At 43.9% G+C, this 144,179-nt stretch overlaps 1 protein-coding gene across 2 annotated transcripts; it reads right to left on the bottom strand.

Annotated features, from left to right (window-relative positions):
* Nucleotides 1-70,167: 70,167 nt before the first annotated feature.
* Nucleotides 70,168-143,573, bottom strand: MKX (mohawk homeobox). Of its 2 annotated transcripts, XM_004470747.4 has the most exons (7): nt 143,470-143,573; nt 142,366-142,604; nt 140,625-140,784; nt 132,940-133,093; nt 132,200-132,538; nt 76,223-76,256; nt 70,168-76,126 (listed from the first exon to the last, which is right to left on the bottom strand). In XM_004470747.4, the coding sequence occupies exons 2-7, from the start codon at nt 142,551-142,553 to the stop codon at nt 75,940-75,942; spliced, it is 1,062 nt and encodes a 353-aa protein (XP_004470804.1). In that variant the 5' UTR covers nt 142,554-142,604; nt 143,470-143,573; the 3' UTR covers nt 70,168-75,939. The 2 variants fall into 2 exon arrangements, with proteins under 2 accessions (XP_004470804.1, XP_023448145.2); XM_023592377.3 differs by lacking the exons at nt 70,168-76,126; nt 76,223-76,256; nt 143,470-143,573 and adding an exon at nt 91,072-91,177 and having other exon boundaries at nt 142,366-142,600.
* Between the last annotated feature and the right edge of the window lie 606 nt (nt 143,574-144,179).

The following is a 144,179-nucleotide window of genomic DNA, read 5'->3' as shown; positions in this document are numbered from 1 at the left end:
CCTATTTGGGAATCCCAAGTCTCTGGGGCCTGCATTGTTGAGATAAAAAAACAGAAAAGGGAAGAAATGGGGCCAAATTTACTTGGATTTATTTTCACAGCATCAGCCCAACAATTGCAAAGAAAAAAGCAAACAGAAAGTGATGAATACTCTCACCTAACAAAAAGTCAAGGTACACGAAGTCTTTTTATCATTAAACTTCTCAGCAATATGACTGGTTCACACCAATGCAAAGATACAATTTGAAATCACAGGGAAGCAGACTTGGCCCAATGGATAGGGCTTCCACCTACCACATGGGAGGTCCACGGTTCAAACCCCAGGCCTCCTTGACCCGTGTGGAGCTGGTCCACGCGCAGGGCTGATGCGTGCAAGGAGTGCCGTGCCATGCAGGGGTGTCCCCCGCGTAGGGGAGTTCCACGCGCAAGGAGTGCGCCCCGTAAGGAGAGCCACCCAGCGCGAAGGACAGTGCAGCCTGCCCAGGAATGGCACCGCACACACGGAGAGCTGACACACAAGATGACGCAACTAAAAGAAACACAGATTCCCATGCTGCTGATAAGGATAGAAGCGGTCACAGAAGAACACACAGTGAATGGACACAGAGAGCAGACAACTGGGGGAGGGGGGAAGGGGAGAGAAATAAATAAAAAATAAATTAAAAAATCAAAAACAAGTAGAAATCACAGCCACATTTCCTTGTACACTATTGGAATGCTGTACTGGCACCAGGAACATGGTGACAAGAAAAGCAAATAAAAAACAAAACAACAGTATAAAAAACAGAAATGACGTTGTCCTGGGCTGATTGGCCCATGACACCCACATTCCTGCTATAGGATATCCTTGATCTCTATCCCCTAGTGTTCTGTACACAGCAAACCGCTGTTAACGTTTAGGGCTGCGTTTTAAGACTTTTCCTCTGATATCACATATGTACACTCATGCTTTCAGACCTTCTTCCTGTGGGAACAGGGCAAACCAAGTCCCCTCCCCTATGCAGGAAGCTTTATTTATGATTACTTCACCTTAAGAGCTATGGAAATGTGACCACGTGTCCAATATATACACAAGTTACAAGCACTGTGAGAAAAAAATTCACGTGAAATACTTGTCCAGTCATGGCTGACTGGAACGCAAAAACATTTTAGCTCCTAGTTATTTTATTTTGTTTCCTTAGGCTAGGTAAAACTGTTGAGCCTATAAGGAATAGATCCAGTCCTAACGAGTAGGTTTTTAGATAACCAATGAGAGATAAGCCTCTATTCTAATTGAAACACATTATAGGAGATAAGCCTGGGAGCGGCAGGCCATTCTGAAGTCAAAAGGGGGTGGGAAAGCATTAAAAGACTAAACTCCAGTCCTCTGGTGTGGCGCACACCCTGCTTTTTTTGTTGGACCCTCTTGCCCAATGAATAAATGTCTTTTTTTTTTTTCGGTGGTGGTGGTGGTTGTTCTTAAATATCCCATTTTAAGAGCACAATTTTGATTGGGCCGTGTAAAACGTTTAGGGAGATTTAAGTAAAATGGGTTCCCTGTTCTTAATTCCTTTAAACGAATTCAGGAAAAAGTTGGAATAAAAACGGCACCAGAAGTGGAGTCAGGGTTTAAACTAGTGGATGGAGGCAGAATGCTGGCTGTCTTCCAATTTCTACTCTCCCCTCTTCCTATTATGATAGAATTCCTATTTTGTTGTTCTTGTTGAAAACTGGACTACTCGGAATAAAATCTACATTTGTCAGGCTGGAGTGGTCACGTGAGTGGGTTCTGGCCAATAGGAGCCTTTCCTCCCTGCGTGTGTCCTGCTCGGGCTGTGAACCTGATCTCAAGCTTTCTTGGACCAGGGGCCAAGAGCAGTACTTTCTGAAAGGCAGAGCAGCGAGGCAGGTATAGCCAGAGCCCCTGGATTATGCTGGCACCATAGCTATCGTTTCAGTTCTCAAACTGTCTCCCTCTGGACTGTTCAGTGTGAAAGAAATAAAGGTCAGGGATGATCCTTGCCTTACTGCTTGCTTTTAGGAACCTGAAGCAAAGACCCAATCCACTGGTGCAGATATTCACAAATTAAATGAAGGGGTGGTGGTGCTACAAAACCTGTGGTGCGTGACGAGTTGGGGGGCCTCTGGGGATTCTCTAGCTCCCCACAGTTACTCTACCTCTCCCCACCAAAATAGTGCCATCAATCTTAACCTTGACTGTACATTTGAATACCTAGGAAACTTAAGAAATGCAGATGCCTAGGTGCTACCCTCAGAGATTCTGATTTAACTCATCTGGGTGGTGGCCTGGGCATCAGCATTTTCAAAGCTCCCCAGGTGATTCTAATACACAGAAGCCCTGACCTTTAGGTATTCTTGGTGACAAAGGAGGGTAATTAATTTTGGTTGTATGGTACCTGGGATTTCTACCCTAAGGTTCATTTCTCACTCCGTGCACTCACTTGGGGTGGTGGATCCAGGGTCCGGGCTTCGTGAGCCCTTTCTCAGCATCCCTGCTAAGATGGCCCAGGGAAAATGAGCTCATTAGCCAAAATAGTAAAATGTCTATGGAGTTCAGTGATCTCTAAAGAAAAATGACAAACCAGACACCACTGAAATTATTAGAGCAATATGCTAAAAGACGTAAGGGACAATATAGGCAGTAAGAAACAGAAAAGCAAAACCATAAAAAAGAACCTCGTGAAAAGCAAATAGAAATTATAGAAGAAATATAATAGAAAAATAGAAAGGTTAGGAGATAGAGGATAGAAGTAGAATTCCCAACATCCAGATAAATGAGACCAGAAGAAGCAAAAAATAATAATGGAGAAAAGGAAGTATTTTAATAAACTATGTAGAAAATTCCCATAAGTAAAGAAATATGAAGTACTCCAGATTGTAAAGGTCCCTTGAGTACCAAACAGGAGAGAAAAGAAAAAGCTTAGATATAGAAGAGTAATATGTAAGAACATCAAAAACAAATAAGATTCTGATATCCTATGGAAGAAAACATTGGTGAACTTCAAACAATGTTATTCCTCTTCCCATTATCAACACTAGATGCAAGAAGACAGTAAGGTGATATTTCAGTGCATTGCAGGACAAAACTTTAAACCTAGAATGTTATATCCTGTTAAATTTCCATTTGATGACCATAGGATCAGACGTGTAAGACTTCAGAAGGATTGTTACACAAAGACCCACATTGAAAACCATTTGAGAGAAAGTACTCAAATATGAAGAGGAACAAATATAGGAGATACAACAAATAGACATAGAAAGTGATAATGATCAAATAACTGTAAAAATGAATATAATACAAAACAAATTTTAAAAAGATAAAATAAAAAGTGCAAATATATTTATATGTGTATTTGTTTTTATATATTATATATATAATAACCCAGAGTTAAAACATCATTACAATATCAGTATGATAGGGAATCCTTATAGTGAGGAGAGAAAGGGACAAAGTTAAAGTTCTGATCTTTTAAGGACAAGTTAAAAAAAAGAAAGGAAAAAGAAAGTAGAAAAAGCTGGGAAAGTTATCTTGCAAAGTTGAACATTCATGTAACATGTGTAGCTATTTTCCTGCAAGATGTGTATCTAAAAGAAACTTTAAAACTTGTAACATTGTATATGTCTAGTGACATATACAAAAATGTTCACAGCAGCGCTGTTTGTAAAAGGAAAAAAATCTGGAAGGAAGATGGATAAATAAATTGCGGTATATTTATTTAACACAGTGTTTTTACAGCAGTGAAAATAAACAAACTATAGCTACATAAATTAATGTCAATAATATGAATAATAACTCAGTAATGTTCCACCAAAAAAAGGCTACCTTCAGCATGATACCCTTTTAAAAATTTCAAAGGACACCCATAACTAAATGACTATTTTTAAATCATGTCAGATAAAAATCTAAGATATCAGAGTGCAAAAATAGGAAATTCAGGATGGTTGTTAATCTGAAGGCAGAGTTTAGAGGCCTGGAGGTAGAAGAAGTGGAAGTGCCAGTCAGCACAGTGTTCTCCTGTTGGCTGGGCACTTGTGACTGTTAAGGATATTACGATGAATATATAGGCAAGCAAACAAAAGGAAATTTAAAAAGACGCTGTGTGGCCCAGTGATGGTAGGGTATCATCAACCAAACATTATCACTTATTCAGTTGCATTCACCTGAGGCTCATTAGAAAAAAAATTGTGGGCTACTTAGCCTTTGTGGTACATCTGCAAACATGTGCTCAGGCAGCTGGCATGGATTTTGTTCAATTTATGTTTTAATTGGGAAAACTCATAGTGAATCACTTTCCATTGTCCTTTTTAATGGCTTTATTCAGGTATAATTGCCACACAATAAACTGCACATATTTAATGTCTGCAGTTTCATCAGTTTGACATATTTATACATCCACAAACTCATCACCAAGTCAAGACCATGAACACATCCATAACCCCCAAAAGTTTTCTCCTGCCTCATTGTAATCCTCCCTTCTGAGCTTCCCCGTCACCCCACGCCGTCACGGATCTGCTTGCTGTCCCTATTCGTTAGTTTGCATTTTCTAGAGCTTTATAGAAATGGAATCATGCTCTGCACTTTTTTCTGGCTTCTTTCCCTCAAAGCAGTTACTTTGAGATTAATCCATGTTGTTACACATATGGATTTACCATTCCTTGTTCTGGGAGGGTAGTATTCCATTGTATTCCCTGCCATAGTCCAATTTCTTTATCTATTCATCTTTTTAAATTTTAGACACGTTAATAGGTAATGGTATCTCATTGCTGTTTTAACTTGAATTTCCCTAATGATTAATGATGGGGAGCATCTTTGCATTTGCTTATTTGCCATCTGTATATCTTCTTTGGTGACGTGTCTGTTGAAATCTCTGGCCATTAAAAAAAAAATAAAGTTGTTTGTTTTCTTATTATTGAGAGTTTTTATTGTATTTTTTTTTAAGGTGGGCAAAGGAGTGAAGAGTTTACTAAAAGATGAGAAAATGAGAAGAGTACACAGTCCATGGACCATGGGCACACTGCAAGGTGAGTGGCCTCTTATTATTGAGATCTGACTATTTTTATATATTCAGGATACAAGTCCTTTATTAGATATATGACTTCAAATATTTTCTCCCAGTCTGTAGCATGTTTTTTTTCCCCTGCTTTTAACATATTTTGAAGGGCAGCAATTTTTAAGTCTGAAGAAGCCCAATTTATCAATTTGCATTTATATGGATCATGCTTTGGTGTCATATTTAAGTGAACTTTGCCTAACCTAAGGTCACATACATTTTCTCTCATGTTTTCTTCTAGAGGCTTTATAATTTCAGGTTTTACCTTTAGATCTAGGATCCATTTTGAGATAATGTCTGTATATTATGCTAGGTATGAATCCAAGGCACAGGTCAAAATTGTTCCAGCACCTTTTTGGTTGAAATGGTTATTCTTCCTCACTAAATTGCCTCTGCATCTTTGTTGCAAATCAATTGTCATGTATGTATGGATCTGTTTCTGGACTCTGTAATCTACGTCATTGATTTATTTGTGTATCATCATTCCAGTGCCACTGTCTGGATAACTGTAGCTTTTCAAGTCTTGAAATTGGGTATTCAAACTTTGTTCTTTTTAAAAGTTGCTTTGGCTAATCTAGTCTTGGCATGTCCTTATGAATTTTAGAATCAGCTTGACCATTTTTACAAACAAGCCTGCTGAGATGTTGGTTGCCATTGCCTTGACTCTGTGGATCAGTGGAGGCAGATTTATCTCTAGTGTGCTACCTGTTCCCAGCAGTTCTGAGGGTAAAATTGTTAATGTATGTGGTTTTCTTCCCTCCCTCTCCCCTAGAACCTCTGGTATCAACATTAACAAGCTCCTCCATTACTGGAAGAGTAATACATCTACTTTGGTCCATAGTTACATTCCCCTGTTCTGTTCGTTCATTCCTCAGTCTTGAGGATTTGGGAATGGTGATGTCTACTCTGCTTCTGACTGGAAGAGAGCTTAGGATCCCATGGGGCCAATGGATGGAATAGTTTTGCCTTCAGTTGTCGATACTCTGTTTTTTGGGATAGGCGTTGTCCATCATCATCATTTTGTTAGTCTGATGAACCGGAGCGTAGGTGTTGGCTGCAACTCTGCTGAGACTCAGGGTTCAATCCGCCTGTGAATAGCTGAGATTTCAGTTTCTGGGGCATAAATTTAACAAGTATAGTGCTAACTATAGATTTGAATAAAAGGGGCAGAAGGACTATGTGTAGAGAAATTATAAATAGGTCAAACTCTGTTACACTGGGGAATAGGTTATCATATATTCCAAAGTAAGGTCCACCAACAGGGTGCTGATTTTCTGGGGTTGTGTGTCTTGCCTATAGTGTCCAGATGTCTCTAGATCCCTTGGAATACTCCTTCTTGAGGCATTGAGATCTGCCTGAGACATGCATAAGCATAACCTCTGGAATGACATCCAAACTCACTTTGAAATCTTTTAGCCATAAAAACTCTTTTGTATTTAATATTTCCCCCTTTTGGTCAAGGTCTTTTTCCAAATGCATCCCTAGTTGGCACTTGGTAATTACCCCCTGGTGCCAGGGAGGCCTATCCCTAGGAGTCATGTCCCATGCAGGAGGAAGGCTGTGTCCTTATATGCTGAGTTTGGCTTAGAAAAAGGCCACATTTGAGCAACAAGGTGGTTTTCAAGAAGTAATAATTAGGCAATATATATTAATAGGCTAAGTTTCGATTTCAACATCCATGTCCATACATAACCATAAAGTTTAGAGTTGTATATGAGAATGGATGAAAGAGTAAGACAGATGTCCATTACCAGCAGTCTGGCAAATTAGCTAACTTGAACAATTCCATCACTGAAGATAATTAAAAATGCTGGAGAATATAATAAATCGTTTTATATGCATGACTGAACTAGAAAGAAAGTAGGAAATCCAAAGAATTCCAAAATGAAATGAAAGTAGAAATTGAGGAAGTAAGGAAACTCTGAAACCAGAGTTGGCCTTGAAGGTGACTGCTAAAACTCAGCAGTTCTGACTTCCCTATTGATGGTTGGGGGCGAGACAAAGTGATGCTGCCCCCTGCAATCCCAATATATAGCCAATAACTATGTGGCCCTCAAAGTGTGAATCATATTAACTTACCACATTGAAGGGAGAACAGGGAAACTGGTATTTTGAACTTTGCTATGTATAGAAGGAAGAAAAAAATCTCCCTTGATAATTCTTAACCATAAGCGAGGTCTTACCTGAGCTGATAATATAAGCTTCATGTTGTCCAAAAGACCTCAGGCAGAAAATTTAATTTAAAATGGTCCAGGGCTGGTAAAGCCCTCACAAAACGGCAAGAGGCAAATCTATGTCCTTACTGAAGGAAGACAACTTTAACCCAAGCTTCAACGCTTTTCAGCAGACAAATTTCCAAAGAATGTTAGTAAAAAATGATGAAATGCACAATGAAAAGGAGCCAGTGGATTAAAACACCAGCTGAATCAGAGCCATGCAGGTTTCTGGTTTTGGAGTTCTCACATTCAGAATGAAAAATAAAGACTGGGAAAATGAGCAAGGACCAAGGGACTATAAAAAAGAGAACAAGCAGATTTGAAAAAAGGACCAAAACAGAGAGTTTAAATGGAGAGTAGAGTGAGAAGATTAGCATATATGCTAGAGTAGATCCAGGAGAGGCATGTGGGAGAGTGTGAGAATATTCTAAAGAATTCCAAAAGGAGTTGATAGAAAGAAAGAAAAGAGATAACTTCTTTTTGTTTTTGTTTTTGTTTTTAATTTTATTGAAGCGTATATTTCACACAGGGACATGCATAAACAATAAGTGCATAGTAAAAGCTATGAACTTACAAAATAAACACGCATATCATCATACAGGGCTCCCATACATAATCCCACCACCAACACCCTGCATTGCTGTGAAACATTTGTTACAAACTATGAAAGAGCATTGTCAAAATATTACTACTAACTATAGCTAACATTTGGTGTATTTTCCACCAACCCACCCGATTATTAACACCCTGTGTTAGTATTATACATATGCTCGTTATGGTTCATGAGAGAATGTTTGCATATTTGTTCTGTTAACCACAGGGCACAGAGAAGATAATCTTTTAAGAGATAATGCCTACAAATTTTCAAGTATTGTTAAAAACATCCTCAGATTCCAGAGGGAAGAAGTCTCATGCAATACACACACACACATATAATGAAAGAAAGAAATTCACGACTCTGTTCATCATAGTGAAAGGTAGAAGGGCAAAGGTAAGAGAATAATTAAAGACAGAGAAATAATATACTAACTCCCAAGGAATGGAATTTAGATTGACAGCTGACCTCCTACCAGCTAGGTTGGAAGCCACACACAGTGGCAAAATAAATTTAATATAATAAGAAAAATCAACTCTCAGCCAGAAAAGTTACCTTTTAAGAATAAGAGTGAAACACACATTTCAGTCCTATCATCATGAAAAGAAATTGGCAAGAGAGGGGGCCTCACTAAAAGAAGGATGCTTTTCAGGCAAAGGGAAAATGGATCAAGATAGATGATCTGAAATATAAGAATAAATAGAGAGAAAAAATATTGATAAATGAACAAAAATTGACAGCATGTACATTAATAATATCTAATTTGGGCTATAAAAATAAAACAAGATGAAATTTGTATGAGGAGGATGATGAGAACAAGGTCTTATATTAGGGCAGATATTGATGAACATTGGCTTGTCAACCACCACACCATGGAGCCTAGAGTGCCTACAACTGAAAGCAGGAGGACTGCATGCAGCATCCATGTGGAATCTGAGCCTCCTCTTGACATAGAGATGCCACGGACATAACCAATCCAAGGTCCACAGAGAAAAGGTGGCATTGGAGTGGGAAAAGTGGACATGGTGGCTGATGGGTATGGGGAATGGCAGGAAGAGATGAGATGTGGAGGCGCCTTTGGGACTTAGAGTTGCCCTGGATGGTGCTGCAGGGGCAATCACCGGACATTGTAAATCCTCCCAGGGCCCACTGGATGGAATGGGGGAGAGTATGGGCCATGATGTGGACCATTGACCATGAGGTGCAGAGGTGCCCAGAGAGGTACTTACCAAATGCAATGGATGTGTCATGATGATGGGAGTGAGTGTTGCTGCGGGGGGAGTGGTGGGGTGGGGGTGGTGGGGTTGAATGGGACCTCATGTTGGGGACAATTGGTGCGGGCATACGCTGAGTGCAGACTTCAATTTCGTGCCTTGCGCCTGCGCATTACTGTGCTAGCCTGGGCGGTGGCGGGAACAGAGAACAAAGGAGCAGGGAGAAAGAAGAACCAGGAAATGGGCTCCGCTCTGGCGGCCATGCCATTGGCATTGCTGATCTCAGCGTATGCCCGCACCAATTGTCCCCAACAACCTCATATTGTTTTTTTAATGTAATATTTTTACAAAATCAATTAAAAAAATCCATCATAAAATATCTAGAAAGATTTTAAGAAAATAGATATGGATAAAATGCCTTAAACTAGTGGAGAGGAAAATTTTGACACATCCAAAAGAAGTCAAGAATGGGATTGGAAAAACATTGGAAAAACAAGGCAGGAGAATAGAATGCACAAAATAATACAGGAGAAATAAATGTAAAGGCTGCATATCAATATGCACAATTAATATATATATTAGATTCTCTAATTAAAAGAGAAATATTACTGCATTAGATTTTATTTTAAAAGAGACACACCTAAAACACAAGGATGCAGGAAGTTCTAGGAAAAGATATACTGAGTTGAATACTAATCAAAAGGAAGATGGTATTGCTATATTCATACTTGATAAAAAGTATTTTAATACCAAAGCTTTATTTGAGCTGGAGAGGGCCCCTGAATAATGATTAGATTCAATTCACCAGGAAATGAGAAAATGCTGTATAACTGCACACTTGATAACATAGCTTCAAAATACAACACCCATCTATTGGAAGGTTTGAGGAGAAATGAACAAACCCACCATGATTATGGGAGATTCTAGCACTCATTTCTTAGTAATTGATGTGTTCATTCAACAAATGTTTATTGAGGACCTACTATGTGCCAGAACTGGGAATACAGTGGTGAGGGAAACAGGCAAAAATCCCTACTCTCCAGGATCGCTGATTCTGAGCATCGATCAAACAATCAAAAATCAATACAGACACGGAAGATTTGAACAGTACAATTAATGATTACCTCTAATGGGCATGTGTGGAATGTTATTGTTGTTGTTTATCACACTCGGAACATTTATGAAACATAACTCTGTGCTAGGCCATGGGGTAAACCACACACATACCTACGTGTAAGGATTAGTATTTACAGGTCGTGTCTTCTGCCCACAAGACTATCAAGTTAGAACGGAGGCAGCAGTAAATGCTCACACCGTTCAATAAAGCTGAAGGCGAGTATAACCCAAATGGTTTATGCCCTTGAGAAACGCTGTAAACCAGGAGACATGTACAAGAATGTCAGAGAAATAAGATTTTGTTAAAAAAAAAAAAAAGAGATCAGAAACAGTTTGCCTGGAAACAAATGTTCACCTGCAGAGAGAGTGGAGAATAATGGTAGTCTATTATAACCAGCAATAAACATTCATGAACACAACTTCTGTGTCACCTCACCTACACCAAGTTTGAAATGATGTCCTATGAAATGACATGTTGCTTAATGCTGCATGAAAACATGGTTAGGTGGTAAAAAGAAAACCAAAAACACAAAGGCAAGGGAAGGCTAGACAATTCGACACAGGCTGGTAAGCAGGGGGAAGCTCTGGGCGGTGCTCAGAGGGGGTGGCTGATGTTGCCATTTTTCACCTGGCAGATGGATACATTGATTCTAAGATGGTCCCAAGGACCTCTGCCTCCTGGTGTCTGCCTGTGGCCACTCAGGTTATATGGCAGATGCCATCAAGGTTATTAATCTGTTGATTCTTTTTTTTTAAAGATTTATTTTATTTATTCCCCCACTCCACCCCCGTTGTGTGCTCTCTTGTGTCCATTTGTTGTGTGTTCTTCTGTGTCCGCTTGCATTCTCGGCAGCTCGGGGAATCTGTGTCTTTTTGTTGCATCATCTTGCTTTGTCAGCTCTCTGTGTGTGCGGTGCCACTCCTGGGCAGGCTGCAATTTTCACATGGGGTGGCTCTCCTTGTGGGGCACACTCCTTGCGCGTGGGCCTCCCCTATGCAGGGGACACCCCTGTGTGGCAAGGCACTCCTTGCACGTGGCAGCACTGCACGTAGGGCCAGCTCACTACATGGGCCAGGAGGCCCTGGGTTTGAACCCTGGACCTCCTATATGGTAGGTGGATGCTCTCTGAGTTGAGCCATGTTTGCTTCCCTAATCTGTTGATTTTGAGTTAATGAGGTCGGCCTCACCTGATCATACGAGCCCTTTAAAAACAGAGCATTTCCTCCAGCTAACTGCAGAAGAGGAAGTGAGGCAGTCAAAGCACGAGAAAGCTCTGACTGCCCTTGCTGGCCTGAGCAAGGAGAGGGCTGCATGTCATGGAAATGGGCATCTCAGTTCTACAAGAGCAGAGAACTGTATTCTGCTTACAACCAGAAGGAGCACAGAGGCACAGTTTGCCCCAGAGCTTCCGATGAGGGTTCATCTTGGCCAGGAACTTGATTTCAGCCTTATGAGACCCCAAACCAAGAGCCCAATCATGTCACACCAAACCTGCAACCCACAGAGCCATGAGCTAATAAATGGGTGCTGGCTTAAGCAATAGGTTTGTGGTAATTTGCTACACAGCAATAGAAGCTAATATACTTGGGTATTTATAGTATTGTAGTTTACCTTTTATATATGTTATAAATATTCTTCAGTGTGATTTTATTATTTAATAAACTTTTTTTTTTTTTTAAGAGAGAGCAGCAATTAATTCTCTTGACTTCTGCGTGACTTCTGAACAATCAGATGGAAGGAAGGAAGGGGGGTGGAAAGAACATAAAGACTTGACCTACACAATCACGATAATGAGTCCAAGATAAAGTGTGCATTGTGGGCTGTGCCTGAGACCTTTTTTATAAGTCTTTTATTAGATTGCATAAAGTTACCAAGCAAAGATTATAGAGTTGGGCCAAGAATGCAAGTTACTATTTATGGAGGCCCAGATTTGGGCAAATGATCCAGTCCTGTTTATTCTATGTAACGATGTTATTGTTGCGTCGAAAATAGGGGTTGTAAAGTGATTCTACATGTTAGCTTAAATGTGTAAATATTTCTGTTATGGCATCCTTGTGTACACTGCCGATAGACATTTTATGATGCTGTGCTCGGATTAAATCCATTGCAATCAAAGGAGGCACTGGAGCCTGGAGAGGAACTGCGCTGCTGCTGAGCCCTGAAACCATCAGACACGACTGCTCCCCATCAGACCAGTCAAGAGGGACATAAAGCTCTGGAGCCTTCAGGAGGCAACCCCGCTGGCTCCAAAAAACATGAACAGATGTGACCTTAATGGCATCAAATAAATAGGACCTAACGTGAATGATCAGCCACAAGATGGCATTTGAATACTGACAACGTAAGGGCTGGGACAGTGTTGTAAGGTGCACACCTGTACCTGTAATAGCCTTTGCCGTCCCCAGTCACTTCCTACCCTATCGCTAAGTGAGACGATGGCCAAGTTTATTCCCTCCATAGCCTAAGGGTCATAAAATACCTTATTTATTTATATATATATATATTTAAACATATTTTGCCTCCCAATTTGCCCATTTCTTTGTTGACTAACTTTGTTGAAAGTTCCATCAAGCAGGGACTTGGTCGATAATCCCCATTGCCCAGACGGAGGGAATGATTATTTGCAGAATGAAAGTATCTTGTTGGGGGACCAATGAAGCTTTTAGGTATTTGAGGGGTAGCGCTGAAGGGGACCAAGATGTCAGTGTGAGAAAGCAGAATCTGGGTGAGTGGTGAAATTGTGACATGCCAATATGACAAACTGGAAGAAAATTTTTAAGACACGGGAGGCTAGTTAGTACTAAAAAAGGGAAGGTAATGTAAACTCTCCAAAAAGGAAGGCATAAACTATACGGGAGTTTTAAATATTGTTTATAGATATTTGGAAATGATACATGCTAATAAAATTAGATTTGGGGGGTGGGTCTTACACGGAAGTTTTGGCCGGCCCTGGAGTTTGCAATCCGCCATTTCTGTTGCCCTACAGAGCCCAGGCTCACCCAAGACGGTCCCTGAAAGCAAACCTGAAAGAAATCAGCCTCAATTATGATTACAAACTCCAGCTACCTCGATTAGGCAGAGGTGGAAGAGATAGAAACCAAGGGCTGGAATTTTTTGACATTTCCTTGATGATCGTTTGGACTAGAAATTTGGGGCAAAGAAATCAAGTGTCGCAGTTGTGAGCTACAAAGCCTATTACTCACCACCTTGCTCTAGTTCAGAGTGTTACCATGACAGAGCAGGCCTCGCTCCAGGACCAGCTGCCCGGGGAACTGATTTATTTAATGGGCTGAAGGGAGTGGGGCACCCTGAGGGCCGAGCTCAGTCTCCCTTTGGCCACTGCCTTTCTGAAACCCCTTCCTTGCCCCGGGATGGAGCTCTGGCGGAGGCCGGGCCTGCAGCCCCTGTGAGGTGGTCACAGTTTCAGGTGGGAAAAGTCCAGTCCAGTTTAACACAAAATCCAGCCGCACGTGCAGGTGGCGCTTCTCCTGGGCTTCCCGGAACCGCAGTGGGGCGCACGGGCCTGGCTAAGCCTCTGCCTCGCTCCCCACTCCTGAGCCTCCTTCCAGGCGGAGGTGGGTGCAGGAATGGGGCGCCCAAAGCTGCCCCTTTGGGGGACCGTGGCCCACCTTCCTTCTTCCCTGGCCGGCTCAGTTTTTATGGGGCTGCAGGAACCAAGTGCTGCCAGCTGCGTGGCTGAAAACCACAGAACTTTACTCTCCCCCAGTTCTGGAGGCTAAAAGTCCAAAATTCAAGTGCAGGCCGGGTCACCCTTCCCTGAAGCCTGGAGGGCTCCCCGGAGGCGGCATTCCTGGGCCCCGGCCTACCCACCCCTGCACCCATTCCCCGCTTCCGGTTTCCAATTTCCTCCCCTTTTAAGGAAACTCATCCTACTGGGTGAGGGCCCACCCTAATCCTGTTTGGTCTCTCCTTCACGAATAACGTCTTCAAAGACCCTTTTTCCATGTAGGGTCACGTTCACGTCTCCTGGGGAGACACAGTCCAACTCCAAACACCCAGGAGCACCCCCCACGGCTTCCCTCCGCTCTCCTCCCCGCCGGGAAGCCCCGGGGGGGGGGGGGGGGGGGCGGGCGCTGTCAGGAGCGCGCATGCTCAGTGCCTGCCACATGCAGACCGGTCCCTGCACCTGGCCCCCACCCCCGCCAACGTGCGGACCACCCGGCCTGCTGCCCCGGCCTCTGGCTTCAGCTGCCACTGCACGCTCTTTGGGTGTTTCTCCAGGCGCCACCCTCCTCTGGCTTGGGGCCGGGGTGCACCTCTCCTTCCCCCACGCAGGGGCAGTGAAGGGGAGTGGGGGTCACCGGCCTTCAGGGCCCGAGACAGTGTTCTGCTTTTCTCCTCCCCTGTGGCACCCCGCTAAGCTGCCGCTCTGCACCCCGGGCTTGCAAGGCCCCTCCAAGGCCCTGGGAGGGGCGCGAGCAATGGGCCTACATATATGGTCACATGATTTTCAACATTTGCCATAGTATTTTATTTTTATTAAATTGTATATACTTCAGACCCCAAATAGTATATACCTTAGGATCCCACAAAACCTGTTCTATCCGTTCTCCTGAGGGAAATGCCCAACAGAAGGACCAGGGTGGGAAGATGAAAGAGGATGGGTGGTTCATGACACCCCAAATCGCCCCCTTTCCTCACTAAGAAACGGTTTGTAGGGCTGCAAGTGATGGGACCATGTATTTGGCTAGAGGATTTAGGGAAGCACACATTGACCTGTCATTGTTCTTGGCAACTCAGTGGCCAACTGGAACAATTTATCTAGGTATCTAACAATACATTATCTTAAAAAATAAAATGAAATGGGAGCATACTATACACACAATTCTGCAATATCTTTTTCTTACCTAACATATCATAGACAGTTCCCTACGATCATATGTAAATCTATCACATTATGCTTGCTTATCATAAGTCTATTCATTTACACCTGGGATGTGCCAGTTTTCCTTATTATAAGCAGACTGCATTTATTCAGTTTTCATTCTCGAACAAGGCCAAGCCAATTTATACTTACCAAGACTATATAACAATACTCAATTTCTTCCGCCTTTGATAACTCCAGGTTTTTTAAATCCTTTAAGTTTTGCCAAACATCTCAGCCCCAAACTGAATTTAATTTGAAAAACAACAAAAACCTTATCAATGAAATTAAGCATTTTCATCTGTGTGCATTGAACTGATTTACCTTTTATTTCTTCTTTAGTGAACTAATACTTTTTCCTCACCTACGATTTCATTCTGACTCTGGAAGTCTTATTGGGCCAAAGTTGGTAGAGACTGGATGAGATTTCTAGAGCTCAAGGTTTTCGTAAGCCTGCCACATGGCATTTCCCCTTGGCAGGTTACGGTGCTCAGACTGGTTTTCCCCACAGACAGACTGTGATGGTTTGAAACTGTATGTACCCCAGAAAATCGTGTTTTTAAAGCTAATTCATTCCCGTGGGTGTAAACCTATTGCAGGCAGGACCTGCTGATGAGGCCACTTTAGTAAGGCATAGCCCAGGGTGGGTCTTAACCCTCTAATTGGAGTCCCTTATAAAGGAATGAAATTCAGACAAAAAGAGAAATCCACAGGAGCTGAGAAAGTCATGGAAACCGGAAGCAACGGAACCCAGAAGAGAAGGAAGAGACCAGCAGATGCTGCCATGTGCCTTGCCATGTGGCAGAGGAGTCCAGGATTGCTGGCAGCCGGTCTTCAGGGAGAAGGGATTGCCTGATGATGCCTTGATTTGGACATTTTCATGGGATTAGAACTAATGCTTGTGAACTAATAAATCCCCATTGTAAAAGCCAACCCATTTCTACTATATTTGCATGTCGGCAGGCTAACAGACTAAAACAGAGGGGAATGGGGGACACTTTTTGTACAGACCAGCAGCTGGACACCATCTATCAGGGCTGAGAACCTAAAGCAGTTGGCGTGTGGACAAGTGGAACTTGGCCAGTCAGCAGATGTGCAGGCTGTGCTGAAGGAGAGTTTAAGACAAAGGCCACTACGGCATGGCCTTGATCTTCAGAGGAACAAGAGACTTGAGGAAGGATGGGGGGAGATAGATGGTGGGTGCAGGAATATTTGCTATTTTTAAACTGCAAGGCAGCTAAGGTGGAAGTCTAACGTGGATGCCACGCTGGAAAACACCAGGACCAACTGCTCCAAATTGCCTTCTCCAGCCAGGGCCAGGGGCAGAAGGGCAGAGAAGCCACCTTGAATTTAAGTGGCTTGCCCTCAAGCTGAACAATCACTCCCTACCATGTGGTCTCCAGTTAGTTTTATTTCTCCCTCCTGCCCCCGTTCCCCATGTTGTCTCCTCTCTGTGTCCATTTGCTGTGTGTTCTTCTGTGTCTGCTTATATTCTCATTAAGCAGTTCCAGGAACCAATTCTGGGACCTTCTGGAGTGGGAGAGAGGCGATTACTCTCTAGCACCACCTCAACTCCCTGTTACGCTATGTCTTCTTATTTTCTCTCCTCTGTGTCTCTTGTTGCATTATCTTGCTGTGCCAGCTCTCAGCATCAGCTGGCACTCCTGTGCGGGGCAGCTTTCCTGTGCTGGGTGGCATTCCCATGCCAGGGGGGCACTCCTGCATGGGGCGGCATTCCAGCGTGGGCCGGCACTCCATGTGGACCAGCTTGCCATGTGGGCCAGCTCGTCCTCACTAGGAGGCCCTGGGCATCGAACCCTGGATCTCCCACATGGTAGACAGGAGTCCATTTGGTTGAGCCATATCCATTTCCCTCCAGTTAGTTTTAGATTAGGGTTGCCAGATTCAGCAAATGAAAATATAGGATTCCCTAGCAGTTTGATATGGTCCATGAACTCCAAAAATAGACATTGGATTATGTTTATAAACTGGTCTGTACCTGGGTGTGATTAAATTACGATTAGGGCTTTGATTGGGCCATGTCAGTAGGGTGTTGATTCCCTTCCCCTTGGTGGGTGGTGACTTACAGATAAAAGGCATGGCAAAAGACAGAGCTGGAATTTTGATGTTGGAGTTCTTGATGCTGGGATCTTGAGCTGGAGCTCCAGGAAGTAAGCACACAGAGGAGCTTGGTCATGAGGAAAGAGAGAAGACCCTGGGAAGAGAAAAAGCTGTTTGCCTAAGAGTCTACAAGCTGGCCTTGTGGAGATAACAGAGCAACTGAGCCTGGAGAGAGGCAAGCCCCAGGAAGAGAGGAACCCAGGAAGCCTAAACCCTTACAGATGTCAGCAGCCATCTTGCCCATCATGTGGCAATAGATTTTGGTGAGGGAAGTAACTTATGCTTGATGCCCTGGTAAATGGAAGCTTCTATGCCAAATAAATACCTTTTATAAAAGCCAATAGATTTCTGGTATTTTGCATCAGCACCCCTTTAGCTGACTAATACAGATTCCCAGTTGAATTTGAATTTGAGATCAACAATAAATATTTTTTAGTATAAGTGTATCCCATGCATTAGTTTGGACATGCTTATATGAAAGACTGTTATTTATCTGAATTATCTAAATATGCATGCTGTATTTTATCTGGCTATCCTACACCAGATTAATCAATTACACAAGCTTTTACCATAGCTTTAGCTGCTCAGGACCCAAATTGTGCAGCATATTGTAGTATTGGGAAGAATCGGTCTTCACTAGGACTCTAGGAGACCAAATTTCAAAACTGTCAAGAGCAGCTTTGACTCTGCACCTGAAATATGGGGAATGGGAGGGAAGTCATGCCTGGAAGGCAAGTTTCACAGGTTTCAGTGCAAACTGCCTAGGAGCACAGCTCTGTGAATGCCTGTTCACATAAGAATGCTCAGTTACGTCCCTGGACAGAGCCATATTCATCATGCAGCGTTGTCCAAGATGCCACTTTCTGAAAGAGGACCGTGTGTGGACGGGCTGCTTCTCCCTCCTGTATGTGTTAATGCGGGATGCCAGGCTGGACGATTTCTTCCAAGGCAGTTTAATTCCCAGGTAGTGGACTCTGGACACTGACTTAGAGTAACCAATATCCTGATGAATCGAATCAAGATTTTTTTCCTGTTCTTGCCTTCTTTCAGAAACCAATGAGTTTCTGCTTTGGACCTTGGCAACAGGAAGCTCTGGGCTCTGGGAACATAATTTATCTGGGATAATTGCATGGAGGGTCCAGAATGAGGTACATCCTTCCAAGGTAGGAGAGCACAGACCTCAGCGGCCGCCATGCGAGTATCGAGGCCCCTCTAGGGATACTGAGCAAAACAGACATTAGGGAAGAGAGTGAACATTGAACTCCAGTTTCTTTGGATTTTTAACTCACAGGGACAAGAACTTTTGGTATTATCTCTTCTGGACTTTAACTTAAGAATTTTAGACTTTGATCTCTTTGGGATTTAACCTTCAAACGTTAATTTCTCAGGAGGAAATTCATAACAGAAGGGGGTTTATATTCAAATTTGAAGCAAATTTACAGAAGAGTATCTGATCATCATCGTAGAAGCTCTGACAAAATGGCTAGACATAATTGGAGTTAGAAAATAGAATAGGAAGCAAATTTTCTTTTCAGCCTTGACTATAGAGTGGCCTAAAGAAAGGAATTTATCTATTTAAAGTAGTCCAGACCAGATGAAAAGATGGAATGTTTAATTTTTAAATTAATTTTACAAAGCTAGCTTAATCTTAACATCAAAATCTGATGCAGGGAATGCAGAGAAGATATATATTTATGGCAAAACACCATTCATATTAGCAACAGCACTAACTGTGGACTGAGAATCCAATGAAGGCAATTATGAAATATTATTAAAGGACATTAAACAAGGCCTAAATGAATGGAAAGACCGCCATGTTACTGGATGAAAAGAAAATAACATAAGTTGCAATACCAATAGGAATTCCATTGAGTATTTTTTTAATTAGATAAATTATTTTAAAGTTCTTGTGTAAAAATGCTTATGCAAGAATTGCCAAAATTAAAAAAAAACAATTTTAAGATATACTATGAAAGCATTATAAACAAAATAGTGTAGCACTGGCAGAGGAATAAAGAACTAAAGAGTTCAGAAATAGACTCATGCATACATGGATGGAATTTCAGAGCACAGTGGTATCTCACCTCACCAGGGGAAAGGGCCATTTGCTTTATCAATGGCACTGTCATGATATAATATCAGAAGAAAATCGGGACGCAGACTTGACCCAGAGGTTAGGGCGTCCACCTACCTCATGGGAGGTCCGCGGTTCAAACCCCGGGCCTCCTTGACCCGTGTGGAGCTGGCCCATGCGCAGTGCTGATGCGCGCAAGGAGTGCCCTGCCACACAGGGGTGTCCCCTGCGTAGGGGAGCCCCACGCGCAAGGAGTGCGCCCCGTAAGGAGAGCCGCCCAGCGCGAAAGAAAGTGCAGCCTGCCCAGGAATGGTGCCGCACACATGGAGAGCTGACACAGCGAGATGACACAACAAAAAGAAACACAGTTTCCCGTGCTGCTGACATCAACAGAAGCGGACAAAGAAGACGCAGCAAATAGACACAGAGAACAGACAACTGGGGGGGGGGAGGAAGGGGAGCAAAATAAATAAAAATAAATCTTTAAAAAAAAAAAACAGAAGAAAATAAACCAAGATCCTAACCTCACACAGTATTTTAAAAAAATTTCAGGTAGATGTTTTTTTTTTTTTTGAGGAGGTGCTGGTGTTTGAACCCAGGGCCTCATACATGGGAAACAGGTGCTCAACTGCTGAGCTACATCTGCCCTCCAGTGAGAGTTGGTTTTTTCATTTGTTTTGTTTGTTTTTAGAAAGTACCAGAGATCGAACCCGGGACCTTCTATATGGGAAGCAGGTGTGCAACCACTTGAGCTACATCTGCTCCCCTTGATCTTTTTAACTGTAAATATTTTTAAAGAGAATTTAAGATATTTATTTTATAATCTTGGGCAGTATAAGCATTTAGGAGACCCAGACTTCATGAAGAGTCAACTATCTAAAAAGTAAAAACTTCTGTTTGTCAAAGGAGAAAGTAAAAAAAAAAAATTTTTTTAACATGTGATTGACCAAGTGTCGTTATTGTAAGAAAAATAACCTAACACGATGAAGCGCATGAATGGACTTTATGAAATGACCATAAACATATAAAAATATGCTCAACCTTGCACACAGAATTGCAAATAGTGAGATATTTTATGTCTACCAGAGTGGCAAAAAAAAGAAAAAAAGAAAACAAGAGAAAGAAAAAACCACCCTGGATGCACAGCAGTGTGGGAAATGGGCACACTCATGGCTGGCTAGTCAAGACATTAAAAAAATAACATGACAATATTTATTAAAATGGCAAACCTTCGCCCTTGTAAATACTGTTAGCCCGGCAGCAGTAGTAATTGCCAGAGCCCATCCTCCAGACATAATACATGATAGAAAGATCTGTAAATGTGTGTGCGTGAAAGCTTATTGCAACGTGTTCTCAATAGAGGAGAAATGGAAACGCCAGTCGTGAACAGCAGAGCCATCCCACGGAGCCATCTGCATCTATTGACAAGCATGCCAGGGTTCTGAGACGTGGCTGTTCCCTTCAAGGCAGGGGTCCTCTCCCAAGAGTGTGCCCTAAAGACCTCAGGAGATTTCGCTCTCTCTAGAAAGGCCCTTGACTCTGGTGCTGGCTGAGCTTCGGATAGGACAGTATTAGGGAAAAAATGGTGTTTGTGATCTTGCATTTAGTAGCAAATCAGGTGTGGCCTCTGGGGCCACCCACACGGGCCTGCTAATCTACTTACCAGGGTCCCGGCTCCTGCCCTCACCCCGAGAGGAGGAGGAAGTAGCGTCATCCTTCCCCCGCAGCATTTTTGGCTTCGCTGGCCCCGGTGTGTGTTGCCCCAGACCCTTAGCAATCTGGCCACTTGGATGGAACCACATTAAAAAGGTTATTTAAATGATTTAAGAAAACCCTAGAGGGAAGGGGGAATAAAAAACCCCCAAGATGCTATGAGCTTTTCACTAGCATCTTGAACTTCTCCCTCTGTGAAAGGCTGTCTTTGAACCATTAATGAAACCCACATTGCCAGGGGCCTTGGTGCCAGCACAGGAGGGCGCCTGCCCCATGCTCGTGCCTTCTGGTTTTGAAACAACCGCTGACGCTCCCGCCCCTTCGGGGGGCATTGCTGCTGGGAAGAACTGGTGCAGAAACTCAAAGCGCCCTTGACGTTCTGGCCGCCTGCGCAGCCACCTGGGCCTCCGGCTCTGCTCTCACCAATCGGGGGGCAGGAGGAGCGCCTCCAGAGGCTGAGCTTCACCCCCAGCCCCGTGGAAGTGCAGTCGCCCAAACGAGCAGAGGTCTGAGGGCCGAGAGGAAATTAGAAACCTTAGAAGTCACAGGTGTCTAGGCTGGAAGAGATTGCTAGAGTTGTTTTTTTTTTTAATCCACCCCTATTTACAGAATGGAAGGAAATATGAATTCAGGGAAGGAAGACGGGCTCTGAGCTTCTGACAGTTGCTGGACGCCTGGGCCCCTCCTAGGCCCGTGCTTCTCGGAGGGTGTCTGTGGATGTTTTGCTTCAAATCACCCAGAGAACGCGTTACAAATGCAGATTTCTCAGAGACGCCAATGTGGTGGGTGGGGAATGGGACCCAGAGATCCGGCTTTTAAAGGCTTCCAGGCGAATCTTCAGCTGTCCGCTGTGCTAGGCTCAGCCTCCCGCCCAGGGAGCGTGCTCACAGGCCTGCCGTGGCTGGGTGGGGGTCCGCGCCACTCAGGTTGTCGGTCAGCCCAGCCCAGGTCTGGAAATGCAGCCCCTGAGCTGTCCCAGGCCTTGCCACGCAAGGCCCGAGCTTGATTTTCTTCCCGACCCTTTCAAGGGCTGCGACTGCCAGGACCGCTAGAACAGAGGCGACCTCTGTCTTACCGAGGAGAGTGGCGTGTTCAGACTCCTTTCTGTCTTCCAGCTCTTTTCTTCTGGGGGTGGGAGGCATCGGGCCAGGGATGGAGGAGGCAAGGCGAGAATAGCTGACGTTCTTCTTGCGGAGAAGTCATTCTGATATTCTGAAGCCAATGAGAAGAATGGGCCTTCTCCCCGGCAACATTTATCTACACAAGATTTCTGCGTGTTTTTGAAGATACTCAAAACTAAGAACCGTGCTAGGGACAGGAGCTTTCCTATTTTATTTGACCCTAGGGACTCACCAAGGGTATATGTGAGTGGACATAGTGGATAATAAAAGTTTCTAATTTTCAAGGAGACAGTGGTTGGGGTAGGAGCAGCAGCTTTTGCAAAGTGCTGATAAGCATTGGGGCTGGGTGATGGTTGTACAGGGGCTCCTTACTCTGTTTCCTCTTGGGTATGAAAATTTCCATAATAGAAAGGTAAAAAATCAAAATAAAATATTTTTTTTCTCTCCGATTTACATTTGGGTTATTGATGGAATTGGGGTAATTGATGGAATTGGGGAGGCCAGCTGCCTCCCAAAGAGGGCTAATTGAATAGCAATGATAGAATTCAACTTCCAGACCTTACAGCCCTGAAAATTCCTGTACTATGTCAGGTTCCCACTGGTAATTCATAACCCCTTCTATTTTTCATGGAAGGGCTTGTATCAGCCAGCTACTGCTAGGATAACATTGTGTGGCAAGCCACCCCGCTCCAAGGTTGTCCAAGAAAATAAACTTTTATTCTGGAGCAGGTGTCTGCTGGTCGGCGGGGGCAGGTTTGCTTCAGACTGGGGGCTGGTTCGGCCGCTCTGATGATTTCAGCTGCTCAAGTGTGTTCCAGATGTTTCTTGTTTTTCTAGGATTGTTGAGCTACGCAGGGTTCGTTCTTCTCATGACAGGGACAGGGGCTCAGGAGAGCAAACCTCTGTTTGCCTCTTGTCTGTGAACATCCTGTTGCACCAAGCAAGTGACACGGCAGCACCCAAAGGCAAGGGGTGGAGAAGTACATTCTGCCTTCAGTGGGAAGCACTGCTAAGTCACACGGCAAAGGGAATGGATACAGAGCAGCCAGGACTCTAACGACCACAGGGCTTGTCCCGTCCTTTTCTTGCAATACAAAAGTGACCTGCCATGGGCATTTGAGCCACCCCGGCCCCTCTATCAGACAGGTTTCCCCAGCTCAGGTTCTCTTCCACTGGCTTTCCTCGGCTTTGACGGGACCGTTTCCAAACCCAGCATCAAATCTCCTAAGATTATTATGTCAGTGATTAAATGGTCCGTAATATATAAAAACCAAAAGGCGGTCAAATTGGATCCAGACATCTAAGGGATAATAGGGTAGATGTATATACCAGGTCTGTGTTATCAGGAAGCTGTATAATTCTGAACAGAGCAGCTTACACCTACCGAGAAGTTTGAAAACTCACCTTCCCTTAGCAGAGTTGGTGGGAAATCCATTTTCTTCGCTGGTAAAATTGCTTTTCTATAAGGCCACATAGGAAAAAGACCCAGAATTTCAAACCCAAAACCAACTTGAAAGGTCAATATGTTTTTATTTGCTTCTACATTCTGCCCCACTTATGAAAAGATTTTGAATCACTAGGAGGCATACTCCAGAACCCCTCAGAAAAACAACAACCAGACTTGCTGTTACTGGCTTCCATGCCTGGTCCATTATTAGCTTTGCATTTAGACAGGACAAACATCTGGGCCGAAGTATAGGAACAATTACTAGTTCCTTTTGATGAGGAAACGTAAGACTTGTTCGTCCTACCAATTTAGGGAAAAGGTGTGGTGGGCTGTTTATGAAAATGGCCCCAGTTCCCCACCTCTTCCTCAGTCCTCACTGTCTGCGGTGTGACTCTGAAGCAGCTCCTCCCACCAATGGTGGTGTCTTTCTCCCATTCCTTGAATAACAGGTGCTGTAGAAGGGAGGATGGGCACTGCTGGGCAGAGGCCTGCAGAGGCTGTCCGAGTAGCCTGCTCAGCAGCCGTGCCAACGACCCCATGCTAGCCTGCTGGATGATGAGGCCCTGGAGAGACGTGGCTCACTCCCACCAGCCCCCTCTGACCTGCCAGCCGAACACATTGCCTGGCTGAAAGTGGCCAAGCCGGCCCCGATCAGCAGAAGTGTCCAACTGACCCATGGAACTTATGAGCAAGAATAAGTCTTTTCTGTTCTATACCTCTGAGGTTTTGTGGTAATTAATAATGGTTTCAGGGGGGTGAGGGAGGCTCATTAAGAAGTGACCCTGCTCAGGGGGAACAATTTTCTCTTCTTGGTGGCATTAAGTGGGGACTGACCCAAAGGGGAAGGTGTCAGTAGAAAGAAAATGGGGTAATTATTATTATGTTTTTTAAAGGAGGCACCAGGGATTGAACCTGGGACCTTGTACATGGGAAGCAGGCACTCAACCACTGAGCCACACTGCTCCCCAGAGTAATTAATACACCTCTGGATTGCTTAATGATTGTATATTGCTGGATTAGTAGACCATTTATTCCACAATAGTTTATAAATGTTGTGTTGTATTGTAATATGTTGCATATTATATTATATATTGCATATTTGTTACTTTCCTTTTTTTTTTTGAGGTAGTGGGGTCAGGGATTGAGTCTGGGACCTTGTATGTGGGAGTGTGGGAAGCTGATGCTCAGCCACCTTGCCACATCGATTCCTCTGAGTAGGTTTTTTTGTTTACTTGTTGCTTGCTTTTTTTGGTTTGTTTTTTAGGAGGCACCAGGGATTGAATCTGGGACCTCCCATATAAGAAGCAAGTGCTCAACTGCTTGAGCCACATCCACTCCCCATTGTTATTAATATATTCTATTACAGTGCAGAAGGGCTGGTTGGAGGGAGATTGAATATAGGGAAGCGTGGTGAAATGGTAAGGATTGCCCTAAAGCCAAAGCCTTTGCATAATCTCATGCAGATCCCTTATTCCACCTTCCAGAGGTATGTAAGAAGAGTCGAGAACGTTCTTTCAACAGACCCTTGGTCCTTGAGAGACTCCTTCATGGGAACCACAGCTGAGCGTGGTCAGGGCGTGGTCCGCGTGCTCTATGCTTGATGGGCAGTGGGATTCTAGGTAGGCCTTGGATATGTTGATGGACTTTGTTTTCTGAAATGAAGGAAAGTCAAGTAAAAGCCTCAGCTCTCTCCTCTGAAAAAGCTAATTCCAAATGGCTAGTCAGCTTCTCCAGCTCTCCTTGATAATGGAAAATAGATGGGTCTGAAAAGTGGGGTCGTGAATGCTAGGAGGTCAGAGATTTTCACGGAGTTTCCTGCATGGAAGAGCCAGGCAGCCCACGGGCACCTCTGGTCTCCAGTCCCCAAGCCCAGCTAGATGCCTGCAAATCCAGAGCACAGATGCTGCCATCTTCTCTACACACACCACCTTGTGTCCATGCTGGCTCCAAGGGGAGCTGGAAGGGCCTCCTGTGCCCTGCAGTTGGCTACATGCCCTCTGCCCTAGCTACCCTCTGCATGCGCTGCCTGGAATAGTTTAGTAACAAACATTCCTTCTACGGCAGGCTTTGAAAGTGCTTCCAGTGCCATTCTCATTGTATCTTAAATAGGAACAAGGGATTTGATAGGAAAGGAAGAACTTCTTGATATTTTACAGATGAGGGAAATGGAGACGCAAAAACTCAGAGGCGACACCGGATTCTGGTGGCCCTCAGCCTGATGCCTGTGTGGCCCCCAGCAAGCAGGCGGCTTGTCCCTGCAGTGGTGACTCAGCCCATGAACGTCTCGGCACTGCTCTAATGTCAAAAGATGGCCAGAAAACATCTGCAGAGAGCAGCAGAATCTTCCTGGAGTCACTTTTACTTGGCTAACTTGAAGCTTTCTGTTCCCATGCCTTAAAGCGAGGGACAGCTTGAGAGGCGGCAGTTTATCTTAAAGCTGCTGAGTCTAGTGTTGTCTAATGGGCTGCACGAGAACTGTTTTCACTGACCTCCTTCCACGTGGGGCGTTCAGGAAATCCCATTCCTATGGATGCCCTCCCGTTTGAACACTGTGATGTCGTGCCCGTTAGCGAGGGAGGGCTGGGTACTACAGTGCTACACTCTGGCCTGTGAGCATACATGTGCACATATTTATGCACTCGTCTTTGTTGTCCCAGCAAAGTTCTCAGTGCAGTTAAAATGGCTTGTGAAAGTTTTTCCTAAATCCACTCCAGATGTGTCAAACAGCATACCGTCAATCGGACTTTTCTTTTTTTCTTTTCACTTTTGTGTTTGCTGGTATTTGGTTTTAATGCGCCAAGCATTTTGGATTATACAAAAGAGATTACTACAGAAAAGTTTTGTGCTCGCTCTCTTATTTCCCCCTCCTCTTCCAAAGAACTCTTTTTAAATGTAAGAAGTCGAAAGCTTCCTGTGTTCTTCGTTGGATCGCTCCTGACAACATTCAAACCTTTGTCTGGGCCAGAAGAAGAGCCGAGGAGCACCCCCGGCCCCCAGGCTGGCAGCCAGCTTTCGAAGTCTTCCCTTTCCAAGCAGAGAAATAAATTAAGGCTGACACTTGGAGTGTGTGTAAGCCTGCCGCCTTTAGGTTTGTGCTCTGCATGAACGTATTTGTTTTTACTCCATTGCAAAAAGATTTATGACCCCTAATTATGTATTCTGACACTCCTGTGCTACATGGATGCACTTAGATTGATTTTCACTTTCTGATAGTTTTGAAAAGCTTTCCTTTTCAGCTATAAACCCTCAAGGGCAACGAGGATCCCTTTTGAAAAGAGAGTCTGGCCAGTGCCACGGTGCCTAGGAGAGGCTGTCCGGGCATGACGAGGGCTTAGTCAAAACTGGGGATTGATGGATCGTGACCTTGGATGCAGGTTTGTTTACTCTTTCTTGGCCCTCCTTTTCTCTTCCAGAGAACTGAAGTGAGTATATAAAAGTGTGTTCCTAAATAAAAACCGGCAGGCAGAGTGTCAGCCTGGAAATAACCTTTTCAAGACATTTCAGGAAAAGAAGCGCTCTTCCTTATTTGACGTTTTTAAGAGATAACTGTTGATGGCTGATTTGGCCGGGATGATGTGGTTGGTTCAGCAAGTGAGAAATTGCCTTGATTTTGCCAAAACAGAGAAACTGACATGACATTCATTGTCACTTCATCAAAACAGACACAGGAAGATGTGGGATGCTTATGTTTTCCCCAGTGAATGCACAGCTCCTAGCTTTTTCTTCATCATTAAGCGAGAAGAGAGGCTGGGCTGATGGATGTTTTGGAACTTGGATGCTGCCCCGGCCCTGTAGAAAGCAGAGGGATGTAAAAGAGGCCCTGACAATCATCTGAAAATCCAGGCCTGTTCTGGAACCTGGGCTGGATTCCTAGCCTCAGGCTTCCTCCTCCTTCCCTCACATCCAATCTCCATTTAATACCTTCTGGGCCCGTGGCCTCAATTCTTGGGGCTGGAGGTGGTGGCGCTGTGGGACCGTGAGCCTCTCCCTCCCTCTGGAGAGGAGGCAGCTGTGTGCGAGGTCGTGGTAAGACCTCCTGGAGGTTCTTTTTTATTTTTTCCTCCAGAAAATTCTGTAACAGAAGAGAAATAAATTAATTGGTAAAAAAATTTGAAAACATGGTTATTGGGGATTGAATCACGTCGCCCACAAAAGCCATGTTCTAGCCCTAATCCCCCTTCCTGTGGGTGAGAACTCATTTGTGAAAAAGGCCACTGAAGATGTAAGATATGGGCTCATTTGTGGCTAGGCTCTTCGAGCGTCCTATTTAGATGAGGTCAAATTGAGTCATGGTGGGTCCTTGAAGCCCTTATAAGGAGAAGAAATCCAAGCAGAGGCACGGGCAATTGAGCAGCAGGGGGAGAAGCCAAGGGACAGAGGCAGAGTTGCAAGCCAAGGAGCCGCAGAGGCTGTGGCAAGCTACAGACCCCGGGAGACAGCACAGCCTAATGAGGCCTTGATGTTGGACTTCTAGCCTCCAAAACCGTGGGACAGTAAATTTCCGTTGTTTAAGCCAACCCATTGTATGGCATTTGGCATAGCAGCCATGGCAAACCAAGACAGTTATAATGTTTAAACTTTAAAACAACCCAAGAATATTATGGAATTGGAAATAGTGTAGACATAACATTTAACATAAAATACAAGCCTCCAATGGGCAGGTTGATTTCCTGGGAGTATCCATCGCTCGCTCTGGTGTTAGAGTACTTTGGTGGACTAGTGCCCGAGAAGCACTAGTCTCCAGCACTTTTTATGGTCATCCTACACTGCTCCATCTGATAAAGGAATAGGGTTGAAATGAATTTCCTTGCTGAAGAAAATTAGTGAAACTTATTGGTAGATTCAGCCTTGTAGTAGAGTTGCAAATCAAACAACCCCAATTAGAGAAGCTACCTTCTTTCTCCTCTTCCTCCCCTCAAATTTACTGTCCTACATTACTGACAAGCCACAGTGGGGACACTCAAATACCTGATCCAGACTCAGTGTCTGGACTTCAGTTCCCTAGGAATGCTCCAACCACTTCTGCATGACTTGCCCCCAAAGACACCGCCCCAAGAGACACTTCTCATGAAGAACTGCTTTGAAGACTCAACTAACCATTCCAGGAAACTTGCCGTTGTGATTTTCAGTCCATGAACTAGAATGTCCCTAGTCTTCATAAATGCCCCATAAATTCCTCTATGCAAATTAAATCATGCCACAGCCTTCCTTGCTTAAACCTCTCAGATGATTTCCCATGAGTTCAGAATGGAGAGCACACTCCTTGCCATAGCGTGTGTCACCCTATACAGTCTGCCCGCTTTGGCTTTGCTTTCCAGCCCCATCTCCTGTCTCTCTCCCCATATTCCACTAAGTTTCAGCCAAGGCGGTTTTCTTTCTCTTCCATGAATGTGCCCAGCTCACGTTTCTCTTAGGCAGTAGGCACTGCCTGGAATGTTCTATCACCAAGATCTTTGCTTAGCTGGTCATTTCCTGTCCTTCCAGGCTCTGTTCAAACGTCACTGCTGGGTGAGGCTCCCTGACAATGCCCGCTTCCCTTCGTCCCCCCGTGCTGCCTTCAGAGCACCTCTTCTACTTTCTTAACGGAGCTTAGCAGCATCTGAAGTGACCCTGTTCATCTTATCATTTATGTCTACATTGCCTCATCCGATGCATTTAAATGCCATGAGAGGGAGGAAGGCCTTTTCGGCCTTGTTTTGCACAGTATCCCCAACCCTGGCACAGCTCCTGTCACACTGAAGGAGCATAATAAATATTTGCCAAATGAATGAGTGAGCGAATGAGCCAGGCATTGTGCTACTGGCTGAGGATCAATGGAGAGAAAAACGGATGCCCGCCTGCCTTCCTGGGCTTCCAGGCCAGCAGAGGAGGCTGAAACCACCTGGTCAACCCAACATGAGGCATGTCATGTTGAATCGTGTCCCCCCAAAAGAACTGTTGGAGTCCTCACCCCACTACCTCCGAATGTGGACTTATTTAGAAAGAGCATCATTACACATAGACTTGGGCAAGTTCAGATGAGGTCATGCAGGAGCAGGGCAGACCCTTCACCACTGTGACTAGTGTCCTTAAAAGGAGGGACACAGAGAGACCGAGAAGACCGGCATGTGACAATGGAGGCCCCAGAAGCCAGGAGAGAAGCCTGGGTCCAGTGCTCCCCAAGGGTTTCTGGGATTGGATGGCCTGCTGACACCTTGACTTTGGATTTTGGTGAGAGAATAGATTTCTGCTGTTTTAAACCCCAGTCTGTGGTATTTTGTTACAGCAGCCCAGGAAACTAAGACACAGGGTACCTGCTGGGGGCCATATGATAGGTTCCAACCTGGTCTGGACTGGAGGTCCAGGCAGGCTTCTTATGGGAGGTGAAGCTTGCAGACATGATCGGAAAGATGAAAGAGAATTTTTCTGACTTAGCGTTAATTTGGCTACTAGCCTGGCTCTAGGAAGATAACAGTGAGAGGAGGAAATCAAACGAGAGTGGGGGGCTTCCTGGAACAGTGGCCGAGCCCCTCCAAGCCCACTGGACTTCATTCCCACAAGCTGCTTTTACTCTTGAATCCAGTGCCTTCTCTTTCATTGCCCTCATTCTCTCCTTTTTTTGTTTTTGTGTTTTTTTTCCTCCGAAAAGCATCTCACTTTAAAAATGCCCCGCATGACATACACTGATGTTTTTCAACCTATGTTGCTTCCTCCCCCCGCCCCATTTTTGTGTTTCCCAACATTGATATTTGTGGGGAGAAAATCTCTTCCTGTACATTTTGGTCCTTCCTGTTTGTCACGGGGTGATGCACGATGATTGTAGTTGAGGCGATCTTCCTTTCTTCCAAGGTGGGCTCTGCTGCTTTCTGCGGCAGCACCCCCAAACCCCCCACCTGGAACCTCAGCCTTAGTCCAGCAGGTGGTGCAGGAGGCAGAGGTCAAGAGGCCAGGGCTCAGCAGCACAGGGCTCAGCAGTGCGGTTTTCAAAAGTTTAAGGCAGACAAATCAGAACCCCGGCCAGGCTTGGTTCTCCTTCAATTCTGCGTGTACTTCAAAGGAAATTTCTTTTGCTAGCTTCCTGCTTTTTAAGTCAGCTTCTGAATATAATGGTTGCAAGAGCCACCCGAGGTACAGGAACTTCCTCGGTACCTTTTTTACTTTCCCCACAGCAGAGCCACGTTGAAAACAGTAAAATTCAATGCTACTTGAGGTTTCGGAGGCTCCCACCCAGGAACATCTGTTGCTCCTTAACGCATTGTGAGGACCCTGCTCTTGGGGGGAGCGGTCTTCTTTTTAAGCTTTGTCTCTACTACCTCAAAGTGAATGAAGGACTGGTATGACCGCCTAGGGAAACTGCCCAGCCCTGGCCTCCATGCCTTGGTGTGTGCTTCAAGAAAAGCTCTTCCTGTCCTGAATCAGATAGTGGCTTCAGTCATGGGCAGTTAGAGAACGCCAAGTTTTCTGGACAAAGAGTTCAAGTTCCAGCTGCCAGAATGGATGCACACATTGCTTGTTTACTTCCCACAGCCCTGCTTGGTCAGCTGCCACCCTCCAGGGGATCAGTGATGGCATCACTGGAGCTACATCTGGGGTGATTGCTGTAAGTAACATGGACCCTCAGTTCTCAGGACTCTGAGCGCCCATGTGCTTCTGAATGGAGTGCCAATGTCCCTGATGGTGCTGGACACTTGCTCCTTCAAGACAGCGATGGAGGATGAAGATGATTGTTCACGGCCTGTGAACTTTAAACAACTGATTAAACATGAAGTTGATGCTTATCTGGAAAGCACATGTATTCAGCTAAAAGGGTCAGATCTTTGCAGACAGTGATATCACAAGCAAAATGATTCCACTTTGTAGGTAAGTGTGCTAGAACTAAAGAAAAGAAAGCATTCTGGGTTGATAATTTTTCCTTAGAAATTCCTGGAAGTAAGGTTGGGTTTGTGCTTTAGGTAAAAATGGAGATGGAAAGAACAACATAGCCAGGGAAACAAAAAACTTACAAGAGGGTTTTGGAAAGGAGGCATTTTTAGACAGATGGATGCAGTTTTGGGCTTGTTTGGTGGAGATTGTTTTTTTTTAACTCTTTGACCTGAAATTGTATTTAACATTTTTGCAGGATAAAGAAGCTTTTGGTGTTGGTTGTATATTGTCTTGTTAAAAGTTCAACATTTATTTTCTCGAGAAATATATGTGGTCTAATAGGATAATAAATATTTTCTCTCCCTTCCAGTTTCTTCAGACTGAGAGAATCTGAATTCAATAAGAAAAGAAAGCTATCGTGTTCACCTTTCAGGGGAGTTGGCCTGTTTAGAACTGTAACTTGAATAGCAACCGAGGGGACAAATAAATAGGAAGAAAGAGATGGAACGCCTTCCCTAACTCGTTGGCTCAAAATGAAGTTACACTCATAGCATAAGGATACATCTTCATTTCCCAGTTTCATAAATGTATAAAACACTGGAAAGCAGGTATTTCTGATCCCCATTTTTAATGGATTTTAAAAAATGGTGCTGAAGTTCTCCCACATGCTAGATTTCTCAATATATGTTTCTTGTTAGATGTACTCAGTGTGTTTTCGCTTTTGCTTGTTAAAGTTATTTACATGGCTTGAGGTCAAATGGCATTGTTTCACATTGTGCTTGACGGAAACATCCCCGGACCCCACTGTTTTTATAGCAAGAGATGTGTTTCCAGGAGGTGGTGGAGAAGTTCACTTCTCATGCAGCTGCTTCAGGATGGGCGGACCAGGCCTTCACATCTCCTGGAGATGATGGGAAGTCACGAGGTCTGTATCTGGACTTTCAGTGCGGGTGCCCATGATCTTTGCCGGCTGCTTCGCATATTGTCATGTTAGCACACCAGCCTGGGGGAGCGCCGAGCGTGGCATTCTTTCCAACAGAGGCAATGGAGCAGCGGGTTTGCTGGCTAGAGGATTATGTAAGAAGTTGAGACGTCTGGAGGTCATTGATAGGAACTGGAGTTGAAAACTGAAACGACCAGGCTGCTTCCACCCACTGCGTGCCTCCAGAAGATTCTTTAGAAGCCTCAGAGTCCAGCTCTGGTAGAGCTCTGTGTTACGGAGTCAGAGAAAAGCTGTTAAATAAGCTTAAATCGGCCTCTCCAACATTTGAGAGGACAAGGGTGAGGAGGAAAGAAGGGGAGAAGAAAGAGGACTCCTTCCAAAAGCTGCCTGATTTATTTCTTTCCTCTTGGTCCTCCTCAACTTGGCTCTCATCTCTTTCCCCAAGTCTGCAAATGGGGGTGGAGTGGGGTGGCCAAAATGGTAGCCATGCCTGCTCTCCTGGTTTTAGAGCCTCTGACTTAGGCGGCCATTTCCCTCGGATCAGGGATGTCCAGAGTCACATTCTATTAGCTCGGCAGCACATGCAAAATAATAACCCTAAGCCCAGAAATGTGCTGTGGAATTTTCTCCAGCTCTCTTAACGAGCTCTGCAAAGCTCCTCTGTCAAGGAGAGTGGGGAATGTGTAATTTCAAACACATTTTTAATAGTTTCTCTTGGCGCGCTCCGAAGAAGAGGGAGGCAGGCTGACGCGGCTGGAGGAGAGGCAGCAACTTTACAAGAGTCGTGTTAAACAAATCACCCAGGTGCTGGTAGCACTTGGAAAGCGCCGGGAACTGCCTGGGAAACGGTGGATCATCAGACAGACACACCGGCCCTGTGGTTTGGTGCGTGGTTCTAGAAGTCACGGCGCACGGCCTGGGCAGGCTGAAATGAGGACAGGTGGCGTCAGCCCTTGCTGTCGAAATCACTCTCTGCGGCACCCGCTTTTGAAAGCCCCATTCCCTGCTACGACCAAGCAGGATTTTGAAAACCAGAGAAAGAGGGAGCAAGAGTGGAAGTGGTAGCAGGTGCCAGACCACCAAGGAGCTTCTGGGTCTTGGCCAAGGTGGCCGACAGACACCTGACAAAGCTCAATGTATGGGGCATGTCGAAGCAGAGATGGCTCCAGGAGGCAGGGGGACCAGGCAGGAGGTGTGTGACCTCCAGGCTTCTCTTTCTCAGGAACCCAAAACACATCCAGAAAGACTTGAAGGATTGGAAAGAAAACCTTATACCCAGGACAAAAACAGGCCTGGGAAATAATGCCATGTCCTCCCACTCTCTCCCTTTTCCCACCAGCACTTAGAAGTACACGGTTTCTTTTGTGTTGTTCTTAGAATACGACTACGTTTATTTTAGTCCATAGTTCTTTGCCCAGTCCTGAGGACTCTGGGATGGTCAGGCCGACTCCACCGTTACCTGAGGGGGACTTTGATCCCATACATCCGATGGATGGGGCTCTCTTGCTTGCAGTTGTAGGCCATAGCTTTTTGTTTTTTAATAATTTTTTTAACCTCCCTCCCTTTGTGGCTTGCTTGTTGTCTGCTCTCTGTGTCCATTTGCTGTGCGCTCTTCTGTGTTTTTTTTTTACTTGTATCCCTTGCGTCACCTTGCTGACGTGCCTGTGGCACTTGCAGGCTGGCGGCTCTCCAGCGAGCCTACCTTCACAAAGAGGCCCCAGGACACGAACCCAGGGCCTCCCATATGGTAGACGGGAGCCCAGCTGATTGAGTCATAGCTGCTTCCCAGGCCATAGTTTCTTGACTGAAAATCAGAACTCTTGATAAGAGAGTGGGTCAGAATATTTGAAATCAGGACCATTTTGGGAAATCTGTGCCTGTGGTGACTGAAATACAGGTTTAATTCAATGTCGATGGAAGTTAACTATGATTTCCAAATTAGGAAATATCCCTGAAAAAAATTTCTCGCTCTCTCTTTTTTCCTTTTTAAAAAAATTTTTAATCAGTTTCATTGATACAGGTTAATAAAGCATATGGTCTATCCAACGACCGTTTTCTTTTTTTAATCCTGCATCTGATAACGAAGATGTTATTTCCTCATGATCAATTTTAATGTGGTTTCTGATTTTCAGGAAGAGAGGAGGCAGGGATTACTGAATCATGGAGCTAGAAAAGGCGTGTGGATCACGTGTTCTCATCCCCTTGTTGTACAGAGGAGGAAACTGGGGTTCCAACAGATGACAGGCTGAGAAACCCAGGGTTTCACTCCAGCTCCAGACTTACTTCTCCCCCTTTCCGCGGGTCACTTCGGCGGAGCCAGTTCTGCCTGGAGGGATGTGTTCCTGACCCTCTCCCTGCCCCCAGCCCCGTGTCTCTGTGGAAGATAGGGCACGTTCTTCCTCTACTTCCAAGCCTTCCACAGCGTTGCAGCCCAAATGGGATCCTTGGGAAGGAAAATGCTAAGCAGACTCTGGCTTGGGTACAAATAGGCTAATCATGGGGCGTGGCCGGTAGGAGCTCTCGGCCCGCCTCTGTAGTAAGGCTTTCCCCCTGGGATCCCCAAGGGTGCCCTCCCAACTCCCTCTGGTCCTCTCTTTCTTCCCCGACAAAAACATCTGGTTGTTTCAAAACTGAAATGTTCATGCGTTCCGGCTCTCGCAGGAATGTGAAAAAGCTGTTCCGCAAACCAAGACTCCTCCCCTGCCAGACCAGTTGGACTGGAGTGCACAAGTGTTGTTATAAATCTCCACTCGGCCTTCTTCACCAACCCCAGAAGGTACAAAAGAGAATGTTTCATGAGTCCAGACAGACGGATCAAATAAGACCCGACCAACGCGGTGGGCTGGCTAAGCCGACGCCCCTGCCTCTCTCCCCACCCCCTCCACTCTTTCTGCCAGACAATTTCTGGGACGGCTGGCAAGAGGAGGGAATGTCAGGGTTTTCTGTGTTCACAACAAATTCTTCTGTGTCCTTAAGTGGAAAAATATTTTATGGCATGGCAGAACCACTGCTTGTTCTCGGAGTGATTCACAAAGAAAACTCAGCAACCTAATGATGTGCATCCTCGCCAAGAAGGAGGCAGGGAGAGGGATGAAAAAGTGACCTAGAATCAAAAGGCTCCGAGGAACTTGGGAAGTCATTTCCTCCAAGGACTCAGAACTTCCCCGCGGTGGGCCGTGGGACGTCCTCACTCGCTGCCCAGGATCTCAAATCCAGTGGGGAGTGCCCTTTGCCCACAGGGTGAAACGCCCGGCGCCCACACCCAGGCACAAACTCCCTGTCCAAGGAAGCTTTGCTGTCCCGATGCTCTGTCCTGCCCATTCAAGCCTTGTCTGTTAGAGCTCTTCTACCTGCAGGGCAGGAGTGGGGTCTCTGTTCCTCTCTGGTAATTAAGCCTATAAATCAAGTCTCCTTTGTCTCATCCAGTCAGACACCAGGGAGCAATCTGCAGGATTTGTTTCTGTACAACACCTGCCAGCAGATCACTCTGACCTGGTCTGGCTGTGACTTCCCAGAGCACCTCCTTTCATCATGAGATGGCTGTCCTTGCTGGGACATTCTTCCTTCTCCGGAACAAACTGCCTCCCTATGGCCACTGAGTCGCCCTCGCTGCCCAGCTCCCCCTTCATCTTGATAGAAAGTCCTTTGAATATTTGAAGAGTACTTCCCCACGCTTTCTTTTCCAAGCTGCACATCCAGTTTTTTTTCAGGCTTTTCTCATGCTTCCCAGGACTCTTCCTGGTCAAGTCTCCCTCCTCTGCACATGTTCAAGCTATTCTTGCTCCCCAGATCTTTTTTCCCGTATGAATTTATGATTACCTGGGTACACTGACGGCTCTTCTTTGATTTATTTCTGGAGATGAAAGGCAAGACTTTATATTACTTCCCTGTTGAGCTTTGTCAATTTAAGCCAGTTTGAGATTGTTGACAGCATTTTGAATCTTGATGCTATCGTCTATGGCACTGCTAACTCTTGATTCCCCGCCTTCCCGTATACATACATATATATGTATATTTTTGGTACCAGGGCCAGGGCTAGGGGTTGAATTTGGGACCTCTCTCTGAGAAGCAGGTGCTCAACTGCTTGGTTTTTTTTTTCCACTTGCAGACTTGATATTTTCTATGTCTTCCTAGAAGTCATTGGTAAGATTACGGAGGTTCAGAAACAACTTGCTAGGTGTTATCAGTCCAGTCATCACTCTATGGGTTCAATTATTCAGTCATTTCAAATCCAGCTGGCCTTGTTATTATCTCTCCTGTATTTCACCAAACTGCCTATAAAAATACTGTTGGCTCTCTTGTCACATGGTTTGTGAAATCATTGCATAGAGTGCCTACAGCTCCCTCATCTATCAACCTTGAGAGGCTGTCAAAGATGCAAGTAAATCTGTCTGGAGTGTCCCTCTAAGGGAGCCTGCACCGGCGGCATGTGGAAGGGCTTTGCTTTATGCACACCCTTCTTCTGCACCGAGCTGAGCAGCTGCCTTTGTTGCTGGCATCCTCCTTGGTTTCGTGTTTGTGGCCCCTTTTCATGGCTGTTTGGGGTACCCAGGTACCTCTTGTTGACTGTGCTCCCAATCACCCGACTCATTCCTTTAGGGCCCCGCTGGGGTAGAGGCCTCCACCAGTTGCCTCCAAGAGAACACTGCATTGTCATGGCAGCCTCGGTGCCTTAACCGGCAAGAGCGACTTCAGCAGCGGTCACCGGTGCCCTCCCATCCCCTGGGAGGCTGCTTCCTCTGTAAAGCTGGCCGCTGCTCCTCCCCTTTGCCAGGGCTGGTGGCTTCCATGACTTACTGCCACACACACCCAACCATCCACCCCCTCAGGTGCTCTGACTTTGCAAAGGGAAGCCGGGGTTGAAAGTGGCCTCCAGGGTCTTTTGCTTCCAAAGCCATTTTCTAACCCAGGAGACCAAGTGAGACTAGCAGAAGTTTTAAAAACCTTGCCGTCTTCTTTTTCTCATCTCCTTTCCCAACACTCTCCCTCACGCCTGGTGATTTTTGATGCATTTCCTTTAGCAGCCAGCAGGAGGCGACCTTCCTTCCCACCTTCATTCCTTCAGCAGAGAGCATCTGGGAGCACCTAGTGTGCCAGCCTGAGGGAGGCCTTGGGGATTCAGACGCCGGCAACAAGGCAGAAGCCCCGTCCAGGTGGGCAGGCATGTGTTCAACACACAAAAGCAACTGTGTGACAGGAGGTCATGGGAAGGACGGGGTGAGGGGACAGCTCAGTCTGGTGGCCAGGACCGGATGTGGAAGGGCACTCAGCTGAGTGCACCCAGAAGCTGGCGGTGCCCAGACTGGGGTCCCTGAACTGTTCTGACCTCCCCCATGTGCACCCTGGAGAGGGCCTCCTCTCACAGTCCACCTCAGTTTAAACACTGGGGCTGTCACAGCCTTTGCTGATCTACGGCCTATTTACCGAACTGCGGGGTCATTTATTTTTCGTCGGGAAAACGTCTGTAGCGCGTCCATCTCGTTGCCGGCGCTGCCAGCTCTCCCCGCCGCGTCTCCCCTTCCTCTTCAAAACACCAGCTGTGCCCAGAAGGGCCCCAGAGTCGCCTGTTATAATTAGAATTTCTGACTGGTCCAGCCCAAGGGCATTGGACTGAGGAGAGGAGGTTGGGGAAATGTGTATTTGACGGCCACAACCAAGGCTCCGTTTATGGGGCCCGGCAGGATCAATGGGGCGCACTGTGCTGCGAGCCCCCTTCTCTGGGGGGGGGGGGTCGAGGTTTCCGGGCCTGGCCCGCCTCCTGGCGCTCGGCTCCCTGCGGCCTGCAGCGCCTGGCCAGGGCGCGGAAGCGCAAAGCCGTGGTGTTACACCGAGGAGCGCTTCGTCAGACGCGGGGGGCTTCTTCGTCAGACGCGGGGGGCTTCATCAGACGCGGGGGGCTTCGTCAGACGCGGGGGGTCGTCAGACGGGGGGCTTCGTCAGACGCCGCCCTCTCTGCTTCCGGCCGCTGCACGGCCCTGGGTGCGAGCCTGCCGCCTCCCGCGCCTTCCTGGCCTCGGTGTCCTCCCCCAGGCCAGACAAGGGCCTCTGCGCAGCCCCCTCCGTCACCCCACGAGGCGCCCCCGGATCCCCCCTCCGCAGGGCGTCCCGGGGCTTCTCGCTCCAGAACCCGCTCGAACGGGAGCGAGAGGCCTTGCCTCAGAAGGGCTCGGCAAACGTGGAAATTTTCCCCTTTGCATTCTCCCTCCACATTTGACAAGAATTAAAGTTTCCCCCAGGGGAACCAATTTCACATATTGAAACCAAACTTTTTTCCTTCTGAGAGTCTCTCCCCCTCCCAGCCCCAGATTCAAAAGGAATGATTTCCTCTGAAACGAAGCCACTGGCGCTCCAAGTGCTGTGGTAAACAGCGCCTGTAGAAGGTTTAAATTAGGGTGCTGTGGCCTGCTGCTCGTGTTTACTGTTCTGAACCGGTTTCAGGCCTGTCACAGCTCATATCCTACCCGGGCCCCGAGTCCTGGGGAAAGGCAAAACCTGCTTTCCCTGGAAAAATAATAAAATGCCCAGCCGGGTTCTTGTACATGGCTTCTGTTTCACGAGTCATGTGGCGTTTTCTGCCGTGAAGTGATTACCCATTAGGCCTTTCGGGTGGAGGAAGACTTGGGGGAGTTGGCAAAGGGGGTGGCAGAACGGGAGGGGGCTGGGGGAGGCTGAATTCAAGGGGGCGCGCTCCCTGGGCCCGCCGGGTCTGGCCGGGCCTCCCTCTCCGACACATGGGCTGCCTTCAGCTTGGGTCTGGCAGGGTGGCACCACCCCGGCGTGGCGGGCCCGAAGCGCGCGACGAAGCTGCGGCCCGAAGCGCCTGCACGTCGTGGGTGCGTCCCGCAGCCCTGGCAGGCTCCTGCCCAGCCGGGACCACGTCCAGCACTGGCCAGACAGCATGCACGTCTGTGACGAGGCCGACAGCCGCTGGGTGTCAGCACCAGTGGAGTCCCGGGACGGCGTGGGTGGGCGCGCAGAAATCCCAGTGGGCCTCCAGGGAAACAAAACTGGACGTGGAGGGTGTGGGGCTGGGCTGGGGAGGGGGGCGGGCAAGCTGAGTAGGGATGTGCAGCCGTAAATAGGTGTATTCAAGTGGAGTGTTACTTCCCATACACAGGGTATATTGTAGCCTGTTTTGAACATCACAAGAAGGGTGGGGAGCTCGAGTGACAGTTGGAATTTTCATTGGAAACACATGCACAATTAGCAGAAATGAAAGCAAAGCTTAGAACAATGACATGGGCACCTAAGGGATCAGCAGCTTTGCTCCCGTTGATTTGCTCCCTCGCGGGGACTCTCGAGCGCCCAATACAAAGGCTGTGGTGGTGCTGGCCGTCTGGAAGGTTTTCAGATATGTTTAGCATAGGGCAGGCTTTCCAGATTCCTGTTACGGCAGGTGGGAAAGGTGGGGGGCTGGACTTTACATATTTCATACCCTGTGATTCCCAAGTTGTCCAGTTTGGAAAAGGGTTTTTTTTTTTTTTTTTTAAGATTTGTTTTTATTTATTTCTCTCCCCTTCCCCCTTGTTGTCTGCTCTCTGTTGTCCATTCGTTGTGTGTTCTTGTATATCTGCTTGCACCCTCGGTGGCACCAGGAAACTGCATCTCCTTTTTGTTGTGTCATCTTCCTGCATCAGCTCTCTGTGTGTGTGTTGCCACTCCTGGGTGGGCTGTACTTTTTTAGCATGGGGTGGCTCTCCTTGCACATGGGGCACCCCAATGCGGGGGCGTGCTCCTGGGTGGCACAGCACTTATTGTGTGCGTGGCAGTTCTGCGCTTGGGCCAGCTCACCACATGGGTCAGGAGGCTCTGGGTCTCAAACCCTGGACCCTCTATATGGTAGGCGAACGCTCCATTGGTTGAGCCATGTCCACTTCCCTGGAAAAGGGGTTTTGAGAGACATTATTCATTTTATTTTAAAACTTTTAATCATAGGCATGTAGAGAAGCACATCTATCAGCACACAACCGCACACGCCCCCCAAGATCACCAGAAAGATCTCTCTGATGCAACCCCTTCTTCAGGGTCTAGTTCAAATATCTTCTCCCCCAGATCTCCAGGTCTCTACCTCCTCAATGCTGGTGTCACTTGGAGTTGCTGATGCCCTAATCTTACATAGGTTGGGAGCCTTTCTGCCCCAGGAACTCTGCTTTCAAGGATTTTAGCCATCTTTGTGGGGAGGAAGCTGAGCCAGCCAGATGGTGAGGTCACCGCTAAGTCAGGAGTAAGCAGGGGTACAGCTTGGTCTGAAGAGGTCAGGGAAGGCTTCCTGAAAGAAGAGGTTCCAAGTGGGGACCTCTGGGATGAATTATGAGCTGTCCAGATGAAGGGGCTGTTGGTAAGGAGAATGGAATTCAAGGTGGTGAAAACAGCATGCAGAAAAACAGGAAGGGCAGGAGAGATTAGCTGGGATGGGTCTTGAGGGCCCTTTGGGGTCTGGGGGACCTCAGGTCCAGTTTGCCCCAGCAGAGTATTTATACCTCTTGTCTCCACACGGCTGCTCCCCTCCTTCCCTCACAGTAGCGACTGGTTTGGACCACAAATTACATGGTCATCCTATTCATTCCATGCCATGAAACTTGAATTTCATCTTGAAGGTCCAAGAGCCAGTGAAGGGCTTTGAGATGGGAAGAAACATACTCTCATTTGCATCTTAGAAAAATTACTTCAGCTGTAGTAGAAAAACGTAGAAGGAAACAGTCCTGGAAACGAGAGTTTTAGGAGACTTTCACATTAATCCAGGGTAGAGATGATGGTGGCCAGGGCAAAAATCTTGACAGTGATGATGGTTGGGTTTGAGCTAGATGAGAACTATTAAGAGGAAGGAATCACAAGAACTGGTGGTTCCGGTAAGGTATAGATTGCCTGCCAATATACAAGCCTGGCTCCTGCTGGCAGCCGGTGCCCGGGCCCCCGGAGCACAGAGCTCTTGCAGGAGATGGAAGAAGGAGAGCAGGCCCCGCTTGGTGTCTTCTGTCTCTAGAACGCAGAGATTTCTATTTCTTGTACCTGGCTGGTTCCCACCTGTGGCGCTGGTGGAGGCTGAGGTCGGGATGGGGCAGGGTGAAGTGCTGGCTTGGGCGGTACAGACTGCTTGGCAGCAAGGCGGTTCTTTGCAGAGACCCTTCGACTGGTGGTAGGTTCACACCCTGTGGGGTTGAAGAATGTTACAGGCTTCTGAATGACATTTAAAAAAACATTTTATCAACACCTCTAAAGGAGTACAAACCCCAGTCAAGGCAGCACGTGTTTTCCATGTGTGTTGTGACTGTAGAAAGTAACCAAACAACTCTGTATTGAACTTGTCAAAATATAATAAAAAATTCCACTAATTACTTCAGCCTAAAAGAAAGTAACCAAAACAATCTGTATTGAACTTGTCAGAATAGCATAAAAATTTCCACTAATTACTCCAGTCTAAAGCCTACTGCACATTCTCCCTTAACCATCAGGAGAAGATCCCATTAGCTAGCACTACAGCTCAATAATTGGACTTTATTATTATTATTTTCTTGGACAACAGCATGAGCTTATCTTTCACTGCAAGGTTTTCTCCTTTCTGGAAGCTTCTTCATCACAGTAATCATTACTAACTACCTCAAGAGCACAGTGCTGGGCAAAGTACTGTGCCAAGACATTCCTGAATGGGAAGGACGTTCCTGTTGATGCTGGTTGTTGCCAGAAGGTTAAACTCTAGCAAATGAATTGCCTTTCCTAGGCTGTTGGCTTCCCAAGCTAGGGAAGAGAGAGAGGCAAGCATAAAAATCGCCAGGGTGTGTGTGGTATTTAGTATATTTGGTTTATCTCTGAGAGGCCAGCAGTAATGACCAAACAAAGTTTAAGGATCTTTGAGCCCAGGGGGAAAAAGGAAGAGGTTTGCAGTTTTTGCTTAGAGAAGCATTATTTCTCCTTGATTTTTTTTCCCTTCTGTCTCTCATATCCCTTTAAGAATCTGCACAGTTTGGGAAAAAGAAGGAAAGAAAAAGAATGAAAGTGAAAATAAATAGTAAGCTCTCAAATAGAGGGAATACATAATTATTTATATGGATATGAGAGAGTTAAAGTGAAGAGACTGTAAATGCTTACGTTTGGTTCTTAAATGAAATATAGCAAATCCCATTTACTATTCAGAAATTCAAATGTCTAAAACAGATTTTTTTTGTTATTGTTGTTAATGGGAAGAGGAGGTGGAAATGGGCTCTTATTCACATTGCAAAAAATTCTTTACTCTGCAAATCGATTCACTGAAAACTTCCTTTAAATAACAACTCTGCCGGTGCATTTATTTTGCAAAAAATCCACTTAAAACAGAATTTTAGGAATAAAGTGTGTGTTTTGCAGTGGAAATGTAGGGATTTAAAAATAAAACCAGACTGGGGTGACTATTAAAAGGAATTTTCTTCCCTTGAATAAACTCTTACTAGGCAAGCCTCAGGCCTGAGAGTATGATGGGAGAATCGAGACAGTGGGAAGGTGAACTTGAAGAGGTAGGAGTGGGGGGACGGGACATGAACTTGTAGTTAAAATCAAATGTAAAAGTAAATGAATGGATTTCTAGTTGAAGATGTAATTTAACTACACAGGTAATTTCCCTTCTTTTCCAAATTTTTATCAAAATGACCAAATGAATGCATAACAGAAATATGTGTTGTTATTATTTTTCTGATTCTATTACTGGATTTTGTCTAGGTTCTTGACTATGCTGCAGAAATGAATTTCAAGAGCACTACGGGTGAGTTAAGCCAATAATTTATTCAGGTACAGAGGGACGAAAAATGGGAGAAAATAACAGATCAGGGGTCCCAGGTAGAGAGAAAGGGGCTGAAAAGTGATAAAGAAAGCTGATCTACAGACTACAATTTCCCATTATAGATTATAAATGCCCTGGTTTTACTTGTGTGGCCACATGGCAGAAGAAAAAAGGAGAGAGTGGTGCACAGGTGGCAGGAACGTGTCCAGAGGCGAGAGAGCTCTCATTCAGGCCTCGTGCTTGGCTGTTTGAACTGGTAATTATTTCACACCTTTCCTAATGGCAGGGGAGGAGTTCCAGCTGTTTGCTAGAACTCATCAATCCCCTGTGAGGGCCCAATGATAAAGTCCTTGGGGAATATCTGGGGCTTCTCCTGGCTTCTGGAAGAAGTCTTTGTTCTGAATGTCAGAATCTTGGGGAGGGTCTTCCAGCAGCCATCTTGGGGTTATTGATGTCCACGTGGACTCTGCCAGGTTCCAGATCCGTCTATTGATTCCCTATCTTACTAGCCTGCTTCAGTTCCTACAAAAGCAGGGATGCCAAGTAGAAAAGGTGAGTGACCCTGATAACTTTCAGTTATTACTTCTGGGCAGACTGATAAAGCTCACTTAAAAGGTAATATACATAATATAAAAATATTAATATCAGCAGTTTAGATTTTAAAATGTAGATAATTTCAACAGAAATTGGGAGTTGGGGGATATGAAGCAAAAGACTATTAACTGTATTGTCTTATCTGGGAGGGGGTATCAATAAATGTGGCTTCTTGCTTGAGTGTAATAAAGAATTAAGGTTCAGATTTAATTGAAAGGTAATCTGCTATAGAACAAACATAGGAATATAGAGGGACTGAAAAATAATAGCATAAATCATGACAATAGGAGAAAAAAAGGCCTTTTTGGTGGTCCTTGCAAAATACAGAGATAATTTGGGGGTAAGACTGAAACCTAAATGCATGTGCAAATTTTTCAGTGTTGGCAGAGCAAGAGATCCAGAAAAGAGCTGTCCATTTTTTAGAATCATATATTCACGGGTCTTTAGAGGTAAAATTAACTAGGGATAGAGGGCTAAAATGTTGCCTATACAAAAGTAAAGGTCCAATGTGAGAAGGAAGGCAAGTTAACATGGAGAGAGAACAGTTCTGCAGAGAGCAGTGTCCTGTGAGAAATCTCTAATGTTAGATGATGAAAGAATTTTTAAGAAGAACTTTACCTGGTTTGATTTTATGTTTCTTCTGCTGCTATGATTCACAATCCCTTCATCATCTCAAGTATTCAGTAAAAGCTTTGCAGAAAGTTTGGAGGGATGAAGAGGTTGAGAGCAAGTAAAGAAAAGGGGGAGCACGAACAAGTACAGGACAGGATGAAGCATGGGAATCTCTCAGCTATGGGAAATGAAGCTAGCTGTTTGGAGGGTGGAAGACCTGGGAACTCAGAGGCAAAATTCACCATGAAAATCCAAGGCCCTATTCATTTGCCAAAATCTTGGAGAAGTCACTGGATTTCTCACTCAATGTGGGGAATTGTTTTTGTTTTGCTTTTAGATCTCAAGAAGCCAGAAGGCATCTGGGGTATAGAATGTCTATATTATTAGATTTAAAAATATATATCAAAAAGTAAAATGAAAAATAGTATCCGAGTATTAAATAAGAGAAGTTAGTTCAAATAAAGCAGTTTTTACAATAAATGTGAATAAACGTACTATTAAAAGACAGAAGCTCAAAGACTTGCACTTCATGGCAGGATGTGGTAGGTAACAGCAGCCTTATGTTCTCACTGTGATAACTAGAAGAATCCAGGAAATTTCCAAAATCATATTTGTAAAGACATAGGAGATCTGTGGAAACAAAGAGAACTGGATGATTTGTACTACCAGAGTGTGAGGTGAATTCTGAGGTGAATTGGCAGTTACCCACTGTTTTCTTCACTGTGTTCTTTTGCCAGTTGGGGCATAGATAGAAGATCAAGCTTGGCCCAAGCAGAGGGACCCTACCTGGGAAAGAGAAAATAGTGAGACTTTTGGTAATTACGCAGGACTGGCATGACAGATTGGAAACTTGAGGAGCCTCAAAAATGTGGTTGGTTTTCCATATAGGGCATTTTCTGATTTCTGGGACTGTGTGCAAGAGGCTGGGGCACTTAACAAAGGGCTTTTAAAAGGAAGTGTGAAATCTCCAATAATATAATAATGGTGCTTAGTTGAACATGTCCCACCACCCAATGTTGATCTACCCAAATACATTTGCCAGGTTTTAAAAGTGTAGTGGCAAGGTGGGCAGCAGGAAAGCTAATCTCAAAACCTCCAAAGGGAAAATGGAATCTCCCACCAACTTTTTGGGACCTGAAAGAAAAGGGACCAGACAGAGGTGAAGGTGAATTGACTAAAACTGGCACCTTGAACTGGTTAAATCCATGACTGGATTAAAATAATTAGCCCCTTGCTCACAGAAAAAAGGGAGGAAGCATCACTGAAGATATCATCCGTAGGCTAGATGGCTCTTTTATTAATTTCTAGCTTAAGATTAAAAAAAAAAATAGCCATTCAAAGTGATGGGAAAAGGAGTTCAATAATCAAGAGAAAAAGATAATAAGGAGAAGTTAGATCATGAAGACTGAAAAATAGTTATGATTAAAAGGTTAAATAAGGAAAAATATTGTAAAATGCATGAAATTATATAAAATTATATATATATAACTGGAAAATAAGGAAGAATCAAATGGGATCTTCTATAATAGAAAAATACAAGGTCTGAAAATAAAAGCTCATTTGATAAATTTAACAGTAGTATGAACACAGCAGAAGTCAGAAGTAGTTAACTCAAATATGATTCAATAGAAAATGAAGTGAGAAAAAAGAATGGAAAAACAGAGTGGAGCATAAAAGACATATGGAGCAACATATTCAAAAGGTCTAACATAAGTGTAACTGGAGTCACAGAGGGAGAGGAAGAAAGAATGGGACAGAAACAACTTTTGAAATAATGGCTAAGAATTTCCACAGTGATCAGTGGCATCAAGCCATAGATTTCAGAAGCTCAGTGAATCTAAGGTAGGGTAAATACACGCACAAAAAACATGCTCATCATATTCAAATTCCTGAAATCCAAAGTCAAAGAAAATACCTGAAAAACAGAAAGGAAAACAAGACATATTACCTCTGAAGGAACAGTGGTCTGAATGACAGCTGTCCTTTAAATGGAAACAATGGAAACTAGAAGACAATGGAATGCTATCTTTAAAGTGCCAAAAGGGAAAAGACCTAAAAACCTAAAGTTTTATATCCAGCAAAAGTATCCTTCAAAAATTATGGATAAATAACAAAGCTAGGAGAACTCATTACCAAGAGAAAATGCATTTCAAGAAATAATAAAGGGAGTTTTTCTCAGGCTAAAAGAAAAGAATTTCCAAAGGAAGTACAAAATTTTAGGAAGGAATGAAAAATACCAGAAAGGGTACATATGTGTAATTATAAAAGAATACTGACTGCTGAAACCAACAATAGTTATAATGATTTGTGGGGTGTATAAGGTATGTAGAAGTAAAATTAATGAAAACAAAAACACCAAGCTCAAGATTGGATAAATAGAGCTAAACTGCAGTAAAGTTCTTCTTGAACTATTCAGGAAGTGGTGAAAATACAACAGGGTAAACTGCAATAAAAATTTATGTTTAAATTTTAGGATAACCACCACTAAATACAAAAAATAAATAAATATGACCAACAGGAAACATAAGATAGACTTATAGCTAAGAATGTATCACTAATTACAGTAAACAAAAAAATGGACTAAAAACTCAAAGTAAAATATTGTCCTACCAGATTAAAAAAGAAACTAACTCTATGCTCTTTATAAGAGACACAAGAAGATAGAAAAATAAAAGGAAGAGGAAAGTTATGCCATGGAAACACTAACCAAAAGATCATTGATGTAGCTGTATCAATATCAAACCACAGGACTTGAGGCAAGCAGTGTTAATAGAGGCAGAGGGATTTTCATAATAACAAAATAGCCAATTCATCAAGAAGACCCTTTTAAATTTGTATATGCCTATTAACACAGCTATAAAACATATGAAGCAAAAAGTAGAAATTGGTAATCCATGACTATGATGGTGGATTTTAATACACCATTCTCAGTAACTGATAGTAATTCACAGTTAATAAGCAAAGAAAAAAATCAATGAGAATATAGATGATTTGAGCCTAATTGACACATATAAAATGTTACGCCCAACAAATGCAGAACATACATTTAATTGTGCATGAAACATTTACCAAACTAGACTATATGCTGGGTCACAGAGTAAGTCTGAGAAAATCTCAAGGGACTAAGAACATACAGAAAATGATAATAGAAAAATAAGCAGAAAACTCCATCTTCAATAACACATGGATGAAAAAAGAAATCATAACTGTAGTTAGGAGGTATTTTAGATTGAATAATAATAAAAATTAATAATAAAAGTATGACATATTAAAACTTGTGGAATGCAGCTTCTGACCAAAGAGAAATTTATGGTTTTGAGTGAATATATTGGAAAAAGGAAATTTAAAGATGAATGACTTAAGTGTCCTTCTTAAGAAACTAGAAAATGAGAAGCAAATTTAAGTTGAAGTAGAAGGAAGGAAATAATAAAGGCAAGACAGAAATCAGTGATATACAAAGCAAATTATAATAGATACAAATTTAAACAAATGTGAAGTACCAACCACTCTGGAAAACTATTTCGCAGTATCATTAAAGCTAAACATATGTATATCCTTTGATCCAGAAATTCATAGGATATATATCAAGAAAAATTATTTGTATGTCCTTCAAAAGGGCATATGTTCCTGGAAAGGCATGTACAAGAATGTTTAAAGGAACACTATTCACAGTAGCCCTCAATGGAAACAACCTAAAAGTCTATCAGCGGTAGAATGGATAAATAAATTGTGGTATATTCTTACGGTAGAATACGATAATGACAAAGAATGGAATTCTGCTACATGCAACAATATGGATGACTCTCACGGAAATAATATTGAACAAAACAAACTAGATGGGAAAGAATACATGCTGTGTGATCCCATCTAAAGGAAATTCAAAATCAGGCAAAACAAATATATGGTAATGCAAGTTAGAATGGTGTTCATTTGGGGGGGTATGGACAAGGAGGATAAGGTAGACATGAAGAGGTGCTGTCCAGGTTCCCCTTCAAGGATGTACTGGGAATGATGTCAGGTAATGGCTTCAGGGATTTCTTCAACTGCAGGGGCCTGCCTCATCCAGAGGCATTCCACATCCAGTAACTGATCAAGGTGGGGGTATGAAGGCCAGGCCACTTGGGCCTAATGCTGGACAATTCTTTCAGCTCAAGTATTTCCTGGGCTCAGCTGATGCTTTGGACTTGCATCACAGCTTGACATCTCCCTTTACCCAATTCTGCATGCTTCCCTTCCTTCCACAGGGATTGATCCTGAGGGTACTCCCTAATAAAGATCCTGAACACTAGACTCAGTCTCAGGGTATGTTTTTAAGAGAACCCAAATTGCAACATGGAGTTAGAAGGGAGCCTGATGGGCTGATGGAAATGTTTTATGATTTGATTTGGGAATTGGATACACAAATGTATACAGATGTAAAAGTCCATTCAATTGTACATTCAAGATTTGTGTACTTGGCTGTATATAAATTATATCTCAAAAATAAAAAATAAAAAAGACTCAAATTGAGTAAAAAACACAACTATTTGTGTCTAAAATACTTACCTTAAAATAAATGACAGAAAAAGTTTTGAAAATATTGGAAATGTGTGTGTAGCAGTTTAATATTATTGATGAATTCCAAAAAGAAATATTGGATTATGTTTGTAAATGGGTCTTTTCCCCTGGGCATATTAGAGTGTATTGGCTTCAGAGGTTTTATTTTTACTTGATTGAATAATGATTAAGGCTTTGATTGGGCCATGTCAGTAGGGTGTTGCACAAGAGAAACTTCATTGCAGAGGAGGGAGGTTGGAGTTTTGAGCTGGAGCCCAGGAAGTAAGCACACAGAAGAGCAGAACAGCTGAGGCCAGAGAGAAATGGAGTCCTGGGAAGAGAGGAACCCTGGAAATTTGAACTCTTGGCAGACATTGGCAGCCATTTTGCTCCAACATGTGGCAATAGACTTCGGTGAGGGAAGTAACCTATGCTTTATGGCCTGGTAACTGTAAACTCCTACCCCAAATAAATACCCTTTATAAAAGGCAACAAATTTCTGGTATTTTGCATCAGCACCCCTTTGGTCGACTAATATAGTGTGTAATGAACCTATGGGTTTATCTTCACTATCTCCAGAAAACCCACTAAAATGGCCATAAAAGCATATTCAAAAGGTTTAAATCCACAAAGACAAAAAAGTAAGGATAAAAAATTATGGCAAACAAGATCTATCAACAATCTTTTGAAAGTTGGAAAATGGTGATTGACTTAACAAAGTAGAACAAGTTGAAATCCAAGCCTATAAGTGGACAAACCAACAGGAAAAAAACCAGTCACCATACACAGAACTCCAGAGAAGCTCAGGGGTTCTAGGTGCCAGGTACCTAGGGGAGTAGGGTATGCCTGAAATTAGGAAAATTGGTTAAAAGCCCATATACTGAGCAGTTAAGACCCCTGGATCCCTTCCCTGACCCTATACAGTCAGTTCACGCCTTTCATTTTCAGCAGAAGACTGGAGGTTTTCTCTTTGGAGAGGGTGACTCTCACAGGTCCTGGGCTTGGGCATACTAGGCACAGCAGAAAAGGGAAAGCTAGGTGCCATATGGAAAACAGGGGAGTCAATGGCAGTTCACATCCTGATGGTGAGACTTCCAGTCCTTTTCTCTCACTTGGTTCTTGGAAAACTAGAAGCTAGCCTTAACTCTCCAGGCATAAGATTAGTTGATACTTTTCTGAGGGAACCAACCAGTCACAATTAGAAGACTGCTCTTACTCTTTTTCACAAAAGGGCTGTGTTCTTGGGAGTCCAACTGACTTACAGCAGCACCCAAGTGAATCAGATTGGCTGAAGCATCCAGGCCAATGGTTCTCAACCTACTACATATTACTTGGGGAGCTTATAAGCAATGCTGTGCCTGGGTCCCAACCCATTCTCAACAGCCCACCTATTTAATAACTCAGTACTAGACTCTGGTTTCTCCACTGCATTTGGAAGAGAATTCAAGACAATTTAATGTGACTGTCAAAAAATTTGCTGAGACATCTGAGTTATACCTATATGAAGAAAACATCAAAAATTTAAAGGAGGAATATTAAAACAAAATAGCAATGATGCTAAGTGCACCCGAATTTAAAGTTTAGGTCCTATTTTAGTTTCCTTGGTTGCAAAGAGATGGCTTAAACAATTGGAATTTAGTGACTCGTGGTTTGAGGCCAGGAAAGAGCCAAATCAAGGTATCATTAAGGCAATGCTTTCTTCCCAAAGACTGGTGTTCTGAGGCTAGCTGCCCGTGACACTTGTCTTGGGCTCCTCTGTCACATGGCAAGGCACTTGGTGGCCTCTCCAGGCCTATCTGAGTTTTGTTGGTGCTCGGCCTCTGGCAGCTTCTTCTGTGGCTTTCTCTCCTCTCTCTCTGAATGTCATTCTACTTATAAAGGACTCCAGTAATAGGATTCAGACCCATTCTGGGCCACACCTTAACCCTCATCAAAAGTTCCTACTTACAGTAGAATCGCAGTCACAGACATGGATTAAGTTTAACATGTTTTTCTGGGGTACATACAAGCTTCTGTGCACCACAAGTCCTAATTAGGGGTTTTAAATGAAATAAATGAAAAGATTCTAAGTTTCATCCAGATTAACAAATGCAAGAACAAAGACAAGTTCTCAAAGAGTAATGAAAGTGGATTTATCGTATAAATTATAGAGTTAATCATAACATTACAAAAATGAGGGTCTGGTGTCAGAACATACAGATCAGTGCAACAGCTCAGGGTTAAATATGAGATCGTGGAATATGACGAAAGTGGCATTGCACATCAATAGGAAAAATGTGGGTTATTCAACGATTTGTGCTGATAATCATTAGAAAAAAGGAAAGTGAGACGAGTTTACTTCTTTTTCAATAGTTAACTGGTAAGAGTTAATGAGAGCTGGACATCCCACGTCAAGGGTGGTAACCCTGGTAATGACCAGTTTCCCTATTAGTAAATAAAATATGGTTGAATTAGTTGCCTGCTAAGATCCCTGTCAGTGCAAATGTTCTATAGTCAGCCTCAACTGAGGTGGTCGCTGCTTTTGTTTGTCTTTTTTTCAAAGCTCAATTGAGCAGTGGCATTTGGTAAATCAAAATAGAAAGACAAAAGTAAAAATAAACTGGCCAGGTTTTCTCTTTTGAAAGTAGAGGGAACACTACTGAGACGGGCCCATTCTAGTCCAAGGACCTGAGGGACTCTTGGAGCTTTTTGACATGCACTGTTTGTTTTCAATGGGAAATTACTCAAAATGTAATAAGGAAATATTTTGCTGAGTAAATAGATTCGTTTACATCTTGTGGCATGGACGGTTAAAAAAGAATCCTGGCCTTTGAGCTCATTTGGCTGAAATCCCTAGTCAGAGGGATTTCTCTTTTCACTAGGTTTTCTGTCTTTCCAAGGGGCTCTTCCTTCTTCTTTTGAAATCAGATATTTTAAGACACTTAAAATCCAGGAAGAGGAAAGAGACTTTCTTCTACTGTAATGGGGATGTTTTGGGGCCAAAGCCTGCCCCTCACCCCTGCCATGTTTCTCTAAAGAGAATTCTAGCTTTGTCTGCTCAGAGCATGGGGCTTTATGAGGAAAGGTTGAGGCAGTGAGAGAGATAGAGACCTAACTGGAGAGGTTAGGACAGGGTTTTACATCAGGGAAAGATTATTCATGAGAAAGAAAACTGGAGATGACAATGAGGGTAGACAGTGAGAGACTCCAGAGGAGCAAGATTTGAATGGATGGAGAGGATTTGGATTGGGGTTGAGGGCGAGTGAAGAGATTTCTGGGGTCAGCTGCCACGTGTTTAGTAGTTTCTAAGAGTGGTGGAGATGGGGAGAGAGGATTCAGGATGACTGACTGCATGAAAAGTGTGGTGCCCTCCACATTTCTTGGCAATTTTCCCCCGTCTAAGTAAAAGTTGGAACCAATTTCATTTCTATTTCTCAGCAGAGTGTGGTTCTTTGAATCAAAATGTACGTGCTGAAGCTAGGCCAAAAGCGTTCCAGTTATATTTGGGTTATACCACAAAAGCCAAAGGTTGTGTCACTCTTGGCCCTGGTCTCCTACTTTTCTCTTGGCCTTGCACCATCTTTTTGCCTCTCATAGCGTTCTCCCATTTCTCATTCCTGGGCCTGCTCTCTCCCACAGACTTCCCTTCACTGATTACACTTACCACAAGACAGGTAAAATGCTTTTAAGAAATCCATCTAAATTACTACCAGGGTCACCTTACCACCTTGTCTTCATTCATAGAGTCTCAGAAGAAACTCTGTTTGGATACTGGTATTCCTTTCAAAATGACTGCAGGATGGTCCCCTGCCAGTTGGCTGGAAGGTACCATCTACAAACATGATGTTATCCCTTTCAAGTACAAAACCCAAGTCAACAGCAGAATTGTTCAGTGCTGGGTCCTTATTTCCTCACATATCCTTTCCTGCCTCCAAACACACAAGCAACAATTTAGGCAGTTGTCAAGTTCTATGTATTTACACTCATTCATTCTTTTGATAAATAGTGTCTGAGTGTCTACTGTGTGCCAGGTACTATATCATGGTGCTAGGATATAGAAGTGAATAAAATATACAAAAAAGTCCTGCTTTCATGGAGTTTACAATCAAGTGGTGGAAAATATACATATAATAAGCTAGACAGTGGTAAAGGTTAAGAAGATAAAGTGAAGCAGATATAAGGATAAGAAATATCATAGGGAGGTGTTTGAAATTTTAGAAAGGGTGGCCATGGAAAGTCTCACTGAGGAGGTGATATTTGAGTAAAGACCTGAAGGAAGTGAAAGGGAATATTTCAAGAGAGGGAACACCTGGGGAAGGCTTTGAGGGAAGATGGTGCCTGCCTGCCAGCCTGGCTGGAGAAGACAGGAGGAGGGGAGGGGAGCAGCATAGGAGGATTCCATAGCAGTTATGGGGGCACGCGCATCAGGTAGAGCCTTGTAGGTCATAGTGAGGACTCAGGAATGTGAGATGGGAAGCCACTGGAGGGGTTTGAGCAGAGAAGGAACCTGCTAGGACTTAAATGTTAATGCTTTAATAGGGTCACTTTGGTTGCTGTATTGTGAACTGGCTGAAGACAAGGGAAGTTACAAGAGACCAGTGAAGCTTTTGCAATAACCTAGATGAGAGAGGATGGAGGCTTGCATGAGAGGTTAGCAGTGGCAGTGGTGAAAAAACAGATTCAGATTTATTTTTAAGGAAGAGCTGATATTATTTGCTGATAGTTTGGATAGGGAATATGTGAGAAATAGAGGAGTCAAGAATGATTCTAGGTTTTTGGTAGGAAAGATTTGCCATTAACTGAGAAGGGAAAGACTGGATGGTGCAGGCTGTGATGAAAATATCAAGAAGTCAGTTTTGGATGTGTTAAGTTTAAGATACCTATAAGACATCCAAATGGAGATATTGGGTAGGCAAGTGTATGTGTGAGCCAGGGCTTATACCATTGACAAAGCTCAGGGAGTTACCATTACGCGAACAATTTATAATCCCTAGGAATGGCTGTAGGTGGATAGGAGAAGAAATCCAAGGATGAGGACCTGGAACATGCCAATGTTTAGAAGTCAGGGAGATGAGGAAGGACCATCAGAAGAGACTAAGCGCAGGAAGCAGATGTGGCTCAAGCGATTGGGCTCCAGTCTACCATATGGGAGGTCCAGGGCTTGATTCCTGAGGCCTCCTGGTGAAGGCAAGCTGGCCCACATGGCGAGCTGGCCCAAGCAGAGAGCTGGCCCACATGGAGTGCATATCCACACAGCATGCTGTCCTGTGCAGGAGTGCTGGTCCGCGTGGAGAGCTGGTGCAGCAAGATGATGCAACAAAAAGGGACACAGGGGAGAGACAAGGAGAGACACAGCAGACCTGGGAGCTGAGGTGGTGCAAGAGATTTAGCACCTCTCCTACTCCAGAAGTTCCCAGGATTGGTTCCTAGTGCCACCTAAAGAGAAGACAAGCTGACACAGAAGAACACACAGCAAATGGACACAGAGCAGACAGCAAGTGCAAACCACCACCACCACCACCACCACCACAACAACAACAAACAAGATGGGGGGAAATCAATCAATCAATCTTTAAAAAAAGAGAGAGAGACTAAGAGGTATCCTAGAAGGAATGTGAAGAGAGTGCTTCAGGAAGGATAGACTGCAGCTGGAGGAAGTAAAATGACAGCTAAGATTTGGCCATTGGATTCAGCAAGGTGGGGGGTGATTGATGATCTGGATGAGAGCAATTTCAGTGGAGTGGTATGGGTAATAATCTTATTAGTATGCTGGATGCAAATGATGCAACAGAGAGAAAATTTAATGGTAAGAGGGCAGATTGGCTGGAGCGATGTCCTTGAATAGGCAAGAGAAGGTAACCCATAGGTAGCACACAATGAACAGTTGGTCTCAGTTAGGTGTACTGTCATAACAGGAGAGAAGGTAGAGAATGTGAGAAGAGAAGAAGGTTTGTGGATGGATGTTGTTGTTGAAATTAGTGGGAGACCTTTTCGTGTAGCTTCCATTTTCTTGGTGAAATAAGAAGTAAGATCATAAACTGAGGGAGAAGATGGAGAAAGAAGAATTAAGCAGTTTTTTTTTCAGGAGAGTGAAAGAGTGAACAGACTGAAAAAAATATAGTGTAACCAATGGACAGCATTAAGTGCCCACTTGAAGTTAGTGGTCATAAATTAAAACAAGCTCAGTGAACATCACAGTGTTTTTTATTCATCCTCAGTGAGCTGTACCAGTGCAGTTGCAAAGTAGATGGAGAGATGTGTTTAACCAGGGTTGGAAATTTGCCATAAGAGTATCCTGAAGCAAGCACAAGGACTTGAGGGTATATGTAAGGATGTGGTTGAGATTTTAGCTGAGTAAGGAGCAAAAAGAGAATATGAAGGAGGTAATGACAAGTGAAAAGGTGTTAGGATTAATGGATTGAAAGTCCCAGTGTTAGATATCTAAGTGTTGTTGGCATTGGGAGAGTAGAGAGGGTAAGTTGGAGAGAGAGGATATATTGAGTAGTGGGCAAGATCTTTGAAACTGAGATGGAGGATTTTCAACTTCTTTAATGACAAGGGGAAGAGTATGACCAAGGAAGTTAGTAGCTGTGACTCGGTGATGTCAAGATTCCTGGAGGCAGGACAGTTAAGGAACCAGCCCTCCAGCACATTGGAATGGCCCTGGGTGGGTGTTAGGATTAGGGAATAGGAAAAAGGGATGACCTGAAACACTGAGGGTAATGAGATGTGCAATTTGAAGATATGAGATCAAAGTTGGGTATGTCTATGGAGGAGGGAGGGAGAGTGGTGTGAAAGTAGCAATAAAGAACAAGGAGGTCATCTATCCACTTCCAGACACAGCGATACAGGGGCTGTGGGAACCCACCCTTGGAAAAGGTTCCAGGAAAGCAGGGTCCTGAGGGGACATCCAGGTTTTGGTTAGAGGAAGAAAGTGAAGAGAATTTCCACAGGAGAGGTTTAGGACTTTAAGGATTTTGCTGACACTTGACCTTGAGATCTAGAGGCAAGGTATGTAGAGTGGTGGGAGATGGGTGCAAAAAGGGCAATTTGAAGACTTATCTGGGGATTCATATCCAGAGGATGTAAGGACTCCTGGGAGTCTTGTGGTGACCGGCACAAACAAAGGAAAGGGACAAAAGAAGATGAAAACTAATGGTCTCAAGGTAAAGGGGCTTGGTCCTTGGTTTACGTCTATGCTGGTGTCCCTTATCACTGCTTCTGTGGGGTTCTGAAACAGGCTTTTACCTACCTCTATCCCTCTTTAATTCACATTTCACATGTTGCCTGATGCCTAACTCCGCTCATACCTCCTCTAGCCTTCAGGGAAGAAGCAGGCCTCGAGGAACAGGAAAAAGATGAGTGGGTGACAAGGTCAGCCCCAGTCCAAAGGACAGTACCATTGGCAGTAGGGAAAGGCCAATCCCAAAAAGCAGGGGTGTGGGGCCAAATGTAGGACATACAGAGATCATACAGTAGGGGAGTCAAACATCAGGGACCAAGAGACCGAGTTTGAGACAGGAGTATGGGGATCAGTCTCAGGGTCCAACCACTGGATTCTTTAGAATATTTTCCACAGCTGGGATGCTTGAGGCCTACCCTTGATAATGCTCCAGTTCCAAAGAGGTCAGTGTCAGTTCATAGCTGACAAAATGAGGTTTCCTTCCTTAGCCTGATAGTCATAGGCCTTTAGGAGCTGGCCTTGACCTACCTCTCATGTCCTAAGTCTCATTAATTTCCTTCTCATGTCCTTTATTTCATTCATATCACTCATTGGTACTCACATATATCCATGCATTGTGATCTCTGTGCTCATTCTCATGTGGTATTTTGTCTGGAAAATCATTCCCCCCATTTTCATGTGCCTACATTATATACAATGCTTGAGTCCCAAACACCTCATCCTCCACAAAGCCTTTCCTGAGCCCTTGTAGAAGAAGCCATTTCTGAGTCCCAGCTAGTTCACTAGCATCCACTCTTTTCTTTGAACTGTCCCTAAATTAGGTCTACAAAATTCCCTCCCAAGAGATATTGGAATTCAGATGGATTCTCTCCCTTCCTCAGGGTTTGTTGTTGCTGCTTGTAGTTGTCTATTTGTTTAGTGGCTTTTCTCATCTATATTAATAAAGATTGTTGGTGTGGCCACTGAAATATCTGTTCTAATAGCTTTGTGGTTGGCTTGTGCTTTGACAACAATTTCCTTAAATGCTAAAATTCAACAGTTTCTTCATTAAACATTCCTCTGGTTGCTGTAAGTTTTAAAATTAGATTATAGAGTTATGAAAAAGTTGATTCTGACCATTTTTTCCAGCTCAAGCATTGTTTTAATGGAGGGGTGGAGTTTTGGAGTTCCCTACTCCACCATTTTCAGTGACATCATTCCCTAGCCCCCTTCTTTTGTAAGGATGTCCTTGCTCTTCAGAGGCTCCAGGTACCTCAACAAACCTGACTGATTCCCTTCATCCTTCTCTTTAAGTAATCCCTTCACCACATTCTCTTCAGAATCTCATCTAAGGGACCTTCCTGCAGGCCCTGACTGAGAGAGTAGTCCTTACCAAGCAAGGTTTTCTTAGGCTGTATGGTGTTCTTACTGTGGCCACAAGGAACTACAGGATCTGGTCTTGCCCACACATATGACTTCATTTACTGCCATGCTCTTCCTGCTCAGTGGTTTCTTCCTACTTGGACCTTCTGCCCATTCCTAGACACACACACCTAGCTCGATCACGTGCTGGCCTCTCTTCCACTCTACCCTCCAATCTTCATGTGACTGGTTCCTTCTTGTCATTTGGAGATAGCCCAAACACTCCTCAGTGAAATGTTTTAACTAAACATTCCTGACTACCCTTCTAATTGCCCACCCTTCCTCAACTCATCATATTCTTCCTTGCCACCTTGTTTGTAGTTCTTCAAACCACTTAGCACAGTCTGAACGTATTCTGTTCATTACTTATTTTCTTGTATATTCTTTCCTTCCACATTAAGATATAAGCTTGATGAGAATAGAGAGAACTCATTTAGCTTTCAATCTCCTATGCCTTTTACAGTGCTGGGAAACAGCCTCTGGAATAATTTCCAAATAGTGTTTTCATTATTCTTTGCCACTTGTATCTCACATAAAGCATAATAAGTGCCCAATAATTATTTTGAAAGAAAAAAAATGAAACTTCTTAAGTAGTAAATTCATATTCACCTTATGTTACTTTCACTCTAGTATGTGTTTTTATGAATCAGAGCCAAAATATATTTCACATTACAAATTGCATGGAAAAACTGCAGAGAGACATGAGCTGAGTGCATGTTCATGTCTGCAGGAGGGCCTATATCTCCTCACATAACTAAATCAGTGTTTCACTCAGGGCAGCTGCATAAGGCAATGCTCTGTTGGAAGTTGGTTAAAAAATATTTGTGAGAAATGTTTTCCTTCGTATTCACGGCTTTAAGGAAAGTTGTTATTTTAAAGGTGCTGGACGAGGTCGGTCACGTTCCTTGAACAGGTTCTCTATGAAACAGCTCTAAATGAGGTTCAGGCTCCCTGGAGACTTTTGTGATAGAGACCAAGTTTCACAGTTCCCAGACTTGGCCATGTTTGCTCAGGGACACAGTCTTGTTTGTCCAGCTTAGTAATTGTGAGCCAGAGCTTCCCAAGACACCAGCCAGTCTCAAGAAGGACTTCTGTGCGCGCAGGCCGGCACTTCTACGACTTTCTGAATGTTTTTTAAATATGAGTCTAGGGGGTTCTGCTGACCTGGAAACCTTTGAATAGGCGTCACTTCAAGATACGCTCTGATCACAATCGTCCTCTGCAAAACTAATCCACGCCCGTGTCAGGATCTTGGCAAAAAAGCATCTGGAATCATTTCCAAATAGCGTTTTTTATTATTCTTTGCCACTTGTACCATACATTATATAGTTTATATGGTAACATAAAATTTCTTAGTTTGAGCACAGCTATTATCTAGATTGACAAGCATCTTTGCATTTTGTTTGTTGAAACTGAACTCCGGAGCCATATAATCCAAGGAGATTTCCCACAGATGTTTCAGACTCATCAAGTTCAAAAAGGAAATGCAGTCTTCCCTCCCCACCCTAGTGACATGGTTTTCATTCAGTATTTGCTACCTCAGTCCTTCTCTCATTTCCCAGAAAGGCCCAGCAGTGTCCTTAATGACTTTCTTTCCCCACACCCCACATTCAATCAACCATCAAATACTGTAATTTCTCCCAAACCATCAACTTCTCTCTCGCCCCTTTGCCACTACTCAGGCTGGGGCGCCTTTATCTCCAGCCTCGACCATGGCCATGACCTTCTAACTGGTCTCCCTGTGCCTGGACTGGCTCCCCTCCAAACCATTCTACTGACTGTAGCCGGAGAAACCTGTCTGCAAAAACAAATCTGATGCCGTGACCAGACCAGATGTCCCTTGCACCAAGACCAAAGATGGAGGTGAGGCGTGGAAGGCCCATCACGCCCACTACCCCAGGGTGCTGGAGGCCCTCCCACCCCCAGGCCTCTGAGATGCTCTTCCCTTTAGCTTAAAGGCCCTTCTTTCCCTGGGTCTCCCTCAACCAACCTGGCCTGCCCAATTTGCGGCATTTCCTATAGGTGTCCCCTTAGAGGTGCCCACCTGAGCACCTCCAGCCTTCAGCAGGGCAAGGGACCCCACTCCCTGCACCCCCTGCTGAGTGCCCCTTTATTTGCATGTTTTTCCAGAGGGGCATTCGCTCCTTGGGGGCTGGGATGGTGTCTTGTTCAAGTGGTGTCTTGCACAGTGCCTGGCTGCCATAGCCTTGCAGGAAGTAGAGAAGATCCCGAACTCCATGAATATCTCCTGGGTCTAGGGGCAAGGACAACTGATGAGACAGACCAGGGCTGCCCCTTCTGGGGTTCTTTGGAACACGGTGAAAGAGAGGCTCAGCCCCCAATAAAGGTGTGCTATGCCAGGGAAGGTCTCCTCAGAAGTGTAAGAGTGTTCTGGGTCAGGGAGAGTGCACCTGTGCAGCAGTGGTCCATGGTGTAGCATGTCCAGCTTCTTAGGCACAGCATCAGGAGGAGAGTGAACACAAGGGGCTGGGCTGGGCAGCCGTGCACCAGGGAGGGGAGGCTGCTTCCTTAGTGGCTGAGCTGGGCCCTGCTGAAGCAGCCACATGCCTAGGGAAGCTAGGCTCTGCCAGAGTGGCTTTGCAGAAACAGAGAGAAGCTCTGCTTTCAAGGCAGCCCTCCAGCCTTTCCTAATTCCCCTGGCTAATGGATCATGCTGGTTGAGGGTCTCTGACACCATCCAAGAACACCTGGATTAGTCTGCCAAAGGGCTGCCAATGCAAAGTACCGGCAATCTGTTGGCTTTTATGGAGGGCGTTTATTTGGGGTAAAAGCTTATAGTTCCAAGCTTGGTAAGAAGTCCAGCTCAAGGCACCGTAAGAGATGCTTTCTCAACAAAGTCAGTTGCCACTGGTTGAAACAAGATGGCCGCCGATCTCTGGCTGGTCTCCGCCTTCCCCTAATGGCGTTCTCTTGAGCTGTGCTGTGGTTCCAGCCTCTTGAGGCTTTGTGCTTAAGCAATCCTGTAGTTCGCTTTCTCCTGGCATAGAGCTTATTTCTTTCTGGGTCTCCTATATCAGAGAGCTGGCAGCTCTCTTTCCAATCTCAGCTGCAAGCAATGAGGCAAATGGCTCATCTCTCCCCGGGGCCTCAGTTAGTTGAGCCTTCTCCTTTCTGTCACATGGCAGGATAAAAAAATGACAGAGCTTTCTCTTCTGTGTCTGTCTGAGTGTGTCCAAATGTTTATATCAGACCTTGCAAGGGGGCAGGGACTCAACTTGAGTCACCCCCACTGATGTGGTCGAATCAAACCCCAAAGAAGTCTTCTCAAATAATCTAATCAAAGGCCCCTCAGCTGAAGTTAATGCAATCAAAGGGTATCACACCCAGAGGAACGGCTTAGTTTACAAACATAATCTTTCTCTTTTTGGGATTCATGAAATAATCTCAAACTGCCACAACACCCAAGAGGAATACTTTTGGGGCAAATACAAGGCCCAGTTGGAACTCTTTTTGTTCAAAAGAGAGAAGAAAGGTAACAAGTAAAACCAGCCAACAACGTGGAGGCTGCTTATCTGCTTGAGCTCAGATCTGTTGCTACACTCCAGCCTGCTCTGCCCCCTGGAGGCCCCAGAGAGAGACCCGGCAGTGGAGGGAAGGGAAGGGCCAGGGTTTCTCCCTCTGGCCATAGATCCTCCATGGTCCCATCTCCTACCCTGGGCAGCCCCCTCCCTCTGTGGTCCAGTCCTTCCCTATTGTGGTCCCAGCACAGAGCTTCCTGTTTGACTTCTCATCTCTTTCATCACCTCTGTAACCAAATGACTTTCTTTTCTTAAAAGAGCTGGAGTGGTTGAGGTTTTTCTGAGTGATAAGAGACCTATGAAGAAATTCCCTGTGAGATGGCAAATACAGCACTCAAAAGCCAGGGGAAACAATTCTGGTAAAGATTAATTGCAGAAATGGAAACTCCATTTTAGGTAGCATCTGCTAGGTATTCAATAAAATTTAAGAAAACATTGACTTAATGAAATAAGATTGAAATAAGCCATTGAACTGAGAGTCTTAGAAAAAGCTAAATGGGAAAAGGAAGGAATGTTATGAAGTACAAAACGAAATAAAATATTTGAATTGATATCTCAGGAAACCAAGTTATTAATATGGGAGGCAAACTTTAAAAAAAATTTGCAGGCCGAAGAGAAAAGGAGAAGGAATATCCTGAAAGATGAAGATAGTCTTGGAGGCCATCTTTGCAAACCTAGTAAAGAATTCTATATTTTGGTAAATAGAACATAAATACTTCCTTATAAAATTGAGAGACCTTTGGTTTTTTTTTTTAAAAAAAGGTTAATTTTAAGCAAAATATTAATGTTTGGCAGTTTGCATTAGGAATTCTGGTTATGAATCAGATTCACTTGAGAACCATTAAAAACCAAAATTCCTGAGTCTTATTCTCAGAGATTCTATTGAATAAGTCTAGGACAGGGGCTGGGAATTTATATATATGTTAGTTTATCTTTTTTTATTACTGTGTTCTTCCTTTGCCAGATGACTTCCTCATCCATCTGCTTGTTGTCTGCTCACTGTGTCTGCTTGTTGTGTCTGTTGTCTCTGCTTGTTGTATCTGCTCATTTGTTAGCTCATTGCATCAGCTTGTTGCATCAGTTCATCACATCAGCTCATTATGCTTGCTTGTCTTTAGGAGGCAGTGGGAAGCAAACCCAAAACCTCCCATGTCAGAGGTGGAGGCTCAACTGTTTGAGCCATATCGGTTTCCCCATGGGAATTCATATTTTAAAAATCATCTCAAGTCATTTTGACTCAGCTGGTCAGGACCAGGTCTTTAAAGCCACTGCTTTGAATAACAACTAAAGGACCACACCACCTGTGGCAGTGTGCTGTAACTGTAGATCTGTGTGTATGTAGTGTGAGGGTGTGTGGTGTGTGGTTATGTGTGTGGTTGTGTGTGGGGGTGTGTGAGTATGCGTGTGTGAGTGGGCATGAGTATGTGTGTATATATGTGCATGAGTGTGTATATATGTGTATAGATGTGTGTGTGTTGGGGATGGTTGTTGCTACCTATGATAGTACATGATCTCTTCTGAGTTAATTCTACCGAGCAAAAATTAATAACTGACTACAAACGTTATAGGAAGAGACCAGTTTCCTGCAAACTGGGCAGGAAAAGGCAAAAGGAATACAAAGTTCCCTACCTTGATAAGACCAAGAAACTCTAAAGTTAGCATCCTGAAGGAAATCTCCTTTTTGAGAAGAAAGGCAGCCTCCAGCTCCTGTTCCTGGGGTAGACCCCCTCTGTGGGGTCACACTGGCCTCAGGGGCACATCTCTTCCTTGAGATACTCAGACTTATCTTGGCAAAGAGGTTCTTTTCTTGACTCCCTGAGGAAAGTTCTTTAATCACGGATGGGGAAAAACAAAGGGAAATAAGCATAGAAAGTTCTGAGACACTGGCTGTCCGCCTTGCAAGGTAGAGCTTGGGGTCCAAAGGACTCAGGCCCCCTGGGGGACTTTGGGATTAAATCCAGCCTTGTTTGGAGACTTCCTTTGCTAGCGCCAGTGTGAAAGAGCCACATTGCACAACTGCCATTCAGGAGCCCTCTCCCAGAGTTTTAGATTCTTTGATGTCCAGACCAAGAAAAGCTGACCGCTCTTGTCACGGCTCCCTAGCTCTTAGTACCCTTTTCCTTTCTGAGGCTTCTTTTCCAAAGAAGTCCACCATGTAGAACATCACCTTTTTTGAGATCCCCCCCTTTCCAATGGGGTTGCATCTTACCAGTGGGGTGTACTGTAAAGTCAACAGTAAAACCATCCCGGCATACCGCCAGGATTCACTCTACAAAACACCCAGGGACAGCAAAGAGGAAGGGCGGTTTCCATCAAGTTTTCACACCTGATTTTGTTTCTTGTTTGTTTTTAGTTCCAGAGCTCTGGCTTCAGCTTGGGGACACATCACCCAGTAACTACATAAAGAGGAAAAAGGAGAGAGGAAAAAGGGAAAAGAAGGAGAAGGCAAGAAAAAAAGGGGGAGTAAGAAAGTAAAACCAGGAGTAGGGGCCAGTGAGCAAAATCACACATTTGTGCAGGACATTTGGGGGCACAACAATGGCAGAAAGGAAAATGAAACGTAATTCCAGATATGTTAGCGCTGCTGCATGTTCAACTCACTGCAGCGCAGAAAAGAACACCGTTCTCTGGTTTAGCGTGATCGGATCCTTTCCTCTGGGACGAGATGCTAAACCCACTGGCTCCTTTCTGAAAGGTCTTAATGGGCCAACTGGATGGCGATGCTGTTTCTCCATTGGTCAACGGTAAAAGTATGGAAAATTCCAGACACTGGATAAACAAAAAAATCCCAGTGTATTTGGCTTTGGCGTGTGTGATATACGGTAGCAGATTTCCTTCCTAATGATGTTTTTCTTTAGCTAATAAGGCAGTCCCCCCTAATCTCCTGCACGCTGGGCTGCCCGCCCAGCCAGGGCTGGCTGACAAGCACGGGCACTTTGTTTCTTGCCACCTTCACCTGCTCATGTGAAATTTCCTCCGATGAGTCTTAACAAATTTAAGCAGAAAAAGGCAATTAAACTCTACTTCCTCAGTGTTCCCAGAACCTAAGTCTGGTACCTGGACTTATTCACCATGACTAGGTAAAATCACTTAAATATGTAATAAATAGATTGGCACATTCTCTCTCACCTGCTGTGCCAGTGCGACAAATACTATTTTCTGAGCGTTCTGAAGATAGGCTTTGTATGGACTGGCTTCAGTTCCAGCTGGGAGTGACAGGGCTGCAGGCGAGAGACTCCACACTGTCACAGGAGCTCCTCACACCTGTTGACTGAAAATCAGTCACCTACTGACCAAATTCCTGGGTTAAGGAGGATTTTCCCCAAAGTGTTTGGTTTTGCCCTGATGGCGCTGCCATTTTGTTTCCAAATGGGTGGGTTTTTCTTAATTATGGAAGACAGTCTACTGTCTGCTCTGTCCTGGCAGGACTAGCCTTCTGCTCTGGTGTTTGCTTTCACGGTGGTACCTGCTTCCAGAGCGGTTTTTTTTTTAAATTTATTTCTGGCCCCCCCTTCCCTTGCCCCATTGTCTGCTCTGTGTCCATTCACTGTGCATTCTTCTGTGTCTGCTTGTCTTCTCATTAGGCAGTGCTGGGAACTGATCCTGGTCACTTTCGAGTGGGAGAGAGGCATTCAATCTCTTATGCCACCTCAGCTCCCTGGTCTGCCACATCTCTTACTGTCTCTCCTCTGTGTCTCTTTTTGTTGTGTCATCTTGCTGCACCAGCTCTCCATGTGGGCCAGCACTCCTGCGTGGGCCAGCACTCCACTTGGGCCAGCTTGCTGCGTAGGCCAGCTTGCCACGCGGGCCAGCTTGCCTTTATCGGGAGGCCCTGGGTACTGAACCCTGGACCTCCCTTATGGTAGATGGGAGCTCAGTCGCCTGTGCCACATCCGCTTCCCCCGGAGTGCTTTAGGACCATGAGTGGTCTTCCCTTTAAATGCTATTTGTACTATAGTCCACGACTGGGAGCAATGCTTCAATACGGGCTTATCAATTGTAACAAATATACCACGCTAACGAGGGGTGTCATTAATGGGGAAGTGTGGGAGGGGGTGGGGGTATATGGGAATCCCCTATATTTTTGATGTACCATGTATGTAATCTAAAGCCTCTCTAAAAATAAAAATATATATATATATATAAAAAACGAAACAACAAAATAATAAATGCTGTTTATACACATGTGCATCTTTGCTGATATAGGCCACCAGGCTGTTCCTGTCCTGCCCTGCCATGTCCCTACACCAGCCCCCCTCTACTTCTGGCAGTGAAATGACACCTGGTCAGCAGGAGCTGGCCTGCTTCCTGCGCAGACGGTGGGGCCGGGGCAGCAGGAGGCCCAGTCCCCACCAAAGGCTGTTCCGGTTATTATGAAGGGGACCAAGGGACGTTACCGCGGCTCGGCCAGGAGTCAGGCGCCATGTGCTGTGGAGCCTCAGCCGGAGGCGGTGGGTGTGCAGCGCCACCTTCCCACGCAGGACAACTGTGGGCGGGACTGTCACCCGGCCTGAGAGGGAGGCCGGTGAGGAAGGTCTGAAGGATAGCGACAGAGTCTGAGGAACGTGGGGTGAGATTATTCTGGGGGGGAGGCGGCGCGACTCCTGGGAGGGTGACGGTGAGAGGAGGCTGGGAGGGGGAAGACGGCGGCCCCCAGATGGAAAGTGCCAGAAGGGCTCCGCGTCCTGCGTGGCGGGGCCCTGAGGGTGAGCGTTGACTCTGGGGACCCTTGGAGAGAAAGTGTGAGGGAGCGAAAGTCCTGGGGTCACGTCGTGACTTTTCCTTCTTAACCACCGGACATGTCCCACTTCGGATACTGTGGCAAAAAACCCAGAACCCTGGATGAGATGCAAGAGGCCGCACATATACTTGAAGGCAGTGTCTTGAGGAAGGACAAAAGGGCCAGTGGCAAAGCAGACCCTTGAGCGGCGCCAGCTGGAGAAGAAGGGAGCTGCTGCCCCGACCAAGCCGATCCGGCCCCACGGAGGTCTCCTCCACGTCCAGAGCCCAGCATGTGCGACCTCTTCAGTTTGGGAGAAGTTGGAAAGTTGATCTGCCAGGGAGTTAAACGTATGGAGAAAGATGACCCGTATACAGTTTAATCTGTGCCTGCACCTTAAAGGAAAAGAAATTTTCCTAATTTGTGGTTATTTACAGCACTGTAAATCAAGCAAATGCCATGAAGTGCCAATAAAATTTTTAAAAAATCGGCCTTAAATAGCTGAACTCTCAACAGCAGCTCATAAAGCGAGGCTTGGCAGTTGTTAGGTAGTTATGGTTAAATTGACAGTCCTTTGGGGAGTTAAGATATCCAAAAAGCAGAGGTCGTTAAGACCGTAGTGATAAATGGTTGGGCTTGTTGGTTGAAGAGATTTTATAGCACACATTTAAGCTTAAAGCTTGTGAGAGAGTGAACAGGAAATAGAGGTTATCGCTTCTTCATAACTACTGCGTTCATTTCTGACCTTGTGGGGTTTGTGACACACTGGCAAAATCAAGACAGAGGCTATTGGAAGGAGGAAATGATTTCTAGGTAACATGATATCATCAGGCAGAAAAAAAAAAAAGGAGAGAGAAAGTGTTAGAGCGTTGAGTAAATCTAGCACAGGTACAAAAAAGACAATAAAAAATGAGGTATCAGAACAGGAATTTTTAAGACCATAATAAAGAAAAATAGTAGGAATGTAATTTTCCCTGAGATTCTAGTAGAAGTTGACAGTGCAACTTCTGTATACACTTAGCTAGAGTTTCCCGTCAGCAACGGCATGAGGAACTGTCTCCATCGTTGATGAAACTTGGCTTTGGACCCAACCATAGATTATGAGGACTATCTGTTACATACAGAGAAAGGCTGGCCAAATTGAGGGATACCATAAGAGTTGATGCATAGCTATCTACTTCTCGAGCCAGGTGTAGATCGCTCTGAAAGTAAGCAGGGAAAAATCCTAACATCTCCATCCAATCATCCCTTACTTAGATGATTGCATGATTAGCAATATGCCTGTAAGTTTCCTACAAGTCTTTTAGTGATTCATAACTTTTTTTATTGGTGAATAATATTCTCCTCTATGGATTTACCACAGTTTGCTTATCCAGTCGCTTATGGATGTGAACTTGAACTTGGTTGCTTCCAGTTTTGGGCAATTATGAATAAAGTGGCTATAAATAAACATTCGTGTGCAGGTTTCTGTGGGGACCTAAGTATTCAGCTCATTCTGGTAAAACTTAGGAGTGCAATTGCTGCACCGTAAGGTAAGGTTATGCTTGGCTTTGTAAGAAACTACCAGACTGTCTTCCAAAGTGGGTTTACCATTTGGCATGTTTTAATTTTTTGTTCCCTAATGACAAATGATGATGAGCATTTTTTTCATATGCATATTTGCCATCTGTATAGCTTCTAGGGTGAAGCATCTGTTCCAATCTTTTGCCCATTTTTAAGTTGGGTTTTTGTTTTCTTGTTAAGTTTTAAGAGTTCTTTGTATGTTTTGGATACCAGTCCTATGTCAGATATGTGTTTTGCAAATAGTTTTTCCCAGTCTGTGGCTTACCATTCTCTTAACACTGTCTTTTGCAGAACAGAGGTTTTTAAATTTAATGAAGTCCAACTTACCAATTTTTTTCTTTCATGGTTATTGCTTTGGTGTTGAACCTAAGAACTTGTTGCCAAACCCGAAGCCACCTAGGTTTTCTCCTGTTATATTCTAGAAATGTTATGGGTTTGCATTTTACTTTTAAGCCTATGATCCATTTCAAGGGTACTTCCCCCCTCCCCCTTCCCTTCCCCCTTGCTTTTTTTGCTGTCTGTGTCCATTTGCTGTGTGGTCTTCTGTATGCATTTCTCTTTTTGATCTTCTCTTCTGTTATTTGTTCTCCTCTAGGATTCACTGGGATTTGCTCCTGGGATTTCTGATGTGGAGAGAGGTTCCCTGTCACCTGCACCACCTGAGTTCCTGGTTTCTGCTGCACTTCATCTTGACTCTCCCCTTTGTCTCTCTTTTGTTGCATCATCATCTTGCTGCGTGACTCACTTTTGTGGGCACTGGCTCACTGTGCAGGCACTGGCCTTGCTGCGCGGGCACTTGGCTTGCTGTGTGGGCACTTGGCTCTCTGCACGGGCACATGGTTCACCATGCAGGCACTGGCTTGCTGCAAAGGCACACTTTTCTTTTCTTTTTTACCAGGAGGCCCCAGGGATCAAACCTGGGTCCTCCTATGTGAGAGGTGGAAGCCCCATCACTTGAGCGACATCTGCTTCCCTTGAGCGTATTTTTGTGAAAGGTGTTAAGATCAGCATCTAGGTTCATCTTTTGCTCATGGTTGTCCGGTTGTTCCAGTACCATGTGTTGAAACGACTGCCCTTTCTCCATCAAATTTCCCTTGCTCTTGTCAGAGGTCAGTTGACTGTATTTGTATGGGTCTAGTTCTTAACTCTCTATTTTTTTCCCACTCTCAATTTGTCTTTTCTTTTGCCATACCACACTGTCTTGATGACTATAGCTTTCCAGTGAGTCTTGAAGTTGTTTAGTGTCAGTCCTCTTTGTTCTTCAAAACTGCTGGTTCTTCTGGATCCTCTTGCTTTTTCACATAAACCTTAGAATCAGTTTGTTGATAACCACAAAAGTAAGTTGATGGGATTTCGATTGCAATTAGAGTGAATCTATAAATCAAGTGGGGAAAAAACTGACATCCCAGCAATATTGAGTCTTCCTATCCATGAACATAGAATAACTCTACATTTAATCAGACCTTTGGTTTTTTTCATTAGAGTTGTGTAAATATGTGGTCAGATTTATACCTCAGTATTTCATCTCTTTTGGTGCCAGTGTAAATGGTATTGTGTTTTTAATTTCAAATTCCATTTGTTCATTGCTGCTATATAGGAAAGCAATTTACTTTTATATGTTAACCTTATATCCTACAACCTTTCTATTAGTTTCAGGAATTTGTTGATTCTTTGGGATTTTCTACAGAGGAAAGGAGGGCATCCTTGTATAAAGACTGTTCTTTCTTTCCAATCTGTATACTTTATCGTGTTTTCTCACTTGCTAGGGCTTCTAATACATTGCTTTGTTTTGTTTTTTAAAGATTTATTTATTTCCCCCTTCCCCTCCTCCTTCCTTGATGTTTTTACCATCTGTGTTGTCTTCTCTTCTCATTTTCTCTCCTCTAGTATTCACCGGGATTTGATTCTGAGGACCTCTGATGGGGAGAGACGTTCCCAGTCAATTGCACCACCTCAGTTCCTGGTTCTCTGCTACACATCACCTTGACTCTCCCCGTCTCTCTTTTAATGCGTCATTATCTTGCTGCATGACTCACTTGCATGGGGCACTGGCTCATCACATGGGCACTCACATGGGCACTGGCTTGCTGTGCAGGCAAGCTTTCTCTTCTTCTTATTCACCAGGAGGCCCCAGGGATCAACCCCAGGTCCTCCCATATGGTAGGCAGAAGCTCTATCACTTCAGCCACATCTGCTTCCTTCCAATACACTGTTGTCTACGAGTAGTAAGAGAGGACATCCATGCTTAGTTCTGGGTAGCAGGGGAAAGCATCTAACATTAAATATGGTGCTAGCTGTAGGATTTTTGTAGATGTTCTTTATCAATTTAAAGAAGTTTATCTCAATTTCTAGTTTGCTGAGAGTTTTTATCATGAATGGTGTTAGATTTTTCTGCGTCTATTGATCTTATGATTTTTCATATGATTTTTCTTCCTTAGACTGTTGATGTCATGCATTACATTAACTCATTTTCAAATGTTGAACCAGCCATGAAACCTGGAATAAATCCTACTTATTCCTGGTGTATAATTCTTTTTATACATTGTTGGATTCAATTGCTGACTTTTGGGCGGGGGGGGGGGGGGGGATTTTTGTATCTATGTTCTTGAGAAATATTGGTCTTAGTTTCCTTTCTTATAATGTTTTATCTGATTTTGGTATTAATATAATTCTGGGCTTGGAATGAATTAGGAATTGTTTCCTCTGCTTCTATTTTTTGGAATGGATTATAGGGAAATAATATCATTTTTTTCTTAAGTGTTTTGTAGAATCCACCAGTGGAACCATCTGGATATAGTGCCGTCTGTTTTGAAAGCTTATTAATTACTGACTCTATTTCTTCGGTAGGTAGAGAGCATTGAGATTATCTATTTCTTTGAGTGAGTGAGAGTAGCTTGTATCTTTCAAGGGCTTGGTCCAGGTCATATAAGCTATCAAAGGTGTGGGCAAATACTTGTTCATAATATTCCTTTATTATCCTTTAGGTCACTTTTTATGGCAAATTAAGCTGGTAATGGTTACAAGATTTAAACACAAAAATAAATCATAAAACAAATAGCAGAAAACATGAGTGAATCTTTCTATTGTCTTGGCACTTACCATGTACCTGTAAGTGCTTTGCATGTAATAATGCACAACAATACTAGGAAGTAGGTATTAGTATCTGTATTTTACAGATGAGGAAACTGAGACATAGAGGAGCTAGGTGTCTTGCCCAAGGTTCTAGAGCTAGTAAGCAGAAGAGACAGGATTTGAACTGAGCAGTCTGGCTTCAGAGTTTGTGCTTTCAACTAATATATACACTGCTTCTATAATGACCAAAAACTAGAAACTATAAAAGGAAAAAATATATATGGTGTTCTCCAATGTATTCTATCCATACACATACATGATATTTAAGTATCTAAGTTTAAAAATATCATGAAGTAAAAAAATAAACAAAAATTGCGAAAATATTCACAACATATATTACAAACTACTACATTTTTAATATACAAAGAGCCAATACGAATCATTAAACAATGGATAAACCAGATTAAAAAAAAAAAAAGACCTGAACAGTTCACCGAAAAGAAATACCAAGGGTCAATGAGCTTATGCATATTCACTCATTTTTTAAAAGCACAAGTTAAGATACCAGTATCAGTTTTATCATTTTACCAATATCATATTGTCATACACCGGAAAAGTTTAGTAAGACTCAGTATTTGACCAGGTTGAGGAAAAACAGACACTCACAACCTGTTGTTGGAAGTGTGAGTTGGTAGACCCTTTAGATGGTAATTTGGCAACACCCATCAAAACTTTTAGTGTACCCATCATTTGACCCATTAACTCTACTTCCTAGGTATCTCTTCCATAAATGACCTTGTATAAGGGGCTAAAGACATATATGCACAGGATTGTTCTTTGCAGTTTATATCAGTGCTTCTCAATATACGGTCGCTGCCCCAGCGATGACAATCCACCTACTGTTTGTTATTAATACACAAGGAGGTCAGGGGATTGTGCCAGAATGCAAATCAAATACACCTGTCAGCACACTGTCAGTTCAGCTGGCTTTTAATTTTTTTAATAGAAAGACTTTCTTGGTGAAGAAAGCAGTCCATTGACTTACATTCTGGTGCAAGCTCTTTATCTTAGTGTAAAACAACATTCAGAGTATCACTGGCTTATAATAACTAAAAATCAAAGATAACCAAATGGCCTGTCATTGAGAATTTGCTAAAACATTATGTTTTAAAAAAAATAGAAATCTAAGCATTAATTTAAAGTAATGAAATATATACATATATATAGATATATACTTATATATTAAGTATACCTGATGGAAGGGAAAAATGTTATAGAGTAGTATGCATATTAAGAAGTGCAAGATGAAAAAAATGAAGAGTGTTGGGAAGGATGCACAAGAAATTGCTGAACATGGTTATCTTTGGGATATGGGATTGGGAAGTAGTAAGGTAAGGAGAGGGACATTTGATCTGGTGGCCTTCTGTACAGCTTAAATTGTCCCACGGCTAACAAAAGTTGCATTTGTAACTAAAAACTAGTCAAATTTCGAATCTTCTTTAAAATGCAAGGATACAAATTAGGCTAGACTCACTGCAGCTCAAATTTCCATAAACTGGCATTGGACTACAATTTGTTTCAGAAGGCTTATGGGGATGATCTTTACATGGGATGAGCTCCCACGGAGTTATTTTTGTCAACAGGTTAGAATACACCAGTTTGTTGTTTGAAATTCAAAGTTTATGATGGCCCATGCATGCGTCTCCCAAACTAAAATTTACAAGAGTCTCAAAGCTAGTAAGGCTGATGCTGAGATTCTACGCCAAGCCATGGCTACAGGCATTTAATTCCGATCACGACAATTGTTACAAAGTGCTCAAAAGGCCCCAAAGATGGTAGACCATAAACGTGTATTTGACAAAAATCTATATGCGTCATGGAAATCACAACTTACATTGCCAAAAAGCGTGGGTTATTAGGCCTTCAGGGGTCATCTGGAAGACACTAATAATCGTTACCATTTGCGTGGTGCTGCGCAGTTAGCAAAGCACTTTTATGGCCACCGTCTTGTTTAACCCTCCCAACAGGCCTCGAGGAGGTAGCTGTTTCCTCGGCTTCGTTTTATAGACGCAGACGCTGGGGTACAGAGCACTTAAGCTTGCCCCCCAAAGTCGCTGAGGAGTGAAGACAACTAAGTCCGGGGGCACCGGCCAAAATCCTCCCTGTTGGCCCGCGCTGCCTTCCGCGGCCGGCGTGGACTGAGCCATCCCAGACAGAAGAGTCTGGTCTGCTTGTTCTTATTCTCTGTGTTTATTTGCATGATGTTCTGCCATTCAGCTGGAGGACCTTAAAAGCAGACCGGGGCTGCCGCTGCTGTTTGCTAAACAGCGCTACTTGGAGCAGGCAGAGCACAGACAGCAGCGTCCAGCCAGAGCGGGTCAGCTTGACCAGGCGGGGAAAGCGAACCAAGGGCACTGCGGGGCGCGCTTGGCGTTTCATTGGCCCGTCTGGTCATCCTTACCTTTCCCCTACCTCGTCTTTTTCTCCAGAAGTTCAAATGATCTCCCCGGAAGCTCTCCCTAACCCTGACACCAACTTGCACCACCAATTCCACCTTTCACTTCCTAAGGGTCTTTGTCAATCTGCCCGTGTCTCCCACTCCATCTAGGCTTCTACTTTCTTGCACATGAACTACACAGAGGAATTAAAATAACACCCTAAGACCTTCCATTGCTGAGCATCTACTCCCTGCCCTAGTCCGTGGCAGGTACTTTCATATTCTGTAGGTCATCTTGGAACCTCGTGGCAAACTCCACAAGGCAGGGCTCGAAACTCCCACTTTGCTGATGAAGAATCTGCTTGTGGCTGAGGGTCAGCATCGCAGAGTAAAGAGGGGTGCAGCCGTGATTCAAACACGTCTACGTGGTTTCAAAGGCAACCTTCTCTTCCCAGCACACAGCACACAGTAATAATGCTTATTCTACTAACCACTGAAGAAGGTATTTTTGTGAAAAAGTCCATTTTAAAGTTACATGTTTTAATCGTCAGCATCACACTCTCTTTTCCTTGTCTCTTAGAAGGTGGGTTGGTGGTCTAAGGTGATGAAATTCAAACCTCAGATATTCAGTGCTCCCATATGATATCTCTTACCAATCTAAGAAGAATTATGGCTTAGAATGGGCCCTTCTGTTCTACTGCTTTCTCCATTTGGTCAGTCTCAAAGGAATACAAAATGCATATGATCATTGAGGTCTAGAAATTAACTTTTATTTTAAATCTGTCAAGAACTCCTGGCCGTTATTAATTTTATTAAAATGATTACATATGGCAAAACAAAGGAGAGGTAATTCTATTTCTCTATAGCATAAATTATGAGTTAGATGCTCAGCTGCTGGCGCAGCAGTGTTCAAGATTCTTTTAAAGGATCACGATTGGTGGTGGATTTTCATTTCCAGAAAATGTTAAAGCAGCAAAAGAAAAAATAAATTAAAGGTAACTGCAATTGGAAATATTGTCAAGGATGTACTAACTGTAAAATCTTCTTGACGTGCTTATAGGCCTAACTCCAAGCTTTGGTATTTAAAAAAAATCTTGTGAATAGCTATCCCACATTGGGTTGTCATCTGTAATTTATAACTCAGAACAAATTAGTTGATTCTTTTTTAAAAGAAGGCAAAAATGAACCATGACTCATTCAAATAAAAAAACAACCAGCATTCATTCATCTAACTGAAATATATCAAAACAAAATAAAAAGTTAAAGAATTTAATATGAGAATAACTTATATTAGTATGACAAAGAGTGAAGTACTTGTCCTTGGTTTTCATTGACAAGCTCACATTTTGGCTACATCGGTTTATAAAGATTCCAAAGCTTTTGCCATGGATCTGTAACTACTTAAGGATGTAAATCAAAAGAACTTATACTTCATCTGATCATACAGTCATAACATACATATCTTGCTTTGCACTTACTGTTACTGCAAACAGCAATTTAGAAAACAAAGTAAAAATATATATATGTACACACAAAATATTTTTATATCAAGTTATCTTCATGACACTAAATAAACCCAATCCCCAAATGCTATGTTACATGAAAAAGTGTCCTACAATTTATATCAAGACTGATATGGTCCATGATTCAACGGGAGCAGCCTTTGGCTTTAAAAGCATTTTTGCAAAATAAAGAGAAATGTCACTGCATGGCTGCACTATTGGCTCTGAAATGCACTTGCAAAAATGCTTTCCAGTTAAAAAAACAAAACAAAACACAAAACTACAAAACAGATTACATACCCAGAAAAAAAAAATCCTATCCTAAAAGAATCAAATCCTTTTCAGTTTTCTGTAGCACATACACTGTTGTATTTGGCTTCTCCATTGTTTATTCAAGTTTCAGGTCCTCCCAAGCTGTTTAGACTACTGCTGTTTGATTGAAAAAGATAATCCTCTTTCTTGATATCGATTATTCTCATTCAATGGTAGTCTAATTTAGAAATAAAGTGTTGTTTCTTTTAATACATGTTTCACTTAATTTTTACTCTAATGGTCCTACTTGGCAAAATTGAGATACCATTCAATGTTTTGTAAAAATTGAGATACCATTCAATGTTTTGTTTTCCATATGTTTTAAATTTAAAAATCAACTTTATGTATCTATACATATATTCGCATAGAGATACATTTCTTCCACTGTCTTGTTCTCACTGGAATATAAATTGTCCATTTGCAATTGTGATTTGAAATGAACCAAAGAAAAGGTTTTTGGTCATTCATATGAAAAACTTTCCACCACAAAAGAACACCCAGCTCTAATGCAAACATTACCATGTTTTAAAACTAAACTGTAGGTTTCGTTCTACACAGGAAAATTTTGACTTATTTACATAATAGCGTCTTAAAAAAAAACAAACAAAACAGCAAAACTTGAGAGAAAGTAGGTCCAAATTAATCCTAAAGGGCATTGTGGTGTTTTCCAGCAGTGCTTGAAAAAGTTTTTCCAATCACAATGCACCCATTGCTATTTAAATCAGTCTGAAGGAACCATTTCTTAAAGATGCACGTCATGTGGATCACTGCACCTTTCATTCTGCAAGTGTGAGACCCATCAAACACGCAGGCAAGTAGATGCATAAAAAACCGCACTGTCGTTCAGGACAGCCCAGAGCAATTTTTAAATCTGTAGAATTTTTTTGTAAAGGAATATTTCATTTGGGCTGAACAGATTTCCAAGTTTTAACATGTGAGTTACTGAATACATTTCAAGGGCTTTCAGCAATTATGGTTTCAGTCCTGGAACAGTTCGGTCCATCTGGGATGATACACACGACTAACGAGCGTTACGGCGTTGTCATTTTGAGGCAGAGCTGTTCTGCTACGCCCACGTCGTAGCTTATTTGGGGCAAGCAAGGCACTTACTGTAATGGCAAATGCAGACATTTTATGCATAGTTTGAGTAACATAAAATAAGTTAATATTATCGATTAAAATGAGGGTTTTTTTTTATAACTTATATGTTTTTTTAATAGAAGCAATTAAATGATATATTGAGGATAATTAAAAATCAAGAAGCGCCTGCAAAAGGTCAACTGCTCTTCTGACCATGTTTGGGGAAAGCGTCCTTTCACTCTTGCTTCGGCTCCGCGGAGGAGGATTTCTGGAAAACACCGCCATGGAGGCTATCCATTCGAGCCGCGAAGCCCCCGGCCCTCAAAACGGCTGCACCAGCGGCACCTTGACCGTCTTTACTTCCGCTATGTGTGACGACTTCTGGATGATGCAGCTGGCAGTCCCCTGCAGTTTGTCCTTTCCCTGGGCGAGATTTGTTAAGGCCATAGCTGCATTGATCTCCTTCCAGTACGTGTCATCCTTGCTCGGCCCCCGTCTGTTGGCTGCCCTGGATTTAAGCCAAACAGAAAGAAGATGATCAAATGTGCGCTGGCGGAAGCTGAAAATGCTGTCCCAGGAAAGCACATGAAAACACATCGCTCACCTGTCACCCTTACTAGATCCATTTTCCAGAGTGTCTGTCAAGAAAAGCAAAAAAATTCAATTACTTTTTTTTCTTTCTTTTTTTTTAATCTCAGGAGTTTCACCATTACTAGGCATAAAAGTTCATCAGGAAATATGGCTAAAAACAAGGGTTACCATATTTGACAAGAACAGAGGAGTTTAATTTAGCATGTGAAAAAAAATCTCTTGGCAAGAAAAGCAGAGAATAAGACATTTCATGAGTGCAGGTATAAGGAATTAAAGGGGCTTTCACAGATACACAAAAATCTGAGGTCCATTTACAGTGAGAAATTGGGCCTCTGTCAGGGGGCCAAATGGTATAGGGAAAATAGTAGTGCCTGGACTTTGGGAAGGGTCTGGTTTAGCCCTACATGCACCTGCTGTGTAACTAGGCAGATGATGATGCCCCACAACTTGGGATTTCATGTCCTTAACTGTTTTCCCAGAAGATCTGGAGGGTCTTTGGCTCTCTATTCTGAGATTCCAGAGGAATAAAACCGTCATCTCAGAAAAACGAGGGCCCCTTTGGCTAGTCAGCTGATGAGTGAGAGAGCCAGTGCTGACTGCCACACAGCCCCTCCTAGCAGACCAGGAGCTGCAGACACCCATCTTCACCCTTCAGACTCTGTAACCAACTTCTTCACCAAGCAATAGCAGGAAGTGCTTGCTAGCTTCTGTTCTCGTGCTCTCATCTCTGGTTTCAAGCTGGCTGCCTCACTCCAAACACCAATTTCTATCAATGCCACCCAAATAGGAAGAAAGATGAAACTGGTTCTTGATCTTGGTTGAATCTCTCCGGTGTGGCTACTTTGGCTAAAAGAACCTGGCGTTGGGAACACAGAAAGAGATGTACTGGAGAGGAAAGTGCAGGTGGTAAAGAGAAGGTGCCAACGTGGCATGTGAGGGTGCGGTGGGGGCTCTCCATCAGTCTATGAGACTCCACAGTGACAAAGTGGCTCAGCTGCCACCAGCAGCAGCAGCTGGGGACACTACCAAGGAGCCATGCAGTGAGGTTCTCAGAAGGGGCCTGGAAACGTGGAAAAGGCAGTGGATGCTCAAGGGCCTTGCGTGGTCGACGGCCTTGGCAAGCTGCCCTTTCCTGCCCTCTGTCCTCATCCTTTCTCTTACCTTCCCCAACTCAAAATTTTCTCCACTGTGCTTAGGGCTAGTTGGCCAATGCCAGCATAACTTCTAAATCTGGGCTCTGGAGAGTCACAGACCTGGACGATGATTATATCATCCAACCAGGCAAAGTTTCCCAGGGAAGAGAAGGTCACGGGAAAAGTACTAAGTGGTCATGCAGTTCAGGCCCCGAAGCTTCTGGGGAGTCTGTGAGGGCAAGTCTCTGCACACAGCCCGGCTCAGGTCCCAGCGCCCAGCCTGCCAGTCAACGGCTGGTCACCAATTGCACGCTTTGTGCCACCACTCGCCTGGGGACCCAGGGGGAGTGAAAACAAAGAACAAGCAAACAAAACGAAAAGACTTAGTGAGTGAAAGGCAGGGTGGCTGTGAACAAAGGAGATGACATGGGCTCTGCCAAAAAACGGAACCACAGATGTTGGTTCCTTCTGTCTCCTTTAGGTGAATGTTCAGGCCGCATGTTTTAAGGTTTTTGGGGAAATACCCGGATCTGTGAGCAGCTGGGCGGTCACCCCTTGGAGCTCTGTCAGCTTTGGGATCTTCTGGTCCCTCCTTCATTGGCTGGGATGGTTAGCAACACCTCTGCTCTTTTGATAATTTTGGAATTTTAAAATTATCCATGGAAATGGAGGAAAAGAATGGTTATTTTTAATTCACAGAACCCTGATAATCCTATCGCACAGATCGTTGCTACGTGCCACCCTAAGCATTGTATCTCAGCCTGTTTTTGTGGATGGACCACCAGCCTCTGCTGTGTCTATGAAGCCACCGCTCACTTAGGGCCATGGCCCGTAGATCTTTAACTCAGTGATGGCACAGATGGGGCACTACAGAGGACAAGTCAAGGCCTTTGTTTAGGAGAAGGAAGGCCAACAACATTGGCCATTTGATAAGAGAAAACAAAGGAAGGAGGCCTTTGCTCAATTTTACCCACAAATTGCAGTAACTCTGTTACCAAACTGAGGCAATGGTTGTGGAGATATTTATTCAACGGAAAGACTTGGCCAAAGCAGAAGTTCCACGAAGTTTAAATAACATCAGGGAAATAACCAAACATAATTTAGGAAAGACCCTGTAGCTGATGCTTCCAGACGAAGCAGGCTCAGGGATAGGGGGGAATCAGCTTCCCTACCTGAACGGTCAACTTGACAAGTGACTGACCACTGGGTGACCCGAAGGCTGTCAAGTAGGGATGAATGAAGAGCCGGGAACTGTCCTAAGGCATGGACCTGCCTGCAGCACATGCTCTCCAGCGCTCGGGGCCACAGAGCGCGTCCACTTGGATGCAGAGTGCATCTGCACGTCCTGCTGCCCCGGGGATGCCTGGCCTTGCTGGTGCTCCAGGGGCCGCCTCCTTGAATGCATTCCACCCAGAAACCCATTTCCCGCAGCCAACTGCGAAATCAGAGCATTCTCCTTCCTCTCTGGGTGTCTGTGTTTTAAGTTTGGTGCCTACGAAAATACCTCTGAAGTGTGAAAACACACACTTCCTCCCATCCCCGCTCGGGTATTCTTAATTTGTTTCACGAATCTCAACATTGTACCAGGCGGCACCCGATGTTCTATTTTCAAGACAGATGGGCATCTTTCATGGTATTAGCTATGATTCGGGTTCCTTTCCCAGCAACAGAAAAGTCTTCATGAAAGGGATAAAAGAAACGTCTTGCTTCGTTGTCAACAGTCAGTGCTAAGAATTGCCAGCACATGACAAAGCTCAATCGCAAAGATTGTAAACAGACAAGAAAAGGCCGGCTCCTGCCACTTTCGGGGGTCTCTGTGTCCAGGGTGGTTTGGGTTAGAAAAATAAATTGGTGTTAGAAAGGCATGTTTTCCCTCTTGCTGGGGTTGGTGGGCTGCCAGGGTCTCTTGGATGGTATACATACAAGAGGCACCTCCTGTGGAGCGGCGGGGTCTAGTTCCCAGAAGAACCAGCAGAAGGAAGCATGCAAACAGGGGCCCTTTTACTCGGAAACATTCGTGCTTTTGTAAGAAAGTGAAGGGCTATGCAGATCTGGCCGTTGGGGGAGATTTGCCTATTTGTTATTCAGAGATGAAATCTGGGGAAATATCTTCGCTGTTTTAGAGAACCAATATCATCTGAGGGGAACTGTGAAGATTTACAGTCTACCCATTATATTAAATGATGTAATTTTTTTTTAATACTCTTTTCCTTTGAAACCCAGACGTGCTGGCTTCTTATCTGCTTCTTTGTATCTTTTCTGCCCATCGACAGTGTTTAGGAAGAAGAGGGTCTGCTGTACCACAGCCTGGTGGCCATGGGGCTCAAGCCTCAGCTGCCTGTCGCGTCCAGGGTGGTGGTCTCACTGGCTTCTTGACCAAAGGGACACCCAGCAGCTCAAGTAGCCATTTGACAGGGAGAAGGAAGGATTCTGAAGCCTGCTGAAGAGCCAGAGGTCTCAAGCCTGAGCTGGAAGATTCTGCAGAATCTTCCAGGCATGCGCGGACTTGGGGTTTGCCTGCCCCACACTCAGCGCGGCTGCGTCTCTTACGCTGCGCTTGGCTTGGCTGAACCTCTCCATGAGTCCGAGCTAAAATGTCTTTTCAGAGTCTAAGGTTCCAGAAATCAGCTCCACTGTCAATTGCCATAAAAGCAACCGGTTGGCAGGAAGAGGTTATTGGATTAGCCAAAAGAACGTGTTTTAAGACCGAAAAAGAAAAGGAAAGAATAAAAGAGGTGCATAGCTAGAAAAATCTTGGAGGCCGTAAAACCCAAATCATGTTGAAACTTAAAAAGTGGGGCTATCCTAAGTTTGGACACGTTTCCTTATAAAGTTAAGTAGAGAAACAATTATACAGAAAATCCAGTTCTACTGAGACTTGAGATGTGTAAGCACAAAACTCAGTGGGTAAAGTATCTTCTCACCTTTGATGAATGCAATTTATAAACACAATAATTCTGATAGGTGTATTCCCGAAAGTGACATCTGTGGACACACACAGAGCCAAAAATATGGACAAATAATTTTGAGTTTTTCTCTACCAATTTAATCAATAAACCCTAAAGTTAGGAATGTTTTAAAATACTTCACCAAATACGAGTCCTACCACTGAAACAAATAAAAATAAGATTAAGAATATGGGTATTTTAAAATGAAATAACCTAAAGTTGTATTTCCCTAGATTAAGATAGAGAGAGTGGAGAGAAGAAAGTTTTAGGGTGCAAGGGAAAGGGAGATGGGTGAGAAATCATTACTGAAATAGCTCTACCAAGAGGAAGAAGTGAAGGCAGGCCACTGGGACTAGCTGAGGCCACCCAAGAGTCGAAGAAAATCAAAGAAGGCATCCACGGTCATCAGGACCTGGCCGGGTGCCCTTGCAGAGATTAAAAGCGGGGCATGTGGCAACGATCCAAAGCAGGGCAGTGGTCAGACGCTTGAAAACGACGCTTCTGCAGGCTCGGTGAGCTGTAGGGCCATCGCTGGTGAGAGCAGGCGTGGACAGGCAGCATTCAGCTTCTGATCTCCCAAGTCCAGCGGGCTCCTGGGACACCAGGTCAGCTTCTGGAGTTATTTACACACTTGGAACCACAGAGGAAAGAACGAGACTCTGGGGAGCGGGGCAGGTGCAAAACCCTCAATGACGATTCTGAAACACTGACTGCTCCAAATTTGAGGCTCCTGACAAAATGCACCCAGCCACCCCCAGGCTCCCTGCTCACATCGGCCCCTCTCCACTTCCCCATGTCAGTGGGTTCGGGCTGGCCTTACCAACCCCTACAGATTGGTTCCATTTTGACAATATGTTTGCTTCCTCTTGAAAACAGCATTTGTTGTTTTTTTCTAATAGGAAGCAATGTAGGTTCACTGCAGAAAATCTGGGAGAAAGTATGAAAAGGAAAATAAAGGGCCCAGATGATCCTTCCCATTTAGAGATGAGTATTAATGCTCAGATGAAGGGCCAACTAAGCAAGTACATACACATGTAAGAAAATGGGATCATTCTATACGTATGTTTTGTAACCTCATTCCCCCCCCCCCCCACTATGTCAGTGGGCTTTGCCTGTCAAATAGATCAAATAGAAACAGCTTGCAAGAATTCAAAATTGAGCTACATCCAGGTCACACTTGAGTATGGAGAGACTCAAATGCCACAAGAAGGGGTTGTCTTTTAAAGTAGCAATTACTAACATTCATTGAATGCTTTTATTCTCATGTCAGGCACTATACCAGGAGTGGTATCTGGTTAAATGCTCCGAATAATGCAATGAGGTAGCGCCACAGCCCTTACCAAGAAAGGCACTGTGGCCTAGTGGGGTCAAGGACTCAGGAAATGGGGCTTTGGAGAGGCAGGTGCAGGTCAGCTGAGTCCAGAGGCCAGCGCTGCCTCCATCATCACAAGCCCACGCAGAGACTCCCTCCTAATGCACGTGTACCCAGAAAGCCCGAGCAGGGACAACCGGCTGAAAACCTCTTAACAGGCTTTCTGTTCTTCATTAGTAATTTAGATGGCAGTGATATGAAAAGACTCCTTTTTTCCGTCTTTATTGATTTAATCTCTAATATCAAGGAATCTATCCAAATCATGGAATGGGGAATGTAAATGAGTTCTCTGGAGATCCTGACACCGAAACAGGAAAGATATTTTAATAGACGTGATCTCCCGTTATCACTCTTCTAGGGCCCCAAACTGCAAACTCAGCTGTTGCTGCATCACTGGTAGAGGAACATTTTGTGGTGAATCTCTTCTTGGGGGGGTAGAGTCATGAATGAGCAAAGATAAATCATTCTAAGTGTTATTTATCAAAACAAACCAAAAAATAGGACCCAACAGCCTCTCATACTTATCTGTTATGACTAAACCAACTTCTTCCAGCTCCTTCTACCAAAACTGATTTCCACTTCAGAATGTGAGGATAACAGGAAGAGACTGCACCTGAAGCTTGGCCAATGCCACGGCTACTTACTAATTATAGAATTACAAGGAGGCTGGATCATGTGAGTCTAGAGGCGTGAGGGCTTGGGAAGCTTTCAGAACGGGAAAAATTATCAAATGAAACCCCTCTCATCTTCATGGAAGGATCTAGTGTTTCTTTCTTTTGCAAGACACTAGCTGAATTATTTATCCTGGGGCTTTATAGATATATGACTAGATTCTGAAGTCATTTCAGAGGTTGCAGAGAAGTCTCTTCCAAAAACTAAGCCAGCGTTTCCTGCAGCCATGACTTTCACCACTGGGCCAAAGGGCCTTCCTTCCCGCTACTCTCTGGCTGGCCAGCTGTGCCCAGAGGTTCTGCCTCCGCAGTGCCCCAACCTTCAGCTGCCTTCCTATCAATGCATGGCCACCCCCAGAATCTGCTACCAGAAACAAAAATTAGAAGCCATACTCCCTTCCTTGGGTAGACAGTGAGGGGTGAGCTGCCATTGCAGGGCTTTCAGGACAGGTTCTGTTTCTGTCAGTAACAACCACAGCACACATTCAACAAAGCCGCTCGAGCGTCCCAGGCATACCCAGGTCTGCCTGCAGGTAGCCCCGGGAAAGCGCTGCTCGGCTTCTTACCAATTCCGAATTTTTATTTTTATTTTTTTTAAAGTTATTTATTTATTTTGTGTTAAACCTAGCACTTTAAATATATTATTTAATATTATTCATGAGAAAACTAAGGGATCTGTCATTGCATCTAGACTCAGAGTATCTGGTCCTATTTTCTTCTGCCAGGCTGTGGAGCAATATGCCAGCTTTAACAATAGGAATTTACTGGGTTACAGGCTTACAGTTCCAAGGCTGAGAAAAATGTCCAAATCAAGGCACCACTCTGCCACATCTCAAGGCACATGGCAGTGCCTACCGGGCTCTCCTTTCTCTCCAGGTTTCCCTGCTTCAGCTCCCAAGTCCGAGTTCTGGCCTCCAGAGCGTGGCCTCATGGGCACAGCAGAAGGGCCTGGGCTGGGTGGAGCCTGGTGAACTCCCGGGTGTGTCTCTGTTTGGCAGAACGCTCACCTATTCTGGCCTCTTCAGTCAGGGCGGTGTAGAAGGGGTGCAGGAAGAGGGCGTGCACTTGAAAATCACCTTTCAGAATCAACAATACCACCCAACGATAATGCGCCAGCTTCACTTGCCATCTCTTTCTCCCTGGACCTCTTAAATATTTGATGGTTGAGGCTGTAATTTTGCACAGTCCTATCAACCAAGACGGCTCCTCTGTGATCCGAGAGGCTCCACCTTCCCCAAGTTGGACACTTCTGGTCTGAAATTTCACTTTGAAGATGAGAATGGAGTCTTTGGGGAGGAAATTGTTGGTGAGGGACCAGAAAGGGGATCTGCCAATGTTAAATTTCATTTCTAGGCTTGGCTGGCTGTTTGGACTACGAGGGTGGCCTGGGGGAGGCAGGGAGGCAGGGTAGTGCAGTGGTTAGGAGCCCACGCTTTGGAACCCACTCTGGTGAGCTGGATTCCTGCAGGACCTCCTACTAGCTGCAACGAGCCGGCCCGCCGCCTGACCATGCTTTGCTCTCCCCACTGACTGAATGGGGATAACGGCACGAAAGTACAGTGCTGCGACGAGGACGAAATGAATGAATAACTGTGAAACACTTGGAAGAGCGTCTGAGCTCAGATACCAAGCACTATATAAATGCTTGTTAAATTTAAAAAGTTAATCTCCTTGTGCCTTATTGTTTCCATCTAGAAGACAGGGCTGAACCAGAAAGAACTAGTATTGCTGGCAGATTTAATATGAAAAACATTATGCAAGGATACAATATTTTAACTCTGGGCATAGCCCATCCACTAAGATTCATGGATTCAGCGTGCAGAATCTCGCGTCCTCCAAGACAATATGGCATTATCTGATGTTATTCTGCGTCGAAGTCCACAGCAGGCCAAGACCAAAAGTACTGGAGGCACATTAAAGAGGATCTATTGATGTTAAGTGTCTAATGGATTTTGTTACTTCATTTTCTCAAGGGGGATATCAGAGATGTTACCCCAACTGTTTCATCCAGGAAAGTCAAGTTCCCAGCCAAAGTCTCAGAAAATGACCTCCTAACTATGCATGAATAATTTCTGTGTGTCTGTGTGTTCCAAGGAGCAGTAATTGTTTATGAAAGCACTCCTTTTCCCTCCCCCCACAGTCAATTGGGCTACCGGTTCTGAAAACCGGATGCGTTCACCCTGATTCTTAGCTAAGCCTCGATTTTGTCCCCACGTCCCAATATCGATCTCCATCTTCTAAGTTCTTCAACGGCACAAAAGCTTTTGCTCCTGAGACCAACCAGGGGCCGCCAGGCTGCAGTTCCAGAAGGCGTGGTGTGGCGTTAGGCTACGAAGCACTGTCAAGGCTTTCTTCAGCAAAAAGGCCTTTGAAGTAGAAAAACGTGTATTTAGCACAACCCAGAAATTGGTTGGCGAGCCCTGGGCCCCACCCATCTCTTTCCAAGCGCCTCGGGATCTCCGAAAAGCCACCCCAGAGTCGTTCTCCATTGCAATCGGGACCACAGAGCATCTCTGAGTTGGCTCACGGTGCTGCCGTGCTTTTCAAGTTCCTCAAATTACCACCGTCAGAAATGACACTTCAGACCGGGGTGTCGGTGTCACACCCGTCCGACTGCATTAACACCAGAAGTGACACGGCAAGACGTGACATTCACAAGCTTCTTGGCTCGTTTAAAAGAGCAGCAAGTGACAGTTTCTCGACTCACAGTTCATCTGCTGTGCTTATTAATAGAAAAAAAAAAAGACCCATATTTTAGACGTACAAGGCGCGGCCGTAGCCGTCGTCCTCCTCCGTTTCAAGTGCACTTAAATGTGCTCAATGCACTTGAGTTTTACAGCAGACTTGGCCTGCCAGGGTTCTATGTTCACACTTTGCTACATTTTAAAGATTATGAGAACTTTTTTGCTTTTGGCTCAGAAACAGTCATTTAAAGTCTAAACTGGGATGGGGGGAAGACTTTGAAATGAAAATTGGAAAGAGTTTTGTGGACGGTACTGAAGGAGAGACGTTAGAAAGGAAGCAGGGAGGCACGACGAGGAGTGCAATGGGGCCCCCTATCCTGGAAGTCCTCTGATGGCCATGTTAACGGAAAGACCACTGCACCACTCCCCTCGCTTTAAATCTTGCCAGAGGGAGCCACTGTCAATTTTGTCCAGGCATCCACCTTCTAACCCAAAGGCAGTGAAGTCTCAGAAAGAAGAGGCAATGGCACCTCCATGTGAATGAGCGCCAGGGGAAGAGGTGCTGCTGCAGGAAGCCACGTATGGGTGACCGGGGACCGCTGATGGGCCAATCACACTGAAGGTGCTTTTCCCTTCATTTGCCCAGGATAATTTATTACATTCCAGTGGCATACAGATCTTATTCTACTTTGCTTACTTAAATTTGCAGTATAATTGCTGCTCCAGCAAGATTTGTATTTATATTACAAAATAAAGTTTTATCCTAAAAAAATTTTTTTTAGAGTACAAGAGAGTGCTAGAAAAAAGCAGGGGATAAGGTACTTAGCCCTACCAAGTTGATCTGTTTGGGGAAAAGACAAAGACGTTTTATAACAAAAGCCACATTCTTGTACGATAATTTGCCCTAGGATTGTGGGAGAAAAATCAGCTGCAGGACCCCGGGCCTGTGCAGCTGAGCCTGAGCGTCCTCCTGATGAAAGGGGAGTGACGGTGATGCCAGCCTCACACGCTGCTGGGAGGACTGAATGAGGTTCTGCAGGTGAACTTGGCGAGAGCACCTGGTCACAGTGGGGCGGGGCACGGTGGTCCAGGGAGGCCCCCGCACCTGCCATCTGCTACCCCACCTGCAGCCTCGAGCCCTTCTTCCTGGGAGGCTGGAGAGAAGAGAACCACCCCTGGGGAACTTCTCTAAAGGGAAGGTTTCTGGATCCCGCCCTTGGAGTCTGGAGGCCACCGGGCAGGCCTGGAAACCTGCACTTGAACAAGCTCCTCGGGCGTTTACTGGGTGGTCAAAGCGGCTGCGCAGCCCAGCCTTAGGAAGCAGACTGGAGTTCAAAAAGGGGTGCCGGAATTCCCGGGGGTTCACCCAAGGAAGGCAGCACAGGACAGTGTTCCTTGGGCACATTTCAAAATCCTTTAGGGTTTTTTCCTAGTGTCCCAACAAGGGCTGGCTAGCTGCCTTAAGGCGGTATCTAACGAAGTGAATTCTCCATTCTACCTAAAAGAAATAACATTTTTATAAGCAAATACTGTTCAGAGATGGGCGATTGCTGCTTCAGAACTACTTTTTAATCACCAATCTTTGCTTAAACATGACTCTAAAACCACAAAAACGTTGTTTAGGGGGTGGTGCTGTAAAACACTTCACTTTACTTGCATTCCTTCCCCCAGTTATCCTAATTTTTACTCTACTCTGAAATACAGTTCGCTGACAGTCATCCCAAACACAAACCTCAGGAAAAAGAAACCCAACATTGCCATTAGAGTATATTACGGAATACTTCAGAAGAATCCGCTCGCCCGCCTTCATTTAATGGGAACAGCTAGGGTATTAATATACTGTTCTACGAGCTGTGTTTTCTGTTTTGAAAATAAACATACTGGCCCACAGCTCTACATTGCTGTGATCATGGAGCCTTTTATTTTCGTAAGTCTTCTATTTTTTTAATCTTTCCTTTGGGAAAATAAGGTGACAAATACTAATCCACAAGGGGTCATCAAAAAGTAATTATTCAACTTAACAGAGACTTTCTTTCTAGGGTAGGATAATAAGCTTTTGCAAATCAAAGTAAACTTAGTTTCTGGTGCCCTGAGTAGGAAATTTTATTCAGGCCTGTTTTAAAAAGAACACAGCATGGTTTTATTATACATTGACATAGTGATGAGGTTTTACAAGCAGACTTTGGGCTATTTTTAATCTGTTATTTCTACAGCAGCCCTGAGAGGGAGCTGGAGCTCTGCAACCCCCAAAGAAGCAGGGTAGTGGACACAGAACGACCACGCCAACTGCTTGGCTGCTGTCGATGCCTAAATCCCGGAAATGAAAGGCAGCCAGTCAGGATGTGGAATTTGTGAAGGAAGATTGAGAGGGTCCTGGCCAGACCTGGCAGGGGCTTTGCTTCTGGACGATGGAAGAATGAATCTGTCAGAGCACCTGGGTCCAAGGTGCTAACGGTGGCCATCTCAAAGCCACCAAAAGGTCCAGGGTCAGACACTGAGGTGACTCCTGGTGGGGGGTCTGCTAAGGGGTGAGCCAAGCAGCTCTTTCCTCCCCTAGAGCAGGTGCAGCCATTCCGTGCTAGGACCACTGCCCCCGGTGGCAGCACAAATTAGATGGAGCACGCTGAGCACCGAAGGCTCCACGCTGCAGCCTTGAGATAGGTCACTCTCCTGAGGGGTGTGACTGTGGGCATTACAAGATACCGAAAACAGAGTTCTTAAACACGAATTGTAGCAACATCCTTATGACCTTGGGTGAAAAATACCAAAGCTAAACGTCCACCAGGAGAGAAGGAGAATGAGAATCATATACAGAAGAGGTCACCCAAAAGAATGCCATGCTCACATAATTTAAATATAAAGGCCAAGCAGTTGTCATACATAGTGTTTGCCTTGTATTGTGTGTCTTATAAATGTCATGTGCCACTTTAAGTAAATAAGACCCCTTAAAAAGAAAAAAGAAAAAGTACTTGCTTTAGTCATTAAATGTTACTGATTATGAGAAAGAGCTTATGAATCTGATACTTCTTTTGGAATAAAAGCAATTCTTCTGTAACTTTTCAGCCTTTGCCATTCCTTTTGATGACTTTAGAGAAAAATGCAGTATTTTAACAATAAATAATATAAGCTTACCCATTTAGAAACAAACAAAAAAAAAAAAAAAAAAAAAGAGGAAAAGGCAGAAAGGTGTGCAGGAAAGAAAAGAAAGCAAAGTTACATTTTCAGGACAATTCACATCAACCGAGCCACACTTTTGGGGTTTGGTGGTAGAATGGACTACCCATACTCAAAAGAGGTTTAAAACTTAACTCTCTCAATTCTAAATTCTCTCCAGGCATCCAAAATAGGGGAAGAAGATAGTAGTTATTGCCTGGAATAAAAATATTACCAAGAGGCTGTGTCTCTTACACAAGGATAAACAAATGACACATTTTTATCATGGAGGCAATGAAAAAAAAATTGCCTTTCTTCCCCGGTTTTGCTCATTAACAGTCAGAAAAACCATATGTCCCTTGAAGATTGCCAAGCTCTTTCGGGATGTGACCCTCTCCCTGTCTTTAGCATGACGGGGTTCCAGTCTCTTCCCCTGTGCAGGACATGGGAACAGCCTTGGACTCCAGGGCAGAATAGTTCCCGACCAGCAACAAAGAGCTGGGAGCTGAACCTCGCGGGAGCCCCGGCGCTCTGCTCCCACCCCCTCTGTTATTTCAGATGGCCGCCAGTTAGACCGGCCCCCGCTGACACCCAGCCCTCGGCTGCTCAGACGGCCCGCACGTGGGTGCATCCCAGGGGGCCGCAGGCATCGGCTGAACAGAGGAGGACCAGCCTTCCCAGGGCCCCTCACCGGAGCCGAGCGCAAGAAGCCCTCCGCATCAGACCAGGCGAGGGGGTGGAGAGGAGGGGTGGTCGGAAGAAAAGCATTGCTTTTCGTTTCCAAGCTCTAAGTAATCGGACATGTCATCCGACTGATTTCCAGCTCACGTTAGGAGGCTTGAGAAAGTCTTCCTCCAAGAGAGTGTATTCTGCAACTTAATATAGATTCTTTTTTGGAAGGGAAGATGCACAAAAAGTACTTCTGGAGGAAAAGAAACAAGGAATCTGAATTCGAGTTGACTTACAGGAGCTGACGGGAGAAGAATAAAGAAATGAAGGGCCGGTGATGAGAAAGGGCCCAGAGGGGGAAATGCACTTAATTAAATACTCACAGGACTAATCACAGTTCAAAATGAAACATTTGACAAGCACAGGACTAACACAAAGTGGGCCCAGAAATGGAAAAGAGAGGACTATTTTTTTGTTCTGAAGAAAAGAGGAAGTAATTGGAATTGGGTGGGGCAAGAGTTGGAAGCATCTATTAAAAGGATGCCTTAGAAACAGAAGTCAGAGTTTATGATTAATTGAGGCATTATTCAAATGGAAATTCCATGCCAACTTTAGTAGTCTTACTGCACAGCCAAAGAGAATAGCCAATGAGTTACTCAAATTCCTAAAGCAACTTTCTTAGGGGACTCAGGCCTCTTCCGATTTATCTTGAATTGAATGCACCTCTTCACTCCTAATCAGTGCAAACTGTGAAGGGTGGTGCTACTTAACCAGACTTCATTCCTCTGACAGCAAGGAACATTGGAAAGAGAACAGATCTGGAACCAGACAGACGGGGTCTGCATCCCAGCTCTATGGCTAATTGGCAAGTGGTCTGGGACAAGTGACAATTTGTCTGAGCCTCCTCTGTAAAAAAAGATGCATGGATATCGAACAGTTAGGGTTGTTAAGAATTAAAAAACGATTATTATACAACACCTCACAGCCAGTAATACTAACAGTGGCTGTCTTTCTTCCACAGCTGCAAATACTCTTTTTGTAGATGCAGTGAACCTTTGATGAACGTTGAAGGCTTACCTTGAAATGGAGCAGATAGTAAGTAACACAACGGTTCAAAATAGTGTTGTTCTTTGAATTATCTAGGCCAGGTCAAGGGCAGCTCCGAATGTTATGTCTCTGATGCTCTAGTGTTAGATATTCTCAAAAGAACAGGACTGCATAATTTGGAGGCTTTGCAATTGCTTGGAGAAGGTCCCTTAAGTTACTTAGTAGCCATAATATGCAAAACCTTTGGATGGAATCTTCGAAGAGTGAGGCTGAGCACACTAATGCACACCCAGGAGCCAGGCGACCGGGAGTCCTCTTCTGTTCACTTTTGGGGCTGTCCTAGGTAAAGGCTACTAGGCTAGCAGCTCACACTGCTACCCATTCATTCAGGCATATCGCAAAGGGTCTGCCTCTTAATTCCTTGGGGAAAGCTTTAACTGTGAAAGCCCGTATGCAAGATAGAATATGGTGTTTGAATTTGGGGGGGAAACAGCTTTGGAAATTCCCAATTTTTAAAGCTACTTCTCAAAACTTTATCAAGAATTTTCTATGAAGATCTAACTAACTGGTACACCCATTCTTTACACAAGATAAAGTAACTACTTAAAACACATATTACCTAAAAGACTTGAATTGTATCACTGCTTTAAACCACTGTAGCTGGTATTCTGGGATTCTTCCAGTGACTAGAGGAAGAATGTATACATTATTTCAAATACTCCTAGTATTTTACAAGTAGACTGACAGTTATAATAGCTCTTCCTACTGCATCGCAGAAGGGGAGGAAACTCAATTTCCTCGCAATTTTTTGCCATCTTCAGATGCCTGGTGCTTTGATAGAGAATGAACAAGCACATGACAGTGAATCTGAATTCACCTGAGTATAAATCAAATCGTCTTTTTGCAAGTGTCTCAAATGGAAAAACTATACTTTGTGCTCAGCATTTTATCCTTTTTTTCCCAGGGTGGGGAGGGGAGTTGGGGACATAATTAAGAACCAGGCTCCTGAAACAACAATTCATGGTGATAATATTTATTGAGCATTTTGTAAGCCATACAGGTCTTTCACTTAGATCATTTTCCAAACAGTCCCCATTTTACAACGGAAACTCAGAAAAGCTAAATGACTAGTCAACAGTGGGGCCAGAACCAGAAGCTGGATCTTTTACTTTCAAGTGCAACAGAATGTGCCCTTCTCCGTGTGCTCTTCCTTCACCCACTCACGGGGTCGTTGGCTCATTTGGTGAACATCTGTTCCATGACTACCATGTGCCAGGCACTGTGGCAGGCCCTGGGGAGAGAGTGTGATGACAAATGGATCTTGTCCGCAGGCTGCTCAAGATTGGTAAATAAATGATAACATTTTGGTGTGGAAAGGGCTGTGGGGCAGCAGTGAAGGGGGAGCGGTGGTCTTTGTGAAAAGAGCTGCAGAGGAGGAGGCACCTGGGGGCAGTGGGGCAAAGGCCTGGGGCAACTGCTTCCAGAAGCTCAGGCTTCCTCCATTCACCCCCGGGTGCCCTGAGTGTGAGGCAGGCAAAGACAGAGGGTGCAGGCCTGTGGGAGAGGAGGGGGGTGGGGACAGCCTGCCAAGCACGGGGTGGGGGATAGCTGTGTACAGGGGTCACCAAACCGCATGGGGCCTTTGGGCAGCTCTTGGTGTGGCTGGAATGAAAGGCAGAGACCAAGGGCTGCCCGGAAGCCAACCAGGGAGATGAGCAGGGGCGGGCCTTTGAAGGCTGGGTGGGCTGGGGGTTTGCGAGTGAAGATAACGGGGGGACTTTATCCTGAAAGCCCTGTGGCTAATGGAGGGTGTTCAGCAGGGACCGATGAGGTGTGGACTTTAGAAAGCTCCCTCTGGCCCTCCTGTGAAGACTGGGCCACCGCAGGAATGGAAGGGAGCGGCCTGGTTAAGGCAGAAGCAAGTCTAGAAGGGGAGGCAGAGGTCCCGGGGCAGGGGCGTGGGCCGGAGCCCCAGTGTCCCTTAGACACCTGCCTTGGGGACTGTCCCTGAGGCAGACCCAGCAGGCCCCCTGATGTGGGCATGCTGGAGCAGGCGGCCTTGGGGACCGTGGAACCAGGATCCCGACACAGTGCTTAATGAGGAAGAGGCAAGCGAGAGGCCGGATTGCCGAGCAACCTGTCGGGACATCAAATTTTGATAGTCTCCTCCCCAAAGCTTTCCTTCAAATAAGGGAATTCGGCAGCACTGAGGAGAAGCAAGCATGCAAATCAAGAAATGAACGAATGAATGAATGAGTGACTGAATAAGCCTGGGTCTTAAATGGACCTAATCACAGCATATTTTAGTACATAGATTTAGATGTTCTCCCGTATGCTAAAATATTATTGAACATGTGATTTTCTTAAAAGTGCAAAATACCGAAGTTTTCAAAGATGGATTATTTAAAAATCTTTACTAGTCACGCACCCTTAATTCACACCGCACTGACTCCCAGAAGGGAAGGTACTGCCAAGGGGTGAAGGGGCAGGAAAGGGCTCCCCTGTGGGAAGAACCTAACACCAAAAGCAGAAGAACCAACTGGCTGGGGGCCAGTCCCAGAAGGTTGAAGAGCTGCAAGTTTCAATGCAAATCCGAATGAATCCATCTTCTACCAAAGTTCTCAATTAAAGACCCACTTTAGGACATGAAACATTTAATAGGAATTTCCCTTTAGCCACAAAGTACCCTAAAAAAACAATTTAATATTGGCCTTGTCCTAGGCTAAAAGAAGAAGGTATTAGGTGATGGGAAAGAAATATGTATTTTTAAAAGGGGGAGGAAAAAGGGGACTTGTGGAAAGTATAAAGCAGTTCATGAGACTTTTTCACCGAAAGTTAATGACAATGCAAAGTTCCTTTCCTATCGAAGACAGACGCTTCTTAAAGAATGGATAAATCACTAATGCTCATTTTCTGGTGGCATTTGGAACCACAATTTTAATCGGTTGAAACAGCACAAGGACAAAAAAAAAAAAAAAAAAGCAAATAAACACAAAAGATTTTTTCCTAGGAAAAAAATCCATTGAGTTGGCTCCCACTGCAGCTTCCTCAGTTTACATACAGCTTCTTAACTCGGGACTGCTTTACTCAGAAAGGGGGCTTTTTATTGGGTGCGTGCATAACATTCATTTGAATTGCATCTAAAAATTAGAACATAACAAGCTTCTAATCATCACTTGTTAATGTGAAACAAAAAGAATTCGTTTTTCCATTGAAAGCAGATTGCAGTAAAAAAAAAGCAGCGTTCTCCAAGGTCATATGCTGTTGGCAAAGCTCAAAAAAACCTTGTAGTCCAACTTGCTTACGGTCAGCTGTGTTTACTTAACTTGACAAAGTCTGCCTATGATTATGCAGACTGGTCATCTGCCCGCAGATAAATGGATATTACACAAACTCTTGGAGCGAATGACATTTGGCCTCCATAATTTTGGAATGATTTACTATGTACCCTCAACTTAAAACACCACAATGATTCACAATATGTTTTTGGGATTCAAACATAAATATTTCATTTTACAAAGGGAGCAGCCTCCGCGATCTTTATGGGCTTAGGTGATTTACTAACAAAGTATGGTCCTCCTTTGGAAGGTGTAGAGTTGTTCTGAAACAAGCAGTTTCAGGCAACATTTATTTCAGTCTTTTCAATAACCATCAAGATTTCAAGGAATTTCTGTAAACAAACTGTCACTTAAAGAAAATAACTTTCCATCAATTTGTGCAACGAGTCTCCAGAACAGAACACGCATATGAAAATAAGAGTTAACTAAATTATTTCCAGAGACCACATCTCAGAGTAATGTTTACACTATCTGTAGAAAGCAAAAGCTCAAAGTCTGACCATTATATCTTACACTAGATGCAAAATTTGGGTTTTGGAGTAATGTAAACCGTTTCCACTGCACAGAGTCTGTTCCTAATTACCTAAGAATTGATTCAGGCCTATCACAGTTACTTTGCTGGCTGCTATATTTACAGAACAACAGATACACATACTTTCTTCTCCAAATCGGGATTCCTGCAAAAGTGGAAGGACTTACTCTATTCCCCAGTGATGATCGAGCAATAAGCTGATCAATCAACAGGCAGGCTGCATTTTGCTGACACCAGGAAGCAAGAGGGAGAGGGTTCCTGCCCTCTGAAGTTTATCTAACGAGAAAACCACCGAACTGAATGTGCACTCTCATTTCCCAGGCTGTTTGTCTTAATTTATAACACCAGGAAGTGTGGTTGTAAACGCTTCCCCACTGAAACGCACCCCTTTTCCATCCTGCCTCGGCTTAGGGAGGAGAATGGCCTTGGAACAGCGTCTGCGAGGGGAGCCACGGATGCTCTGCTGGGCGACACCCCTCTAGTAGGTTCAGGGCTGCCAGTAAAGGGGTGAGTTTGTTGACTGATTTCTATTTTGGCTTTTACTGTAACTCACTATATTTGCTCTAATGAGCGCTGTGGAAAGTGAGCTAGGGTAAGCGTGCTACTGCTGGAGCAACGGCCATCACTTATAAAAAGCAAGGGTCTGCAAAAGCCTCTTCCCCTAAATAACTGAAGGGGTTAATTACTTTACGGCAACCCCAACCTGGCTTTCTCACATTATGCTTTTGCTTTGAGATGCACAAAAGATGATGTTCTACACATGGGGGAAGAAAGGAGTATGTTCTCCTATATGTGTGCCTTTAAGGTCAGCAAACAAATCCATTGCACAGCACCTTCTCCATACCAGCCTCCACGAGAGAATATGTTAAGGGCTAGTTAGCTTTTACTCCTTCCTGAAAGGGCGGATTCCTCAGATTCCAAGTGTAGCCAGAGGTCGGGATCCAGGGAAATGAGGATGCGTGGGATCTCAGCCACGTGACTGAGCCATGGATTCAACTGCAAGCCAAGGGAAGAAGGCTATTGCTACTCGGAAAAAGAACTCTCCCAGCCTGATATGGAAGCCCTAGGAGAGCCGTCCAAACGAGGAAGGCTCAGTGGTGTGAGGAAACCTTGGGGATACTCAAATGACCACACATCCTATTTTTCAAGGTAGATGACTGCATGGGGGGGGGGGGGGACAACAGCTGAGAAATAAAACTTAAAAATATTACAACGCTTTGAGGAGTGGAACACTTGCTGGGTGGTTTCTTACAAAAGAAAAGTAAATTTGCAGATCTTATCAGATTGGACCAAGACATTGCACTGCACAGAAAGCAGAACAGAAGCTCATTTGGAAAAAGGAATCCCCAACTCCTCCAAGTCCAAATTATTTGACATTCAGTCAAGGCTGTCGTGTGGCAGTGTTGTGTCTAAGGGAGAAAGGAAGAACACCGTCATATCTTTAGACAAGTACTTCATTCTCTGAAACATGGAATTTAACACATGAGAAGAAAACGTCCGTTGTGGGTCACTGACCAGGGTAAGTTTGGAGAATGTCTACAGTTGAATCAAATTTATAAGGACTTTTTAACTTTAACCAAAGGAGGAAAGGAAAAAAAAAAAAAAGGGAAAGCTTTCACAACCAAAAATCTTGAAAACTTTCCTATATTTTCTGGTTTCATTTTTCCCAGAACTGAACCACCACAAAATAACACCACCTCAGTGCGCTCACTTCCAGCTCAGTCAGGAAGTGCTGAGGTACATAAACATTTTTTTTATTTCACTTTTTTACAAGTTGGTGACCAACATTTTCTCCGTCTTCCAAAAAAGCTTCAGGTTTGGAATACATTTGGGTTAAATGTCAGCAGAGGAATTTGTCTATCGTTCAGAAAACACGTTTTCCTTCCAACCTTGGAATATATGTAGAAACTTGTGTTGTGAATGGAATTAGAGTCTCAGAGCCACAAAGGGAAATCCAGTATTGCAATTCCTAAGTGTTTTGTAGGGAAGCATTGTCTACAAGAAGAAGCAGGAACATACATCACAGCACCTTTTGCTGTGTGTTCACAATCATTATCAGAGTTGACCCTCACAACAACCCTGGGAAATAGGTTTCTTTTTTCCTTCAGTTCACCAATAAAGAAAGAAATAAAAAAGGTTAGATAATTTACCTAAGGGTTCTCAGTTACTAAGTGGTGGAGAAAAAATCTGAACCCAGATCTTCAAGTCTAACCCCATTATCTGATTAAACCAGGAAGCCAACTTTGCACTTAATGAGAAAATACTAGAAGTATTCCCCTGAAGGTCAGGAAGAAGACAAGACCGTGCCCTATCTTCACTATTATTTATCAAGGTACTGGAGGAACAATTCAGCACCATTACCCTGAAAAAGAAATTCAGGGTATAAAATTCAGAAAGGAAATAAAACCATCACTATTTGCAGAAAATGTGTTACTATTACTAGAAAACACAAGCAAATCTACTGGAAAACTATCAAAAATCATAAGCAAATTTAGAGTGGCAGCAGAGTGCAATATTAATATATATGCAGAAACCAATGACTTTCTTATATAAAAAACAACCTGTCAGAAAATGTAGTGGAAGAAATGACCCTACTTACAACAACAATAGTTTGGTCCTTACAATAAGCAAGGACTAAACTTAAGAAATGTGCAAGACTCATTAAGAACATTTTAAAACACTACTAATAGCCACAAAAGAAGACATGAACAGATACACAAAGTTTTTGGGAAAAAAAGACTTTACATCCTAAAAAATAAGAATGTCTCATAGTTAATTGAATGTAAAACAATCCCAATAAAAACAACAAAAGGTCTTTCCTTTTTTAGACATATTGATCCTAAAGTTAATATGGAAAAGTAAACAAACAAGAATAGCCAGAAAAACTATATAGAAGAATAAGCACAACCAGATATTAACCATATTATAAAGCCTCAATAATTAAAAGTATGGGACTAGAGCTTGAATAAAAAAAATAAAATCAATAGAAGAGTATAGAAAGATGAGGTGGACTCCATTTAGAATTTAGTATCTTCAGCCAGGGATGGAGGGAGAAAGACTGGCTGATCAATAAATGGCTTTGGGGTAATTGGGTAGCTACCTGGACAAAAAGTAAAGTTGCATATTTTCCTAACCCCACATTACACCATACCTTAAACTAAGGTATGTTCCAATAGATAAAAGATTTAAGGTAAAAATTAAGACCATTGAAATACTAGAAGAAAACTTGAGAAATGCAACTTTAAAAATTCAGTGATGAATCACTTTAAAATTCAGAGGCCATTAAAAAAAAGATTGGGAAGTGTTAAGTACATTTTAAAAAGGCTACGTGGGAAAAATCATAAGGAAAATCAAAGCATATATACTTAATCAGGACAAAATATTTGCTCCTCACAAATATCATAGGCTCATCATCCTATTCCATAAAATGCTCTTTGAATTCACAAAAAATCAAGAAGACGGTCCATAGAAAAAAGAATAAGAACGTATAGCTCACAGAAAATGGAATATAAATAGCCCTTAAACATATGAAAATATGCTCAGACTCATTCATAAAAGATATGCTACCTAAAGCTGCACTGATTTTGCCAATCAGATGGATAAAATAATATATGAATTTGATAACGTTATGGCAGAGAGCCTGGGAGGAAACAGGTACTCTCATATACTATTAGTGTGAGTGCAAATTGCCCCTTGGAGGGCAATTTGGAATTGTCATGAATGTTACACAGCTTTAAAAATGGAAGTTAAGAAAGCTCTCCACATGCTTTTATGGGAAGACTGCCAACATGCATATAAAATGCAAAAAAACCAAGGTACAAAACAGTGTGCACAATAAGCTACTTTTTGTATATAATGGAGGAAAGTAAGTATCCACATTCATTTTGCTTTTAAATATATATGTAATCTCTGTAATAATTTCTGTACTTAGAGTCAGGCCTCTGTTGTATGCTGTATAGCATCCTGCACTCAGCACCATGCTTCATTCATGCTTGTCTTCTAAAATCTGCTGTTGTCATGCTCACTGCATCAGCCCCAACACAGAGTAGAAAGGAATCTCTGTGAATATATCTCAACATATTGACTGGCTGATGGATGGGGAGCAATTTACCACATTAGAGCACAGAGATATTATTAGGAAACTGAATTGTCAGGTTCAAAAATGATAATAACTATGGAAAGCAGAAAGAAGAGCCCCCAGGGAGTTATGGGGTGGGGTCAGGGCCACACTATGACTGTCGTGGGTCCCTTCTTGCTTAAAAGGGGGAAGCAGACTTGGCCCAGTGGATGGGGCGTCTGTCTTTCACATGGGAGGTCCGCGGTTCAAACCCTGGGCCTCCTTGACCCATGTGGAGCTGGCCCATGAGCAGTGCTGATGTACGCAAGGAGTGCCCTGCCATGCAGGGGTGTCCCTGCGTAGGGGAGCCCACATGCAAGGAGTGTACCCCATAAGGAGAGCCACCCAGCGTGAAAGAAAGTTCAGCCTGTCCAGGAATGGCACCGCACACACGGAGAGCTGATGCAGCAAGATGACGCAACAAAGAGAGACACAGATTCCCATGCCGCTGACAACAACAGAAGAGGACAAAAGAAGAATGTGCAGCAAATGGACACAAAGAACAGACAACAGGGGCGGGGAGGAGGGGGGGAAGAGGAGAGAAATAAATAAAAAAATAAAAAATAAAAAAATCTTCCTTAAAAGACATTAAAATCATATTTTATGACTGCATCAGTATAAAGTCACATATATCAGGCTGGATTCCTTATTATATATTCATAATGATTAGATTAATTTCCTTCTGATTTTTCAAAAGGAATTAAAATTAAAACATTTTCAAGGGCCTCTAAAAGTATAATGGACCTAGGCACTGTGCTCGCCGTGCCTCATGGATCAGCTGGCTGTGGGTGACGTAGCCAAGGGGATGCAAGGGATTTCTTGAAGAAGAGCAAAAGGCTGTGGTCTGGGTGACCAGATAGTCACGTGAGGATACTGGTGCCTAGCCCAGCAGATGGGGAAGAAGAGGTAACATAAACGTAGAAATTCGACCACTTCGAGGCTGGCTCTTCCCACTTCCATGCCACTGTTTCTCTGTCCTCTCCAACAATTACTTACTACAGTTCTTCGCTTCCATGGGCACCAAGTATGGGCCAATCCTGCAAAACTAACTTAAGGTCTGTATTTCAAAAAAAAGAAAACAGAGCTTTCTTCCCATCCTATCCAAAATGTCCCTCTATTTAAGTCACTTGAATTTTCAAGGAAAATTTAGTTTTAAGAAACATGTTTGTCTAACTGGAAGCTTATGCCCTATAAAAAAATAATTCTGTTTGAAAGCACGGTGACTCATGACCTATACATGCAGATTAAATTAAATTGGCCTTAGCATTAGTCAATCAGAAACAAACTCGTTAGACCAGAGACAGCTTTGTGCTCTTTGAAAAATGGGAGAGTGGCCGATGCTAGCCTTTATAAATGTTCTAAGTAACTTCCTTCTACATTCTGTCCCTAAGGTGGAAAATTATTTCTTTCTTCATTGATTTGAATAATTTAAAAAAAAAATTAATTACTTCCAACCGGAGAATGTTAAAATATTTAACAGCCAATATGGCATGGACACCAACCAATCAGAGGAGAAACTTGCTATTAAGAACCATCAGGGACCACTGGCACTTAATGGGTGGCATCTAACTGCAGGTTGTTGCAAAGAGCTCTGCACAAAGTAGTGGTCCCTAGGTCACATGCATGGTGCATTATGAAGAGAGCACACCTTCCTTAAGAGGTGGAATCTGTGCTCTTTTAGAGCAAAGCTGTAGATAGCAGGGCTCCCCTATCAGTCAATCTTCAGTCAAATGGAATCTGACTTGCCTTCCCCTGATGTCTCTTCCTGTACATTTAAGAGCTGCAATGAGTTACTCTTTCCTCACTTGTCTCCCCCGTGCTACCACCATTTTGGAAGCTCTGTTACTCTAAAGCTGTGCTGCCCAAAGGAAATATATGAGCCACAAATGCAATACACGTCATTTTAAATTTTTTAGTAAACCTATTTGAAAAAGAGAAAAAGCTGAGATGAGTTTTAATTAAAAATTTTATTTAATCTGATATTTCTGAACTCTTAGCATGTAATCAATATAAAATTACTAATGAAATATTTGACATTCTTTTTTTCATACTAATTCTTCAAAACCCAGTGTTTATTTTTACACTTGCAGCATGGCTCAGTCGCCTCACGTGGCCAGCAGCTACCACATTATAGAGGACAGCTCTAAAGGTCTCTGGGTGGAATGGATACATCTACCATTGTATAGTCCCTCTGGACCATTCCCTTAAATTTCACAGGGCTAGCCTCTACTCCAAACGCTTGAATTCTGGGGAACCTTGAAAAATCCATAGCTTCCTACTACATTCCTGCAAAAGCAGGGATCCCTGGAATTCTCCTGCAATTAAAAAAAGTTGAAGATAAGCGAGAGCTCGCCTTGTGACCATGCATTTGCTTCTCTTCTTAGTCCCTCTTATTCCAGCTTCACTACTAGCTGCTCACAGTGGCTGCATTCCCTTGCACCAGCTCATCTTTAGTTTCTACCACAGCAGAAGAACAAACAGTCCCTGATGCTGCTGCCGTGGTGCACACTTCAGCTCTTTTCCCCCCAAATCACCTTCTTATCGCCCGTAGGGCTCTGGGAGAAGTTGGACAAGGCATATAGATGAGTCCCACAGTGCCCAATAAATAAAGAAGAATACTGTTTAAAAGACTCACCCAGCACTACTCAACATGGAATCTACAAATTCTAGGAGACCATTCTAGCCCTCATTTGCCAATAATTGTTTCCTGATATTTAAAGACTCTCTAACCTGAATATGTAGAAAGTGATCCTGAAATAAGGGTCACCCTATGTTATATTCTGATTCTCCCTCTTCTTCCGCTCAGGCAGCTCTAATCTCCAATTAAACTGATTTTCAAATGTCCTTTCCCACATCACTATGAGATTTTTTGGACCTTTCTCCTCCAGATTTTCTCTCCTATTACTCATTATTTTTTTTTCTCTTACTCATTTCTTTTTCTTTCTTCCTTTTATATTAAAACTTTATTTCAAAATCAAAACATAAAATTAGAGACAAAAGGCAGCTCAATAAGTTATGGAAGCTTTACTCCTGAAAAGTTCTATCTAGGCACTCTGATCTCACCTAATCCCCAAAACAAACTCAATTGTTCCTCTAGTATTCAGAAAGATACGCAGATTAGTGTATCTTTACACTCATTAACGAACACAAATTAGTTAGAAGACATAGTCAAGAACTCATTAACGAAGAAAACGAAGAACAGAAAAAATGCTTAGTCATATTCATATCTTATAAAACCAAACCCCATATTTTTTTTTATCCCCCCGCCCCCTTGTGACTTTTTGCATGCTGTCTGCTCTCTGGTCCATTCGCTGAGTGTTCTTCTGCATCTGTATTTATTTATTTTATTTCCCCTCCCTGCTTGTGGCTTGCTTGTTGTCTGCTCTCTGTGTTCATTTGCTGCCGACTCTTCGGTATTCTTGCTTGACTCCCTTCTGCGTCATTTTTGCTGAGTCAGCTCTCCGCAGCGTGTGGGTGAGCCTCCCTTCACAAGAAGGCCCCAGAACACGAACCCAGGGCCTCCTATATGGTAGACAGGAGGTCATCTGATTGAGCCACAGCCGCTTCCCCAAACCCTATATTTTTTGACCATTAGCATTAATACAGTAACTTCTTTGTCTTTGCCACAAAAACATTCCAATATTATTGTTAACTATAGTCACATTAGTTATGTTTTTCCAAGTTACATTCATTATATTTTCCCCATGTATCACCATATTCATGACAACTTTTAGGAAGAACATTCCTATATTTATATTATTAACCACAATCCTCATCTACCGCCAAAGTCACTGTTACACATTCCCGATATTATCCTCCAGCCGCCCTCCAACTAACATTAGCCTCCCTAGAGTATTCATTTCAGCCACAATCAAATCCACAAATACAGTGTTGGTTACACTCATTAAAATGTGCTACCATCAACTCCATCCATCTCCACATATTTACAACTGACTATTAAAAACAGTCTACATACTTCTAGCTTTGGTGGCCCCTTCTCAACACACATTGTCTCCCACCAGCCTACACTCCATAGCCCAACTCCTTAGATCTACTCATCATGTTTAGTTCATATCAGTGAGACAACACAATAGTCATCCTTTTCTGTCTGGCTTATTTCATCCAGCATAATGTTTTCAAATTTCTTCCATGTTGTTGTGTGCTTTCCCAGCTGATTTCTTCTGACAGCGAAATAGTATGTATGTACTACATCTTGTGTATCCATTTAATGGTTGATGGACACTTAGAATGTTTCCATCTTTTAGCAACTGTGGATAATGCTGCTATGAACAAAGTTCTTCTGAATATATTCCTAGCAGTGTGATTGCTAGATCATATGGAAGTTCTATGTTTAGTTTCTTGAGGAATCACCAAATTGTCTTCTACAGAGGCTGCACCATTCTATATTCCCACCAATGGTGAAGGAGTGTTCCTATTTCTCCACATCCTCTCCAGCACTTGTAGTTTTCTGTTTTTTAAAAAAATGGCCATTCTGTATGGTGTGAAATGATATCTCATTGTAGTTTTCTTTTTTTAAGGTGGTATCAGGGATTGAACCTGGGACATCATCCATGAGAAGCAGGCGTTCAATCACTGAGCTATACCTACTCCGTTCTCATAGTAATTTTGAGCTACATTTCTCTAATATAATGATATTGAGCATCTTTTCATATCCCTTTTGACCACCTGTATTTCCACTTTGGAAAAATGTCTATTCAAGTCTTTTGCCCATTTTTAAATTGTGTTCCTTGTCAATTTGTCATTAAGTTGTGTGACCTCTTTATAAAACATGGAAATCTAACCCTTGTCAGAAATGTGGTTTCCAAAGATTTTTTCCCCATTGAGTTGGCTGCCTTTTCACCTTAACAAAATAGTTTGAAATAAAAAGTGTTTAATTTTGAGGCCATTTCATTTATCTTTTTCTTTGGTTGTTTGTGCTTTCAGTGTAAGGTTTAAGAAATCACCATCTACCATAAGATCTTGAAGATGTTTCCCTTCATTTTCTTCTAAGAGTTTTATGGTTCTAGTTTTTGTATTTAGGTCCTTGATGCATTTGGAATTAGTTTTTGTATAAGGGGTAAGATAGGGGTCTTCTTTCTTTCATTTAGATATGGATATTTCATTTTCCATGGACCATTTGTTGAACAGGCTATTCTGACCTAGCTGAGTGGGTTTGACAGCCTTTTTTTTTTTTTTTAAGTTTTATTTATTTATTCCCCCCCCCCCCCACCTCCACCCCGGTTGTCTGTTCTCTGTGTCTATTTGCTACATCATCTTCTTTGTCCGCTTATGTTTTTGTCAGCAGCATGGGAATCTGTCTCTATTTTTGTTGCATCATCTTGTTGTGTCAGCTCTCCATGTGGGTGGTGCCATTCTTAGGCAGGCTGCACTTTCTTTTGTGCTGGGCGGCTCTCCTTATGGGGCACACTCCTTGTGCATGGGGCTCCCCTACATGGGGGACACCCCTGTGTGGCAGGGCACTCCTTGCGCTCATCAGCACTGTGCATGGGCCAGCTCTACACGAGTCAAGGAGGCCTGGGGTTTGAACCGTGGACCTCCCATGTGGTAGACGGACACCCTAACCACTGGGCCAAGTCCATTTCCCAGTTTGACAGCCTTGTCAAAAATCACAAGACCACAGATGCAAGGGTCTATTTCCCAACTCTCAATTCTACTCCATTGATCAATCAATCTATTTTTATGCCAGTACCATGCTGTGTGTTTTTTTCTTTTTGTTTTTTTTTTTTTACTACTGTGGCTAGATAATGTGCTTTTAAGTCAGGAAGTGAGAATCCTCCAAATTCATTTTTCTTCTTTTAAAGATATTTTTGGCTATTTGGGGACCCTTACCTTCCAAATAAATTTTTTTAAAAGATTTTATTTTTTATTTTTTAAAATTTCTCTCCCCTGCCCTCCCGCCCCCAGCTGTCTGCTCTCTGTGTCCATTTGCTGCGTGTTCTTCTGTGACCACTTCTATCCTTATCAGTGGCACTGGGAATCTGTGTCTTTTTTTGTTGCGTCATCTTGCTGCGTCAGCTCTCCGTGTATGTGGTGCCACTCCTGGGCAGGCTACACTTTTTTGTGCAGGATGGCTCTCCTTGCAGGGTGCACTCTTTGTGCGTGGGGCGCCCCTATGCAGGGGACACCCCTGCGTGGCAGGGCACTCCTTGCATGCATCAGCACTGCGCATAGGCCAGCTCCACATGGGTCAAGGAGGCCCGGGGTTTGAACTGCAGACCTCCCATGTGGTACATGGATGCCCTATCCACTGGGCCAAGTCTGCTTCCCCCAAATAAATTTGATAATTGGCTTTTCCAATTTTACAAAGAAGGCTATTAGAATTTATATTGGGGTTGCATTAAATCTGTTTTGGGTAGAACTGACATCTTCATGATATTTGGTCTTCCAAATCATGAACTTTAGATCATCTTCGGTTTCTTTTGGCAATGTTTTATAGTTTTCTGACACAGGTCCTTTATTGTCCTTGGTTAAGTTTATTCCTAAATAATTGATTCTTTCAGTCACTATTGTAAATGGACTTTTATCTTACTTCTTCCTCAGATTGCTTGTTAGTAGTGTATAGAAATACTATTGATTTTTGTGTCTTGTATTCTGCCACTTTGCTGAAATCATCAATAAGTTCTAATAGTTTTGTTGCACAGTTTTTAGGATTTTTAAAGTGTAGGATCATATCAGTGAAGAGCAAAAGTTTTACTTCTTCCTTTCCTATTTGGGTGCCTTTTATTTCTTTTTCTTGCTTAACTGCTTTAGCTAGAACTTCTAGCACACTATTGGATAACAGTGGAGAGAGTGGGCATCCTTGTCTTGTTTCCAATCTCAGCTGGAAAGCTTTCAGTCTTTCACCATAACGTACAATGTTAGCTGTGGGTTTTTCATATATGCACTTTATCATATTCTGAAAGTTTCCTTCTATTCCTCTTTCAGAGTGTTTTTATGAATATGGGATGTTATATTTTGTCAAATGCCTCTTCTGCATCTATTTCTTCTTCTATCTCTGACTTACCATCAGTTCTCATACCTGTATGTACCTGCATGTACCTGTATGTACCATCAGTTCTCATATCTGGCATGTAATCCTATTTACACTGTTTTTGTTCTGGCTCTATTCTGTCTCAAACCAGAGCCTCTAACTCTTTTAGCAAGACTGATTCATCTGATACATGGTCATATTCTATGGCAACCCACCCTTCAAGGACAATTTTATATACAATTAGCATCAAGCACCGAATTTAGGTGTTCAGTGGTTGAAGTGAAGTGGCAAATCCAGGACCTTCTGACCCTGCTGAGCCTGCCTACGAAAGCAGGAAGGACTTGGAGAGACCAATCCAAAAGTGATAAGCTGGAGAGAGAAGACAAAATGCATCCAAAGCCACTCCTTTGATTTGGCAAGTTGACACTGCATCCTTCCAGCTCTTTTCAGGATTGAGAGAGAATGAACTAAGGTCCAGGTACAAGTGAAGGGACTCCAGTCTTTGAGGGAAATGTGTGCAGGTCCTACTTTCCAGTATGAGGATTTCTACCTCTTGTACACAACCTCAGAAATGGCATGTAATGCAGGTGTAATGGCATTTCTGGTCTGTTCCTAACTCTAGATTTCTGCCCTTTTTTTTTTAAAAAAAGATTTAAAAAAAATTTATTTCCCTCCCTGCCCCACCCCCAGTTGTCTGCTCTCTGTGTCCTTTTACTGTGTGTTTCTGCTTCTATTCTTATCAGTGGCACCGGGAATCTGTGATTCTTTTTGTTGCATCATCTTCTTGTGTCAGCTCTCCGTGTGTGCAGCGCCATTCTTGGACAGGCTGCGCTTTCTTTCGTGCTGGGCAGCTCTCCTTACGGGGTGCAGTCCTTGCACATGGGGCTCCCCTATGCGGGGGACACCCCTGCGTGGCACGGCACTCCTTGCACGCATCAGCACTGCGCATGGGCCAGCTCCACACGGGTCAAGGAGGCCTGGGGTTTGAACCGCGGACCTCCCAAGTGGTAGGCGGATGCCCTATCCATTGGGCCAAGTCCTCTTCCCTGCCATTGTTTCTTAGCATTTGTACTTATTAGTGATATTTCTGAGTCACATCATTGGACTGAATAGAGAGTTTCCTTCAGAAACAGGATTTACATTCTAACCCATTCACATCACTGCTCTCCAACTAAGATGCTCATCTTTTTGCATTGCTCAATCATAGGCCAGAACAAAACTATAAATGCTAGAATGCTCTGCAGATGGAATTTGTTCAGAGGCAACAATGCCCCAACAGCAAAGCTTTGAAGTCACAACCATGACCCACGAGGGAAGCTCCACCACTAGGGAAAGAATGCATCTATTAGACGGGTAGGTGTCAGAGAATCCTTGCAATTCCTCAAATTATAAATAGGGGTGCTAAAGAAAAGAAAAATGCTGTTTAACATTCCAAATGCCTTGTAAGGAAGGTGAAGGTGAGTGAGGAGGTTTACTTAGTCTCTTGGTGGGTGGGTCTGAGTTAAGGTCAGCCTGGAACAGAGCTGGGGAGCGGAAGCTGGAGAGAGCCGACTCATGCCACATAATGGCATGAAGGGAACTTGGAAATCTTGCAGCATTGGGGAAAGAGAGGGCGAAGAGGGAAAGTGGAGCTGGTGAGATGCCATGAGCCTGGCGACCAGGTGGGGTGGAGCGGAGCAGGCAGCGAAGAGTCTCCTGGGGTGGCTAAGAGCAACAAGAAGGCTGCTCATGAAGTACCTGAACTGAAGTGACGAAAGCACCTCTGCCCTCCCTCTGAATTTCCCCCTGAAGTCCACTATGCACACACGTGCCGTGGGAGCGTGGGGGGGCTTCTGGCGTTTGGGGTCAGGGAGTCTGTTCCTGCTCTGATTCGACGTGAGGCAGAACAGGGACCACACGTGTCGGGTGGCAATGCTGTCCTCACCTGGGAAGTATACGGAGCCAGGGAGCTCTCGGGCGCCTGCAGCCACCAGCAGGGTCTGACCTTCCACCACTCGGACCCCGGTGTTCGAGGGGTCCTATTTAGCTCCAAAGATACCCTCACTGACACCCGGGCTACCCAAAAGTGGGGTGGGGACATGGAAAGAGGAGGTGGATACACATTTTTTGGGGAGAACGATCCAAAACTTTCGTCCAGTTTTTAAAGCAGTCCAGGTACAAAAGGAGGTCGGGCTACAAATAGGTTGAGTCACTGCTCAAGAGAGTTCTACTCTGTAAATGATTTTTTAAAAAAATCTTGAGTACACTTAACCAGAATGGAAAACACCATAAAACCGAGTGGAAAGGGAGTCTGAGCTCTGCCCTCGACTAGCTGTGCAAAGAGCTGGTCACTCCCTCTCCATCCTGCATGAAAGTGGGAATAATTATCCTTATTTTTACCTCGTAGAGAGTTGTAATGAGGATCAAATACAATAACAGATGTTCCTGCACTTTCTAGAGTACATAGCGCAGTGCTGTGTAAGATATTATTAGCTCTAATCTGGCATTAGGTCTGCTAATCTAATACCAGAATAGTAAATTCAAAAATGACCTTAGTAGAAATATTTTTGCAATTCAATCATGGATACTATCCACTCTTCTTGCCACGCTACACGACAGCATTCTGCTTTAAATGCTATTTTTATTGCGCATCCAGATTTCGGAGATGCACTGAGTTCCAGCCTCACTTTACGACTTATTTTGTGACCTTTCTTTGCTATGGTCATGCTGCTCCATAGACGAAGGCACCAGCGGTTGCTTTTTGTAACGCATGGCAACGGGCACGACATTTGATCTTACACAGGGATTAAGTCATTCATGAGTAGAGCCCAGAGGGAGGAACAGCTCCAAAAAAACACCCAGCCCTGCTGGTACTACGACATCCAGAAATTCCCAGTCACCGCTACAGTTCCCATTTGCAGTCTGTCTGGCACTGAGGAATCTAACTGCAGGCTCTGTGGTTTAAATAAAATGTATCTACAGCAGCTTGGATCCCTGTTTCAAAATGTTCTCTGTTATTTTAGTTCAAGGACAAGCTTTTAAAATTAAAAGAAAACTTTGGCTTTAATTATAGATTAAAAGTGAAAGTTGTTTTAAAGGAATGTTGGAGAAAGCATTTGAAATGAAAAGTTAATTGTTTTCCTAATGTAACAATCGTTGTGAGTATATATAAGATCAAAAACAGAGAGAGGACGTTCATACAGAAAGGCAACATTTTTGTGGTTTTTCAACTATGATAGTCACAGCTCACCTTCTTAGGATTTAAATTTCCAGGGATTCTGGTTACATTTTATGACCAGGATGCAACATTTTAATAAGTGCTACCGCTGACACAGTGACAGGTCTAATAAAAGGCAGTAGATATTTTTGGTTAAACTGAACTTTATGACAAACCCAATACCTTAAAATCCAAACTTAGAAAACACAGAGGTTGAGTTATGCTGCTCCAACAACGAAAGGATGTGCTGCAGGATTATTTTAAAAAGCCAAGGGTCTGCATTGTCCTTCAACTTTTATTCAGTGTCACCCTAATGCTTCGGAATGTATCTAGTCTGTAAATCAAGGCTCAGCATTGTTTCTGTGGACTGCAGAGAGCCCTGAAGTAAAATCCTCATGTCAAATCCACACGCAAAAGCAGCAGCGCAGGTCTAGACTGCAGGACTCGGGAGTTGAGGGGAAAAAGAGCTAGAGGGAGGAGGCGGCCTGGAGAGGGAAGCAGAAGGGTCTATCAAACGTCCATGGCTGGGACTTCTCCCAGGTTTGTTGAGAAGTAAGAGGGAGTGGCTAAGAGCCTCCTCTCCTGCCATTTGCATTCTGAGGCCACTGGGGTCTTTGGACCCCAGCGAGGACTGCGAGTGCAGGCATGCTTTCCTTAGGACCGGCTGCCCCTTCCAAAGGAAAAGTCCCCAAAGGGCCCCGGGGTGGCTGTTCCTGGCCGCTGACCGTCCCACCTGATCTCCTTTCCTTTACAGACCCCACAGCTCTCACGGGGGTGGCGACAGGCAGGCCCTCGTCTTCTCTGGCCACTGTCCTGTCCCACGTCCCCTCCACCTCTGCATGTGGGGGGGCCCGCCCCTGCTCAGGGCTGGGGGTCGGAGGCGGGACGCCACTGCCCTGCTCCCCAGGCTCAAAGGGCACAGCCTCCAGCCTCTGATGTCCTCACCGGGGCTCCGAAAGCAAGACTCGGGGGCGAGAAGGCAGGAGGGGGGAAAATCACTGCAGACCCCCGGCTATCCCCGAAGATAGGGGCCCCGGCCGGCCCCCGCAGCCAGGGAGCCCCTCCACGTGCTCGCGCACAGCCTCACTCTCAGTCAGACATCCTGGGGCACTGGGTGTCACTGAGCTCTGATGACACCATCTTCGAAAGGGGGAGAATCACGGCCCTGCTCCCAGGGCTGCGGGAAGGCGGGCATGCCAGGTGCGAGGAAGGTAAGCACCTCTGGCCCTGGATTTGTCATCTCCCCTCGGCTGTCCTGCCCCGGGGGCCCATGGTTTAACCGAGACTCAGAGAAGCAGCAACTATGGAGGGGTGACGTGCCGGGGTCAGCGCGGGGCACAGGGGCCCCGATCATCTGGAGGGAGGAAAAAGGAGCCTAAGGTAGTAAGAGAAGGGGGCTTGGGGGAGGAGGCCGTGGGGTCTCAAGGGTAAGCTACCATCGCTGGAACATTCCCTGGGCTTGGGGAGAAGTCAAGGGCAGGGGCCAAGAGCAAGGTTTTGGAGTCTGAATCTTGGCTGTGCAACGTGCCAGCGTGCATGGCAAACTGTGCTACGTGTTCTCTCATCTGTCACGTAAGGAGGGTTACCCATGCCCCGCAGAGTTACTGTGGGGCATGCCGGCCAAGCGCTTAGCACATAGTGAGTGCTCACCAGCCGCCGCTCCTCTCATGCACACTGATGACTCCATCATCCGCCAGTGACCTTGCCAGGGCACTGTCAGCTGCCTGGTGCTGGGAGATAAAATATGCACAACCTTAAGGAAAGCAAGAGCCGCTGAGTGTATCAAGAGAATACACATGTGTGCATTTTGTGCTCACATGTAAGCAATTATGAAAACCTCAACGAACTCCTATTTACACAGGATTTGATTACTCCGATTACAGACTATCTCTCCCACAAGTATTTAAAGCAGTTCATTCTTATACTTTATAATCAGAAGATCACACTAATGATGATGCTTATTGTCTAAACATTTGGGGTTGAAAGGGCAAGAGCTTGCTCAAGTCCTCCCTGCCCCATGATCTCTGCTGGGGTGGGTGGAATTTTGACCCATGACCTTTGCTCCCTGGCCTCACACCCATGATTATGTTAAGTTACATGGCCTGGGGACTCCGCAGAAGTGACTAAATTACTAACCTTAAAATGCGGGAGGTTACCTGGATTATGTGGAGGCTCATGGCAATCACAGGAGTCCTTAAACTCAGAGCTGCAGGCAGAAGGGGAAGGCAGAGCGACTCCACCTGAAAAGGGCTCAGCAGGCAGCTGGAGATGGAGAGGGCCAGGAGAGATGGACTTCTGTGGCCGAAATTTTGCAGCGGCTAAGAGTTGAGAGGGAGGCCACAAGACCCCAGTCCGACCACCACAAGGCGCTGACTCACGCCCACACCTGGGCAAGCTTGTCCGTGGAGTCTTCTCCACGGCCGCCGGCTCCAAGCCCAGTGTGACCGACACCTTGACCCTGGCCTTGTGAGAGCCCAAGGGGAGAAGCCGGCCACGCCCTGCCAGACGGACATGGAGGGACAGAACTGAGAAATAACGAGTGGGAGCGGTTTTAAGATGCTACGTTTGCGGTGATTTTTGGCAGTCATAGCAAACTGACACGTAGGCATAAAAACTGTTAGGTGACGCATTACTGGTCAGTTTTGAACCTGTCATTGCTAATTAAGTGAAAGACAGCGCGCCCCGTTTCTGACTGCTGTGTACGAGCTGTTCAGTCTTGGCAGTGTGTGATGGTGTCTCAAGGGCCCTTCTGGCATTTCTATCGTCCTTCTTGGTTTCAGGGGCTTCACTTAGGATTTTTTCAGAATAAGCGCTTGGGCTCCAGCTGCCCGTTTGTGCACCCAACAGAAGGTGTCTGGGAAAATTGGAAACGAGACGCTCCAGGTTCCTCTGTTCCAGGGAAAGACTTGTGAAGAGTATGCTGCAACTATTGTCTGAAAACTAGATCTAGATATTTGCTGTCTATGCTCTCTGCCCACTGGCATGCTCAGCTAGCAACAGTATGTAAACTCTCTGGCCTCATCAGAATTATGGAAGGATGTACCAAATCACTGGCTATACAATTCAGGCAAAGATCCACCCAGGATAATGGGGCTTGCCTAAGACACCAACAATAAATCCACCGCAAGGAAAGGTTCTGGAAAGGTTAGGAGCTCCAAAAAGGGGGGCTGTACTTGGAAAGATATCAGAAACAGTGGCCCATTTAAAATTCAGGATTGCATAAGCTGCAGTTTCCATGTGCTGCCAGCTGGGCTATCAGGCTTGTGCCTGCAGAAGAACAAAAACTCACAGAAGAGCTTTCTGTGGTCCACGGTCCACCACTGTCCAACAATATAGAAAGATGGTGAAATGTTCCATCAGCTCAGACACAGACTAACCAAGGGAGAATCTGAACAGGAAAATCCTGCATAAAGACAATGCTCTTAATTATAAAAAGAGAAAGAGAAAGAGAGAAAGGTATTGGGAATAGCAAGACATTCTGACATGCTCAAAGTAATTAAAATATGCTAATTTTAACAATGACCTTTACTAATGTAATGTCTTTGAAACATGATAATCCTTTTCCCCTGTGGTGTCTTTTTATTTTGATGTATAACTTTAATCAAATACATATGTAGCGCTAACTATAAATTATTAAAGTAACCCAAGTCCAAAAGGGTAAGAAAACAATACAAAGCACATGATGTTTAATGCTCCATTAATTGATAATTTTCCTGAAGGAAATAAAGATTGGCAAAAAAGGAATAGAATTCTGAACTCGTTTTTACTTAGAAATCCCCGGCAGGACTCAGTCAAACAAAGAACATAACTTTTCCACTGGAAAGGCAAAAAGAAAAGTTGGGCCTAGCATACCCTGTCACATGCTTAACTACAGAGTTAAACAGTACACATCTGGATTCTAAACACATTTCAAAATTATAGTATTTATGAGGTATGTGACTGCCAAGTACCACTATTTTATCATATTATTAGAATTACGAACATGTTTAAATTTAAATAAATTATATTTATCTCTTTATTTCAAACACAGTAGTTTGGAACTCTATTATAATGTATCACGTTTAGGCACATGGCAACTATCGAGAATTTTGCAGTAGTTACCACTGCCCCATTTTGAATTAAACTACTCCATGTTTACTATTCTTTGATGTACAACACCTTATTCCTAATTCTGAATTTGTGCAATTTGCCCCTAAAAGCTATCAAAGAGAAAGGAAACATTTAGTATAAAATAATTTACCAAAAGTCCCTATTACAGAGTTCCCCTTTAAGAGAGTGCACTGAACATACCTATTTTCCTCCCTTCTCTCTCAAGATCCCATTAAATTTACTAAAAATAAATTTAAAAACAGACGAATGCCTAACTGTTCCTGCAAACAATGAAGGTCACCACTGCCAAATCAGAAAAGTTGAGAAATTCACAAAAGAAAAAAATGCATATGGCATTAAGTTGTGGAGAAATCCAAACAGAGAACCGCAATGCAAACCAGGTGGATGGCAGAACTCTGGCAGAATATGAGCTGCTTCCCAACAGGAGACAGAAGACATTCCGAAGGAGCAGTTCACAGGGCCAGAGCAGCAGTGGGCCGGGAGAGGCCGTCGTCAGGGGAACAAGCTTCGGGACAGTGATTTAGGCTCCCGAGCGCTGCCGTAGCAATGCACCACAAACCGCACGGCTCCCTCCAAACAACAGAAAGTTATCGTCTGGTGGTTTTGGAGGCTACAAGGTGTCGGCAGGCTGGCTCTCACCGGGATCTGAGGACCTGGCAGTGGCTTGCCGCCCACCGAGGCACGGGCCGGCCTCTGCCTCGGCCGCAGGGCCATCCTCCCTGTCTCCGACTCGCTGTGTCCAAATCCCTGCTCCTCAGGAGGACACCGGCCATATTGGATTAGGAACCCCCCAGTCCAGTTTGGCCTCATCTAAACTGATCAGTTCTTCAACAATCTTATTCCCAAATAGGACCACATTCACAGAACTTGGGGGGTAGGACATGAACACGTCTTTTCTGGGGACAGAATTCCATCTGTAACTGAGAGCCACTGGAAGAGCTAGGCCATGCCCTTCCTTTCCGAGCTCACAGGGCAGGTTCCGGGTCACCTGACCCCCAGACAAAGCTGCCACGAAGGTCCTCTAACGAGGTCAGGGCGTCTGCTAAGGAGGCGCCCAGCAAAGGCGTTCGCGCCACTGAGAGGTGCAGGATGAGGTCCAGGTAATTCTGATCTCTACAGGGCTCCTGGCCGCTACGAGAATGAGGCACTAAGAAAAAAAGATGTTCCTGGGAAATAAAAGCAAGACACAAAACTCAAAGAAAGTTTGGTTAATGGAACAGATGGGGCAAAGCTGAAGACTGGGTTAGTATGGAGGGAAGATAGAGGAGAAAGGTAGAAATGTGAGAGGGAAGAAAAGACCCTGGACTTCCAGGCCAAGATCACTTCCTAGATGAATTCTTCCCAACCTTCAAGATATTGGGAAGAGACCACCCTTACTTCATTTAAACTTTTTCAGAGCAGGAAAAGGTGAGCTACTTTCCAACTCATTCCGTAAGACTAGCATAACTCTAACATCAGAATTACGCAAGGAGAGCATCAGAAATAACAAAGTTATAGACAAATTTCACTTGAGAATTCTGATATAAAGTGAGTCTTCCATCAACTGACTCTAGAAATATGCTATAATAATATCATGATGGAGTTGAATTTTCCCCAGGAATTTAGAGCAGAAAATTTAATTATGTAAATAACCGCATAAGTAGATGAAAAGAGGACAACCAGATGATGATTTAAAAAGTAGCAGAAAAAGCATTTGGTAAGATGCAATAACCTATTCAATTATATGTGCATGGGGGTTGGGGGAATCCCTTATTAAATAATCTAAGAATGAAAGGAAAATCCTTTAACTTGAAGAAGTGAATACACCAGGAATCTTCTGCCAACATTATACTTGATGGTAAAACAGCAGAAAAATTCCCTTTATTATCAGCTCTCACTGCTATTATTCAACATTGTTTTGGAGAACCTGGATGATGCACTACAATAAAAGAAAGAGCAAAATAAATGGGGGAGGGAGGAAGGGAAGAAAGGAGAGGGCTAATACAGAAAACTGTTACTATCTGAAGGTGATATGCTTGTGTTCTTAGCCAACTGGATATAAGAAAAATATACAAAACCTAACATCTTTTCTATGAATCAGGATATTAGTCAGCCAAAAGGGGTACTGATGCAAAGTACCAGAACTCTGTTAGTTTTATTTATTTTATTTTATTTGTGGTAGAAGCTTACAGTCACAAGGCCCTAAAGAGTCTATTCAGGGTTACTTAAGAGGTACTTTCTTACCCAAAGTCTGTTGCCACATGTTGACACACAAGATGGCGGGCGAGGTCTGTGAGGGTTCAGCCTTCCTCTTTCCTCTTAAGGGTCCAGAGCATACTCCATTTAGAATAAATCCAAACAGTCCTACCCCAAGACACATAATATGCAGAATGTCAAATGCCAAAGGTAAAGAGAAAATTCTGAAAGCAACAAGGGAAAAGTGAAATATCACATACAAGGGACGTCCAGTAAGATTTAGTGTGGGTTTTCCTTCAGAAACCATGGAGAAGGCAGAGGTATGATATAAATAAGGTACTGAAAGAGAAAAACTGCTAGACAAGAACTCTTTATCCAGCAAAACAGTCCTTCAAATATGACAGTGAGAAGGGCTTGGAGGAGAGTGTAGAAGTGAAGACCATCAGGAAGGGTAACAAAGAGGGTAAAAAGATGGAGAAAAATAAGATATAACATATGAAAGCCAAAGGATAAAATGCTGAAGCAATAATGTCTTTACAGTCATAACACTGAATGTTAATGGCTTAAACTCCCCAATCAAAAGGCACAGGCTGACAGAATGGATAAAAAAATTTTTTTAAAAATTAGCCATCCATATGCTATCTGCAGGAAACTCACCTTAGACCCAAGGATGCAAACAGACTGAAAGTGAAAGGTTGGGAGAAGATATTTCATGCCAATAGTAACCAAAAGAGAGCAGGGATAGCTACACTGGTATTGGATAAAACAGACTGCAAATGCAAAAAAGTGATGAGAAGTAGAAGATTGTTATATATTAATAAAAGGGACAACCTAACAGGAAGGGGTAACAGTCATAAATATCTATGCACATAACCAGGGTGCCCCAAAATACATAAGGCAAACTCTGGCAAAACTAAAAGAAGAAATAGATGTCTCTACAATAATAGCTGGAGACTTCAAATGCCATGCATAGCAAAAGACAGAACAACTAGCAAGAAGATCAACAAGGAAACAGAGAACATGAACAATATTGATAAATGAGCTGGACCTGACAGACATATACAGAACATTGTACACCAAATCAGCAGGTTATACATTCTTCTCAAGTTCACATAGATCTTTCTCCAGGATAGACCACATGTTGGGCCACAACACAACTCTCAATAAACTTAAGAAGATTGAAATTATATAATAGAATGAAGCTGGAAATCAATAATAGGCAGGAAAGGTGAAATTTTGTAAATATAAGGAGGCTAAACAATATACTTCTAAACCATCAGTGAGTGGGTCAAAGAAGAGAAATAAGTAGATATCTTGAGACAAATGAAATGAGAACAAAACATAAAAATTTATGGGATACAGTAAAGGCAGTGCTGAGAGGGAAACCTATAGCTCTAAATGCCTATATTAAAAAGAAGAGCAAGCTAAAATCAAAGATCTAACTGAACAACTGGAGAAACTAGAAAAAGAACAGCAAACCAATCTTAAAGCAAGCAGAAAAAAAAGAAATACAAAGATTAGGGCAGAAATAAATGAAATTGAGAGCAAAAACCAATAGAGAAAATCAATAAAATCAACAAACCCTGAGCAAGACTAACAAAGAAAAAAAGAGAGAAAATGCAAATAAATAAAATCAGGGGTGGAAGGGGGAATATTATGACTCACCCCACAGAAATAAAAAGGATAAGAGGAACCTATGAGAAATGGTATGCTAACAAACTAGACAATTTAGATGAAATGGACAAACTCCTAGAAATGCACAATCTACATAGACTCTACAAGGATTACAGGTGAACTCACAAACCCAATCACAAGAGACGAATCAGTCATCAACAATCTTCCAGCAAAGAAAGTCCAGAACCAGATGGCTTCACAGGTGAATTCTACCAAACATTTCAAGAAGAATTAATACCAATCCTGTTTAAGCTCTTCCAAAAAACTGAAAGGGAAGGAAAATTGCCCAACACATTTTATGAAGCCAACATCACCCTAATATCAAAGCCAGATAAAGATACTACAAGAAAAGAAAATTATAGATCAGTCCCTCTAATGAACATAGATGGGAAATTCTCAACAATATACTTGAAAATCGAATTCAACATCATATAAGAAAATTATATATGATGATCAAGTAGGTTTTACTCCTAATATTCAAGGGTGGCTCAACATAAGAAAATCAATTAACATAATACACCCATTAGCAAACTGAAGGGGAAAAAAACCACATGATCATATTGATTGATACAGAAAAGGCATTTAACAAAATCCAGCACTGTTTCTTGATAAAAAACACTTCAAAAGATAGGTGTAGAAGGAAAATTCCTCAACATAAAAAAGGACATATGAAAATCCCACTGCCAATATCGTACTCAATGTGGAGAGCTTGAAAGCTTTCCAACCTTGGGAACAAGATAAGGATGCACACTGTCACCACTGTTATTCAACACTGTGCTAGAAGTTCTAGCTAGAGCAATTAGGCAAGAAAAAATAATAAAAGGACTCCAAATTGGAAAAGAGGAATTAAACTCTCATTATTTGCAGATGGCAAGATCCTATATTTAGAAAATCCCAAAATATCTACAATAAAGCTATTAGAGCTAATAAATGAGTTTGCAAAGCGGCAGGATACAAGAACAACATGCAAAAATCAGTAGTGCTTTTATACGCTAGTAATGAGCAAGCTGAGGAGGAAACCAAGAAAAAAAATTCCACTTACAATAATGACAAAAAGATCCAAATATCTAGAAATTAATTTAACCAGGAATGTAAAGGATCTGTATTGAAAAAACTAAAAAATACTGCTAAAAGAAATCAAAGAAGACCTAAACAGATGGAAGGCCATTCCATGTTCATGGATTGGAAGACTAAACAATGTGAAGATGTCAGTTCTACCCAAAGTGATTTATAGATTCAACACAATACCAAGCAGAATTTCAAGAGCCTACTTTCCAGAAATAGTAGAGTCAAGTACTAAATTTATTTGGAAAGAAATGGGATCCTTAATAGCCAAAAACATCCTAAAAAAGAAGACTGAAGTTGGAGGACTCATACTTTCTGACCTTGAAGTGTATTATAAAGCTACAGTGGTCAAAACGGCATGGTAGGGGCAGCGGACTTGGCCCAGTGGTTAGGGTGTCCGTCTACCGCATGGGAGGTTCGTGGTTCAAACCCCGGGCCTCCTTGACCCGTGTGGAGCTGGCCTTTGTGCAGTGCTGATGCGCACAAGGAGTGCCCTGCCACACAGGGGTGTCCCCCGTGTAGGGGAGCCCCATGCACAAGGAGTGTGCCCCATGAGGAGAGCCACCCAGCGTGAAAGAAAGTGCAGACTGCCCAGGAATGGTGCTGCACACACAGAGAGCTGACACAACAAGATGACGCAACAAAAAGAAACACAGATCCCTGTGCCACTGAGAACAGAAGCAGACAAAGAAGACGACACAGCAAATAGACACAGAGAACAGACAACAGGGGTGGGGGAGGAAGGGGAAATAGATCTTTAAAAAAAAACAAAAAACAGCATGGTAGGGAAGCAGATTTGGCTCAATAGATAGGGCGTCCACCTACCACATGAGAGGTCCAGGGTTCAAACCCAGGGCCTCCTGACCCGTATGGTGAGCTGGCCCATGCACAGTGCTGATGTGCGCAAGGAGTGCCGTGCCACCCAGGGGTGTCTCCTGCGTAGGGGAGCCCCATGTGCAAGGAGTGCGACCTGTAAGGAGAGCCGCTCAGTGTGAAAAAAGTGCAACCTGCCCAGGAGTGACGCTGCACACACAGAGAGCTGATGCAGCAAGATGATGCAACAAAAAGAGACACAGATTCCTGGTGCCACTGACAAGAATGCAAGCAGACACAGAAGAAGACACAGTGAATGGCATAGAGAGCAGACAATTGAGGGCGGTGCAGGGAAGGGGAGAGAAATAAATAAAAAATAACAACAGCATGGTATTGCTATAAAAATAGACACGCTGATTCAATGGAATTGAATTTAGATATAGACCCTAAACTCTACGGTGAACTGATGTTTGATAAGCTCTCCAAGTCCACTTTTCTGGGACAGAAGAGTCTCTTCAACAAATGGTGCTGGGAGAACTGGACAAGCAGAACCGAAAGAATGAAAGAGGACCCCTATCTAACTTCTTATACAAGAATCAACTCAAGATGCATCAAAGGCCTAAACATAAAAGCCAGGACCATAAAACCCCTAGAACATAAATAAGGGGAATATCTATAAGACCTTATTGTAGATGGGAGTCTCTTAAACCTTACACCCAAAGCATAAGCAACAAAAGAAAAAACAGATAAATGAGACCTCCTCAAAATTAAACACTTCTGCACCTCAAAGGACTTTGTAAAGAAGGTAAAAAAGGCAGCCTACTCAATGGAAGAAAATACTTGGAAATCACACATCCGACCAGGGTGAAATATCCATGATATATAAAGAGATCCTACAACTCAACAATAAAAAGACGAATGACCCCCTCAAAAAATGGGCAAAGGAAGTGAGCAAACATTTTTCTAAATAAGAAATACAAATGGCAAAAACAAATGAAAACACATTCAACATCACTGGTTACTGGTGAAATGCAAATCCAAGATACAATGAGATATCATTTCCCTCCTATTAGAATGGCCACTATTAACAAAACTAAACTACAGATGTTGGAGAGGATGTGGAGAGAGAGAAATGCTTATTACCGTTGGTGGAAATGTAGAATGGTTCAGCCACTGTGGAAGTCTGTCTGGCAGTTTCTAAGGAAGGTAAATACAGATCTACCATGCAACCTGGTAATTCCATTACTAGGTATTTATACCCAGAAGAAGTGAGAGCAGTGGCATTATTCACAATTGCCAAAAAGATGGAAACAACGTTAAGTGTCCATCAACCAATGAATGGATAAACAAATTATGTATACACCTAATGGAATATTATGCAGCTGGAAGAAGAAATGAAGTCATGAAGCATATGACAATGTGGATGAACCTGGAGGACATTATGTTGAGTGGAACAAGCCAGGCACAAAAGGACAAATGGTATGATTTTGCTATTATGAACTAAACATAATGAGCAAACTCACAGAGTTAACAGCTAGACTATAAGTAACCAGAGAAAAGAATAAGGTTAGAGAATGGAGAGCTGAGGTTTAATCTGTGTAGAATTGGTAAAAAGTTGTTTGTAAATATTTAGAAATGAATAGAAATGGTGAAAGCACATCAGTAGGATTTGTAAGTAGTGCTAACATGGGTATGATAGGTTTGTTTTTTGTTTTTCTTTTTTCTAGTAATGAAAATGCTCGAATATTGATTGAACTGATGATTATATCAAATGCCATTGATTGTACACTTTAGATAAATTATTTGGTTTATGAAAACAACAGAAAAATAATATGTTGGGTTGGAGGAAAAATACACCAAATGTAAGATATGTACTATAGTTAGTATTAATACTTTGACAATGCTCTTTTATTATTTGTTATAAATGTTTCACAAAAATGCAAGGTATTTTTGGTGGGGTGATGTATGAGAGCATGTATGCATGTTTGTTTTGTAAGTTTACAACTTTTACTATGTACTTATTGTTTATGTCGGTTCATATATGAATGATACACTTCAATAATTTGTTTTTAAAATGAAAAAATATATAATTGACAAGAATTAACCCACAATAGAAATAACAACAAAATAAAATTTCTAATTAAGTTAACAAGAAATATGTAAACCTTACCTAGAGAAAACTATAAAAACCCACTGCGTGTCAGGAAAGATGATCAGAACAAAAGGAGAAATATATCATGTTCCTGAGTGCAAAGGTTCAGTATGGAAAGGACAAAAGTATTCCCGAAATTAATATATAAATTCAATGCAATCCCAAATTAATTTTAATTTATTTCCAATGGAATTTCTGTATGAACTTGTCAAACTTATTCTAGACTTCAACTGGAAACTTAAATTCAAGAACCTGGTCAAGAATATTTTGAAAAAAATTGGAAAGAGACATATAACGAAACACACAATAAAGCTACAGTCACAAAAATAGTATGTTATTGGTACAGAGATTTTTTTAAAAAGTCTGATAGGCAACAATAGTGTCCAGAAATTGACACACATATAAAAAAGATACCATTTCCTATGAGCAAGGAAAGGTGGAAGTACTCAGTAAATTGTTCTGGGACAACTGGCTCTCCATTTGGGGAAAAAAGTAGTAGTCAGATCATTACCTCACATGATCTGTGAAAATAAACGGTAGGTAGATTTTAAGCATACAAATGTACTATTAAGATAATAAAAGTATTAGAAGAAAATACAGAGCATACTTTGGTGATCTTGGGGTACGCCTTCTAAACGCGACATGGTGCTGAAGAACCCTGCGTCCACCTGCCCTGGACAGGGGCCTCCGTCCACCACCAGGTGGGCTTCCTGTTGCCATGCTCCCGAAATTTCCTTTCAAATGTCCCTGCCCTGTTGCTCAGAACCCAAGTTCTGTTTCTAATAGAGATAATAAGACACCCACTTAACTGGAACTTCCTGTAAACTGGGGGCCACCCTTTCCCCCCATGCATTTCACAGAATCCTTGTGGAAGGGACTTGAGGGTTATCTTGTCCCAAAGCCCTCGCATCCCAGCTGAGGAAGCCGAGGCCTGCTTGATAAAGGGACTGGAGCACATACCTGATTCCTAGCAGGTCTGGCTGAAGAGGGAGCCCCTGGTTTTAGCACAAGGCTCTTTGCTCTGTCACTGGCCTGATCCACAAGTGGGTAACTGCAGGCCAGGTAAGGAGTCGGATGGCAGAGACAACTTGGACCAAGCGGTTCCATTTTCCAAATCACAGCTGAAGCAGCAGGACTTTCAATACAGTAAAAATATAGATTAAACTTGTACTGCTTCAGCCAAGTGCCACCTTTCTACCATACTTTAAATTAAAGCACCTGAGAGTGAAGTGAGGTCACACAGAGTGTAGGCAAGCCATGTGCCTCTGGATTCCTGGCTGAGCGTCGTGACAGCACTTCACGGAGTGGGTGTGTTGGGGGGCAGGCGGTGGGGGACGGGAACGTATCTGGGGCTTGGTAATATGTCATGAAATCATAAAGTTGAGTCTTTTTATATTTTCCTAATGAGAGGAAAGTTATTGTAACTATAAACTAAATTTTACTGCTTCAATCATAGTAACCGTGAAATAGTCCTCAAACACCTTTCAAGATAGTTCAGAATTACTATTCCAGATGATTTATGTTTGTTCTTTTTAAAAGCACATCTTAAGGGAAAAAATACAATTCCTAAAAAAAAAAATCTTCTGAAAGAGAAAAGCACACAGGTTAGATAAACCGGAGGCCCCGTGGGCTCTGCGGAAATCTGAATTGGCGCCGTATTTCTGAAAAGCACTAAAATAAAGGAACCCAGGAGACACAGTAAAAACTAAAACAAGACCAAGTGCACTACTGACAAGGCTGTGAAAAACTCCTTGATCCAGCTGGATGGATTTAGCAGATCAGAAGAGAACTGAAGAAGAAGAAAAAATACAGCAACCAGGACAACGATGAGAGATAATGGAGAGCAACAACTGCCACTCCACCTCGGCGGCGAACTGGAGAGGGCCAGCACCCTAGAGGCAGCGGCTCCATTCCTGCACCCAGCATTGCACTGGGCGAAGCCATCAGAGCCAAGGCACTTGGCGCCCAGCAACTTCTGGCCAGGGCTCCCACGTTTAGAAATGGAAGACCCAGCAACACTGGAGGAATTCTCGGGCCTGCCAGACAGCCATCCTCTCGCCCTGAAGCCATGTGACAAATGATCCCGCTCTGCCTTTTGTGCATCTGCCATCTAAATCAATGGGGAAGCTGGCAGGAGAAGCACTGCGTTTTGGCCAGTAGCAAAAGGGTACATTTTAGTGTCCTAATGACAATCTTGGCGGAACAGGGCATTCTTAATTGGAAAGGTCCCTGCCATCCTGAGAGATGTGTTCAGCATAACCTGCATCTGGCTCCAGGGAAGGCACTGTCAGTTCTACGTTTGAAACACACAGGTGGCGATGCAAAAACTTCAAGAGCAAACCGTTTTCTTGGATAATCCCACTTTATGAATGGTTGTCTGTGACTACCTTTTAGCATTTTAAAAGGTTTTGTTTTCATCTGAGTTCTTTGTTTTTCCACTTGATGGTCCTATTACCAAAATGTTCCTAAGTCCCTGCTCTTAAATTTTTGGTTCTCGTTATTTCGATGAAGCCTAACGAAAGGCAGAATTGTTTTTGCTTGCGGTCTACCTATACACAATGGTACAGAAAAGAGAACATGTTCTTTCTGTTAAAGATGTCCATCTTGACTACTATTTCAAAGCAAGGCCATGTCCATCTCAACTACTATTTCACGCCAAAGCCATGATATCAGTGGGCATGGGACAATTTTTACCCATAGCTGCAGTCCTGATTCTGGAAGATACAACGGGCACTTAAGAGCATTCTAGCCACACTGTCCCTGCTAAGGCGCCACCCAAACTTCAATTTTGGTCTTTCTGGGTGCTTCTAGGGAGGCGCCCAGCCCGAGGACGTGCTAAATGTGAATTAAGCCTCGCAGCTCGCCAGTGGGCCCTGCATTGCACCATCCTGGTAAACTGCCCGGGCTCAGAAGAAGAGGAGGGCACGGCTTGCATTTCTGACCCAGAAGACTCAGGACTGTCGGGAGCGGCTGATTGGAGGTGTTGCTTAAAGTCGAGACTGGTTGAAATGTCACCCCCGGGACCACTTTCCAACTGGGCAGTTATCATCATCCAAATTGCTTCTGACCATTTCCAGGTAATGATGTCAGTATTTCCTGAGCTGGCCGAGAACAGAGGGAAGCTACTTTCCTTGGTCAATAGCTACTTTGTTGTTACCCCAATGATCAATTTGTAAAAATTCCTCTTATTAATGTTGCTGCCACATGTTGCTGCCACCACCCCCCCCCAGCCTCTTGGCCAGCAGTACAAAGGGCTACGGCCCTACTGCGACCATCCCCATTTTCCTTGGCACCGTGCGGCCACTACAACCTGCAGCTTGTAATGGCACATGAGAAGACCTTTACATGGCACTAATTAAAACAAGGAGTTTTTAAAAATGCACACCACCTACTCCAAGGTCTCAAAAGTTCAAAACTATGATTTAAACACTTTTTAAAAAAGTATAAGTTCATAAATACCTGAAATTGCCATTTCCTGTAAAAGCAATTTGACTCACTGCACTACAGATCAGCATCCCATCTCCAAGCAACCAAGCAGCTCATCTCCAAAAACCCAACCATTTCGGCTTCCAGCATACAGCCTACCTACAACAATTTCCTAATCTGTGAAATGAGGGACTGAACCAGGAGATACTTTAACGTTCACTGCTGGATCTGTAAAAACCCCCAATTACCTCTTTAGTACAACACAGATGAAAGGAATTGGGTAACAAAGTCGTCAAAAGGGAAAGAGAGAAAAGGTTTTTTATACAGCTCTTATTTAAGCATGCCGTTCTTCACTGAAATTAAAAAAACAAGAGAAAATTCAGATTTGTGAAAGAAATTGGGCAAAGCAAACAAAATTATCCTTTTTTTTTCCCACTTTCTCAAAACTAACAATTATAAATGATATCATTTCTAACAGACAACAAGAACAGAAGCTTCCAAAATTTAAAAGTACCCAAATTCTGGACTGGAAGAAAATACATATTTATCTTGAGTAAAAAGCCTTTCACATCAACAAGACCAATTTTGACATAGAAAAATACCTGTTTAATTTTAGAAACAAAGTAGGGAGGCAGAAGGGAAAAACTAACTGCAACTAACCAGAAAAAAAAGAAAGAAAAAGAAAAGAAACCACTTCCATATTCAGTAAATTGAATGTCTTGTTATTTTCACAGACAGTAAAAACTTTTTGACATCCTTTTAATGCTAGACTGGAGAATTGTCTGTGGATCTTACTTGGTCTTGGTAGTGTGTAAAGAGTTTACAAACCTAACTAAATTTAGAATTAGTCGGAGTTACGCACATATATTCCTTATACATAGGAGAGGGGGAAAAGACTCTTTTATGCCAGCTTTGAGTTTGGCTTGAATTTTTATGGCTTATTTAGAAGCTCCAGGGAATGAAAAAGTCTCTTAATGGAAATACTGACACAGTCTTAAATATAGTGACATGAACAAGCACTTCTGTGAAACTGCACCAGGATGTGAGTGATTTGTCAGGCAAGTCTGAAATGCAAAGAGCACCAGAAAATCAATTATGATCATTTGCTGATAAATACCAGGGGAACGATGCTAAAATACAGAGAATGCCTCTGCTTGATCAAAATTTCACGTTGATAAACTCGTTTTTAATAGGAAATGATATAAAACGAATGGGATCTTTACTTCCCAAGAGAGGGAAAATGTAGAATTTCTGCATTGACTTCCCTCAATTCTGGCATATCATTAAAAAATCATCATCCCTAAAAAGCCAAAGGTGTCTTGTTAACTCTGAGAGTGAATGTGGTCATGCTTAGCACAAGGACAGAGGCATTTAAATCAGTGGGTCTAAATCTGGTTTTGTTTCTTAAGTCTCATCTAACTGGCTCTGTACTAGATAGATATGGAAAATAAACATCATTACTTAGTGAAATCAAATTTGTACAAGTCCACGATTTTTTGTCTATCTGCTGTATTTTTTTTGTTTGCTGGCTTTTCTTTAAGCTAGCTAACGTTTGCCATGTATCCTTCTTGCAATTTCTCTGGAAATCTCCCTTTTATTGAAAATCTGCTTAGTTTCGTTTTATACTTTCTAAGTTTTTGTTTGGAATATCTTTTACACATCTCCTTATTTTAAGCTTCATTTTGTTTTGCTTTTGATTTTTCTTCTGGTTTTTATTTTCTTACATTTCAGGTTTTTTTGGTTGTTTTTTTAAAAAACCAATTTAAACTCTCTCGGGACCCTTTTCTTTCTCTGATCATGTTTACAGACACAGGTCAAGAGATACATATGTACATTAAAATGCCTTTTCTGATTTAAGAGGCAGACAGACTAAATCATTACAACACTAACTCATTCACTGAACAAACATTCACGGAGCAAATACGTGAGCGACACTGCCCAAAGTGGTATGGGGACCATAAAAATCACCACCGCACCATTTCAGGGCCTCAAAGAGCTTTTAATCCATGCGAGGTAGTGAGTGTCAGCACAAAGGAAGAGAGTGAGCACAGCTACATTTCAGAAAACAGTCTGTCTACATTCAGACATAAATAGGAATTGTTTTCCCTCTATCCTTTTTAGGTACGACACAAAGGAAACATAATGTAAAAGGACAAAAATGTCAGGCTCAACACAAGCCTGAGAATTTGTACATTTTCTAACCTTGGCTGCCTTATGCTCTCAATGTGTAAGCCATGCTGTTGTGCAATCAGCACCTACACTGAGGCTTTTTTTTGGCCTCACGTGAGCCCAAAAGACGAAGGAAAGGGAATGCCGAGCCACCCCTACACGACCCAGCAAATTGCTTCTGTCCATATTTGTTCTCTTTTTCTCTTTTTGTCTGCTGTTAATCTCTCTGTTCTTAACAGTGGGTGCAATATGTGCAATTTTATTGAAACTCTGCTAGTGAATCTGTAAAGATATTTGATTTTCAAAAATAAAGTTAATCTGCGTTTCAGAAATAACCCACGTAAATGTGTTTGTTATCCTCATCCCTGCTATTTATGTTTGGAATAGTACTCTCATTTTTATATTTCTACAGCTAGTCCCAGGCACACCCAAGGGTCAGAATTTTGGGAAACACTGTTTAAAAGATAAATGCTTTGAAATAAGGAATTAAGAAAGTCCCTTTAAAAAGGAGACTATAGAGCCTACTTTGCTCGAAGGCCCAAAGGCATTAGGGGCAGGTTAGGCTTCTGGTTTATTAGTTTGAAAGGTTGGGATGACATAACAGAAGCTAGAGGAGGAAGAAGTTAGAGGAGAAATACGATGTTAAAGCATACCCCTGTTTGGAATACTGAGGGCTTAGGAGAGCAGAAAACTCTATATTTTAAAAATTGGAACTTCAATTTCTGCTATCTGGAAAATTCACTTCTGTGGAACACCTCATTCCCAGATGGTGCCTGATAAGTGAGGTGTTATTATAGCAAAGACACAAGACAAGAAATTGGATAACCTTTCCAGGATCCTCTAAATGTCACTAACTGGGCTGGTCGTGGAGCGTTTTACTGTTCTCTGCTGCAGTTCACCGGCCGCTGTGTGCGTGCCAGGAAAAGAATGTCTGGAATAATCCAGAACGGCAAAGCTTAATTCTCTCACTGAAAACAAGGAAGTGACAAACACACAAAGTAAGAAAAAAGGAGTTGAAGTAGACTCAGTGGTCACTAAAACCCCAAGGAGAAACCTGGCTGCAGGGATCCGCTCCGGCGTCCTCAGCAGCTGGATCCCAACGCAGCCCTGCCCCTGCCCCTTGGCCACCAGAAAGCTTTCTTTCAGGTCCTCCCAAAAATGAAACCTGAAATTGATGAAACAGATAAATGAGGGGCGATTATTCGCTGCTCAGAAGGACCTGCCAAGCCATCCTTTAACTCTTTCTTCAGCTGCATTTAAATGTGATTTCATTAAGAAATGGCCCTAGCAGGGCGCCCAGTGAACTTTACCAGGTGCTTAATAAATATTTTTTGATACATGAAGCAGTACCTCCCCCACAAATGGGTTATCTGCTAGGTCAGTTGTGTGGAACTGAGCATGCATTTCTCCAAAGACTCGGTTATAACTTTAGGTGAAATCTCAGGCTACCCCAGTGGATTGTTTAACTCATCAGCATACCTGGACTACCCAAAACAGCAGCAGCAGAGAGAGGGAAAAGGACAACTTCTCCCCCGGTCAGCACCAGCCCAGAAACAATGTCTCAAAGGGGCAGCTGGCCTTAGTTGCCCTCCCAAGCTCTTTCTCCTCCCCACTGCCTCTTGCCACACCAAACACAAGGCCATGTCTCTCGTTTTGCCCCATTCCCCGAGGGGGACAGACCAGCCCAGTGGAGCCTGCTTCCCAAAGCACCCCACATGCCAAGCATACACCTCCTTTTTTTTCTCCATCAAAATCTCCACTTCTTCAGGGACATTCACCTCGGTCAAGAGGAAGAGACACTAATCCGATTAATTCACACTCTCCAGGAAAAGCGTCTTCTCCACCTAGCCACCTTTGCGCTACCAGATGTCTCAAATGAAGAGGAATTTTAAGCAATTAAGATGAAGTTTAAAAGGAAGTGGATTTGGCTCAACCGACACAGCATCTACCTACCACATGGGAGGTCCAAGGTTCAAACCCCGGGCCTCCTTGACCCATGCGGTGAGCTGGCCCATGCGCAGTGCTGATGTGCGCAAGGAGTGCCGTGCCATGCAGGGGTGACCCCCACGTGAGGCATGTGCAAGGAGTGCACCCCATAAGGAGAGCCACCCAGTGTGAAAAAAGTGCAGCCTGCCCAGGAGTGGTGCTGCACACACATGGAGAGCTGACACAACAAGATGATGCAACAAAAAGAGACAGATCCCTGGTGCCACTGACAAGAATACAAGTGGACACAGAAGAACACACAGTGAATGGACACAAAGAGCAGACAACTGGGGGGAGGGGAGAGAAATAAATTTAAAAAAGACCTTAAAAAAAAAAAAGATGAAGTTTAAAGCTGCGGTCTCGTGGGAGCGAGTGAAACTGATCCATGGTATTCCGCCAGGGCAGTGGCCGTTTGAAGGAACCAGCCATTTACACGGCAGTCACGTGTGAGTGGGAAAAGAACATACTTAGTAGGGACTCGTCTTCAAACCAAGCAGAGGAGGAGGGCGAGTGCCACCCGGTGTACTTCAAGGCTTGCCCCATTTCTCCCTCATCTATACATGTTTCAGAAGCCTCTCCTCTCCAGAAATATATAAAGGAATTTAAGGCTTGGTTAGGAGGGGAGACCAAACTCTCGTCCAAGTTGGAACAGGCTTGGTGAGGATATTCCCTATGAAATGTGGCTCGGATGCTCAAAGGTTTCTTCACAGAGCTGCAAAGAAAAGCATCTGGAGAATGAGCACTGATTCCTCACTCATGGAGGAAGGCCCTGTGGTCAGAGTGTCTTCTCCTGACATTTCTGAGAGAGGATCCACCCAGGGGTCAGGGGACCAAGGTCAGGCTGCGCCACCAAACATCTGAAAACGATCATCTGTTCATCTAACACGATGAAGATGGATTTCCATTTTAATTGAGATGGCTTTTTAATGAACACCACCCAGTGACTAAATTTCCTTGCATGTTACTTGATTGTGTCTAGAAGCAATGATCTTAATAATTCTGATCAATGCTTATGTTATAATTGCTACTGTCAGAAATGTTCCCGCCAATATTTATTGAGCATTTACTATGACCCTGGCACTGTGCCAAAGACTGAGCATTAGAGAGAAATGTTTAAAATCTGCATAAATTTAATAAAAACGTATTTGCATCTGCTTTGATGGTTTCTACTAATAACTTCCATTAGGATTGCTACTTGATAATCTACCAGGTTCCTCTCTGCTAGAATTTAATAAGGACAAGGGAAATGAAATTCAGTGATTCATTTCCCTTCCGAATACCAACTCTCTCATTTGGTTTTCAGAGTCCATACATTTAATGAAATGCATTGTGAAGGAGCAACTCTTTTATAATAGATAAAAGTATAAAATGTCTTAGTAGAGATAAGCCAATATATTGTACTTAAAGTGAATTTAAGAATTTAAAAGATAAATAGAACTGCTTGGTGGGGGAGGGGGGTGAAACGAAGGCATGTTATAGTAGACTTTGAAGATTCCTATTTAGGTGAGGAAAGGAACTTACCACCAGAAGGAAATAAAGGAGTTCAGAATAAGTGTGTTCTGCCAGAGAAAACCACAGCAGTTACTAAGTATTTATTGAAATCCCCTTTTCTACCCTTTGTGCATGTGTGGTGACCCAGCTATAACTGCAGCAGTATCGTATCTCACTTTCCAGAGAAGAGAGTCACTTATTGTTTTGGTCTGAAACTCAGCAGATCAGTCTTGGACCACAAGCCTTTTAAAATTCTCCATCCACAAAAACAAAAAAATGTAGTCTGGTCTTTTAAAGTTTATACACATGCACAAAAATCCACAAGTTTACATGTCTAGGTTGCTTTCTCACTACTTACATAACTTTTTCTAAAAAAGTTTCTTATTTAAAAATAAAACTTGGCAAATAAATAGCCCATAATATGGACCAAGTGTATCTGGAATGCTTTAATAAAATTAAATGACCAAGAAACTTAACTTTGAAAAGCATCAACTCTAACAGGCACATAGTCCCTTTTTGACGTTCTCTTCTGCCACATTTAAAAGAACATTTCAGAAGTCTCACTGTACCAGGTAAATTTCATAGACGTAAGACCTTGCTTCTACTGGATGACACAGAGAAATGTATTAAAAAGTTAAAAATAAATGACAGATCTCTAATTACCTCGCCTCATCAAAAGTAACTTTTTCCCCCCAAAAATTCTTGGTTTTGTCCATACACTTTTGTATTGTCTTAACTGTATTTAGTTCTTCCACAGTTTTGAATCGTTTTTCACTTAATCTTATATTATCAATATTTCTCATGTTACTTCATAACCAGTATCAGTTTCACAAAGAAAAATTTTGACTTTTTTGCTATCTAACTACAGTTTGGGATTAAGATAATGTTTACATTTTTGAAAAACTGATATACTTCCCAATTTTTAAATATTCCAGAAAAATTTATAAAATATGGAAATTAATTATTTCTTCAAAGTTTGAAAGAAAAAAAGTCTTACCAATGAATCTATCAAGACACATTTTTGGGGGATGAGTTTACTAGTAATCTTATTCATTTTTTGAGTCACTGGTCATTTAAAAGTTTTCCAATTATGAATTTATAATTTAATTTGTGTAGACAACACTAATTCATTTCATTTACATATTTACATATATTGTCAAACAACTGAGCATATTACCTCCTCATCACAATTTTTTAAAAATATTATTTCCTTGAATGATATTGCAGGGACAGATGCAGGACATTATATATCCTGCCATAATCCACTGAATGGACAGGGGGAGAGTGTAAACTACAATATAAACTATAATCAACGCGGTGTAGCAATGCACCAAAATGTATTCACCAAATGCAATGAATGTGCCACAATGATGAAAGAGATTGTTGATGTGGGAGGAGTGAGGATGGGGTTGGGAGTGGGGTATATGGGAACCTTTTATATTTTTTATTGTAACATTTTGTGTGATCTATGTATCTTAAAAAAAATAAATAAAAAAAGCTAAAAAAAACTCATAGTAGAAAAAAAATCATTTCCTTAGTAAATTTGTATTGATACATTTCCCTTCTCATCTCCAACTATGTCAGTTTTTGCTTGTTTACTTTATTATTGCTTGCAAAGATTCAACTCAATTTATCTATTTTTCAGTTTTCCACTTTACTTCCTTTGTTTCATTTGTTTGATGACACAATTTCTTGTCCTTTCTCTGAAAGTCAACATGCATAAAGCTCTGAGCTACCTCCAAATTCTGCTCTGGTCATATCACGGAGATCCTGGTGTGTAGGTTTTCCATTTTCATTCTTTATTCTTTTATTGTGTCTTATTCTTCTTTCTAGGCCCAATTATTACTTAGGAGACTACTTCTGCATTTCTGAGTGTTTGGAGCTGTTTTTCCAGTTGGAGGTGGAGATGTGAAGAGAGAGTGGGGCTGATTTAAATTTTTTAAATTACTGAGAATTCTTCTGAATCCTCAAAGATCTTGTACTCATTCTGCAGACACTTAGAAAACTTCAAATTCCTGGCTAAGTAATCTAACGGGTGTCTCAGACAGACCACAGTCAGATTCCTCTGCAAGGCCCTATGGTTCACGAACCGAGCTCCTTGGTATCATGAGAACGGCGTGTCGTGGCAGCTGTGAGTATTTAGCACAGGGCCTGGCCCGTCAAATTACCCAACAAGTAGCTGGTGGCCGTTGTAGTAATGACAGTAAGAGCCCTCCATGGGCAGGAACGAGGAGGCTCAGCTGCTACTGGGCCATGTGCTCGCGGGCTGAGGTTTCTCATCTGTGACCTACCATAGCTGGACTAGACGCTTTCGGAAGTAATTCCCGGCTCTAAAACTCACTCACTCATTGGCATTTTCAAGACGCAGACTTTCTCTTCCCTGGAAGTGGATAATACATAGCCCTCGTTCCTAAGCAACTTGTTTCAACACTTGTTAAAGAGCACAAAGGTCTCAGGAAACTGAGGTCAAGATTTAAAAAAAAAAAACAAGTACCAGACTTGCAACTCCAATAGAAAGCCTGGGGCAGGTAGAGATTCACTATATCTGGAATGAAAGCAAAATTTTCAAACTTGTGCTTTCCAGGAATGAAGGAAAAATTTCTAATGCAATCTTAAGCTAGAACCTATTCTTCCCTCCTGAAAGCCATGGTGCCTATACTAATTTGTGCTCAGATCCCAGCAGTATTAACAATCAAAAAATTTAAGAGAAAAAACAAATGCAAAGTATCTGTATGCCCTGTTAGATTCCAGATCATTCTTCCATTATAATTTATTCATAAAGGCCAATGTACACCTTCCCTAAGAAACTTATCATAATGAAAAATTATCATTAAGAATGAAAGGCTAACCATTATTTTAAAAACAAAAATTCCCCAGTGCCTGCAAAACCATCTACCTACAAAGTTCTGATTGACAATTTAAAAATAAAAGCCTTGAAACGGAACTGTGGGCAATAGATGGATAACCAATGGATGCAAAAGCAATAAAATTTTTGCCTGCATACATGCCAAAAATAAACCCTTTTAATTCTGTTACATACAGGGTATGGTGGTAATTGCTATAAAAGCTCAGACTCACCTGAACGATAGACGAAGTTGCCTTCGGTTTCTGACGATGATGATGGAGACACCAATTCTTCCTCAAATTCATTGGAGCTAAATGACCCCGAATGGTTCCGTTGCCTGGTTTTTCCCATCATGGCAGCGTTTGTGGCCATGACATGTCTCAAAGAGTCATTAAGGTAACGGTTCAACAAGCTGCTCTTATATTTCGGGGGTGACACGTAGTCTTCGCTGGCACCTGACTCTGGTCTCACTCCAGCTTTTATCACTGAGCTCTCGCTTTTAATCGCAGGATGGTGAACCGGCTTGTTATAACCTCCTTCGTTCATGTGGTTTCTTGGAGGATTCTCTCCATCTAAGGGAGAAAACGATCCCATACTTTTACTCAACCACTCAACTGTCATACTGAATCATTAAAAACATATCAAGGAAAAATATTCAAAGTGTAGAAAAGTATCTGCTGTTTGGGGTTATGAAAGCAGCAACTGTATGTCGTTTCTCTGTACGGCAGCTTAATTTTTAATGGATTTTACAGAAAATGCTATCCTGACACATGATAAATCAATACACAAGAGGAAAAGGCCATAATTCTGCTGGTCATTTATGGTATTGTAAAAGTGAAGTTACATCATGCAATCAAAAAGAGCTGTTATGATACCACCCTATTTGGGGGGATCAAACTTAAAAAGAGTAATTGAGGTGAACTTTTTGTTACAGAGACAAAGCAAAGAAAACAAAATAAAAGTATGAACACACCTTCAGAACACGAATCATCACTGCTTACGCTAAGCCTCTCGGCGTTTCCTTGAACATACTTGTTGTATAATTTTATTCTTAACGCCCAGCTTAAATCTGGCTGCCGCACTGTATTCTTAAGCCGACGTCTTGCATTAGCAAACCAATTTGACACCTAAAAAAGTAGCAGTTTTCAGTTAACAAAACATAAAAACATAATTGAGCATATGATTATTTACCCTTAAAATATCTAAGTCTCTCTCAGCATCTCTAATGGTTAAATATCCTCAGGACTCAACGGTACCGGATATTTATATTCACATTCATTCATTCATTCATTCATTCAACAAGCATGCTGCGCACTTATGACTATATTACGGAAGTTAAAAAAATGATGACACTTTGTCAGCAAGAAATTTTCAGTCTAGTAAGAGAGGTGGGATAGTACACAGAGAACTCTTTATAATATGAAATAATGTGATAAATGGCACAAGGGGCATTCAGATAAAATGATGCAGGAGTACCAAGGAAGAGGAGCTATTTCCACCTGGGGTGCAGGACTTCACAAGGAACTTAAGCCGGACTCTGGGGGAAAGACAGACCACGGCAGGTAGAGTGGGCAGGTAAGTGTAATCCCAATAAAGAGGATGCAAGAACAACTATAAGTGAAATTCAAGAGACTGAAGTGGCTGAGGAAGAGAAGAGTTAAAGATGAACTTGAATCACCAAACCCGTGTGGCCAAGAGAACAGAACATCATTTTGAGGAAGAAGGAATGGTTTCGGGATAATGTGATGGGTTTGGGGAAGGTTTAAGTTACGGTATGAGGAAAGCACCCAGGGAGACATCTAGCCAGAGAATTAAAATACATATGAGATGTAATGGGGAGGTAAGAGCTGAAGCTGAGAGAGCAGACAGGAAAGAGAGAGGGTCAGCACCAGCTTTGGAAACCACCACCAGTTAAGGAGACGGAACTATTAAAAAAAAGAAGAGCTACCAATGCAGTCAGAGAAAGAACAATTAGAGAAGCAGGGGAAGGGGGGAAGCCAAATAAAAACACCCCTCTTTCAGCTAGAAGTTGAGTGCTTCCAAGGCTAAAAGATGATGGCAGAAAATGAAGAAAACACTCAAAAGCAAAAGAAAATGACATCCATTTTTTTAAAGGTGCTATTGGATTTCTAGAGGCTAAAATGGCACCTGAGGTTTCTTCTAAAATATTTTTCTATTTGTATATATATATATATATTTATATTTTAAAACGGAAAGGGCAATATTTGTCTTTAAAAGACTGAAATGTGGAATGAGAATTAAATGTCTTTCTGAACATGAGCCCAGTTACTATAATGTTTTGTGTAGCAGTGTTTGCACTGGAAGTTTCTTTGGTTTGTTTTTAAAAGATTTAGACTAAAAATAAACAATTGTTTCATGGATCTGCAGTGAATTCTACTTACACAAACAAACAAACAAAAATTTTTCCTCCACATCCCCATGGGTGAAACAAGGTAGTTTTCCCCACTTTATATAATTATGACCTATTCAGTACTGCCTTTTTTGTATCTTAAACAAGATCACTGTCCTTTTAAAATTATGTGCCATCATGTAATATCTCACCATTGCATGTCAAAAGTCTTAGTCCTCTTCAAATCCTCTTCCTGTCCAGCTGTTGTGTTAACACTGTCATGACTCAGCCTGATTTTAAATTTTCAGCCTTTTGCATCCTCCACAGACTGACAAATATATACTGAGCAGCCACTGTGCTTTAGCCACTGTTAGGTGCTGGGTGGGGATGGACAAGCTTGCCCCTGCCTGCCCAGAAGGACCAGCAGTGAAGAACTAGATGTGACTGGGATGCATTCAAGGGGAACATTCAAGAACACTGCCCAAATGTTCGTTCAAGTCCTGGTGACATCCTTCAATCTTACTTCCCTGTCTTCCCTCCTGTGCTCATACATTGATCTTAACCATCATCAAATTCAAGTGGCCATGCATCATTTTGATTTAATGGCTTAGTGTCTTCAAATTCTCATTAATATCTATTAGCCTATAAATGTGGTATCACAGAAAGGGACCTAGCTGCCAGAAACCTGCTATGTGACATTAACTAAGTCACTCAACTCTCCTGACTTCAGATCATCTATAAAATGGCAGGGCTCCACCAGCTGGTTCTTAACATCCTTGGCCGGCTCTAAAATCTAAGGTCTATGAATACAGCTGAGACTCCCCTAACCAAGCCGGTTCTCTTCTAGCGTTGGTACTAACCCACCTTCTGCTCTCCACTGCTACTCTCTTTAGCCATCTGATACGTGTGCTTGTCATTCTTTGCTCCTCCCACGCACAGAGGACAGCTTGCAACGTCCCCTATGCATCCATCACTCGTGTTTATTACAATCCAACTCCAAACCTTCTTCACCGAAAAGCACAGATTTCAGACTAAGATTAGAATTTAACACAAGCATTCTACAGTACAGTGTAAAAATCCAATTCTTATGAAACTCTCCACATAATGAAAATGCAATGGCCCTCTAATTAAAAAAAATGTATATTTACTATACTATAATTCTAACAAGAAAAAGGAATTCATTTAAATGTCACATGGGGGAAACGGACTTTGGCCCAGTGGTTGGGGCGTCCGTCTGCCATGTGGGAGGTCCGCGGTTCAGACCCCGGGCCTCCTTGACCCGTGTGGAGCTGGCCATGCGCAGTGCTGATGCGCGCAGGGACTGCCCTGCCATGCAGGGGTGTCCCCCGCGTAGGGGAACCCCGCGCGCAGGGAGTGCGCCCGTGGGGAGAGCCGCCCAGTGTGAAAAGAAAGAGCAGCCTGCCCAGGAATGGCGCCGCCCACACTTCCCGTGCCGCTGACAACAACAGAAGCGGACAACGAAACAAGACGCAGCAAATAGACACCAAGAACAGACAACCAGGGGAGGGGGGGAAATTAAATAAATAAATAAATCTTAAAAAAAATAAATAAAAAAATAAATGTCATATGGTAGGATTAGCTAGCGTTTCACTTACAATGGTCCTATCTTTTCTATTGTTTTACAGACTCATGATTCTTATCTTATTATAATAGTTACACACTAGGAGATTTTCCAGAAAGATTTGCTGCTGTCTAACACACTGTTTCTAAACTGATTTCGTAAGTTTGACTGGCATCCAATTTGCTGATTTATTTACTTGACCAATATATTATTACCAGAAATTTACACGAGAGCCAAAGAGTTGGATATAGCCCACGTGTTTAAAATTTACTTGCACTCAGTTGTGCAAACAGCAGACAAATAGTTGGTTAACTAATGTGCATGAATAATTTTTCCATTTTCTTTTCCTGATGAAGTAATGAAAACTCCATCTGTTTCACTGAAGGTAAAAAACCAGTTCAAAATTTCAATCTATAACCGACTTGGAGCCCTTCAGCTTGACATTCAGATTCTCTTTAAATTCTAGGTGAGAGGCATCCTTCCCAAGAGTAGGTTCTGGAACCTCATTTTAATGTCAACTTCAGAGCTTTAAAAGCCCCATATTTTAGAATGAAAGCTTAGGGAACCAAATCTCTAGAAGCTGGAGGAGAAAATTAAGTAATTTCCATCTGACTAACAAAAGGGTTGACACTGATCCTGCTGACAGCGTAGTCATTAGAGCAAGCCCAGAGTGCTACAGTGGCATCTGTCCACCCATGAATATGCTGAATTTATAAACTCATTCTGGGTTATTCGCCTGAAATATGGAGCCTGTCATTTCCATACAACATAGTAGAACACTTGGAAGAATGCAGCCAGAAATCTAAGATTCTGTCAGAACATCTAACAGTTGTTACAAGCTTTGCAGTTGTTAACTGTTCAGCAGAAACTTTCACCCAATCCAAGCAAAACCCAGTGTATATCAACACAGGGGGCAGAATGCGCAGCCTTGCAATTTTAACCAAACGGTACACAGACATACGACAGGACTTTGAAACTCCTACTTTAAGAGGACGACATATTAATATCCAGTCATTCAAATGTAATCCCAGACTGTACCTCCACTACACTGTAATGGTCAGGAAAGAAATCATCCCAAAGACAGTTCATTATTATACTCCAGAAAAAATAAATAAATCTATTTAGAAATATATACATATGAACAGTGGGAAATATTGAAACCAGATTCAGTCCCCATCTACCTTTTTGTTAAAAGCATCTTCGAAGACAGTTATTCTGTGATAAACTCCAAATACTACCGTATTACAAAATCCCAATAGCATACCACAATATATTATCCCACAAGAAAGCTGTTTATATTTTGGGAGTACAGAGTGTATTTTTGTAATGTTTGTATGAAAGCCAGTGATAGGAAACCAAACGCAGTGGAATATTTGGGTTGGTTAAAGTCAAGACACACGCAAAAGTCGTCTTCTTGTTAACTTTATAAAAATTCTTGCATCTCATTTAGGAAGATGTCAGATTGATAATGCAAATTAAAATCAAGCATAGTTATGGAGAATTAAGATAAACTGCCAAGTCTAGTGAGTAGAAAGAAATGAAAGTTGCATAAATGGTTCTTTCTGCTTCATTTTTTCAGGAATTAAAAAATGCAGATGCTGATTAATGTCCTTAGAGCTCCTATTTGTCGGAAAAAATACCTTTGGAAGTCTTAAAAATACTTCTTCCACTACAATTTCAGCTTTTTATTTCTAGGTTTCAAGGGAGATAGCTGACCAGGATCACAGCCTTCCTTACCCGTGGAAGGGCAGTGAAGCAAGGCAAAATTACTTCTTAGGAAAAGTTTGACAGTTTGACACATAACCGAAAGGAAAATGTTCCGCGTAAGAGAAAGTCTCAAAATATAAGACACTGTCATAGTTAAGAAATAAAACAATCATGCTGATAGCTTGTTAATTTAAACCAGGGGAAACAGAAGATACAAAGCATTGCAATAAACAAGAAATAGGAATTTGGAGCCAGAAATAAGGGGACTACGCCAGATTTGTCCAGAAACATAAAAAATATGACAGATTTCCAGATAGTTCTTGAGTAATAAAATGAGTTACACTTGGGCTTGTGCTCTACAAAACCGTTGTATGGTATTAAAGATACAAGCTGCCCTCTATTTCCTACAATGGGAGAAAATTTAAAACTAGAACATCTTAGTCAGATTTCATGACATTCTCCACCAGTCAGAAAGGTGTTTCAGAAAGTTGCGTGGTTTTTCCAGTGTTATTTCTCAAAAGGAACATAGCAGTGGGGTGGGATGCTAAGGAGATTCAAAGATGGATAAGGCATGAGAGCTCTCCTCCAGAGGCCTCACTCCAAGGGAGCAGTTTATTCCCTGGGAGACTCAGACTCAGTAATTGGAGGTCTAATTATCAGGGATCAAAAGCTTTACTCAGATCACAGCTCTGTCTTTTTTTCTTCCCAAAGTGTAAAGTATTTTTAGAGTTTATTTGGTTTCCCAGACTCAGAATTTTCTTGGAATGTGCAATGTATGTCTGACTTATACAAATACCTCCTATGTGTATGTATGTGTGTGTGTGTGTTTATAGATATTGCTTTGTGCCTCACTGAAAAAAGTAGACCCCAAAATATATGGATTATACTATTTCCAATTCAAGAAGTCAACTTCATTTACTACACAACTTGGAAATCATTATACAGTCATCAATATTATAAATAATTATCTTTGCCCCATTTAAAAAGTACGTATTTCTGCACATTTTTATTTTTAAGGACTCATACAAGAATAAGAAAAGGATTTTGAATGGAAAGGGGATTTCATATAAATTAGAAAAACATAATAGCCTTACCAAAGAAATTAATTAAAAATAGAATTGTTATTTATGTTTGAACTGTCATATATGGTAACAAATGATTCTACTCTTGTGTTAAAATTACAGCTACTTGTATAGCAGCTCAACAAAACTATTGAGCAAGGAAATATAAGTATCTCTGCTAATGACAAATGTTACTTCTTCCAATTTAAAAATGCTTTAAGAAACAAATTTTTTTTTTTGCTTTCTGGTGTAAGAATGCAAAGCATTAAATATGGAACTATATAACCAACCAAAATAACCTAATGTATTATTGTTGATATCACAGTGAAATAGCCAAATAGCTCTATAAATCAGTAATGTTAAATAGCACACCTATTTAAACTGAATTTTGAGCACATGCTTTTACTTTCATACCTTTTTCTAATTGGAATAATTTTAAAACTACTTTTGTAAATCACTGAAAAGTTAATAGTTTTATGTTACACTGATATTAAGCCAAGAACACTAAACAAATTTCCCCATCCAGTGCGGCAGCGAATCACTATTAATACTGTTGCCTGTTAAATGTGAAGGAAAACAGATGTTTCTCTCTATGAATGTACTCTGAAAATAAGCAGACAAATGCACATGATAATTGTGATAAGCCCCAAAAAAGGCCAACTTTCATTTCCAGTATTTCCAAAATGACAATTTAAAGTACTGTGGAAAGCAATTTTTATTTCATCTAATAGTCAAAAAATGATTTCTATACTGGGCATCACCTTCCCCCTTACTATGTATTTAATGAAATGGCCAAAATTTCACAAATGCACTGCTGCAATGCTACTATAACAGGTACCAACCTTAGCAGTTTATCTAGCTCCTCCTCCTTTTCCTGAAAAACATATGTTCTGTTTACAAGTATGGCTCACATCACCATATTTATTAAAGAAAACCGTGGCGGGTTAGAAAGCGTTTGATCTGGAATTTTATCCTTTTATTTCCAGGCCCATCTCTGCCCCTTACCAACGCTTAATTTCCATGTGCCTTGGTTAGTTTATCTGCTGAACTGTTGAAAACAATCGCTTCATATTTGTCAATATCAAATGAGATGATGTAGGGACAGCACAGTCAAACGTAAATAAGCGCTGCTCACTAGAGGAGAAACCAACCTGCACCATTTCTCTACACCCGACAAGGTAACCCCGACAAGGTAACCCAACCTTGTAAACTCTGCCTCTTCTCCCTAACCACGGCTGAAACAAGCAAGCAGCAAAGGGTGTGGATCCCAGCAGATGCCCAGGGGTCTCCTGTTAAGCATACGCAACCTACACAGCCACAGCTACACATCTACACATAACCTGTACACCCCCAAACCACTTCCTGTCCTTCCAGCGCACCCCCTAGCTCTGCTACTAAAGGCCATTTTGTAAGTTCCCCTAGACGTGAGTTTTAGGTGCCCTAATAAGCGTCTCCTGCCTGTCGGGCTCTCCAAGGGTGGTCCAGGGCCAGAGGCTTCAGCCTCACCAGGAAGCCCGTTAGAAATGCAAATATTCGGCCCCACCCCTGACCTGCGGAGTCAGAAACTGTTTTAACCGCCCTCCGGGCCATTCTGATCACAATGAAGTTTGAAAATCACTATCTATATATATCTACGCAGGCCTCGTGAGCACAGATTCCCAGCCGCCTTCCTCCAACTCTGCGTTAAACTCCCCACGCCCCTGCCCCACGCCGCAGCCCGCAGGCCCTCCCGCGTGCGCGACGACAGCGGGACACTCCAGAAACTCTCTGCCCGCCACCGACGAACTCCGCACCTGTGCCAAGCCCTCACCGGCCTTCACGGAAGGAAGGAGCCGCAGGAGCACTGGCTCCGTTCCACCTCCATCCTTCTCCCGCGAGGGCGCCCCCCGGAGCACCGCAGGCACGTGCGGCGCTGTGCGCTCCTCGGCCCCTCTCTCAGCTGCGTGGACCCCGATTACCTGCACCAGCGTCATCTGCGAGCCGAGGGCCAGGAGTATCTTCTCCGTCTTGGTTGGGTACGGGTTGTCCCGGTGCTTGTAAAGCCACTGCTTCAGGGGCCGAGCCATATCCTGCAGGGCCTGCCGCTTGTGCCGCACCTTGCCACCGTTCTGCCGGGTCCTGGAGCGCGGGGAGATGGGCAGGCCCCGGTGAGCGGCGCGGCCCCCGCCGGGCTGCATTGCAGATGCCGCCGCCCGCCGCCCGGCCGCGGAGCCACGCGGGACGCCGAGCCCCCGCCCCGCCCCGCACGGCCTCCCGCCGGGCTCCGAGGAGAGCCAGGCTTGGGGCGAGGCAAGAGCTGGGAACCACCCGATGGCGTCTGCTTCGGGGTGCGGGTGTCCTTTTCTCGGCCTCCCTTTTTGAGACAGCCTTCAGGTTTAGGAGACGAGAGTTAAGTGATTTAAAGAAAAACGTGGTCCAAGCTGCCGACCTGGACTTCGAGGTCCACGGTCACCCTGTGCTCGCCCGCCGGCACCGCGCGCAATCGGGCAGCCTGGTCCCAGCGAGTAGGGTCGGGGCCGCTGCCGAGGGCTCTCGAATATTCTACACGAAATCCCCATCTGCTACCCCAGGATTTCCGTCACCCGTGGCAGGGAAAGGTCGCCCTTTGGCTGGCGGGGATAAAGCTAGGGGCACGACTGCCCCACCGCCCGCGCGCCCTCCATCTCCCTCCTATTTCCTCTGACTCTCTGGAAAGTGGGTGGCGGGGGGGCTTCCAAAGGAAGGGAATTTGTAAAAGAGAGGGGAGGAACCTAAGGGGAATGACCCCGACGGACAGAAGAGCCAAAGACTGGGGGACAAGTTGTCCCTGGGGGTAAAGGGAGACGACCTCGGGGAAGGTGGGGGAGCGTATTCAAAGGGATCCGCGCGGTGGGCCCTGCGCTCCCCCACGGCTCCGGGAGGTGTCGCCGCGCCGCCGCCCGTCACCCAGCGTCCCTCCAGGCCTAGCGCGCCTGCGCCGCGGCCTCCGCTGTTTGGCGTCTTGAAATACTTTGAAAGGCAAGTTCACCCGAAGGGACTGCTCGTAACCCGGGGTCGAAACCTCCTCTCTCTTTCACTGAGCAGCGCCGCCGCGCACCCAGCACCTGATGCCACCGTTCAGGTGGAAGGGGCAGGGGTATGCCCCTCCCCCAGCGGGCGCTCCAGGCTTCGCTGGGACCCGGGGACAGCCCGGCCGAGCCCCCCGTGCGCAGGCAAGAGGGCAGCTCCCCCGCCCCCCGCTCGCCGCGGGCTCCGAGTGCCAAGTCCCCGCGCCCGACCCCTTGGCGCAGGCGAGGCGACCCGCGGGGCTGGGCGGTGCCCGCTCGGGAGGAGCGGGAGGTCCGGCCTGGGAAGGCGCGGCCGCGGGCCTGGCCCCGGTGCCCTCGCCACCATCCTGCCTTTGCCTCCGCGCCATGCTCAGTCCTCGCCACCTCGCCCTCGGCCGCGCGCTTGCACCCGGGGCGCTGCAGAGGGACAAGCCCCCCGACCCGGAGGACTGGGGGCAGTTCCCAGGTGGCCTTCATGTCCAGCAAGCCTACTGACCCCTGTGCTGAGAAACTCCTACCTTCCAAGGACCACGCGCGGGGCCAAGAGGCGGCGCCAGCCGGGACAACCGAGGGCGCCGCAGACCCGCCTGGCCTGCCCGCGCTCCCGCGCCCTCGCCGCACCCACCCCTCGGGCCGCCAGCGCGCCGAGGGCCCCCGGCGGGGCCGCGCCTACCCAGTCCTCCGGTGTCGCAGGCCGAGGTTGTCCTTGAGGGGCGGGCCGTCGGCAATGCCCACCTCGGGGCGGGCGTGCGGAGCGTCCAGGACGCCACCGAAGGGCCGGCCGCCCCGCTCGCGCTCCGGCGCGCCGCCGTCCTCAAAAAGCACGGCGCCGCTGAGCTGGTCGAAGACGAGGGTGTTCATGGTGCGCGCGGGCAGGGGCCGGGCCGCCGGCAGCTCCGCGGGGCTCGGGCTCTAGGAGACCAAGGGGCAGCACGTTACTCGCGGCCACGCGGCGACCTCGGGCGCCCCCTGCCCCCACCCTGCACACTCGGGACAGCCTCGAGAAGTGCCGCCGGCCCTCTCGAACCCGGCCCTGCCCTGCGCCTGACCCCGGGAATCGGGAAGTGCCGCCGGCCCTCTCGCACGCGGCCCTGCCCTGCGCCTGACCCTGGGAATGGGGAATCGAGGCCCCCAGGGCACCGCCACCAGGGCACAGAAATTCCCGAGCGAGCGCCCCGGCCTGGCGCTTCCTCCCGAGCAGCGCACTCCAGAGCGCGGCGGGACGGGCGGGGCACGCGCCGGGCTCCGCACTCCCAGCAGGGGACGAAAACCCCTCGGAGCCCGCGCTCGGGAGGGAAGGGGGGATGAGTGGGGCTGTTTTGGTAGAATGAACAACCGTCTCCGCAGGCGCCAGTGAGTGAGTCCCAGGCCAGGAACCCGGGCTCTCCGGGACGTTCGTGTTTTCAACACCCGAACGGGTTTGCTGCAAACCCCTGCGTCCTTCTGGCCGCCAAGGTGCCCCGGGGCGGGGGTGAAGGCAGGGAGAGTTAGGCGAGTTAGGACTCCGGGGCAGGTAAGGGAAGAGGCAGCAGGGACCAAGGCGCCACAAATGACCCCCCACTCCCCCACCGCCCAGTTTCCTCCCAGCCCCCCGCCAGGACGCGCAGGGTCCGGGCAGGTCCCCGGAGCCCCTCCGTGCCGCCCCTCTCTGGGCTGCAGGGAACTGGGAAAGGGTCCGAAGAGGAAGGAGGCGACTGAGTAGGCAGCGCGCTGCGCTCCCCGGCCCAGCTCCTCCCGGGGCCCGAGCGGTCACTCTTGGGGACAGTCTCCAGCTCACCTCCGGGGACGCGGCGGCCGGGAGCCTGTGCCCGCCGAGTGCGGGCGTCCGCGGCAAGTTTGCGCCGCCGCCGCCGAGTGGCCGCCCGCCCCATCTCCCCGCCTCGGGGCAGCTCCTGCGACGCCCGCGCGGCCTCTCCTCCCGGGCCCGCAGCCCCCCTCCTCGCCTCGCGCGGTGCCCCCCACCCCGCCTTCCGGCCACGCGCGACGTCTGGGCCCCTGACCGCAGCCAGGAAACGACAGCTACCGTCACTCCTGGTGGGCGGGAAAGCCCGCGGCCCGCGCACCCCGGGACTGGCTCCTCCGGCGCCGCCAGGTACGTGACGAGGGGTGTGCACGGCGTCAGCGTGGAAGCCAGTTCCCTCGCTCGCAGCCCGCGTCCAACTGGCCGGCCGCGCCCGGGCTTTCTTTTCCAGTCAATCCCTGTAGCGAGGTGCGTTCGCGCCGCAGTTTGTAAAACACGCCCTCCCGCAGCGCCGCCGCCCCCCACTCAGCCCCGGCAGCCCAGACGCACCCGCGGGCTTTGCCCAGCGAAGCCGCTGCGAGAGTCGCCACCGGGGACCCTTCCCCGCAGAGAGGTCCCAACCGCAGCCTCCCCCGGGCCTGCGTAGAGCCCCACGTGCGGGACAGGCGCGGGCAGCCGCGACGCGAAGGTTCGGGAGCTCCGGCCCTGTGCACGCCGGCCCGGGGCCCCGGGCCGTGCGGGGGCCG

The sequence above is a fragment of the Dasypus novemcinctus genome, chromosome 5 (assembly GCF_030445035.2).
Source record: "Dasypus novemcinctus isolate mDasNov1 chromosome 5, mDasNov1.1.hap2, whole genome shotgun sequence".
NCBI classification, from domain to species: Eukaryota; Metazoa; Chordata; class Mammalia; order Cingulata; family Dasypodidae; genus Dasypus; species Dasypus novemcinctus.
Note: the sequence above shows the minus strand (reverse complement) of the source record. Positions and strands in the feature narration are given on the sequence as shown.

Bases quoted from the DNA above. Each gene is read 5' to 3' on its own strand.
- MKX (XM_004470747.4), bottom strand. From the start codon at position 142,553: ATGAACACCCTCGTCTTCGACCAGCTCAGCGGCGCCGTGCTTTTTGAG. The intron at 140,785-142,365 runs GTAGGCGCGGCC...CCCGCGCTCCAG, and splicing joins CTGCGACACCGGAGGACTGG to GACCCGGCAGAACGGTGGCA. The intron at 76,127-76,222 runs GTGAGCGATGTG...GCTTAAATCCAG, and splicing joins GGATCTAGTAAGGGTGACAG to GGCAGCCAACAGACGGGGGC.